General features: G+C 36.7%; 7 protein-coding genes, 1 long non-coding RNA gene and 1 pseudogene across 10 annotated transcripts; 7 read left to right on the top strand and 2 right to left on the bottom strand.

Moving 5' to 3' along the window:
- The first annotated feature begins 25,711 nt into the window (after nt 1-25,711).
- LOC109062740 (HMG box transcription factor BBX-like) lies at nt 25,712-48,216 on the top strand. The gene is given in 17 exon segments (XM_042765171.1): nt 25,712-26,151; nt 28,434-28,515; nt 34,524-34,695; nt 35,987-36,244; nt 36,454-36,655; nt 36,875-36,942; nt 39,288-39,368; nt 39,510-39,584; nt 39,693-39,770; nt 40,844-40,921; nt 41,408-42,290; nt 43,794-43,932; nt 44,777-44,925; nt 45,115-45,204; nt 45,586-45,774; nt 46,940-47,123; nt 47,201-48,216. Coding segments are annotated over 15 exon segments (2,715 nt in total). The 5' UTR covers nt 25,712-26,151; nt 28,434-28,515; nt 34,524-34,536; the 3' UTR covers nt 47,283-48,216.
- Nucleotides 41,241-41,889, bottom strand: LOC122146445. Its single transcript, XR_006160999.1, has 2 exons — nt 41,750-41,889; nt 41,241-41,653 (listed from the first exon to the last, which is right to left on the bottom strand). It is a non-coding gene; the product is annotated as an uncharacterized LOC122146445 (long non-coding RNA).
- A 5,526-nt stretch (nt 48,217-53,742) lies between the features above and the next one.
- Nucleotides 53,743-56,075, top strand: LOC109062763. The gene is made up of 3 exons (XM_042765170.1): nt 53,743-54,937; nt 55,161-55,484; nt 55,591-56,075. The coding sequence occupies exons 1-3, from the start codon at nt 54,682-54,684 to the stop codon at nt 55,911-55,913; spliced, it is 903 nt and encodes a 300-aa protein (XP_042621104.1). The 5' UTR covers nt 53,743-54,681; the 3' UTR covers nt 55,914-56,075.
- A 3,033-nt stretch (nt 56,076-59,108) lies between these two features.
- On the top strand, nt 59,109-63,288 carry LOC109062764. The gene is made up of 5 exons (XM_042765169.1): nt 59,109-59,269; nt 59,493-59,816; nt 59,900-60,178; nt 61,028-61,123; nt 62,396-63,288. The coding sequence occupies exons 1-5, from the start codon at nt 59,206-59,208 to the stop codon at nt 62,527-62,529; spliced, it is 897 nt and encodes a 298-aa protein (XP_042621103.1). The 5' UTR covers nt 59,109-59,205; the 3' UTR covers nt 62,530-63,288.
- Nucleotides 63,289-66,687: 3,399 nt separating this feature from the next.
- On the top strand, nt 66,688-80,269 carry LOC109062762. 2 transcript variants are annotated; one of them, XM_019079824.2, is made up of 7 exons: nt 66,688-66,958; nt 78,051-78,212; nt 78,543-78,591; nt 78,829-79,173; nt 79,297-79,590; nt 79,668-79,757; nt 80,083-80,269. In XM_019079824.2, the coding sequence occupies exons 2-7, from the start codon at nt 78,210-78,212 to the stop codon at nt 80,235-80,237; spliced, it is 936 nt and encodes a 311-aa protein (XP_018935369.1). In that variant the 5' UTR covers nt 66,688-66,958; nt 78,051-78,209; the 3' UTR covers nt 80,238-80,269. The 2 variants fall into 2 exon arrangements, with proteins under 2 accessions (XP_018935369.1, XP_018935371.1); XM_019079826.2 differs by lacking the exon at nt 78,543-78,591 and having other exon boundaries at nt 66,703-66,958.
- A 3,071-nt stretch (nt 80,270-83,340) lies between these two features.
- Nucleotides 83,341-88,235, top strand: LOC109062753 (H-2 class II histocompatibility antigen, A beta chain-like). The gene is made up of 6 exons (XM_042765168.1): nt 83,341-83,867; nt 85,719-85,779; nt 85,913-86,265; nt 86,400-86,690; nt 86,825-86,908; nt 87,083-88,235. Exons 3-6 carry the CDS (start codon nt 86,193-86,195, stop codon nt 87,229-87,231), a joined length of 597 nt encoding a protein of 198 aa, XP_042621102.1. The 5' UTR covers nt 83,341-83,867; nt 85,719-85,779; nt 85,913-86,192; the 3' UTR covers nt 87,232-88,235.
- A 6,572-nt stretch (nt 88,236-94,807) lies between these two features.
- LOC109062761 (protein BTG3-like) lies at nt 94,808-98,926 on the top strand. The gene is made up of 5 exons (XM_042765165.1): nt 94,808-94,945; nt 96,291-96,497; nt 96,638-96,775; nt 96,871-97,072; nt 98,261-98,926. The coding sequence occupies exons 2-5, from the start codon at nt 96,325-96,327 to the stop codon at nt 98,471-98,473; spliced, it is 726 nt and encodes a 241-aa protein (XP_042621099.1). The 5' UTR covers nt 94,808-94,945; nt 96,291-96,324; the 3' UTR covers nt 98,474-98,926.
- A 1,629-nt stretch (nt 98,927-100,555) lies between these two features.
- On the top strand, nt 100,556-139,838 carry LOC109082499 (annotated as a pseudogene).
- On the bottom strand, nt 138,835-141,963 carry LOC122146443 (peptidyl-tRNA hydrolase 2, mitochondrial-like). Of its 2 annotated transcripts, none has more exons than XM_042765167.1 (2): nt 141,856-141,963; nt 138,835-140,927 (listed from the first exon to the last, which is right to left on the bottom strand). In XM_042765167.1, the coding sequence occupies exon 2, from the start codon at nt 140,917-140,919 to the stop codon at nt 140,410-140,412; it is 510 nt and encodes a 169-aa protein (XP_042621101.1). In that variant the 5' UTR covers nt 140,920-140,927; nt 141,856-141,963; the 3' UTR covers nt 138,835-140,409. The 2 variants fall into 2 exon arrangements, with proteins under 2 accessions (XP_042621101.1, XP_042621100.1); XM_042765166.1 differs by having other exon boundaries at nt 141,790-141,891.
- Nucleotides 141,964-144,179: the final 2,216 nt, after the last annotated feature.

The raw sequence follows: 144,179 nt of genomic DNA, 5'->3' as shown, positions 1-144,179 counted from the left end.
AGGCCCACTCAACAGGTCTTCCCACAGAGCCACAGGTGTGTACAAAGCAGTGATGTTCAACCCGCAGGAAAAAGAGCAGACGGATGTCTCCTTGTGTTCAAATTACAAAGTAACACGTGCTGTAATTTTCAACCCCTCTTCAAAACCAAAGCAATACTTTTCACAGTCAGGCTAGCTTTAGCTTTTAGCCTTCATGCTGCATACTCAGCACATAACGCCCATCAGCTACAGAGTTCCAGAAGACTGTTTAAACATCAAGGATAAAGTTCAAACCTCAGCATGGGAACTGCAGCAAACTGCGGCTGGCTGCCGGAGATGGGATATTAATACTATAGATTGCAACTGTCAAAGATAATAAGGTTGTTGTGGAGGCCAAGCGTTCTATCCAGCCTGTCATTGAGGAAATTATAGTTTATTCAAGTATATTTAAAGAGTGATTACCATACTAGATTACACCAAAATGATGTGGGTCACATGTGTGTGTATTAGCCATGTTATCTCATCTGCTATACTTCCACATTTGTGGGAATGGCTGAGGCTAAGTGTAGGATGACGGCTTCGTCTGAGGAGAGCTCCTTCTCCACACAAAAAATACAGCTGCATCCGAAATCACATACTCTCTGAGTAGGTATTCAGTAAGTAAGTAGGTATTCTGAGTTTTTCAATGGGTAATATGAATATGCTTAGTCATTCGGGATCATGTGTTTACGATATTTCTAATTTTACATTAGTTTTTATTTTATTTATATTTTAGTTTGCATATTTTAGACATAAAAATTACTTTTCAGTAAGTAATTAATTGTCAACCATCTAAAAGTATGTTCTATATGAATGTGTAGTATGAATATAATATGGTACTAAATTCACTACATCTGTTGGAGCGCTTTACTACCATTCACAAATCCTCTCTCATAATGACCTCTTGAAATAGTAAAGGGTCAATTGTATGTGTATTTCAGAATCTTGTTTGAAATACTGGGTCATTCAAGTACTTTTTGCCTTTTGTTTAATAAATACTGTGAATTCAGACTTTTCTGTTCTGTTCACATACTGTTTTTCAGCTATTATATAGTACAGAAATATGCTATTTCAGATGCAACCTATAGGTATACACACTGTTTTATGTTAAAAACAATGTTGAACACTTTTGCATTGGATTTTTTTTTAATAACTAACAATGCACAACATATCTGTAACATACCAATTATCAGACAAAATTAGAGATTTAAAAAAAGCCCAATTTGTACATTTATATGACTAATTTAACATTTTTTTTAATTAATTTAATTATTTTTGTATATTATATATGTTATGTTCATAAAAAGTGACAGGAAAAACCTTTACATTGTTACAAAAAAAACCTCAAATGTTATTAAATATAACATTAAATATTAAATAAAAAACCAAAAACACAATGAAACACAGGAGACAGACCATACATGTAACAGTAATAATATTTAACAATATTTCTGTTTTTCCTGTATTTTTTGACATATCAAAACATGCAGTTTTGGTGAGTGTAAGAAACCTCTTTCAAAAACATTAAAAAAAAATGTTACTGACCCCAAACTTTGAAACAGTAAATGTTGCTAAATGGACATCTTTGCCTGTCACAGCACATCGCACTGGACAAATATCTTGAGTGTTACATTTGCAACAGTGTATGAAAATTAATGCCCCATTTAAATGCACCTTCTGTTCAGTTCTGTTGTGCTCCGTCTGTTTTGAAAGCAAGAACATGTCCTGTGATGGGCCCCATCCGTGCCCAGAGCATGCCAACATCATAATCCGTCCCTGATCCACACATGTTGACTTACTCTATAATATCCAAGCGCTACCAAAACCACTCATTCTTCTGTTCTCAACAGCTACTGTGTCCACAGAAAGAACTCCCTCGATTGAACCCTAAAGGTACACAGCCTTTGACAGAGACTGAAAAAGAATTCCCAGAGCCTCTTGGCAACAGCGGTGACAGTCGAGTGGGATGTGGTGATTAATGTAGAACGTGAATAACTAGAGAGAATAAGCACCTTTCCAGCCGAGAGCAATCTTGGCATGCTGAGAATACGTGGGCTTTGTTTGGATTAAATGCAGAGTGCAGAGAGTTTTTGGGAATTCTGGGTGATGACAAACTCTTGATTGTATAGTATCCAAGGGGCTCTCAAAACAAAACCTACACATTTCATTAGCCTTTATTCATGGGTGTGATGTTGTTCCTCAGTAAACTGCCCATAGCTTTTGGCCACAGACATGGCTTCTTCGATTCAAATGAAAATGAAGCAAAAATCTGTTATGTAACAAACTGAACTCTGTGAACTTAATGACTGCATTGAACTTTAATTTGTGAAATAATTACACATTGTATGGTAAATAAAATAATTTTGTATATTACGCAATATGAATCAAGGCCACTGTTATGTAAAACTCCACTGGTAATGTCAGTGATGAACACAGTTTTTCCAAACTAAACTCAAATTAATGTCTGACATCATTAAATGTTTTACTTAATGCTATTTTGTATTCCTACAGTTTCTATGAACAAAAAATGCTTTAATTTGGATAATAATTATCATAAATAATAATAAGAAGAATCATTTTTAATAACATTAATAAACAATAAAAAATAATTACATGAATTCTTCTTATTTAACTCATTTCTAAATAATTAACAAACTAAATAAATAATAATTAGTGCTGTCAAACAATTCATCTGGATTAATTGCATCCAAAATAAAAGTTTTTGTTTATATAATATGTGTATGTACTGTGTATATTTATTATACATACACAAACATACATGTATATAAATATTTTATATATAAACAAAATATATTTTTCTTAAATATCCATGTGTGTGTATATATTTATATATACATAAGTAATGTACACAGCACACATGCATATATTATGTAAATAAAAACGTTTATTTTGGTTTGACAGCACTAAAATAATAGATAGCTAATTATAATCCTGAAACAAAATTGAATGGTTGCCACTTTTCAGTTGTTCAACTGTAGCTAAGGACTATGGAGTTTTTGTTACACTGCTCTGCAATCTGACCCTGACACTTTATCAGACAAGCCTAATAATCCAAGACACAAAAGAAAAAAATATTTACAATTGCAGAGGAGTAATGCAATGCAATTATGGCCAAAATTGTAAGTTAAATCCAGACCTTTCAAGATTGTCTTACACAATCCTTTAATGTTTTACAAGCATTTTGTTCAAAGGTGCTTCCTTACAGCAGAGTATCCTGGTACCATATGCAAGTGATTCCCACTTGGCAAATGAAGGCCATTTTGCTCCAACAATATGTTGTAAAATCTAAAGTTTTTAACCACACCCTTTTATTTACTGGTTCTACAAAGCTTCCCTCTATCCTGATGGGGCGTAACTGTAAACACTTGCCACAGCAAAACCCGCTCCTCTTTTGCACTTGAGATGCTCTCTGCTTCTCCATATGAAGGTGGTAAAATGTGACAAGGAGATGAAGCGGAAGACACTTTACATTAATGAGGTCATTAGCAACCCCAAAGTTCATTCAGAATTTCAGCAGATCTCTACTTTAAGATTAAACTATGACCTTGCTGCTGTAAGTAAGATCTGACTGAAATGACTCTACAGTAAGAAACAGACACTTTACAATAAGGTTCTCTATGCTAAGTAAGGGATAAAGTACATCCAGCAGGTTGTTATCACAAAATAAACTCTGCCTGGGTGATCAGAGGCCCGTTTCAGAAAGGAGGTTAAGTGTATTTACCCTGAAATGAGAGAAACTCTGGGTTTTCCATTTCAGAATGGGAGGTATGTCAAACCTGAGAAAGCAGGGTAAATCAAGCCAGTTTCTGAAAGAGAGGTAACTTATACTCAGAATCAGTTACCATGGTAACTTACTCTGTGAACCTAACCTGGTCAGGAGCAGGTTTTCATCGGTAAACCCAGAGTTTCTTTAGGTCTCCTGCCCCATTTTAAAGCATAAGCAATGTTTAAATACTTCATTCATTCATTCATTCAAATACTTTTCTTAGTGAGTATTATGGAATCTAAATGGAATCTAAATGAAGTGCATTTTACTTAAAACAAGAAAACTAATCTTAATGATATTTGTTTAATATGTCAAATGTTTGTAAAGTCATGTAGCCTACACCCATGAACCTTTTATGCTTATAGCTCTTATTGAATTATGTTTTTATACTTCATGTTTAGCTGCTTTTTTCTTTCTTCTCTTCATTCTGCCAGTTTTTACCTTTGATATTATAACAGTGCAGTGATTAAGAATTAAAATTACATATTGACTCGGAAGTATGCGGAAGTCTTTTTGTCGGGTGCTGTTGCCATGATAAATCATAATTTCGAAACTTAATTGATTATGACTTTTCATAGTAATGGTGCATGTGCAAAATTTACAGTCAGCCTACTCAGAGTTGACTGAACTAACTCAATTCAGCTGTTCTGAACCCAATCTGAGGGTAAGTCAACTCAGAGTTAGTTAAAACCTCCTTATTGAAACGGTCCCCAGGACCCAAGACAAATTAACAAGCTCAAACATGACTTATATTTTAATGGATAATGTACAGTCACACCACTTATAACACAGATTTTCATCACATAAATAAAATGAAACATTGATTTGAGAAGAAACCATTTTAAAGACTTACCTGTTTATTATTCTATAATCCATTTAGGATTCGTAGATGATCGCTACAACAATATTAGCATAGGCCTGCAATTCATACTGAAGTGCTCCGATTTTATTTTAAATAGCAGCCAATAACTGAGGCACAAGATGGGAATAGCTGTGCTTGAATGGAACGAAAGAGAGAAAGACCGCCGTATAATCCAAGTAACAATAAAGCATTGATATTATTGTTGATGATTATCGGGGAATAAGTGACCTCTGAATGTCGCGACTGACCAATCAGAATCTAGCATTTCAGAGTGCCATGTAATAATATTATTTAAAGGGATAGCTCAGGCATTATTTAGAATTATGTAATTATTTATTTAAAGTTATTTAGTTCCACAGAGGAAAGAAAGTCATACAATTTTGTAATGATATGAGGGTAAATAATGGCAGAATTTTTGGGATGAACCATCCCTTTAATGCAATAGCAAACAATGCTACATACAAAGGTGAGTACTTGCCAAAGCAAAATGTGCTCCCATAACACTGAGTTTGGTTGCCAGGGTGTTGCTAGGTGGTTGCTAGGGTGTTCTCACTGCTTCCTTTCCCTGCATCTCCTTGTCTATGGGTTTTTCACCACATTTTATTTTCTTACAAATCTAGGCAAGTTCAATAACTTTAAAGTAACTCCTCTCAACAAGCTGCATGATTTGATTAATCATTCATGTCCATAGCACAAACTAATTACATATCACAGTAGTATAGGTAAAACCTAACTGAATTTTCCTAATATGGATCTGAGCATGCAAGCAATCATAAGACAACTAACATTTTCACTTACTAACATAGACAACTCATCTCATATAAGCTAATGAGCAACTCAGCTCTCTGTTTGAGACCACTCAGTGACAGATGCCTCACCTTCTGACATTTATAAGTCCCCAGCAGAACCGTGGGATACCGCGTGATTCACAGTGACAGATTTTCCGCAAGGTGGCATTTTTTAATCAAAACTTTCTGCTGACTGGCAGAATGACTCCATCGCCGAGTACATACTTGACAGTGGCCTTCACTTTAGATTCTGTCATGCACACTAACCAGAGTACAGAGAAACAGCAGGGAGACTTACAGCAGAGAAAACATGATGATGTTTGCTTAGAGTACCTGTGAGAACATCCCGTTCGGATTTGTTACTACAAAGCGTCTCAGTTCACTAAACAAGAGTCCTAAAAGACCATCTGGGTATCACGTTAATCAAATGTGACTCGGAGCACCCTGTGTTTTTCATCAGTGTAAATGTCACGCCGGACCATGTAAATGATCTTTTCTGGGGTGAGTGTCTGATCTCCTGTCAGTGGTCTTTTGTTAAATGGCAGTGTTGACATGGCTGTGAGCTGACCTCGGTAAAGCCGAAAGCACAGAAGCACACGCACTAATGCATGTATAGAGCTCCAGATGACCTCCAGCTTTTACTACTGACACTCAGTAGAGATGAAAGCCGCCTGCGGTCTTGAAGAGAGAAGGGCTAATAACAGAGCCCTCTGATATCTGATCACAAAGGACAGTTTCACTCTGGCCCCTTCTGGCTTTCATTTCTGTCTCTTTCTTCTTCTTTTCTCACACTTCATGCTGCTAGAAATGAGGGCCATACCAATGGAGCACTGGACGACGTCTTGAAAAAGAATGCACATCAGGAATAGTGTGCAAGGAACACTTAGCACACTTATGTAGTGTGATTTCAATGTGCCATCAGATGTTCATGTGCGTGAATACACAATTTAAAGTTGTTGTTTTTTTACACTTTTGCAACAGTGCCATCTATAGGCAGTTCTAATTATTGAAACACATTCACATTTTTTCAAAACACTTTTTTCTCTTCCATTCTACAGTCTTGAATGATATCTCAGATCATACAGCTTTTTGAAGAGAGATGTGCTTTTGGTTTTCTAATTGATCAATACTGAATGATGGACATTTTACAGACCAAAAAATCCCAATGTAGGAGGGACCCGAATGATAAAAAGACTTGAGGTAAAGTAAACAAGTAAGTAACCACGTAGCAGCAACCTAGAACACCCTAGCAACCACAGGACAACATGCTAAAAATAGCATACAGAATAACAATGCCCTAGCAAACTAGCATTATTGAAGCAACTTTTGCAGGCTCCAAGGATGATAACTATAATGATAATATAGATTTAAAAATCTTTCTAAATGAAAAAGAAATGCAGAGTTCACACCACAACTATAACAATAACATCACAGAGGAATGATATTGCTGGAATTACTTTCAGAATTATATTTTTTCCAGCTGATGAATGATTTAAAACTTTAAAAACCAATCAGAATCCACCCTGTTTGGTTATATTGCTACACTTCTTACTGACATATTTTATTCTTTTCCATTTAAATTTTAAGCAATAATGCTATCACTGCAGAAAATTTCTTGATAGGAAACAGACATGCTTGTTAAACCATGTGTGTAGTGTTTAGCTTTGGTTGGGGGCCCCTTTTGGCCTCAAACATCCCAATGTGTCACTGTGTGTCTTAACGTCTCAGGACACACTAATTAACTCTACCCAGCTGGGAAGGAGACCAGGAGGCTGGGGTGCCCCCTCTGTTGCTCTTCAAAGAGCTATGGTGGATGAAAGTGACATATCTTTTCTCGCATCTCTTCTTTGAGGTGTGGGTCTTACCACAGGCTGCCTAATATATGAAGGCCTGGGAGATGATGTGTCAATAGTTAAGGTTGCTTGAGGAGGGCTGCCATCTAAGGCTTTGGGTTTGAATCCCCCTGCTATGAAGGTGGTGTGTGTCTTTAATATACAGTATGTGCAATCTTTCATAATGTTTTCCATTTTATAAAAGTTGCCTAAAACTGTAGGATTTTTTTTTTTCAAGACAAGACTACACGTCCAAATGACAAATAAAACAACTTGACTTGACCTGCTTATCTGAAATGCGACAGAGATGGTTGTAAATGGGTCAAAAATAATTATTTGCACAAATCATTTAAAAACTAGTTGCCTTTGGCAATAGTCAACAAAACTTTGCGTTATGTAAATATGTCATCAGATATCATTTAGCTAGAGTGTGTGGCAACACAAAGACCGAACCAAATGAGCCATGTTGTTTGATTTGTGAACTAATGGCTTTTATGAACAGGTTCTTTAATGAGTCAAAACAGCCGCAGACTCACATGTGAGTTAGAGCTGTTAAGTGACTCCCTCAGACCACAAGTCATTTTACCGTTATTTCCAATTTAAAATGAACAGAAACTGTTACAATAATGTAAATTTAAGTTTGCGTGACTTACATTCGTGAGACTATAATAATACTGGTCAATGTTTAAAACAGTAGTAATGTTGAAATGACTAAGAGAAACTATTTGAGATTAACAATGTAAGGTGGGCTTTTCCCCCCATCTGCCAACTCTATCTGCATTGTCCATGCAGCTGGAGGGAAGAAAAATTCCCACACAGATTACAACCTGACATCTCCGGACACAAAACCATTGCTAACGTCTGAGTTTGTGTGTCCTGAGGGACTTCTTAGCACTTTAACATGACTCAGCCTGCCCTATTGGTGTAGTGCAACAAAGGATCCTCTTTGGTGCATTTCCTGTGTAGCAACTCCTGTCAGCCATCAAAGTTGACCGCAATGAGTAATGAGTGACTCAGACGCACACAGACCCTCTGGAAACCCAGAGCTTCACCAATCCATTGACCTCAGATCTGGATTTTTCACACCGCTCTACAATAACAGATTTCCTTTATTCAAGATTCAGTCATACAAAACCTTTGAAATACATTTTAAATATATTTAAAAATAGCTTTTTGTAATGTTTCAAGAACATTACAAATTCTTACTGAGCCCAAACTTTTGAAAGGTATAGTGTATATATTCTGTACTGCTTATTTCACATCATGTTTCGGCTGATCAAATGCACTGTATATTTACCAACCTGGTCTCATAAAAATACTCACCTCTGTGCACTTTTTGTGCGTACCTTTGCGTCTCGCTAAAAAGTGCACCCAGGTACATTTATGCCATGACACCAGGTAGATATTAACGCATGGGTGGCTAAACACCTGAGAAGCATTTTACAAGTGCTAGAAGAGGCTATGACAATATCAGGCTCAATTCTGTCTGCTAAGACTTCTTGGGTGCAGAATCTCTCTCTTTCAGTGTCCACTTCAACAGGAAATGGCTCTCAGACCAAATCAAATTATGCTGACTAGCATGTCCATATCTCTGATGTGAGAAGAAAGGAGAGAGATCAGTTTGCCTGTGGGGTCCAAAATGGCAAAAGCATTTATTCAGCATGCACCCTGTCTTGTGTTTACACCTTTTTACGTAACCTCAAACAACTCGACGTGTGACAAAAGGGGACATTTCACACAAAACCAGCGTATTTTTTTATTTTCAGCAAAGCCACTTCTTGGCATAGAATCTGAAAACGTCTCTCACATCTCGACAGCAACACTAGTGTGATGCATAGTCAATGGCTTCATCAGGATGTGAAAATGAGATGTAATGTTACACTAAGAGATGTCACATTAAACAAATCACTCAAATAGGCACCTTAAAGGCACTTTCACATAAATGTCACATCAAAATCAAATCAGCTCAAGATCAGGATGCCTGGATTGCTCAAGGAACATTTTAATTAGATAAAGTATCACATAAACTGGCAGTCAAAATTTGGAATAATTAAGATTTTGTAATGTTTTTGAGTCTCTTATACTCACAATGTCTGCATTTATTCGATCAAAAAAAAAAAAAAAAACAGTAATACTGTAAAATATAACAATTTAAAATAACTGTTTTTATTATATATATTATGTTTTAGAATTTTCAGCAGACATTACTCCACTCTTCGGTGTCACATGATCCTTCAGAAATCATTATTATTGGTGCTCAGTTATTAACAATTCTTCTTCTTATCAATGTTGAAAACAGTTGCTGCTTAATATTATTGTGGATTTATTTTATTTTTTTTCAGGATTATTTGATGAATCCAAAGTTCAAGAAAACAGCTTTTATTTGAAATATAAATCTTACAAAACATTATGAATGTCTTTACAGTTACTTTTAATCAGTTTAATGGTCTTTGTTGAATAAAAGTATTGATTTCTTTTTAAAATATTACTTGTCCTAAACCTTTAAATAGTCTAACACGGTTTCCTTAAAAAAAGCAGCAAACACTGTTTTCAAATGTGATGATAATAATAAAAGTTTCTTGAGCACCAAATTAGCATATTAAAATGATTTCTGAAGGATCATGCAACATTAAAGACTAGTGACGGCTGCTTGAAAATTCATTAAATTACACTAAATATATTAAAATAGAAAACAGTTATTTTAAATTGTAATACAATTTCACAATATTGTTGTTTTTACTGTATTTTTGATCAAATAAATGCAGCTTAATCATTCCCTGGTAGTGTAAATGTGCTAAAAAGGCAGTATTAGGCATGCTTGTGCTTCATACTCGGGATGTACGCATGAATGTGCACGTAAACACTAGCATTACATAAATGCAGGATCAAATTATGCAAGTCTTTTAAAAACAGCAGGACCTTTTGATCAGTGAACACAAACATATATTAGGTCAACACAATTGTCATCCCCCTCAGCGTCCTTCATTTACTCTCTTACAATTAATCATCATTAGAAATGGGATACAATACTGTGCTGAGTCTTCTTCGACGTATTGTGTTGACCCAACGTAATGGCTTCCTGTTGGTTAACATAAATCTGAGTAAAGATAATGACTCTGATCAATGGGATTGTTTGAGAAAGGCCTAATCAAATCGCTCTGATGCAGTGCTTCCTCTGCAGGAGATCTGATGCTAAACACATTATCTCCCCATTTCCATCAGGCCCGAGGCTCTCCCTGCCGCACACTGTCTGCCAGACGATCAGTCTCTATAGGAGAGCAGAGAGAGAGATTTGAGAGATCTGGTCATGTCTGTCCGTCTGATCTAAATGTCACAGGCCTGATCTTCTGTCCTTGATGCGTCAGGATCTGTATACTGTACCTCATATGCAACAGAGTGTGAGTTCTAGAACAGGATTGATTAAAGCTTTAAGCCAAGCATTATTTTGGTATAGATACAGTCTGAGTTGGTTCATCACAGATGTAATGTGAAAAATGTATAAAGATGTTATCTTTTTTATGTCGTTTGAATGTATTCAAACTCTACAGTTATCGTTTCAGCTTTTACATATAAATCTATGTCATCTCCATGGACACCTCAAGAATAGTGTAAAAGATAAAGTATACTACCACCTGCTGGACATACACCATTACTGCAAAGCCCTCTTTTAATATCTACTGTAAGTAACTGTCTGTCTAGATGTAGAGCAAACGTTATTGTCAGTTGAACCCCTATGAACTAAATTATTTACATGCATTTATTTTAATTACCTATCCCTTGATATGGTAAGTAATGTTCTACCAGTTCTTTAATTATTTTAATTTGTTTTATTTATGTTTTTATATTTTATGATTATATTTTGGCATTAAAATGTAATATTCCTTAATTTTGTAATTATTTTGTTTGATTTGATATTTTTTAAAAATATATTCGATTATTAACAAAACTAAGTGTATTTTTGATATATTGTAATTCTGCTCATTTTATTATCAGTTTTGTGATTTAAAAAAAAAAAAGTATTTGCAATAATATAATTTGGAATTGGCACTTTCCTTGCAACCTCACAGATTGCCTAGGATTAGTTCACTTCCAGAATAAAAAAATTCAAATTTACTCACCCCCGTGTTATTTAAGATGTTCATGTCTTTCTGTCTCCAGTCGCAAAGAAATTAAAGTTCTTGAGGAAAACATTCCTCGCCTTGCACTAGCTCGACTTCACGCATTTAACGCATTTTTATTTATTTATTTATTTATTTTTATTTTTTTCATTTAACGCATTTAAGTCACATTGGAAATATCACATGTGACGTAGGCAGAAGTACCTACTGACCCAGTGTTTACAAAGCGAATGTGCAAAGAAAGTAAAAAAAAAAAAAAAAAAATGGTAAAACAACGATGTCGGACTATTTTGAATTTGTAGGAGAAAATCAGATGGAGTTTTTCACCTTACCCTACCTTTTTGAAACGAACACAGACGAGATAGCCGCGTGTGACCTTTCCAACGTGATTATGTAACGTATTTGCGTGAATTTGCGGTCGCCCATTGCGAAGCTAGTGCAAGACGAGTAGTTTGTGGTTAATAGAGCCCCCTGGTGGCCACGGGGGGCCCTAAGCATCCACTAAGTTCGCTTATGCTTTGCTTTGGGCCGGCTCTGTTCAAAGTATTCGATAAACAGTAGGCGAAAAGTACCCGGATGACCTAATACTGCCCAGATTCTGAAGTGTGCATTTGATGGACACTTTACTATCCCATGAGGCCATGGGAGAAGATTTATTAATAGCAGTGAAGCAATGTGTGGAATTTTAAGTATTGGTTTGATGGACACTTTTGTATCTCATTTGGGAATGGTGGAGGCCGTTTTTAGCGATTTTTAGAACTTCCGTTTCTGACGCGCAGACTCAAACTAAGCTTGATGACGTCAGCAACCTGTCTGACAGATGTAAACCTTCTAGTAGCTGTGCGTGCAAACTGCCATCGTTAATCTTGCAGAGACGGCGAGCTTGAGCGGGGAGTTCTTTGGCGTGAGTGAGCAGGAGTAAGTATTCTGATTGATTATTTTGTATAGTATTTTAAAATGTAACGCCAGTACGCCATATCTCTTGACGTCTCCCCGATTGCCTGCGAGCTTCTCCTCCTGTCTGTACGGTAATTTCTCTACTGTGCGACAGAGAGTCGAGTGGTTATGACGCAATCGTTAACCTATTTTTACAAAAACTGTTTCTACGGGGCCATAATGTAACATAGAAGGTAATGGAGCGCCTTTATACATTGTCGTGTATCTTTAGAAATAAATAATGGACAAATGGAGTCTTTAAACGCCTCAGATGTAAAGTTATTCGCTGTCAAAGTGACGCAAAAATGAATGGGAGTCAATGGGATGCTAACGCAAGTGAAGTTCTGCTACAAGATGGCGGCACGCGGCCGACTTCAACTTCCGGTCGACTTCCTTGCCCCCTGGAAGCAACGCAACTGACACAGGTAGGTCACGTGACAGTAACAACATGGTAAGTGTAGTAGCCTATGTCCGAATTTCATTCATACTACCCATATTCATTCTATATAAACCTTACTTTTTAATGGTCACAAAGTTCAATTTCAAATGTAGTATCTACTCAGACAGTATGCGATTTCGGACACACTGTTAAGTGTTTTTTTTGAACAAATTGGTTGAATGAAAGATTCAATATAACTTTTGTAAATATAACTGTTTTGTTCCTGAATGAATGAGTGTTTTGAACTAATCGTTTGAGTGAATGATTCATTGAGTCAAGGTCTGTTCAGTCCCAATTGTTTGACAAAAAAAACCTGATGATTTTCACATGTGATTTGACTCTTTGGACCAATGCATAAAAAACAGCAGGCTGGCAAAATGAACATGCCAAGTTCATACTCTGGCACTTTAGCAAAATATGTTCATGAGCTTCATGTTTTTTTTTTTTTTTTTCTGGCACTTTTAACAGTGAAAATGTGATTTAATGAAAAACCTGATTGGTTTTCTTGGCAATGTGATGGAAAAGATTGAACCTTTTTGTAAAAAAAAAAAAAAAAAAAAAAAAAAAAAACATCTTACATACACTTCCGAATCTCACCGGAAATAGTAGGTCATTCGGGTACATTTTGCCTCCTGTTATATGAATACCTTGAATTCGGACCCACTTCTTTTGAAAATACTGTTTTTCACCTACTATATACTGTAGTAGAGAAGCATGTGATTTCCGATGCAGCCATAGTCACTTACTAACGATATAATGCCAATCAACAATTCATATTTGAGTACCAAAACTAACCGTTGTATGTTTTGATGACAATCAACAATTGAGAGGGGGGGCGGGATTCTTTGGGGGTTGGGGGGGGGGGGGGTGTTAGTGTAGGCCTATAGTAGGCTGTGTTATGTATCCTGATTGACTTTATGATTAGTTAAATCTGTTTTGCACATGCATCGCCACAGAGTTAACCATTTCAGACAGTACAGGACAGCCTCTGTCTCGTTCACTTCACGTCTGTGGCCGTTACGCACAGCTCAGTGTGGCCCAGGCACGGCGCCAGGATTCCGGTTTTGGATGGGCCAGACCAATCGTGGGTGGGCCTTAAATTAAAAATGTTAAATTAAAAAAAAAAATAAAAAAAAAACCCTTTATCCAATCACTGCTTAACCTAATAAATAGCCTGTTATAGTATATAACAGGCTATTTATTACTGTTAGACAACATTCAAAGACCTATCCGCGATCGCTCTCCAAGGTTCTGACCAAAGAAGAGCGCTTTGGAATCTCCATTATGCATGAAACGCATGAAACGCATCATACCTGGGCTGCTTTTCCCGATAACGTTGTCTCTTAGCGCGCTACGAAGACTCTTCAGGTATAACTTAACTAAAGGTATACTACCACTAAAAGGTATACCATTGCTAGGCGTCTTCAGGGGTATCATCCACTCGCGAGGCATAGGCCCTGAAAGGCAGAGGCGCTGGCGCCCTCCTAGCAACGGCGCTGTTTTTGGTAAAACTTGATTTTGACGACTTCATTAAGTTTTGTTTTATAGAAAACTCTTTTTAAAATATATTCGTTTTGTATAAATTGTATCTTAATTTTGATCAATGTTTTATCAATCAATTGCCCATATTTAATAAATAAGAAGCAAATATATAGCAGACAATGTAATAACCTTAGTGTAATTGACAGAATTACAAAAAAAATATTTTGCTACCTAAAAGTTAAAGATTTTTTGTGTCACGCATGCATGCATGTCTATTTCCCTCATATTAAATATAAAACGCATGTGGACTGATATTTTTCCAATGTCTGGACTCCTTTATTAATAGAGTATATAAACAGACGTTCAATATATTGGTATTAAATGCATTTTCTGAGAATTTATATTTCAAGTTTTTACTGCAAATGTCGAAATGCGCGCTCTTTGGTCCATCAGTGCTTGAATCACTGATCACATTAGAATAAAATATCTCATAATAAAATACAAAATCGACTGATTTATGAATGTATATGCATAGTTCTCATCAGTCGGAAATACAGATAAACGCTTTCATTTGTTGTATTTTTTGATCCTGAAAGAAAACAGAACAACAAAAGAGCGAATCATATGCCTACATGGAGTCTGTACGTGTTATGCTTCTACGCGGACTTTTGGGACTCAGTTTTGAACTGGTGTCAAGGCGCAATGAATGAAATGCACAAATGGTAATTACCCCTGAAATGAACGAATGAATGATGATCTGCTTTTATGTAATTTTTCCTTTTTTTATTCAGAATATTCACAAATGTGTTAGCTATGGCATGAAATATCTGATATTCCGATTGTCAAATACATGCAAGTGGAAGTGTATTGTTGTTGAAACACCTTTATAACGATCGCGTTAGTTGAGCTGTATGCGCGATATAATTTTATGACACAAAATTTTGAAATGTAGGCTTAAATCAAAACCATTTTAATTCAGATTCTGTATATATATATATATATATATATATATATATATATATGTATATATATATATATATATATACGGAAAACAAAAACAACGAAAAAAAAAACAGCTGGCTGACCCCTAGAGGGGTGGGGTGGGGAAGAGAGGGGGGGCGGAAGGGTTGTATAAATTCAACTTTTGTTTTAAACATTTTGTGAATTTTGCACAGGTACGATTGAAAAGCAAGGTCATACTAATAGCCTGCCTGACCAAGTTCTTGCTGCATAACTGACAGTAGGGTTGCACGATTATGACAAAAATCCTAATTGTCAATTATTCCCTTAAAATTGTAATTGCGATTATTAATTACGATTATCACAATTTACATTGAATGATGTTTATACCATTGTTTGATGCAACTGCTTGCCATATTTTTATATGAAAATAAACAAGCTGAAAACACTCTAACTGAACAACTTGTAGTGCTTTTCTATAGCCTCAAATGTCAAATATACATCGGATTGGTTTCTTCTTTAAATTATAAAAAAAGTTAAAATATGAATGGTATTATACGGAGCCCCGCATATGGCATGCAGGAAAAAATAGTAGGCTAAATCATGTGCATGATTTACTATTTCGTATATTATATTTATTTTATTATATTTATATTAAAACATTACGATACGATAACAATAACGATAACGATAAATATATCTTAAGCATGCAGAATATCATAAGTGGACTTTGAATGATTACGTAATTGTGGCATCCATAATTGTAATCGCGATTAGAAATTCTATTAATTGTGCAGCCCTAACTGACAGATCTTCACACTAGTCGGAGGGACGGAGGTCTAAAAAGTAGGCTAAGTAAAGAGGGACTGTGTCTACTTCCGTGGCTCTGAAGCTTGTTAGCGTTAGATAAACGGGACCGCCAGGGGAGCAGCAAAAGAGACGAACACACAGAGAATCTCCATTTTATATCTCTCTGCCCACTGGCTCTCCCCTCTTGTCTCCCCTGCCATAAATGCCAGCTGCCCCCTGCTGTAAGTGATGGTGTTTATCCGCACAAGACCCACTACAGTCATTAAAGGGATAGATCACACAAAAATGAAAATTAACCCATGATTTATTCACCCTCAAGCCATCCTAGGTGCATATGACTTTCTTCTTTCAGACGAATGCAATCAGAGTTATATATTAAAAATGTCCTGGCTCTTCAAAGCTTTATAATGGCAGTGAATAGGTGTTTTTTTTAAGAATGGGTGCAGCCCACTGATCTAAGGTCATTCTACAGAAACGTCCATTTTTCTGTCCCTAGCCTGTACAGAACTGAAAAACACTTCAGGGTTACAATTTTTTATTTTATATTTTAAAATAAAACAATGTGTTATTTGAACAATTAGACCTTCTTGTGCCATCAGTGTGGCAATATTTGTTTTTAATTAATTATAAAGAATTACAAGCACCACAAAACTGCTTGTCTCCACAGCCATGTACAGAGGGAAAGTGCTTTATTTTGCAGTCAAAAACAGTTTTTTTCTACAATTTAAAATACAGTATTCATAACTATCAAATAAATGATATAAATGGCATAATAAAACAAAAAGCTGAATAAATATTATAAAATATATAATGGAAACAGTGTTATAATGTATTTGTTTAAATGTTGTTACCTTTTGTTTTGTATCTGTTATTTTGAAATAAAAATCACACTGATGACATCACTTGACTTCCTCCTTCCTATTTTCTAAAGATCTATAAACAAAGGCCCATGTTAAGTCCACTGTTTCTTTTCAGTTATCAGAAATTTTCTCATTCAACTCACGATTTCATATGAAGATTTTAGCTGACGTCACTGGTATGACCTATTTATTGTTAGGGAATTGTAAAAAAAAATATATATATATATATAGAATATACTATATATTGAATATACTATATTGACAACATATATTATAATATATTAACATATATTTTTCTTTCACATTAAATAAATAAAACATAATCTCCTTATTTGTAGCATTTTCTGTAACTCTGACTAGATGTGCTGAAAAGAAATAGAGAAAAAATATTTCATAAAATCTTTTAATATTGATAAAGAAGGTAACACCAGTGACAAAAATAGTAGGCTACATGTGGTCTTGAAATAATTTCACAAAAAAAGAAAAATATTTAAGCTGTCATTTATATGTATTCATAAAGTCAAAAGGTAATCTAATAATGTGGTCTAAGTTTAAATGTTAGAAAAATAAATACATTTTAAGACATTATACCATACCAAAAGTGGACGTTTGTGTAGAATCAGATATCAGTGGTGCTGTCCTTTGTAATGTGAACGCGCAAGTCTCCAGATGTCATTCACTTCCACTTATTTTACCTGTACAAGACTCTTAACAGACTGTTATCCTATTTGATATTGCAACCTGGTAACTGCTATCATATTATTTTAAATCATTGTCATAATCATAAAGTGGTTTGTAGCGCAAATAGTTTTACCGTTTACTATTCTTTGTTAGGCTACTCTTCTTGTTATTTACCTAGCGGCTAATGAATCATTAGTCTCACACGTTCAAAGCAAATATCTTAGTTCTGGTTTGCAAAATAAGTTGGATAAGAGCCATGAAAATAGTTTTAGAACTTTAATAAAGCAAACTGCGGTCCACTGGATTGATTCTCTCTCTCTCTCTCTCTCTCTCTCTCTCTCTCTCTCTCTCTCTCTCTCTCTCTCTCTCTCTCTCAACAGTGAGACAGCACTACCCTAAAGCACTAACCTAGAAATCCCCAACCAGCCAATCACAATCAAGCATGGACTGACTTTAGTTCTGTTCGAATTTTGCAACACTGATGCTTCTTAAACGAACCAAATGTTGTTACACTCCTTCATTTCATGTATCTTTTTCTATCTCTATTTTCTAATATGGCCTTATGTTCTGAATTCAGATCAATTTAGTATTACAACTGATATTTATTTTTTTATCATAAGTTATTAACATCATTATTTTTGTCTTATGATACATACATTTTGATTATGACAAACTAATTTCACATTTAAAAACACTCGATCGTTTCACATACCTGCAAGGATTTTGTACTGTAACAGGTGACCAGCAGAGGGCAGCAGGTGTCACGGTACTAACCCTCTAACCCTCACTAGAGAGTGCTAATGTACCACGGAAACGACACGAGTGGCAAACATCAACACGTTCATCATCAGACTCAGTAATGAGACCAGACATCAGCAAGCAAATATACGGAGGCGTGGGGCATGCCTGTGAGCCTCCTTATCTTCAGAGGCCAAAGGGCAGGACATCTCTTATGCCTCTCTGCCATTGATCTACATGCTTCAGAATTCACCAGGTTATCAGAATTGTCTTATCTGGGTCAAAGATCACCTAAAGGAGCCGTCAAAACCTGCTTGAGGAACAATACCATGATGTGACCATTCCAAAAATGGCCATTAAAATAATAATGCAAATAAATAAAACAATAAACCTAAATGTGACCTCCAGTGATTTCCCCCTGTATGCATGCTGAAGCTTACAATTTCCTATAGTTAAAGAAGGATAGTACTATTTATTTTTATTTATTTTTTCATTAAATCACAGCTTCTATACTGTCTTCTGGGTTGCACTTTATTTTACAGTGCGTGTACTTGCATGTACTTACCCAAAAAAGTACTGGTAATATAAGGTAACTACATGGGGTAGGGTTAGGTTTAGGGGTAGGTTCAGGGTTAGTACCTAGTTATTACCTAGTTATTGTAATTACTACAATAAGTACATAGTATGTACATGAAGAACAGGACTGTAAAATAAAGTGCTACTGTCTTCTGTATATGTATATGAAGACTGGCACCATGTCATAATTCCATTCAGGAAATCTGACTCACTTTATATGGGATTGAAAATTTCCAGATTCCTAGTTATTTGAGAGACACAGCAGATTTTCTGCAATGTCTTACAACTGTTCAAGATGTTGAGCAGGATATTATACTGCCAACTATGGATGTGATTCCACATCATGAGGGTCTATTGGCTTTAATATATTTTCTTTATTTGTGTGTTGAAGATGATGGCCTTCCGTCTATTTCTATCATTGAAATGGCTGTAATGGTTCCCACTTAAAATTATTTTTTTATTTGAAAACCGGTATTATTTACAGATTGAGGACACAGCCGTGGCGTCACCATGGCTCTTGGTTCGACCAATTTATACTTGGGCTTTATAGAGGATAGATATGTTTTTAACAACAACCCTTTTTTGATAACATCATTCTGTTTAAGAGATACATTGATGACTGTTTTGTTACTTACAAAGGTTCTGCAAGTGATTTTGAGGCATGTACTTTATAATGAATTGTTTAAGACCTTCTATTAAGTTCACATCTTCTGTGGGTATTACAAATGTCAATTTCTGGTTAATAAACAAATCGTTTCTTCTCTCTGTAGAAAAGATACAGCAAAGAACTGTCTCCTTCATGCTATGAGAGCCCATCCAGTCCCCTTAAAATGTGGGTTACCCTATAGAAAATTTTTAAGACTACATCTTATTTTTTTCTAGGAAAGAGGATTTTGAGGTTAAAGGTCAGAATCTATATACAGGTTTTAAATCACGGGGATATCCTAACAAGTGGCTTGGGCATAGAGAGGATTTTACCTCATAGAAGATATATAATTATTATTATTATTATTTATTTTATTTGTATTATTTGACAACTTCTTTGCTGTGATTATATATTTTTTACGCGGCTTGTGCCAGGTTTGCTAATTATCAGACTCTCTTGCAGTGACACTTGTGATGATTGATACTTGTGATTAATTGGATTCAGCTGATTGCTTTCTATTGCTTGTCTATTAAGAAAGAGGGTGACCGTTTGTTGCATATTGAGCACTGAGGATAGCAACTTGCTGAAACATCTGCTCATCTGTTTTTAACTCACATGCACTTTGTGCTTTTTTGCAATATTCAGTTTATAAAATAAATAGACCTCTTCAGTCTTCATTGGACTCAGTGTGCGGCCAGCTACCTTTCTCTGTTTATGTTCAGATTCCATCAGTAGATTTATGATATAGATAAACAATAGATAATGAGAATTATTATTATTATAAGTTAAATATTTTCATAAAAATGATTGTTAATAATTCAATTAAGTAATAGATAGACATGGCAGGATCAATAGATAATGAGGATTATAATAATAATAATAATAATAATAATGATGGGAAAATATAATATTTTAATAAAAATGATTGTTAATAATAATAGTCATCATCACCGTCATTATTTAAGTTATAGATAGACATGGTAGGATCTATTGATAATTTTATTTATTTATGCATGCATGCACTCTTATTGTTCATAGTCAGTGTACTGTTGTAGTTTTGTCCACCAGACAATCGTTGTAGTATGTATCAAGAATTTGATTTAAAGAAATGGCCTCATACTTGATGTATTTTGATTTGACTTTACAGCAAATCTACAGATTAGCAGGGTTTTCAAATATAAGCTCTACATTTGATTCCCCCAAAATAATCCTTAATATATGCGGTTACAGTATTGCTGTAGTGTGTAATATAAATCCTCAGTAATAGGGTCAAATGTGAGATGTTAGAAACTGAATGTAGGGGCATTACACCTGCCAGCTTGAGTGAGCGTGTGCTTTGAAGATGGTTTGATTACAGTCAATTTTGCTGCTCTCTGCTGTTTCAAGCAGGAAAATTTGTCTTCATACAGAAACAGCACATAGGTGTGGTTTTAGAAATTCATTCCTCCATATAATTATAGTTTGAAACTGATTGTGTGGAACTCTGCCATGAACTTCAGTTGTAGGTATTTGGTTGTAGGTATTTGGTGGAACCACCCCAATAGATCAAGTTAGTAGCTGGTATGTGATATTAATATTTGAAGTGTTTTATATTTGTTATGTGATGTTTATTGCTCTTACAATCTCTGTCTATTATTGATATAATATTATTTTAGTTTGTAGAGAAAGTGCATAAAGTTTGTCTCTTGAACTACACAATCAAAGCCTATACTTGAGCTTGGTGTTTAAAATAAATTATTTATGGCTTCCACAAATGAAACATTAATGTAGCATTCATGTTACAGAAAGCCTATCTTGCTACATGCACTCAAGTGAATTTCTGAGTTTTCAATGACCTTTCCATGACCATTAGGATTTTTAAAAAACATTTTGATTTAGATGGATTTGTTAATGAATCATTCTGACCGTTCTTTGAACTGCTTTGACTGAGTCATACAAAAAAATCATAAGGATGATTCAGTTTGATTTGCAAACAATTATTACTTTACACAAGTGATATTTTGCCAAGTAAATGTTTTACAGTAGAGCATGAAATGAATATTCAATACACAAAACACAATTTTAAAATCCACTAATTTCCAAGACTGTGGAAACCATGTGCGTGGTAGGGTTTAGGTCAAGAAATACACAAATTAATTTTGCAATACTGATGCAGTGGTGATTCAGTAATGATAATAATAACATTACATTTCAATTGCTCATCTAATGCAGCATTTAAATCATTTTAAACCTTGAACAACAGGATATAAATCAAAAGTTTACTGAGTGTATACAAAGGAGCTGTTTAGAATTTGGAAGCCCTTCGGATCTATTATCACTCAGGACGATGAAAGACAGGCTACTGAAGGGTTAATAAAGACCACCAAAGCAAACACCTTGATTTATTTCTGAGCCACTTCCTTTGAAAGCAATAATCTGATCAGTCATTAATGTGATTTTCCTCAACTCACTCGCTCTCTTTCAGCCTCTCAATGGCTCAGTTTTACAAAACGACTATCAACACATACTGTTTTAATGTGACAAGATGAAACAACAAAACAAATGTTGATTAAATTTCACTTTTGTGGGAACAGAATGTCTCATCAAACTTATCTGACCAGGAGGTTAATGATTGGCCCAATAGATTCACTCACTTTACTGAGGCTGATTCTTTTGGTTTGACTGGTAGTTTTGTTTAGTCAGCCCAATTAAAAAAGCAGTAATTAATAATCATTTGGTTGCATAAGAATGTCACATTTCGCATCTGTGTGGTTGTTTTGCTGCATAACTCAGAAAAATATGATAAACACATAGCCTAAGTGACAAAGTATATGAGTTATGCAGGCATTCAATTTAAATCAGTTAATAATCACATTCGTCACTCACCCTCCTAGACCTAAACATTACATTATTAAACATTACATAAATTATAATCATTGTCCATCAGAGAAAATGGCAATAATCTAAAGTGAAACTAATTAAATAATCTAATAAATTTGTCAAATTAATAATTTTTAATAATTAACTATTACAAGAGTACATACCACATTTATAACCTGCTGGGGGGAAAATTGATTTGCTGGTCTTAGTTGGTTTAATATGTCTCCCAGATCAGTCAAGCTGGTGCTCAGCTAGTTAAGATGATTTGTACCAGCTAGACTAGTAGAAAAGTGCTCAAAACCCCTTTAAAACAAAAAAGCAGACTGACTAGCTTGATCAGCCTAGGGGAAAAGACGAAGATCAGCATACCAGTTTAGGCTAGTATACGTTTAGTTTTGTTTTTCAGCAGGGACAGGGTTAAATTTTAAATTACACGAAAGTTTGACCGAAAAGTATTAACTTAACATAAAAAGCATCGTGTCACTCGGATATTATTCCGCCTCTGTTGACCCCTCTTCCTCTTCCTCCTCATCATCATTCATCAATATCACCGTCATAAATAATCATGAACACAAATAGCTTGTTTTATTATAGCTCGTATGTGACCAAAGTGGTATGTGAAGGTGCGATGTCCAGTGTCCACTCTCATGTTAGCACGTAGAGCCATCGCACGACAAACTCTAAAAGAGGGCAGCGAGACAGGAAAACGGTACACCAGTGAGAGAACGAGGCTGTGACACGAATGAACACACGCATGGCTTTATATCGTCTTTTACCCATAATGAGCTTTCAATAGTCGTATGCAAAGAGTGAATGAAGGGCAAACACATCAATGTTGTTTACTAATGTGTGTTTGCACTCGGTGACTGTTTAGTGTGTGTTGGGATTGTTCCGAAGCGTATGTCACTCGCTCTCTTTTCTCGATGGCGTCTCTATATCGATAAACTCACACCTCCTGCTGATCTAATGAATTATAGTTCACACTTCTTCTGTAACTATTGTGTGTTTTGCGTGTTTTATGAATGTCCATGACATTATGAAGATGTGGTTTTAATCTCTCTATCTCGGAACCGTGCCGAAATGTTTCGCGCACTCTGAGTGGCTGTCTCGGGCTGTCACTCAAGCGTGCGGCCAATCACAACTGTCCTTACATGAAAACTATATTTTCACTCACTGCATGTACAGTAGACTGTATGTTGCAAAAAAACACACAAAATATTATTAAAGTGAACAGAGAAATACACCATCGAAGAGGTGCGAGAGGTGGACAACGGACGTGTTAAGTCACTTTGGGGGCCTGTTGCAGGTAAGTGGCGACGCACATGTACTGTAGACTTTATTTTACCAGCGCGACGCCGATCTGACACTAATATACAACATCCAGGAAGCTCTATAGATAGTGGATCTCTGATCAGAAAAACATTCCCAGCATGGTGGTGTCATCCTTTATTAGTAGGTGCTTGTAAATCAATTAAATGCAGCGCAAAAGTTAAGGTAGAATGGCTTGACTTAAACCCTGATGATAAATCCGGTTTAAAATGAGAGGTGTTTTCAAACAAGGTGACTGGTCTAAGCTGCTGTACCATCTTCATACCAGCTATCAGTCGTTCATACAAGTTTAAGATTGTCAGGCAGATTTTTGCAACATTTCTAGTCTAGTCTAAGATAAATAGACCAGAAAAACAACAAAGATACAGTCAGTTAGACCAGTTTAAGGTGGTCAAGCTTCTGTTTGCAACATTGCTAGCTGGTCTGAGTTGGTCAGTGAGCTCTCGATCCAGCAAAAAACAGAAATCAGCTTTTCATGTGAGTTGGTTAAGCTGTTTTTTGTAACCTGGTGTCCGGTCAACCAGCTAATTATGAAAATGATAATATGACATGTATAGTCAAGTCTCTCCACAAAGCCCCACACTGTACACAAATTAACTACTACTACTACTAACTGTTTTATAGCTGATGGTCAATCATATACGAGCAACAAACCAGCTATGAGTTGTTCTTATCAGCTTAAGGTGGTCAAGCAGATTTTTGCAACACGGTAACTCGTTTCTAGCTGGTCTAAGATGGTTGTTAAGCTGGTAGACCAGCAACAAACCAGCTACCAGCTGGTCATGTGAGGTGGTTTTTGGTACCTTATTACTGGTGAACCAGCTAATTATGATAATGATGGTATAGTCAAGTCAGTACGAAACAGCCACAAACTGTGCACAAACTAACTAGATGTGTTTTTGAGCATAATAGCCAGTTTCTAGCTGCTATAAGATGGTATTTGAACTCTTTAACCGGCAACAAACCAGCTATCAGCTGGTCATGTGAGGTGGTTTTTTAGAACCTGATTACTGGTCAACCAGCTAATTATGATAATGATTATACAGTCAAGTCAGTCAAAATAGCCAATAACTGTGCACAAACTAAATACCCTGCTGAAAAATAATAATAATTAAACCAGCCTAAGGTGGTTGGCTGATCTAGTTTAAGGAACATGGCTTCTAGTTTCTAGCTGATATACTGTAAGATGGTCATTAAGCTCTTTAACCAGCAAGAAACCAGTTACCAGCTGGTCATGTGAGGTGGTCAAGCTGGTTTTTGGAGCATGATGACTGGTCAACCAGCTAGCTAAGACGATGAGATGATACAAGTCAGTCCAGAACAGCAACAAACTGTGCACAAAGTATATGTGTTTTGGAGCAAGGTTCTAGCGAGGTGATGGTCGTTAACTGGTCAAAGCTTGTAAACCAGCAGAAAACCACCTACCAGCCAGTCCTAAGGTGGTCGAGCTTATTTCTGGTCGATCAGCTAGAACGCAGCTAACATGTTATAAAACACTGATAAATCGCATGTATTATATTAGACTTAATTTTCCAACTGGACACCGACTGGATGATGTTGACGATGTGACACGGTAGGCCAGTGGGTCCAGCGCTGTGAACATCCACACACTGTGCACACGGGCTTCATAACAGCAGTCAGTGGGAACACTTGAACACACGGAGGGGGAGGAGGGCTGCGAGAGAAAACAAAACGAGAAAATTGTTCGCCTGAAACGAAAGTACCATTACCAAAGTGGAATTTGGGCCCCACCGTTATTCGTTTTCGGAGTGATCGGTGCGACTGTGATGTAGTTTTGTCGACTTAACGCTGCGGTGTTGCTCCTTTCCAAGCATCCGGTAAAAAATAATATAAGTGTCTGTGGGGCTACTGTACGGACGGCCAGTGCAGAACTGTTCTGATGTGTCAATAAGTTTGAGGCTGGAATGAGAAGGCCCTGGCGTTTCGACCGGATTTCAGGGGTAAGTTTGCGTTCACAGATGCCGCGATGACTGAAAACTTGAGACATATTTGTGTGCGAAAAGCCCCGAGTTCCGATTGATCGGGAGCTCGCGCTTAGACAGTGCGAAATTCGTGCCAGTTTGTTGTGCTTCGGCATTAACAACTTCGGCGTTCGGCGTGTTTGACACCTGCTCTCACCGAACATCAGGGTTTCTGTGAAATTCACGACGATTTAACATGTACGACCGACCGTGCGATTATTGCATATGGGTCTGCTAATGACACGTTCAGGCGAGCTAGAGCAATCTCGCATCACAGGGGCTAGCAGGCTAGCCAGCTACTTTTATTCTATCTGACTTAACGGAGCGAGAAACCAGAGCACAAAACCGTCTCATCTGAAAAGTCTGCCCCGAAAACCCCTAGTTTAAGTAATGAAAGCTCGTGGAGGGGGATCTGTCTCTGAAAATGCCCTGGCGGAGTTTGACAGGAGTGAGATTTATACTTCATCTTCCCCAAAGCAAGATGGACTCTCGGCTGTCTGTCTTGTCAGAGCCCAGTTCGACATTTTGCACCGAGATGCAAACCCAGCACAGTTCAAATAAGGGGTCAAATGAGTTATGAAATGAGCTCGATGGCTTAAATAATCGGAAGATATCGTCGACATGGTGCTTTGTGGAGTTCTTGATTCGGTGAACGAGAGTTCTGCACACACACACACACACACGGAGTTATTGATACGGTGAAAGAGAGACACACACACACACACGGAGAGAGCACCGCTCTCAGGCTGTACCTGAAAACTAAACGCTGCCTGCAATACTGTATATACCGTCCATCCACTTGACGAAACTGTGTCGGATGTGCTTTAATAAGACCTACGTGAACGAGCCGAAGTATGGCAAGCCTCTTTAACAGTTGTTAAATCTTTCACCTTTATTAATGTTACAAAGGTCGTATTGTTTAAATTAACAACTAACTGTTCATTAAATGCAAATGCATGTGCCAATAAAATGGTGTTCACACTGCCAAAGATCTGCAGTGGAAGAGCAACAGGAAGTCATTCATTCAACATGAGCATTGATGACCATTGGTGACGGAAAAAGTTGATAGCTTAATTTTACGCAGAGGAAAAGCTTTGCAATGCACCGATTACCAGTAGGAGTTTGGAGTAGGACTGCCAACTGGAAACCAACAGTACAGCGACTCAGTGACCTTCAGTGATTTAAGCGCTCTCAGTGTCAATGACCTTTCACTACTATGTGTGATCATGTTCAGCGACTCATCAAAGTTGAAAAAAAAAAATCGCAATGAAACAGTAGCAACATATCTTTTCTTCTGTAACATGATGTACATCGCAAAATAAAAATGTATGGAGGGGGAGTTGGTTCAATCCGTCGGTTGTTTATTGAATTTTGAGATGTGGTTGTTGCGCTCGAACGTGGAAACAGATGAACATGAGCTTGCAGGGGCAGGTTTAAGCAGACTTAATGATTGGAGAAGTCCAGAATACGTCGCCGGAGAGAAATATGCCATTCTGGTGAACAATCCAGTTATAGTATTTTAATTGCACATTACGAGGTCAGAAAAAAAATAAAACGTGCAAAAGAATTGTTTACAATAAGATCTATAACATGCCTCTAGAAAGAGTGAATTTTAATTTCATGCCTGCTTCAATTTAATGTCTCTTGTTAGCTAGCGAGCGTCGGCAAGATGGGTGCTAGTTAATCTTTGAAGACAGCAATTTTCAGATGTTTCTGACCTCATACAGGGATGATTTAAGAAGTAACTTAAAAAACTGTTGTAATTGTGTGTGTGGACCCATATAGCCTTGCGTTTGTGGTCTTGGCACAGATTGCTACACTGCCATATGTTGATGCACATAATGACTTTAAATAACATTTTAGCAGTAGTGGTGTTCATTACCATGTTAGATCAACCAGAACTAAGAATGGCTACTAAAAACTAACCAGTACATTGACTTATGGAATGCAGCTACAAAGTTGCTACTTTATTAATTAGAAGTGATATATTATTCATTAGATACTAGTAATTATTCCAATAAGTAGTAGAGTCTATTTAGTTATTGCAAATATTTTCCACTAAATGTTATGGGAATTGTGGTTCAGATGTCAGCTATTTGTTTCTGACTTGTATATATTCATATTGAATTTATTCAAGCTTAACTAGTAATGATTTAGTAAGTTGTTTGTTTACTAGTAGCTGCTTGTCCTTGTTAGATAGTACTAGCATCTATTAATACTAGTATCTTTTAAAAAGTGGCTAAATTATAGATACTAGTGATTGTTGGAATAAAAAAGTCTAATGAATGAGTTAAATGGTTAAACTGAAAAAGATACTACTAGTCACTATTGGACTATTTACTAGCAATCTGAAAATTTATATCCATTTACTTTGTTGCTGCAAGTCATTGTGAGCGTCTTTTTTATACTAGTAACATTAAAAAATAAGTATTAGTAAATAATACACCTGCTAATGAATAAATATTACAACAGCTTGCCATAGCTGAAGTAGTTTTAATGAATTCAGTGTATGCTGTGAGCTATGTCATAACTTTATGCTTCATCAACAACACCGGAGGTGCCACCTTAGTTTGAAGCTGGAACGGTGCACATATGCCGAACTAATCCACAATTTAAATGTCACTGACCGATGAAGTCGGACTCGGGGCAACGTTATGTGGTGCATTTGGCTTTGCTTTCGACGATTTATTCCTGTACTGAGGGCACAGTGTTTTTTGTCTCACTTTGTAGGTCATCTTCATCGCATGATACAGCCTGACTGACAGATCCATCCTCATCTTTCAAATACCGTATTTCCATATTCTGTGGCTCTGTAAGTACGCCTTCACTTCATGCCATGTGTTTTTCCACTTCATCAGTTGTTATATCTATTAAATTCACAGACTAATTGGGATCTGATTTCTTAATATCACGGATCAAACACTCATTACATCACAGATTTTAAGCTCGTGTCTGCACATAATCACCTGCTTATTGGGTTGTGCTCAATCCGAGATAGAACACATATTCATTCTTCAACCTTTTACCATGCAAACAGCCAGTTTGTTCAAACATGGTCTACTTTCCTGAATGACTGCATCAATAACAAATTGTACTTTTGATCATCATATAATGGCATATTATATGATGCCATAGCATGTTATACCTTTAACCCTTCTATTGTAATCTGTAAAGAATAGACTTTAAATACTACATAGTTTTTGGCATTGGAGCCAGGCTCAATGACATTGTCATGAATATCTAAAACAGAATAAAAGCTAAATTACTGATTGTAATCCATTTGTTTTTATAAAAATAGCTATAACTATAAAAAGTGTGCTATCTGATATTTTTGAATTGTATTTCAAAAAACAGTTACAACCTTTTGGCCTTTCAGTATGTGTTGCAGATTTTGAATAATGTTTAAAAAAAAATAATTAAATTGTAATGAAAAACCAATAGCTTTAAGTTGTATACAGTGTATTTTCTAATATCAAATTAATATGGAAATTGTTATAAAATTTGAGATATGAAATGCCAAAAGTAAATGAATTTAACCAGCATATGAAAAGTTCTTAGACAAATTGTAATACTCTTAAAATATTTTTGTTTTTAAATTAATGGGTCTTCCTATCCATTGTACTCTAATTAAAGGGATACTCCACCCCAAAATGAACATTTTGTCAATAATCACTTACCCCCATGTCGTTCCAAACCCGTAAAAGCTTTGTTCGTCTTCGGAAAACAATTTAAGATATTTTGGATGAAAACCGGGAGGGCTGTGACTCTCCTATAAACTGCCAAGTAAGTTACACTGTCAAGTACAAAAAAGTATGAAAGACATTGTCAGAATAGTCCATCTTCTATCAGTGGTTGAACTGTATAACGACTTTATTCAACAATTCCTTTGTCAACAGTCTCCTCTGTGTCTCTCCATATCACCGTATGCACTTCTGTATCAGCCCCGCCACAAGGATGTGCTGTTTTCTTTCAAATTAAAGCTAAATACACGTAGAAACAGCGTATCCTTGTGGCGTGGCTGATACAGAAGAGCATACGCAGCATACGGTGATATGGAGAGACACAGAGGAGACTTTTGACAAAGGAATTGTTGAATAAAGTTGTTATTTTTGTTTTCTTCGCTTACAAAAAGTATTCTAGTCCCTTCATAATGTTACGGTTGAACCACTGATGGCAGTTGGACTATTCTGACGATGTCTTTCATACTTTTCTGGACCTTGACAGTGTAACCAACTTGGCAGTCTGTGGGACAGTCCCAGGCCTCCCGGTTTTCATCCAAAATATCTTAAATTGTTTTCCGAAGACGAACAATGCTTTTACGGGTTTGGAACGACATGGGAGTAAGAGATTAATGACAAAATATTCATTTTGGGGTGGAGTATCCCTTTAAGAACTTATGCGTTTTTAATGGTTTTCGATGCTTGTCAAATTTAACCTAAAGATCACAGGTGAATGAATTTTCCTAGGACAAAATAAGGGGTAAATAGCAATTAATTCATGGATGATTGTGCTATTCTAATTTTTTCTGATAATGCAAACCTCTAAGTTCACTATTGATATTTACGTACGAATCCCAAAACTGTGGTTGTTTTCTTAACCTTTCCTCAATATCAGTAACCTTTCAGTCTTTATCAGCTGTTGTAGGTTTTCATTGCATTCATCAAAAGTGGATCATTAAACTTTGATTTCATCTTATTATTTCTGCTAGTAAAACATGCACACCTGAATACTGATTCAGGTAAAGCAGCCTTGTTCACACCTGAGGCTTGGAGCCACAATCCTGGTCTGTATAATTACATTCTGACAGATCAACCTGTCAAATATAGACGTTGCAATGAGGAACTTTGACTCACTTCTGCTGTGTTTAAAAGTCCCACTATCCTGTTTCTGATCTATCTTTACATTATGGCATTTCATTTGATCATGAATGTATATCTTTGAGTTCAAATTGGCTTACTTTACAGACTTAAGACAGTAAAAAATATGAAGGTGCCCCAAATCAGATCTCAGGTCTTGTATCTACCTGTCATTAGCTACCTTGCTTAGATTTTGGTTTGCTATTCAAACAAAGTAGAACTAAATTTATATTAAGATTATGATTAATGTCATGCACCAGGGTTACATTCAGATAACTATTCCTATTTGTTTAATCTTGGATGTCAGTTAAAAATACATATATTAGTATAGATTTCATAGCTTTAAACAGATTTCTTGGACATGTAACTTTTTTAACTGCAAACCTGTTGCAAGTCCATGTCTTGGTTCAATGCTGTTTCATTCAAAATTGGGAAATTTAGATATAATTTGTTTATGAAAGTTGTCCCTGTATGACAAGTGCCTGGTAGTACATAAGATAGGAAGATAGAGAATATGTGCAAACATAAAACATGCAAGAAGGGTCATTTTAATTTCATCATGTTTCCTGAACTGAAAACAAATCATTCACTTTTCACACAGATTTCCTTTGACAATAATAAGGACTTTTATTGTAAACACGATTTCTGCTTAGTTTTTTATGTACTGACATTCAAGCCAAAATGATTTTCTGTGGTATTAACAGCATGCTACTACTGCATTCCTTTAATAGTGATATTAATCTATATTTACATTCTCACAACCATGACTCACAGTATTAGTCGTATATTTTGGTTGATTATGTGTGGGATTTTTTCCTTTAAATTGATGTCACAATCTTACCCATGTGAAATCTTTTTTTTTTTTTTTTTCCAATGTGTTTTTTTTTTTTTATATATCCCATTTGATAATGTAAGATCCTGTAATGTCTGTTTTATAGCACTTTATCAGGCCATCAATCACTAAGAAAGGCTATTGCCACTCAGGCTGAACACCCATTAGTGCATATAGTGACTGGTCATAAAGGGAGAACTGCTATCCTGCAAGACTTGACTGGTTTCATTGAAAGTGGCCCGTGCACAGTTGTACCTGCTGTACCTTTGGGGAACTTTGTGCTTCGTTTTTGTTTTCAGAAAAAGAATTAACACTGACAGGAATAGTTCACCCTTAAATTAAACTTCTGTCATCATTTACTCGCCTTCATGTTGTTCCAAACCCGTAGAGTTTTTCTATAGATCAGAAAAGGAGATGGATGTCCTGAACTACTTTGTTCCTGACTGCTTTCGGTGTATGGAAAAGAGCAGCATGAACATCCTCAAAACATCTCCAAAGAGGAAAAATGTGATAGATTGTTTTCGCAATTTTATATAGGCTACTTAATTTAATTTTATATTAGCACATATTTTTTATAATCCTATACTGCTCAAAATGCCTGGGATTTTGACTCCAGACCAATATATGGAGATATCAAGACATATTTTTGTTGTTGATATGGACTACGTTGATGAGAGTGATGTAGTAATGTTCACTGTGAAGCTTTCACTGCCATGTGCCTGAGAGAAAACAGATTTGACCATCTGATTTTCACCAGTAAGAAAAAAGCGTTTTAAAGTTTGTTGTTTTCCAGAACATCAGTTATATATGACATGAGAATAAGGCCTTTAGTTAGGAAGAACATTTTAAGGAAAATATATTTTCAGAATGATTTTTTTCTTCTCAAACACACTCCTGGCCAAATGCCCCCAGAGGGCATCACTTCCCACTTTTTACTAATTACTAATTACTGTAGTTACCATGTTCTGAACATCACATCCTTTCTTTTTCCCCCAGATGTAATCTATCTAGGTGGTTGAATAAAAATATTTAGACTTTATATCTAAAAATTACCCTTCAACTTATCACCAGCAAGCTTGTTAGCTAGACAGTTAGCAATAAACTAACAATATTTAATTTTCAGTATGGTTATGAAGAAACATTCATATCTGTCTGCTCGGCTAGTTAATCCAAACAATATAAAAATGTATACTGTTGATAATATAAAAACAGACATCACATGTAGCGTTTTAATAAAACTGTTAACGTTATGGCAGCGGGGAATTTGAACGTGCATGAGTTATTTTATTAAATCTGTGTTATTTTAATGTTTCCTTATTTGACCTAAAACATGACATGGATGTTGATGTGTCTGCATTCAAGTATTTCAGTGGGCTTAAATAGATCACCCTTTACAGCAGATTTAGTTCACAAACAACTGAAAGTTTTGACCTAAATATGGTTCTCAGTTACAATAATTAAAACTAAATTTCGACATTAGTAACTTACTTTTAGCAGCATTAGACTATCTCACAAGATCTCCCGGTTCTTACTTGAGAATTCAGTTCACTGGAGACTCGCACTAAACGGTTCATTTGAATCAGTGAGTTGTCGACTCGAGAAAAGCTGCAATCGGATCATTATAATTCGTGAATGAAGCGTTTGGTGCAATTTGCAAACCGATTTAAAAGGTTCATTGAAAAGAATCAGTTCGTTCTTGAATCAGACACCGCTTTTGCGTGTCGCAGCACCTGATATATTATAAGGAGTAACGCTATGTTTTATGAAATGTAGTGAAGTAAAAAGTACGATCTTATGATTTGGAATGTAGTGAAGTAAAAGGAAAAGTTACTCAAAATAAAACTACTCCAGTAAAGTACAGATACTTGAAAAATGTACTTAAGTACAGTAACGAAGTAAAGCTACTCCGTTACTGACCACCACTGTATACTTCCAAGAAATGTATACTCTCTGTGGAGTTCCTCCTCGCTACTCTCATGTTTAGCTTAATTAATTTTAGTTTAATCAGTTGTTTCTAGTACATGACAATATAAAAGCCAGTTATTTAATTAATCAACATATATCCATACAAAGCTGTTTTTCTCAAACAGTATAAATGGATCTTTTTACATGCAAATATATAGCTGCTTTTAAAATAATCACATTTTTGGGTCCATGGCATGAAAAAGCATGAAAACCTCTCGGTTAGAGGATATTTACATCTGCTTGTAACCTGTTTTTTTCTTCCTTTTTTTTTTGAGTTCTCACATTAACAACGATGAATGAATGTGCAAGACCTTGTCTAGTGTCAACATTTGTTCATAACAGTCCTGTAACCAAATTAACAGCAAGAGGGCAGCAGACACCAGCTATGAACAACATTTCAGAAGATGTCTGCTGCTAATGCAATGCATGGATACATTGTACTCCAAAATTCAGATCCATTCCCATGTGCAGTTGAAAATGTAACGCATGATAATTGAGGCACGTGAGTTAGGAATCATTCTATGTTAAGTTTCACGGTGACCTGAGTGTCATTGTGTGTGTGTGTGTGTGTGCGTGCGTGTGTGCATGTGTGTGTGTGTGTGTGTCTTCCTCTTCCTGTTTGTGTGCATGCATGTCAGATGTGTGCTCTGGTCCTATTGGAGAGGAGAGAGCTGGTGCATGTGAAGGTCACATGTACAGTAGAGCTGCACCGGTGCTGCAGACGCAGAAGAACAGTGCTGAGATAGACAGGGAACCCTGTGTCCGCTCTCCCTCAGTGAACACTGCGCCACACTGCACTCGACAGAATGCCTGTTTTCCTTGAACTACCACTGTGCACTGGAAGAGAATGCACATTGAATATGCTCTGAATTAAGGCTCCTTGTCCACACTGATGCGGTTATTACTTGATTTATGACCCCATCCAAAAAATACAATATTATAGTGTGAGCTTGTCTTATATTCTTCTGATACCCGACAAATTATATTTGGAGTTTCCTCAGATTGCTCTTTTTTTTTTCTTTTTTCATTGTAACCAATTCCTTCTTTAAATTAACTACCAGGCAATGTAATTATCATTGTTATGGCCTCTTCCTGTCATATGGTCTATTATGTGTTGTTAACGAGCATAAAGGGCCATGTTTAACCTCTGAAGTTTGCCCTCATCAGGGTCAGCAGCAATATGAAGGGCGGAGGTGGAGGGAAAGAACCTCCGGTGGAGGGAGAAGTCAGCGGAAAGCGGCCCAAACGCAAGTGTCTGCAGTGGCACCCGCTGCTGGCCAAGAAAGCTCCAGACTTCTCTGAGGAAGAGGAGGAGGAGGACGAAGAGGAGTTGGAGAAGGTGAATGATAACACAAACTGGATTCACTTCAGTGCATTAACCCTAGTGTTTTGCTCATTACAGCAGGTGCTGTAAGACTACATGAGATTAAAATGGGAGTTTTATGACTTGTACAGTTCATGTGTGTTTGTGCTGAGGTCATCTGTATGCTAGCGTACTTCTAAACACTGACAAATTAGTTTTTAGGAGATTTAAACATTTCACTTTTTCAGTCATTTACAATACAGTTCAAAAGTTTGTGATTGGAAGGTCTTTTAGTTTTTTGAAAGAATTGTCTTATTCTTACCAAGGCTGCATTTATTTGATCAAAATACAATAAAAAGTCATATTTTGAAAAGTTAGTACAATTGAAAAACTTTTCTATTTTAATGTATATTATTTACCATAGAAATCTTTTGTAACATATAAGTGTCTATACAGTTACTTTTGATCAATTTATTTTAATTTTGATCAACTTTTGGATGGTAATGTTTATTGAGGGCTGTATAGTATTTGTCCAATAAAATTCTCTTTAGAGTTAGAATAATCAATATCAAAATAATAATAGGATGTAACAAATCATGGTTCAGTTCAGTAGTTTTTTTTTTTTAGCTAAAAATAATAGACCTTCCCTTTCCACCAACGTTGTTTCAGTTTCAGAAATGCGTCAGGTTTTTTTTTTTTTTGCATCATTTTCCATTTGCATCTTCTTCTTTTTTTGACAGTTTTTTCCATCTCTGCAAGAAAGTATAAAGAAAGTTAAATGAAATCAAAATGCATTCTTGTATTATTTTAATTGAAAATACCTATACTTGAAAACCAACGGTAGCAACAGAAAGCCAACAATAGAAACTGCATAATGTCTGCTCTAAATGATGGGCATGGAAGCTATGTAATAATGTGCCAGAAGCTAATGTCTTGCATTTTGGTCAATTATTATTGGTCATTATTTTCTAGAGGAAGGACAAAAATCTTAACTACCTCTGTAGTTTCCTTGTGGTTCATATTTTTCATTGTTGAAAGTTTAATTCAAGGTTTCCCAAATTTCTATTTGTGGCTTGTAAGGGGACTGCAGGGGGTTCAGATGATAAAAAGCTAAAAATCATTTTACAATAAAAACACAGCACATGTTTGGGAATCCCTGGGTTATTTTGAAGGGATCCATATTGTTTAATTTTAATATCGTACTGTGATGAAATATTACAGCAAAAATGTATGAACAGGCCTTGATTTTGTCTTAGTGTAGCTTTGTCCACTGCTGCTGTTGAATTTGACCAGGTCTCTGTTTGTCTCTTTCCACTTTTCTCCTCAGGAGCCGGTGTTATGTGCAGAGAGCGGAGCACAGGAGGGAGAGTGTGTTGGGATAGAAGATGACAGTGAGGAATACTCCTCCGAACAACGGGCTCGCCGGCCCATGAACGCCTTTCTGTTGTTCTGCAAACGGCACCGTTCACTGGTCCGACAGGAGCATCCGCGACTAGACAACCGAGGAGCCACTAAGATCCTGGCGGACTGGTGGGCCGTACTGGACCCCAAAGAAAAACAAAAATACACAGACATGGCCAAGGAGGTAAAAACCAATCTAAGGGAGGCAGACCTTTTTTTTTTTGGCTACCATAAAATTTACTTAGCATGAAAAGTTGATGAAAAACAACAGGGGGAAAAAACTTCTAAAAATTGAATGCATATAAATAGGCTAATCGGTTGTTAGAAAGGATAAGATAAATGCCAACAGCTGACATTAATCTATTATTTGATGGCATGTTCTGTTTTATACAGTATAAGGATGCATTTATGAAGGCTAATCCTGGTTACAAATGGTGTCCCGCCACTAACAAGCCAGTAAAAAGTCCCTCTCACTCTGTGAGTAACGCCCGCAAGAAAGTCTGGTCTCTTCCATCCAACCCAAGCAAGGATTCTTCAGTTGCCAAAAAACATCCCAAAACTGACAGCACACCCCAGCTCAACTTCGCCATGGCTGGTAGGAACAAAACAAACACTTAAACACATACACTACTGGTCAAAAATTTGGGTTTGGTAAGATTTTCTTAATGTTTATGAAAGACATCTCTTATGATCTCCAGGCCTGTTTATTTGATCAAAAATATTTCACAATAGTACTATTTAAAAAGTGGTAATGTCTCTACGTCACAGGTTTTTTAACAGGTTTTTTCATCTTTTTCCTCTGCTGTGTTTTTAGATCCCAATAAGATGGGCGGCCTGAGCATGCTGCTGTTAGCCGGGGAGCACGCGCTGACCGCCAGAGAGGTAAAGTAACATCATTTTAATACATATAAAAATACATTTACAGGCTAAGTACAACTGTTTATCAAATCAAGACATCCAAGACCAATTTTGAATCCAAACTAAAGGACTGTGTGACACATTGCTATATTTTGCCATTATTTTATTAATGTCAGGGGATGCACTTATTGCATATAAAATGATTTTGGGTTTATTGTGCATGCTTATTTCTCTTTTTTTTTCGTTTAGATTACCTGTGTTGTCATCTAACTTACTAAAAGTTCATCTTTAAAAACTAATGATTTAAAAACACTTAAATGTGATCTTTAGCAATTCTCAAAAAATGAATATTCATTTTCGACATTATTTTTATTTTCTATTGTTTTATTTTTAATTTAATTAGACAAAAAAAAAATTTATTATTATTATTATTATTATCGGCCATAATATGAAAACAATTATTGTCTTGGGAAATATTGGCCGAATTAGAATAATTTCAAATAAATCATTTTAATATCAGTGCATCCATAATATCCAAATTCTTGTAGTTCATATGCAAGACCCTCACATGCCGATCAGAACAGCCTCTGAAAACACAAATACATCACAGTAATAACATTTAGAATGGGTTACAGTGTAATTGCACATGATTAATATGCAGATTTTGCAGTAGAAACCCACGTCAGTATAACCAGAGTCAAGTTAAATGAGTTTTTAAACCAGGAACACAAAGAAGGCTCTAGATGGGAATAACAGTTATTAGTCTAGATCCATGTCCTCATATCTTGATGAGATTGAGACAAATTTGCACCATTCTGTACTCACGGCAGACCCCTGATATAATGAGCACATGATCAGTACTCATGTAAATAGACTGTGACAGGCCTATCTCCACGGATACGGCAGCCGCAGCGGGCTGTGACTAAACAGACTGGGATGACTGTTTTGGGCCCCAAACTGGGTTTGTGTGCCATTAGGAGGTGCATAGACTTCATAAATTGTAGAGCTTTATGAGCCGTTGAAGACGCTAGGCCAATGTGTGTGTGTGAATCAGGGATGTGTGCTGTTTGTGTGTGTTCCTGTGGGTTCCTCAGACTCTCACCCCTGTTAATCCTCTGTAAATTCCATTTTCCTGCCACTAAGTGATCCTAATTGCCTTCAGCGCAGTGCATTTGTCACTGAAGAGGGCCACGGGAGGTTTATACTAAACAAAAGGCAGTGCCTCGTTGTTTTGCGGACAAATCACATTACATCATCTGTTTGGTCTTATTTGAGGAGCCAGGGCTGCATTCTCTACCTGTTGACTGTCCATAATGTTTAACCAGAAATAGTCTTCTGAATCTCTCTGTTGTCAAACACAATCTCAAACACAGGTTGATCTACAGCGACTGTGCCTGGCAGTAGAGTACTGATAAATTGAGAGTAACACCATGTTGAAGTTACTTCAATTCGACAGTCGTCTCTTTCTAGTTTTTAGTGCTGCATACATAAAACGTGTGAATTTATTTCTATTAATTGAATGTATTATGCATTCAAATATTTTAAGTGTTACATTAAAGACAGTATGTTATATTTCTGGTGCCCAATGCAAGGCAGTCCTATTTGTACAGATATCTTGTTGCGGTTTTATTTTATTTTATTTATTTATTTTTATTTTTTTTGCACTGCATATTTACATTTATTTTTATTTGTTTATGGTATTTTTGTTTTTTTTATTTTTTTTTTCAAGAAATTAATACTTTTTTTCTGCAAAGACACATTAAATTGATCAAAAGTGACAGTAAAGACATTTAAACAAATGATCTTCTACTTTATTCCTGGAGTAATAACTGATACAAATTCAGCTTTGCCATCATAGAAATTCCCGTTTTTATAATAGCCTACTGTATATTATATTATATATATATATATATATATATATATATATATATATATATATATATATATATAAATAATTAAATATATTGTAATTTAAAAATAATATAATTTTAATAATTATTTAATTAAAAGTAATTTATTTAAAATACTGATTTCTAAATAGGCCATATCAGTGGATTTCAGTGAATGCAATGTAGCATAATTATTCACCTGTATAACTGTTGCTTATGTTAAGTTTCGGAGGTGATGTGCAGCGGTTTCCAGTGTAGACACCTCAAGCTGTCTGTCATTTCCTGTTTAGACAGAGTTATTGATGGGTATTTTTTATTTTATTGAATCTACCTGTGGCTTTTCCATCAAGCTGTCAACAGAGGGAGGTGTTGAGTTGTGAATGTCAGTGGTCATTTCAAAGAGGACGTTGATTCACTGTTGTTTACTTTTGTTTTTTTGTTCAGCCTTAATGATTTCATTTTTTTATGCTTTCATTTTAGATTTCCTCCAGCTCTTCCCAGGCAGGAGGCACAGATGTTGCTAAGCACACTGGGAAATCAGCCCTTTTCCAGCTGGCTGAGGTGAGACCACCTGAAGACTTGTCAGTCCTTAACAACAGAGCCTTAAAACCCGACGTCTCAGATGATGGTTAGCTGTGTACGTCCAAATGACTTGCTTAATGATCTGAATGCATTTTGTCTGTTTTTACTCTTTCCCCTTAGATTTCTTCCAGTCCAGCGCAGCCAGCTGGGGGAAGTAAGAACGCTGAGGACACAAGCTCTCTCACACATGTAGAGGTGAGGGTTTTGGACACGTTAAGTAAAGCATGTGGAAGATCTCCATTGTCTTGTGAATTTAACATTATTTCTGATCACTCATTCTGTTCATTTTAATGTCCTTCTTAGGCCTCTGGACCATCTCAGCCAAGTTCGCCAGACCTACCCAAGAGTTGTGTTAAATCACCCTTGTTTCAGCTTGCTGAGGTACAGTTGAACTCTCCTAGAGACTTTGACCCACCTTACATCTCTCACAGTGCAGTAACAATAATGCTATGCTATGAAGGGATTATTCTTAAATAAATTATGGGTTGTTCATATTGACTGCATATATATATTTTGCAGACAGTGACCACAGGAGAAACCTTCATTTACTCATAGACTGCCAATAAAATATCCCATTTCTGCTTTTGCATATATTACCTGCTAGAACACCAACTTCCTCCATCCAGGCAGCCATTTTTTAAGCTCTTCATTGTCGTTAGCTAGCATGACCCTCTGCAGATTTTATTAGGCTTTTAGAAGAATTTGAGCAGTTTGCACTCTCTGCTCTTAAATTGTGGCACAAAATGTGACAGCATGTGACACGAGACCGCTTCTATTTTTTTTTTACTGTTAACTTTTTTTTTTTAAGTAATGTAAAGCTGAAAAAAAAAGCATTTGACACGAGACCGCTTCTATTTTTTTTTTAATTTTTGCTTTGACTGCTAAATGAAATGTTTAAGTTGAGGTACTAAAATAACTAAAACTTTAATAAAAATAAATTAATATAGAAAAGCAAGAAAATATTACAAATAAACATTTTAGAAACTAAATCTAATAAAAGTGACAAAACCAACAAAATTACTTAACATATAAAAATTTAAATTAAACAAAACCTGCAACTTCTTAATATTACTAAAACATAATACTTATTAGTGGCGCTAACTAAGGGAGCATCTCTATTACTAGTGCTTATACCTAGAGACTGAAAAAATTCTCAGTTTTTTTTGTATTTATTATCCTGCAGATTTTTAAAACAAATCCCTTAGACTTTTTAACACCCTAGCAACTACATAGTAACACGCTGGCAACCACACTGCCACCATGGTGGTGAGTTTTGCATGTGTGAGCATCGCCCATGTTTTCTTGTTTTAAAATGTCTTTTACTTATATGCCATCATAACACTGTGATTTAAATCAGAATTGTATTCCTCCATTCCATTTTCGAATGAATTGTCCGAATAATTCCCTGTTCCTCTGTTTATCGCTTGATATGTGTGTTTTGTGTGTCTCTGTAGCAGATCTCCTCCAGTAGGTCTCAGTCAGGGTCTGAGGGGAGGCAGTGCGGCCAGTCGGCTCTTTTCCAGCTCGCTGAGGTACATCACCAACCCACATACAGCACAATCACTGCCCCGGGTTACACAAAGATACAAAACAGGAGGAGGCATTTTATGTAGCATACAGTATTTGATGGTATAATGCAGAATTAAAGCTCTGTGAGGCAGTGGCTGGTGTTGACCGGTTGGCACGGACAATGGCAGGCATGTTGTGTAATAAATCCTAAGAGAGTGTTTATGCATAGGCTGCCATCTGGTGGGTGTTTATATATCTTGAAGTCAATTAAATATCTTATATTTATATATAAGTTAATATATCTTAAATCTACCAATTAAACACTTGAATTCAAGAAGCATTTGCTGAAAATGAGGTTTAATATTTTATGCAATGAAATATTAATTACAATGTTAATTTTTTGGTTTAGGCCTGTAAGCACTTTAGCAATTGCATAGCAGCAATCTGACAATCACCCACTCATCACGTTAGTCATTTTTCTAAAACCTGATGTTCTTATGTGTATATAGATGTGTTTGGCCTCTGAGGCTGAAAAGATGGAAGCTCGATCCTCCCAGCCCTCTGGTGGTTCCTCCTCACTCTGTGCTCAGCACAGCTCAAGTAGCAGAGACATCACAGAACACGAAGAGCAGGCGGATGCTCCTGAACTTCCTCTCACCACATCATCATCATCATCCTCGTCATCCTCTACCTCCGGCTCCACCTCGTCCTCCCCTACTGACGCCACCCCATCTGATCTCAGCCCATGTAAGACACTGAGAAGAAGAAAAAGAAGAAGGAAGAATAAGGAGTAGGAAGATAATGATTCATAGTAAAAAAAGGCAAAGAAGCGCCATTCGCCAGAATCGGACCTGGACAGTGTGATGTTCACCATTGAAGCAGTAGCAAAAGGTGCTTGGGGCTTGGAAGAAACACCCAGGAAGAAATCTCATCCCTCAGGGAGTGAGAGCAGCCCCACAATGGACCAATCTCCAGCTGTGAAGAAGAAAACAAAATCTAAACCGAAAAAACAGCTGAAATTTAAAGACGACAGCGCGGAGGAAGAGGAAGAAGGGGACGCAGAGACCAATAAATCACAGGACGTTGAGATGAAAACTGAGGAAGCTCCTCTGACCCCTAAAGCTGAGTGTGAGAATGAGCCAGATATGAAGGTGGAGACACCTAGTGGCGTGGAGGACATGGCACCACACTGCTCTACTCCTCAACCTACAGAACTGGAGGAGAAGGACACAGACACCCAACCACCTCAAATCAGACAGGAAGATAAAGAGCCAGAGGTTAAGCCAGAGACCTGTGGGTCCAGGAAGTCTGAGAGAAGCTGTAAAGGAGCGCTTTATAAGACTCTGGTGTCTGAAGGGATGCTTACATCACTGAGAGCAAATGTGGACAGAGGTAACGCACACTCACACACACACACACATTTGCCACATGTTCCTTTTCTGTTTGTTGATCTTGTCATAGGAGCCATGTGACAGGATTTGAAACTCATTACACATTAGTTCCAACTGGATATGTTGAGCAAATAATAGTATAAAAAACATACTTCTCTCTTTATCACCTTGTTCTGCAAATATGCCAACAACACAAAAATAGTTTAGGTTTGCTTCCAAGCATTTTCTAAGGAAGTGTTTTCCAATGTAATTGGACCTTTGTTCTCCAGTGTAAGCGGAAGTACGCTTTCAACAACATCAAACCTAAAATGTGTTAATTTTAATTTATATTATACTGAATATCGTTTAACATTTTCACTTCAAATGATTCAACTGGCCTTTATCTTAAATAATTCACATATAACAGGGCTCCAGACTGCGATTTTGCGATAATTTTTCCTGTTGGTGCAACTAATTTTTTCTAGAGGTTGCACTGGTGCGACTGCAAAATTTGAATATAATTATATTTAAAATTAATGCGCAGGCGATTTCGTTAACGGGGCATTCCGGCCAGTCTCTTTCACTTCTCCCCCACTATTCTATCATCCTCTCAGGTATACCCCCTCACTCAGCCTGATTTATACTTGCTGCATCAGCATGAGCGTGAAGGTGCACGCAGCAAAAATTACACAAATATTAAAGAAACGATGGATGGTTTTCAAGCTAAAGTAAAGTAAAAGACAGCTTCTTAAACCAGGTGAACATGCTGGCATTCTTGTGGGAAAAAAACATGCAAGCACTGTCACCGACAGCCAGTTTAGTTTTACTTTTCTTTTTGTTTTCATTTTGAAAAGCTTGTTATCTTTGCTGTTTACCTCACGTTACGCTATGGAGGCTCTCTTTTATTTATTTTTTATTTGATTCCTCAGTGTTTGCTAATCGTTCTGTAATTTATTAGTCGGTATATGATACAGCATGTGGTGTATGCCATGCCTCATCTTATTCGTTTTTGTTAATAAACATTTTGTAAGCTAGTTTGTCGTTGTATCTTACTGTTTTATTGTTGTTGTGCTTTTTAATTAAGAATAACAATGAATCCATCTATGAATTTGAAATTTAAAGCACCCGAAGCCCGGCTTATAACATAGCAAAAGAGGAACTCTCGTTCACAAAATTCAAATCACAAATAATAATACTAATGAAAAAGAATGGGTTGAATGTTAGCCACTTTCGTTTACATATAACTATAAACTATAATAAAAGTAAATCAGCATGCATTGTTTAATCCCGTTTTGTAGCGCAAATATATATATATATATATATATATATATATATATATATATATATATAGTATAGTATATATATATAGTGACCAAATCATGTGCTCGTGTGACCAACTGAGAAAGTTAGTCGCTAAAGAGAAACCAGTGGGGAAAAATGAGTCTGGAGCCTTGTATAAATTAAAATCAGTTGAGACAGTAAATGAAAAAAGTGCTGTCTAGACGTCTTCTGGTGTGTATTCTAGGGAAAAGAGGTTCCATGCGAGGCAGTGTGTCCGATCATGAGGGCAGCTGGAATGACGAGAGCTGGGGATTTTCTCAAGCTACTACCAGCAACCCAAAAAAGCTCAAGAAGTCCAAGTCTAAAGAGGAAGCCACCACAGGGTGAGCTATGATTTCTCCCATCACAACACTGAATCTACAGGGAAACAGTGATTCTTCTTCTTTTTATTTGGGCTGCAACCAACAACTATTTTTATAATGGATTTTTTTTTTTTCTTGATTAATCAAGTTTTTATTTTTATTTTTTTTTTTTGCATTTTATTGAAAAAATGAACGCCTTGCCCAATGTTCCTTCAAAAGCCAATTTAAGGCTATAAAACACTGAAATGTAATAATGAATGTATGCTATACATGGGTTTTAGATATAAATTATGTTTTATAAACTATGCATTTTTTATTTAAACTGCATATTTTCTAAAAGTTTTAATAGTTTTTAAGATTATCAAAACAGCAAACTAAAATTTCTCCATCATTTAAAAGTAGCAAAACAGTTATATATATAGAATAATTACAAGTTTAGTTGATTTTTAGTTTTTAATTCATTAGTTGCAGCCTTATTCAACACTGATTATTGATTGATATCAGTTGAATTATTATATTTGATGTTGAGGCTAACTTTTGGGTTTGCTGTTTTTTTTTTTTTTTTTTTTAGGTTAATTGGAGAGTGTTAATGGTCTAAAAAGACTTAAAACATTTCTCAAAAGCTGTCAGTTTCTGTGCATTAGGTTAGCTTGGTAATTAAGTATGTAGTCCAAGGAATTTTGTACATTTCAAGCATGTATCATTTGCCATCCAATGATCATAGTTTATCAGGATACATTTTTTTAAGAACATTCCATTGTTTCATTGTGCAAGATTGAAGTCACTTAATCTAGAAGACATTGAATCCAGGTTAGCAGACTTTGCACACAGATGGCTAATGTTTTGCTGTGTATAAAACTCACAGACTAGGAAAGCTTGAGGAGGAGTTCGAGAAAAAGTTCAACAGCTTACCGCAGTACAGCCCACTGACTTTTGACAAAAAGAGTGTGGCGGTCACCAAGAAGAAAAAACCCAGTACATCCAGCCCCCCTGAACCGCCCAAAACCTGTAAGGGTGAGTTAACAGCATGCATGACAACTGACATCACATCCTCCTGGCCCCCACACTCATTTCCCCATTTGCTTACTTTCTTAGGAAGTAGTCATCTCATGTTCAGAATGACATGACTTCCACCTAACATAGCATGCTGTGTTGTATTTTTTTTTTTTTTTTTTTTTTCTGTTTTATTGCTTTTGAAATTAGGTTCATCTTCATCTCAGAAAAAGAACTTATTCCACAAGATAGTGAACAAGTACAAACACAGGAAGGAGAAATCCAGTGCCGCAGACAAAGGTGACGCCTCCACAGCCATTAGCAACTGTTCTGATATCAGCTTCATTCTGTGTTCAGATGGCAAGACTGTGTGAACGAATGCTGGAAACTCTGCTTGCATGGTGTTGGTTGTTTGTCCGTGGTTTAGCCCAGTGTGCCTCGGTGTTTCCTGCTGCATAGCAGGGAACGCTGTTATATCTAGGTCACTGTATACTCTGGTTATCTTTAAAGGGGCACAAGAGTCACAGTTTTGTAAATACTTTGATGCAGAATGGTGTGGTGTAGTGCTAGTGGCGCAAGCTAAATGCAATATAACATCATAAAGCTTCATTCATTGTCAGGCACCTGCATTAGGACTTCCAGATCTTATTTTGACGTATTTCACATGTTCCCCCCTCTTAGACATCATCCCAACTGACCCAGTAGGTACAGAATCAAGTCCAGTGAAGTCGGGCAGTCCGTGTGTGTCTCCCTCTCCTGAACCCCAGAAGTTTCTGGACACACCTGTGGGCAGTCAGAAGAGGAAGGCCAGGAAGAGTAAAATCACACATTTGGTGCGCACTGCTGATGGCAGAGTGTCACCTGCAGAGGGTGAGCTGAACCCACAGTTTCCTGTTGCAAAGTCTTATTTATGATTTCTAAACTGATAATTTCTTGCAGAAACGCTCTACACCCATGTTCTACTTCTTTTTTTTTTTTTTCAATGTACACTGCCATTCAAAAGTCTTTTGCTCACTGAGGCTGAATTTATTTGATCAAATATTAAGTAATATTATTACAAAATAAAGTAATTGTATTAATTTTAATTGTAATAATATTTTAATATAATTCCTGTGTTTGTTTTTATTTTGATGTTGAATTTTTTATTTTTTATTAGGCATTTCTTCATTGTTAATTGTTTCTTTATTATTTATTCTAATATGCTGATTTGGTAATCAAAAAATATTTCTAATTATCAATGTTGTACGCAGTTGCTGCTTAATATTTTTGTGGAGACATACATAATAAAACATTTTTTTCAGGATTCTTTGATGAATAAAAAGTTCTAAACATGTATTTAAATTTATTTAAAAATAATTATTACTATATTATAATTTTTTTTTTTTTTGTTTTTATTTATTGTTTTTATTTTTTTTTTTTATATAAATTTAATTATAATTTAAATTTACAACACAAAATATTTTTTAACATTATAAATGTTTTCTGTCAATTTTTATCAATTTAATGCATCCTTGCTGAATATTCTTTTTTTAAAATAATCTTACCTTTGAATAATAGTGTATTATTATTAATATATTAGTTTTTATTTATTGCTTTTCACATATATATATATATATATATATATATATATATATATATTTATATTAATATATATAAATTTACACCAAATTTACAATAACACAAATGAAGCATCATGCAAAAAAAAAAAAAAAACACTGATGCCACTTGCCAATGTAGTAATGTGCTATTTGCAGATAAATTTCTTACCTGTGTTTACCACAATGTTGACATCAACAGACGGGTGCTAAAATAAAATAAACCACATTAAGCTATTTTATCTCAATGGTTGATCTTTCTCATGCAGAATGAAATGTATATATTTTTAGCCAATGATATGACTTGATTCTTCATCTCATGTCAGTGTGCATCACTTAAAACCTTTGAATTGTTAATTTCTACTGTCCTGCCAATAAAAAAGACTGGGTGGAAAAGTTTGTTTAAAAGTCTAAAATTCTTGTATTTCTCTCTATTTCAGCAGAAGACAAATTCAAGAATCAGGATGAAAAGCCATTCACTCAAGAGACATTATGCAATAGGGGGCTCTGCTACAATGACCCCAGATCAGCGGAAGCGGACATGGCTGATGCATCCGGTGGCCTCCCGGCCTTCTTCAGCTTGGCTGCCCTCGCTGAGGTAGCAGCCATGGAGAATGTGCACAGGTAGATGGGAAACCCCTCAATCTTTTAACTGTGATGGTGTGACCTGTTGATAATAAACACCTGTGTGTTTGTTCCAGAGCCCAGCATGCTGTGAGCATCCCCACTGAAGGTCAAGTGAAGGACATGGCTCCTGTGATGATCTCATGTGCGGACCAGTGAGGCCTCAGTCTGGCCTGGGACGGGTTTAGTCTGGTCTGGGCTTATGTACGGACATGCTGGGGCCTTATTCTTGACCCTCGGCCTCAGATGTCGGGGGGAAAGAGCGTGCGAGAGCGAGAGAGACTGGAAAGGGATGAGGGAAGCTCTGAGAAGGATGAAGATGTTTTATCCCAGAAGCCTTCACCTTACACCCAACCCCATCCTCCCTCCCTCTCACCCCCTCAGGGCCCTGGGGGAGCCAGTTCTGGTCCCTACACCTGTTTCCTCTGGTGGCTCCGGACCAGTTATCAGACTTTACAATCTGCAAGAAATGGCTACTATTTAAGGTCAAGTTTTGCCTACAAAAAGTGCATTTAAAGCAAGTATTCCCTCTTTGTCTTTCTCTATCTTAGCGTTTCTGTTCCTGGTCAGCTTCATTGCACAAATGTCTTTTTCACACAGCAGTGTACACCATCTCTCGGTCAGAGGAACATTTTGTGGCTTCCTGCCACCTTTTCTTGCTTTGAATCTTATGAAGAGAGATAATGAGTGTTTTCAGACTGCTCAACCTCAGCCTCATACCTCACAGACCTGTGCACAGATCCACCACCTTCACCTTCGTAATGCACAGTCAATGCCTAGATGCCTCTTTCCTTCAAGCAATGACCCTCTGTGTGTCCGGTGCCTCTGTAGATGACAGTTAGTCAGAGATAAACCACCTGTTTTCCACTCGCAGACAGCAGCAATGTGTTGGCGGGAAAGCTGGATGTTTGCGCACATTGCGCTGCAGTCTACGAGCAGGGTCCAAAATTAGCACTTACCAAGAATCAAATACTTTAATGTATATTAATATACATTACCGTTTAAAAGTTTGGGAAACATTTTTGTAAGAAGTCTCTTATGATCAACTGTGCTGTATTTATTTGATCAGAAATACAGTAAGAACAGTACTATTGTGAAATATTATTACAATTTAAAATATATATTTTCTATTTTAAAATATAATGTATTGCTGTGATGGCAAAGCTGAATTTTCAGCATCATTACTTCAGTTTTCAGTGTCACATGATCTTTCAGAAATCATTCTAATATGCTGATTTGGTGCTGAAGCAAGAAACATTTCATATTATCAATCTTGAAAAAAATTGTGCTGCTTAATATTTTTGTGGAAATCCTGAAATCCTTTCAGGTTTCTCTGAGTAGAAAGTTTAAAAGAACAGCATTTATTTGAATCATAAATGTTACTGTCACTTTTGATCATTTTAATACATCTTTCTTTGCTGAATAAATATTAAATATTAATTTATTTAGAAAAACTTACTAACCACAAACTTTTGAACTGTAATGTATATTCTAAAAAATAACATTTCATATATGTATATTTATAATTTCGCCTCACATTTTTTATAATGTGAAATAATCAGAAATAATTCATATTTATGGTTGGAATTTTTTATTTTATTTTTCAATTCATTAACCAATGAATGTTGTTAAGAGTTAATTTTAGACCCCGCCTACAAGTGTTTCCAGCTGAATCATCACATGGAAAGCCAGTCGAACCTTTTTATATCGTGACACCCCGTCACTTTTAGCTGTGCACTCTTCTCTGACATGTACAGCTATCGTTATCAGAGCAGAATGGCAATACTTGAACGACAAAAATGCATTTTATGTCAATACTTGACCTTACTGCAGTGTGTAGCGTCTTGCTGGCTAATCCAAAAGAGTGCTACTCTTCTCTAATATAGTTTAATAATAGACACTGCACTAATTTTTAGCTACCGTAGACGATGCTTTTAGATGTCGTTGGCTTTTGTTATAATAGCAAGTTTTGGTTTGTTTTTGTTTTAGTCTCAAGTTAGCTTTTGTATCATCACTGAGATACTCAGCCCTCATGTTTTTCTGTACCTGAGGCTGAAGACGCCATTCCAACTCAAAGTTTTGCTGATTCTGTCCATTCCTCCAAGCACACAATGGGAGAGTTAGAAAGGAAAATCAAACAGTGATTGACATAGAAGAGAAAGGCGTTTTTCTCTCTCTCTCTCATTCTCTCACAGACACACTCACACACATGTTCTCCTGCAACGTGCACATCCTGTGTTGCAGGCACTTGTGAGTCAGACCCTTGCAGGGTCATGTTCTGGTCTTCAAACCAGATTGTGTGCTGTGTGTCAATGACACATTGCAAAAAAAAAATCATGTTCTTATTAGGTTTTTTTTTTTTTGTCGTAAAATTATCTAAAAATAAATCCTTCAGACAAGATTAGTTTATTGACTTTTGCAGTGCACATCAGCTCCTTGTGTTCTTGGGCTGGTTTGAACCTTAGACTCTGCTTCCTGAAACCCTCCTGAGGTCGTCAGGAGCCTAGATTAGATAAATGAAGGAATTCTAAAAGCCAGATCACAGGTTTAAATGCCGCACATTCTTTCACTGTTCAAGTCAATCTTTTTCCTTTTTAATAAGTCGATTGATGTTCTTTTATCTGTTTTGCTTTACAAGTCAACGAATTTTCTTCTATAAATGATATTATTGTCTGTGAATTTATGAACTTATAACTAATAAGGTTTTTTCTACTTCTTCGAAATACTGTATTTAATTTTTTCTCCTTAGAACACCTGTTTTTCCTCGCTTCGTTCGTAACATTTCATTTAGACACCTCAGCCTTTCCTGAGGTGTGGTCTACTGGATCGAGACTGTTGTCAAAAACTCATGTACAAATATCTGTGTGTATATGCTTACCTGTTAAGCCAACAAGCACTGATAAAGAATGCACCGCCTCTAGACGTTTAGTTCCTGCTTGTGGACGTGCATGTGCGAGACCACATTGCCGCATATGGCCTATGTCTGGTGTGCGTGGTGGGGCGTGAGATCTGAGTCTGAATGTTCCCCTTTCCTCTTATTTATATTATAGAGGCATTTACTCAAAGCCAAGGGTTTAAACCTCAGTGTATTTTAAGTAATAGTAAGCTTGTAGGCTGTAATTGTGCCTGAGGCAGTCGTGAGACATACTAATGATGTTTACCTGAAAAATCAGGACCTAATCACTTTTATAAGTGTGATTTTATTAAGCTAATTTTATAAATCACCTGTATGGCCCCACTTATGAAACTTTAAAAGTTATAGTAGGGTAAAAAATGTTATGAATTATGAATAATAAGATATTAAACCTTTTGCTCAGCTGTTTTGAATCAGTTAATTGTCATTATGGACGATTTGAATTGTATCAGTAATCTAATCATAAATGATCCCTTCTTGTTTAATTTTACGAATAATGCTTGTGTAAAATTAAAAATCGCCCACCCTGACTGCGGTCACGTTTAGCTTTCTCAGCAAAATTTCCCAGGTAAACTCCAGTTATTTTTAAATAGTAATCCGTATGGTCTGGAGTTTTGTGCAAGTAGGAAAAAGTTCCCCACGTAGATTTTGCTTATGATGAAATTGGTCTCACAAATGAACTGAAAATTCGCATTGTTTGAAAGTGGCTTCTTTGTGAGTAGTACTTCGTACATTTCTGCAATATTGACAGTAAATTTCGCTGAGATTTCGCTAATGTGAACGCAACTTAAAGCCCACTGGAAGATTATCTGTTTCCTCAAAGGATGGTAGCTCAAATTTTTGTAGTTCACAGGAAGTTACCGTAAGACGTCTTCCCTCGCGCGTAATGCGCCTCAGACGCAATTTAAGTTCTTCCCGGCGATCAGGAGACGTGTTTTTACACACGTCATTCTCTCAGACATTTGCCAAAGAAAAGCAAAAATAGTCTGTAAGGGAAATTTCATGATGCAGAGAGCCAGGCTTTGTTCCGCTGAGCTTAGCCCAGCGGGTACGTCTTCAGGTTTCAAATGTATTTTATCAGCACAACTAATTCTTCTAATCTTTTCTGATGGTTTTTCCTCTGAATTAACCTACAGTGAGAGTGGTGTGCAAAATGTTGGCACCTTTTTAATACCTATTTTAGAAAGATAATATTTGCACCTTAAACCCATACCAAAACAGCATCACGTTCTTAAAGGGACAGTTCACCCAAAAATTAAGATTCTGTCATCATGTGCTCATCCTCATGTTCCAGTATTTGCATGATTTCATGGAGCACACCAAAAAAAAAAAAGATGTTTAGAAGAATGTTAATGCTGCACTTTTCCATACAATCTGTAAAAATGACAAAAACACCATAAAAGTGTTTCATATGACTCTGATTCAGGTCTTCTGAAGCCATATAATAGTTTTGAGTGGAGAAATGACAGAAATTTAAGTCATTACTGCATACTTTTATGGTGCTTTTTTTGTGTGTAATTTTGGTCACCATTCACTTTCGTTGTATGGAAAAATGCAGCATGGACATTCTTCAAAATGTCTCTTTTTTTAGTTTTATGCCAGAAAGTAAATCATATTGAATTAGAATGACATGAGGGTGCATAAATGGTGCCAAAATTACATTATTGTGTGAATTACCCCATAAAGATTAATCCCATCTCGCCAGTGTCCCCTCATGATTGTCATTCTTTAATGTGACCCCTGCATATCCAGAGGGTGAAATATGTGTATTTTAACAAATTGTCATTGCTAGCGAGAATTATAATGTGTTGAATGATAACATGGCTTATTTGAACGTCCCCGCATGATGCATCTTTAGAATCTGATCCCATCCCATGATGCACCCATCATGACGTCCACCCCTGTTTTTTCTATTTAGAAGATGCCTCTTAGCAAATTGCCTCTATGAAACAGAAATTCCTATATTAGCTATAAAGATTAAGATATTACCCTTTTGTGCTAGATTGTCTCTTGAATGTAATGGATTTTGTACCTGTATTTTTCTAATTCCAATCCAGTCTTTCTGTATGCGGTGGCTTTATATGGAGGAATTCTAGGCTGCTTCCTTACGTGAATAATTTGTAAAAACTTCCAGTCATCCTTGAGACACAAACCCTGACCTCCGTAATGTGCAGTGCAACTGCCACCATCATATCTAACATTAAATATCTTTCACTTTTACGCATTTAGACCCGAACATGCAATAGCAGCGATCACTGATATCAGTTGCCAAACCTTTCCACATTTCACCTTCTCGACTCGTTTATAGAGTATTAATAACCTTGAATATGCACCCTATCAACGATGAGGATTTTCTCTGTACAAGAATGTACGTTCATGGCTTTAGATGCAGTTGTGGCGCTGTCTTTTTAAACGCTTACCCGAGATCCTGTTCTTGATTCCTCTAAGGAGTTTATACTTGTGTGCTTGATCTGATTATTGTCACTAGTACTGTATGATGCAATGTATGGATCTGATTGTTACAGCCCAGTTGTTGATGCAGCCTTGCCTTACTGATCCCCTGCGTAGAGAGGGACCCCTTTGCCATTGCCCTTCTCACTGAGTCTTATGTCATAACACTGTCTGCTGACGCAAATGTTATTCTTTACACACCTATTAAAGTAACATACATATGAATATGTCTGCCTGCAGTCTTGCTTTCAGATCACGAAAGTCACTGATAGACTCACACATGGAGGGTTTAATCTGACAAGACAAGAATCCTTTTCATTCAGAAAAAGTAGATTCTGACAATAGATTTTTTGTTTAGTTAACCATTATTATTATTATTATTTATTTTTATTTTGTATTTCTTTTTAAATGTATTTACCGTATGCATTTTATTTCCTTTTTTAGCTTGCCATTAAAATTCATAGTTGTATTTTATTCATTAAAAATGTAAAATATGAATTAAACAATAACATTTACAATAATGATGCTAATGATAATTTTTTATAAAACTAGTAATTAAATTAACTTAAGCTTGGCAATAAAATACAGTTTTATTTAAATAATTAAAATTATTATAATTAAATTAAGATATTTTGTTAATTCTACATTAATTTGGGGGCTGTAAATAATTCATAATACCAATATATTAACAGTAATACAAGTAATATTTATCACTGTTGTTAACAACATTAAAATACCCATAACACAAAAAAAGTTGTTGCGAAAAGAGATTCTGTGGTTCACTTATTTAAGCGAGTGCATTTGGTGGTAGAGCACATTATTATGTACAGGTACCACCTACATTCATTTTGGAACCAAAAGTGTAAATTTGAAGTACAGACTCTGCATACAGTGATTACAATGATGTCTTTACTGGCTCTTCGCCACCTGATTCTTACTATCTTCAGCTTCACGCTGTGTGTATGTGAGGGTAAGTAACTGATATTTATGGGGAATTATTTGTGGGGAATATAATTATTAATAATAATAATAGAAAATTGTTTGATTTAATGTGAAGAATACTCTTGAAAACAAAGTTTCTGGCTACTGTAGAACCTAAAAGTGTTTACAGTCTGATGCTATTAGATGCTTTTCTTTTTTAGAAAACCATATTTGTTTAAAATAAATCTATACAACTTGCAGATTTCTATTAAAGACTATTTTAATGTTTATTTTTTATTGAAAAAATAAAATGTTTTATTCTGTTTTATATATTTTGGGGGGAACAAATGCAAAATAATTTCTTTTTAAGAAAAAAATTGCACTAAAATACCTTTTTATTTCAATTTACAGGTGTGTTGGTTTTCAGAGCAGTAAAAGGAGAAACTGTTCATCTGCCCTGCCACTCACGCTCTTACAACAGTGATCTTGTTTCTGTAAAGTGGAGAAAAAATAGAGCAGATGGTGTTTGTGAATGGATTATTGGTAATATTGCTGGATCTCTTACCAGAGACTGCAATCTTCGTTTTACGTTCAACAGAAAGTCTTTTACACTAAGCATAGAAAACATTCAGCTCAGTGACTCTGGTAATTATAGCTGTAAAACAACAAGAAATCCACCACCATCTTGGCACAAAAGCTCATGTCTAATACTTCAAGGTGATTGTTACTTTCATAAATATTTATTTATTTGAAATGTCCGATTGTTGTAGACCATCACCTAGATGTCCCTATGTGCAATAATAGTCATATTAACCAAGTCACACTATGAATACCTGAGCTCATGCTGGTTCATTTCCCTCCGCTCCAGTTGGTCCACATCTGTCATTGCAGAAACTGAACAGCAGTAATGACACCTGTGTCCATCTGCTCTGTTTTTTGGAGAGTCTGAAATCTTGAGCAGGTGAACTTCACCTGAAGCCGAGAGGGTCAAAGGTCACTTCATCCATTCACATGAACAGCGAGCTGCGTCTGTGTAAACCTGACTGGAGTGAAGGAGACACAATCACCTGTTACACCAATTACTCAAGCACACAAACCCAAAGTACACAACCTGGGTTGTAATAAGCCAAGCAAAGTGAACTGAACTTGACAGCCAATGATCATCATGTAGTTTCATTGTATAGAGAGAAAGATTTCACATTTCGATTTGTATCAAAGTGAATCTCTGAAGTGTTTGACATAGTGACATAGTGACGTGACATACAGCCAAGTATGGTGACCCATACTCAGAATTTGTGCTCTGCATTTAACCCATCCAAAGTGTACACACACACAGTGAACAAACGGACCAACGGAAGTAAAGTGGGGGGGTTTTTTGACTTGGGATCTAGATTGTGGGTGGGTGTATGGCCAGGAAGTTCATTATTCGAGTGCAGATTTGTCAAACACACTGAGCCCAACAACATGTTTTTAAAATGGACTACAAACTGTCTTTTATTTTTGACTTTAATTTATCTTCCACACACAGGTAAGAGACTTCAATTCTGTTTACCTCTCCTTTTTATTTAGAGCAAAGAAGTTTCATCTAGGCTAATGTCTCAGTTAATTACATTGATGTGTTTAAAAATATATCTCATATGTGGTAGATTTTCTGTACTTAAGTATCTTTCACAACCGATGTGATATGTGTACTGTGTATCTGAAGCGACCATTATGCTGTTGGCTACACTGAAATTTGTCTCAATTCACAGGAGGATGGAATGTTTCCTCAGTAATCATCGGAGAAACTGTGCATCTGTCCTGCCACTCACCCCCTAAACACACTTATTCTTTTGAAATAGAGTGGACAAAAAATGGAACAAATAGTAACACTACTTGTAAATGGAGGATAAATAAAGGTATTATATCTTCCTTAAATACATGCGATCCTCGTTTTACATTCACCAAAGAGCCTTTCCAAATTAATATAAAAGACGTTCAGCACAATGACTCCGGTATTCACAGCTGTAAAATGACAATAATAGTTCCACCACCATCACTGGACTACTTCACAAATATGACACTCCAAGTTGTAGGTGAGTGCCGTTCTTAAATTGTTTATTTTTTTTGAACTGTCCATTTGATGTAGACCGTTATACCAAGATGTCAGTAATAGACAATTTCCATCTTCCTCTGCTGCAGTTGGTCCTCATCTGTCATTGCAGAAACTGAACAGCAGTAATGACACCTGTGTCCTTCTGCTCTGCTCTGTGGAGGATCTGAAGCCTGAGCAGGTGAACTTCACCTGGAGCCGGGGTGAAAGGTCACTTCATCCATTCACATCTTATGCCTTGAACAGCGAGCTGCGTCTGTGTAAACCTGACTGGAGTGAAGGAGACACAATCACCTGTTACGCCAAATACTCAAGCACACAAACACAAAAAAGTATACAACTCACCTCAGAGACAACTTCTGACATAGGTGGGTCATTTTATCTCCCTGTCACATTAACCAGGACAATCTAGAGCATTTAATTTAATGCAACACTATGATTGACAATTCAGCAAATTTACACTAATTACTTTCAGCCCACCAAACTGCTAGTTGAAGAAAATCACACACATACCTGTTAAAATGTTATAAATATAGAGCAGTTTGATTAAATAACGGCTTCAACTTTAACCAGACTAAAATACATACGTGATGTGAAGGATCATATATGCGCGTATGCCTGTGTACCTCCAAATACTTAATTTTTTAACAAAAATGTTTTAATAGTTTCTTAAGCAATTCTGTGAATAAGTCTTTGGTTATTACTAAAAACTAAACAAATGCAAAGCAAAAATGCAAATACATTAATTTTAGTACATAAATTAGAAATAGCATTCTAAATTACAGTAGGATTGTCACTTTGATGGTCTCTAGCAGACTGCTTGGTTCAATCAGAAGAGATAGTTGCTCTTTTCCTTTAGTCTGTTAAAAACATTCATTTGTCTGATGTTTATGATTTGATCGAACCCTGTTTGTGACCATTACAGTTGTTGACGGTGTGCTGTTCCAGCTGCTGACCATCTCGTGCAGTGCTGCTGCAGGCCTCATCCTCTGCATCATCCTCACAGTAGTTATTTGCAAATGCGAGTATGATTATATTTGACTCTTTAACAGTTATTACAACTCAGATTACTTCAGTTTATTGAAACTACAGGGGGAAAATAATAACAAATAACTGTGACTGATAAAAAAAAAAGTTTTTTTTATAGTTATGTTAACAACACATCAGCATCCTTCTCTATGTCTAGTTCTGCTTTCTGTCACCAAGATGTCAAACTCTTACAAACAGGACAATATCTGAAAAAAATATCTGAAAAGGTGCATGAACTTGTCTGTTTGTAGCAAATGGTGAACCAAAAATTAAAAAAGCTAAAAGATGATAGGACAGTTGCTAGTCCTCCTAGCTGATCTATTCTTCCTGGTCTAGGTAAAAAAAAAAAAAGCAGGTGAACTTCACCTGGAGCCGAGAGGGTCAAAGGTCACTTCATCCATTCACATCTTATCCCATGAACAGTGAGCTGCGTCTGTGTAAACCTGACTGGAGTGAAGGAGACACAATCACCTGTTACACCAACTACTCAAGCACACAAACACAAAGAAGTACACAACTCACCTCAATATATGCTTCTGACACAGGTGGGTCATTGTTACTGCCTGTCTCTTTAACCAGGACAAACGAGAGTACAGTGTACCAGTTCAGCAAAGCTGTTCAATGGCCTTTAAACTTTCTAAGGAAATGAATTACAATTATTTCATAATTATAAACCTGCTGCCGTGTATCATCAGCATAAGAGCATCAGAAGAGAGGAGGCAAACTAAACAATAAAATCCTACATGATTGTTAACCGAGATGCTGTAATATATATTTTTTAAATGATAGTTTTTTATGGCTGTTTTTTGTTTTCTAGAAATTGAATGTGAACTAATTTTCCTTGATTGTTGTTAAAATCACAATATTTGTTTTATGTACTCAGTATTACTTCTAAATAAATGTCTAATATAAAAATAATTTTCTTGTCCAGTGATTGCATAAAACCAAACCTTTTTAATAAAATGAAAGCTGAAGGTGTCATATGACTCTAAATTTGGTGTCCTGCGTCATTTAAAGGAATAGTTCCCAAAAAAAAAAATTGTCATAATTTCCTCACCATGGTAATGTTGCAAAACTCTTAAGAATTAATTTATTTTGTAAAACATTAAAGAAAATATTTTGAGAAATTAGAATTATTATCCATGTAATAAAAGTCAATGATCAGCAAAACAGTTCTTCAAAATATATTTTCTTTTATGTTCCACAGAAGAGGGGAAAAAAGAACTAGATACAGATTTAGAATGACATGAGGGTGAGTAAATGATGACAGAATTTTTATTTTTGGGTTGTTCTTTTTTTTCATGTTTTCTGGGTTGATACTGTAGATGCACCTAGTGACCCAATTATAGCACTTAAACAAAGAAAAAGTCAGATTTTCATGTCACCTTTAAGAGGCCTATAAATCATCCTCATAAGATCTTTTTTAATGCTTCCAAAAACAAACAACAAAATATTTGTAACTTTAATAATTACATTCTATGATTACTGTAGATAATACTTCAGTGCAGCAAATTCATTGCCATTTTGACAAAATTTGTCGTTGTACAGAACAGATGAGTTTTTGCAGGTGTTTGGGGGTGTCATTTTTTTTTTAAACAATACATTCATTTGTCAAAACAAGACTACAGAAGAATTGTATTGAATGAGATTTTTAAACGTCAGTATCCCATGTAGTCCCGTCCTTCAGTACAGCAGAATGAACACAGACGTCTGTGTCTCACAGGCCACGGAGAACAGCCACCGATTCACAAACCATGAAGATGAGCATTTTAGCCTTTCGCTTCTGCTAAGCAAATGTTTTAAATCCATTCATCATTGTTTATGAGATACACAAATCATGGAGCACAGAATGCAGTGACAGTATGGCGTCAGATATGTATTGATCTAGCTTAGGTTTTCAAATGTAAATAATTCAGAAGTATATTCATGGGTGTAGTAGTAATTATCACAGTGACAAGTTTTTTCATAAATTATGAGATTTATAAAAGTTATCGAAATGTGAAATCTTTCTCCCTATACAATGAAAATACATGTTGATCATTGGCTTTCAAGTTCAGTTCGCTTTGCTTGGCTTATTACAACCCTGGTTCCTTTGCATACTTAACTAAAATTACACTGCTAGGTCCCTGGTGCCCCCTCAAACCATTAAGAGCATGACGCCTCTGTCCGTTCCAGTGGGAGGTTAGTGTGAAGACTGAGCATTCAGAGCAGATTGTGAAATTCTGTGGTCTCCCTTTCAAGAATGCTTTTATGGAAAGCAGAACCTCTGATAGAAGAAAGAGAAAAACAGAAAACAGACTATGTTTTACCCTCCGTGTTTCAAAAGGATATGCATTTTTAGTGCTCTATATTTCCATTTCCTCTTTGTCACTGAGTACACAACAACAAAGACAATGAGTTAGAAATATTTCATTCAAGATAAAAGACATTCTGTTCACAGGAACAGTTGATGTTTATAAACAGTCATTTCAGAATGGTGGCAAGCAATGAAAGTGATGGTTACGTCCATTTTAAATAAGAACAATTCGTATCAAAGTGAATCTCTGAAGTGTTTGACCAACGGAAGTAGGATTTTTTTTTCTTCTTTTGACTTGTGATCTAGATTGTGGGTGGGTGTATGGCCAGGAAGTTCATCATTCGAGTGCAGATGTGTCGAACACACTGAGCGCAACAACATGTTTTTAAAATGGACTACAAACTGTCTTTTATTTTTGACTTTAATTTATCTTCCACACACAGGTAAGAGACTTCAATTCTGTTTACCTCTCCTTTTTATTTAGAGCAAAGAAGTTTCATCTAGGCTAATGTCTCAGTTAATTACATTTATTGGTTTAAAAATGTATCTTATATGTGGTAGATTTTCTGTACTTAAGTATCTTTCACAACCGATGTGATATGTGTACTGTGTATCTGAAGCGACCATTATGCTGTTGGCTACACTGAAATTTGTCTCAATTCACAGGAGGATGGAATGTTTCCTCAGTAATCATCGGAGAAACTGTGCATCTGTCCTGCCACTCACCCCCTAAACACACTTATTCTTTTGAAATAGAGTGGACAAAAAATGGAACAAATAGTAACACTACTTGTAAATGGAGGATAAATAAAGGTATTATATCTTCCTTAAATACATGCGATCCTCGTTTTACATTCACCAAAGAGCCTTTCGAAATTAATATAAAAGACGTTCAGCCCAGTGACTCTGGTATTCACAGCTGTAAAATGACAATAATAATTCCACCACCATCACTGGTCTACTTCACAAATATGACACTCCAAGTTGTAGGTGAGTGCCGTTCATAAATTGTTTATTTTTTTTGAACTGTCCATTTGATGTAGACCGTCCATTTCCATCTTCCTCTGCTGCAGTTGGTCCTCATCTGTCATTGCAGAAACTGAACAGCAGTAATGACACCTGTGTCCTTCTGCTCTGCTCTGTGGAGGATCTGAAGCCTGAGCAGGTGAACTTCACCTGGAGCCGGGGTGAAAGGTCACTTCATCCATTCACATCTTATGCCATGAACAGCGAGCTGCGTCTGTGTAAACCTGACTGGAGTGAAGGAGACACAATCACCTGTTACGCCAAATACTCAAGCACACAAACCCAAAAAAGTATACAACTCACCTCAGAGACAACTTCTGACATAGGTGGGTCATTTTATCTCCCTATCACATTAACCAGGACAATCTAGAGCATAATATTTAATTTAGTTCAACACTATGATTGACAAATCAGCAAATTTCCACTAATTACCTACTTTCAGCCCACCAAACTGCTAGTTGAAGAAAATCACACACAATACTGTTTAAATATTAGAAATATAGAGCAGTTTGATTAAATAAGGGCTTCGACTTTAACCAGACTAAAACACATACGTGATGTAAAGGATCATATATGTGACCCTGGACCACAAAACCATTCTTAAGTGTCAATTTTTCGAAATTGAGATTTATACATCATCTGAAAGCTGAATAAATAAGCTTTCCATCGATGTTAGGATTGGACAATATTTGGCCGTGATACAACTATTTGAAAATCTGGAACCTGAGGGTGCAAAACAATCTAAATACTGAGAAAATCGTGTCCAAATGAATTCTTAGAAATGCATATTACTAAACAAAAATGAAGTTTTTATATATATTTACAGTAGGAAATTTACAAAATATCTTCATGGAATATGATCTTTACTTAATATGTTATTATTGTATATGTGTTATGTGTTATAATATGTGTTATTACTAAAAACTAAACAAATGCAAAGCAAAAATGGAAATACATTAATTTTAGTACATGAATTAGAAATAGCATTCTAAATTACGTTTAGAATTAGAATTAGAATTAGAATTAGAATTAGAATTAGATCGTCACTGTGATGGTCTCTAGTAGACTGCTTGGTTCAATCAGGAGAGATTGTTGCTCTTTTCCTTTAGTCTGTTAAAAACATTCATCTGTCTGATGTTTATGATTTGATCGAACCCTGTTTGTGACCATTACAGTTTTTAACGGTGTGCTGTTCCAGCTGCTGACCATCTCATGCAGTGCTGCTGCAGGCCTCATCCTCTGCATCATCCTCACAGTAGTTATTTGCAAATGTAAGTATGATTATATTTGACTCTTTAACAGTTATTACATATATATAAAGTTATGTTTTTTTCCTGTCATATGTTTCACAATAATCCAAGTTAAGAAAGGGTTTGATAGTTTAAAAAAAGAAGGTGAGAATTTGATGGAAACAATGACTGTTTCCTTTCCTCTGTTCAAGCACCTCTCTTGCTCTCACAATACATCAGCATCCTTCTCTATGTCTAGTTCTGCTTTCTGTCTCCAAGATCTCAAAATCTTACAAACAGGACAATATCTGAAAAAATATATATATATCTGAAAAGGTGCATGAATGTCTGTTTGTAGCACATGGTGAACCAAAAACTAAAAAAGCTAAAAGATGGTAGGATGGTTTGCTAGTCCTCCTAGCTGATCTAGTCTTCTTGGTCTAGGTAAAAAAAAAAAAAAAACGAAAGAAAAAACACTCAAAACCCAGTCAGCAGGAGAGGTGAAACCCAGCTTGATGAGTTTGGAAGACCTGTTTAATCCAGTTAAAAACAAGCTCGCTGCATTTATGTCTTTCAGCAGGGAATAGCCTACTGCTAAAACCAAGTTACCACAATTTAACAAAACATACAACAATACGTCTAGTAGCCATTTACATAGGGAAAGTAAACAAGAATGTCCTGAGGTTGTTGTATTCGTCTACTGATGTATTAATAGTCCTTACGGATCATTAAAAACAAAGCTCTCAATTCGATATATATTGAAAACCTATTTTTATAGGCCTCCACTAGATGGCGACAAAGCGAAAAAAAAAAACTGAAACTGGCCTCAGTTGGTTGGCTGGTTTTAGCTGGTCTTCAGGGCTGGTCATAGCTGGTTTGCAAGCTGGTTTTGGAGGGGCTTTGACCCCCTCCTTAGCTGGTCGGCTGTTTTAAGCTTGTCAGGCTGGGAGACCAGTAGGTAAAACCAGCTGAACACCAGTGTGGCCAGGCTGGGAGATCATCTTGACCAGCTTTAACCAGCTGAGGCCAGTCAATCAGAACAGGAAATTTCCACCAAAATATAAGTTACTGCAGTAAACTAAAATTATCATCAAAAAAATATATTTTTGCACTGTTTAAAAAGAGACAGAGCAGGTAATTTTATATAATTTTACAGTTGAGGCAATTATCAGTTTATTTCGATATGTTAAATTAACCTAACATTTTTTTTTTTTTAAATCTGTTAATAGAATTATGTTTCTGGTCTGTGTTCATTGTATTTGTATATGTTTGTTTTTCTTTTCTGTCTAACATGGTGTCTGTTTAATGTTGTAGGCAGAAAGCGAGACGAACATGGATCTTTAATGTTCAACAATAAAGTCTATGAGAACTTCAGTTTCGCCATGTTCCGTCAGAACTCACAGTCCAATGACAAACCACAGCCAGAAGAGAGTATTTATGAGAACTAGATGCTGCTGCTGCTGCTTATATAACCTTTGCTTTAAAGCCAGATCTGCCCAGTTGTTATGAAAGCAGTATGATAGGCAAAAGTGTGTTAAGTGGTTTTGCTAAGATGGTGCACTTGGAATATGAAGCAAACGGTCACTGCATTGTTTACAATCCATATTTTTTCAAGTAACTCTTTTCATTGTGTTTGAGCACTTTAGGTGCACTGAACTATTATGTCTGTTAAATTAATTTAATTTAACTATGATAATGAGCAGGGGTCTCATATCCATTTCTCAGATACAATGCAAAGGCATTATTATTTTTGTTGTAAGAGTTTTGTTTTTGATATGGTATTTAGACTGACTATATTGCAATATTACATTACTTGTAAATAAGTAATACATTAGAAGTCTTTTCAAAGCCTCTTTTCGCACTATTTCACTTTCTTTATACTCTGATCAAATTTGGGTTGCAATGAAAAATGCCAAAATCATTTTAGTTCACATAGTTTGAGCAAAGTTATCTTCTATTCTAAGTACATGCCTATGGTTTATTTAATAAAAATGTTTATATTTAGAAACTTTGGTCTCTTTAGCACTGGGTGCTTCACAGATCTGAAATGAAATTTCTCTAATTTGTCTCAGTGGGAATTTAGATTGTATTCTTATTTATTTTATTCAATGTTTGTAAAGTACAGTATGTATGAGTCAGTCATTTGTTAGGATGTGTCTATTCATTTCCTCTTTGTAACTACAAAAATGAATTTGATGGGATCCAGATGATGTTTCTGTCGACTGTTCATAACCAATGCTTTACTTAAAGAGGTAATCACCACCTCAGCCCTTTTCACAGCATGAGACACTGTGAGATGCAAAACGCACAACGCTTTCTGTTAGAGAGATGGTGAGTGTGTGATTCTTATGAAGATATTTATAAAGTATTATAAATATGAATATGATGTTATATTAAAAACAGTAGGTTTTCATATCACTCTGTGTAAAAAAAAAAAAAAGTACCAAAAGGGATAGTTCAGACAAAAACATAAATTCTGTCATCATTTAGGCTACTCACCCTCATGTTGTTGCAAACCTATTCTCTTTTTTCTTTCTTTTTTTCCCCAGTGTTTTTTTTTTTTTTTTTTTTTTTTTTTTGATCTGTTGTGGATACTAGTCAAGTCAAGTCAAGTCAAGTTGAGCTTTATTGTCATTTCGCTACATATGTGGACATACAGTGGAACAAAATGTCGTGCCTCACAAGACCACGGTGCAACATAAATACAGACATACAACCAGAGTCGGCGTCAGAGCAGATCTACTGGAGGGGCATTGGATCATGCACGGGGGGGGGGCACTGTCGTTTGATAAATATTTTTTTGACGCATTGGCAACATCATAGTAGCATGGAAATCCAGACCTAAATCTGAAAGATCTATATAGAATGACAATGAATGATTTAGACTTGGGGTTTTATCTAAAAGAGGAACAGAAGACAGCGCTGAAATTTGCTGTTTTGCCGACCGGATACGGCACCAATGATCTATATAGAATGACATTCTACCCTAGAATGTTAGCTCTAATGATCTATCTATATAGAATGTCATTAGGCCTATATAATTTTTTTTTTTTTACCTGTCTTGATTCCTAATACACAACATATGACGATTGTTAGGTTAAACGTTCAGAATACGATTCCATATAAGGTTAGTATAGACCTAGTTCAGCACGTCAGCGAATGGACAGCAACTCAAGTAGCACGTAGTAGCCTATTCTCGCGTTCTACGAGTTCAGTAGCTTACATTTTTGTGAAAATGTACATTTTTGGGAAACGCGCGAGGAATTGCGGATAACGGTTATAACCTTGCACGTAGAGAGCGCTTTTAAGAGCTAAGATAGACTAGGCTACATCGATACCGGGAAACCCGGCCCAGAACAGATAGCCAAAACAAAGTGGTTCCCAAACTTTTCCATTCCACGACCCCACCTAGACAAGTATAATCTATTTCACGACCCACCAAAATATTTGAGATAAAAAAAAAAAAAAAAAAAAAACCAATTGACATTACTTTAAGCCTAATCTTAATTAAAAGTTTGATTTAAGAAAAGTAACCATTTTATTTTAGTGTACAACTGTAAAATTTCACTATAATATTTAAGTTTTAATTTCTTTGTTTACATATGTTAAAATATGATCCGTCCATAAAAACGTGAAACAGGCTCAGTGAACTGTAATCTGCGCTGCGGGTTTGTTAAAACTCATCGCGGGGTTCAGCGCAGAAAATGCATTCATGGTCCTTCCGTGTGTGTGTGTGTGTGTGTAAGGGAGAGCGACGCACAATCCAACACTTTTTTAGGAAAGCATAAGAAGTAAAGCAGAACTATCTAAAACAGTTTGGAGATTTGAATAATTGTGAAATAGGTAAAAATAATACACAGATGCGACTCATTTTAAATGAACACTAAAAAAACGAGATGACAAATTTACTTCAGTCAGAAATTTGCTTTTGCAATGGTTAATGGTCAGCAATATCTTTCAATATTCTTCTTTTCTCTATATAGAGATGATATGTCAAGGAAACATTGCGAAATTTTATAAATTTTGTTATGTGGAAATGTTTAAATCTTGTAGTGTTACAATTAACCCTACGTTTATACCCTGCATGTGAAATGCTTTTTACAGTCTGTTTCCCGAACAAAAACAGTGCAGTTCAAACAGACGATAGAAATGAATGAACATAGCCTACCTGAAACCATTTCCGTAACATTTGAATTTTCTGGTGTATGCAATCTCATGCAGAATACAACGCATTGAAGTGAGCGAGTTTTTTTTTGTCATTAATAATGCGAACCGATTGAACCTTTTAATAATGACGTTGCTCTGAGACCCTCACTGTAATTACGACTCGTGCGCGCCCGTGCTTCAAAACACGCAATGCATGTTTTAAATCGCGGACTTAATTGCAATTCGAAAATTACACTAAGGATATTGCAATTCGTAATTAATATTGGTAGGCTATATCGTGCAGCCCTAGACTGAACTGTTTGAGTGTGTGTCATTTAAACGCAAATTTAGCTGCAGCCAAGTGACTGTGGGACCCACCTTGCTCCATTCAGCGACCCACAAGTGGGTCATCATCATACAAATGTCTGCGTATGGACCAGTTAAATCAGAATACTAAAATTCGCCTGCAGAGAATAAGGATGTCACAACAATAATGAGCCACTCACTCAAGGCATAAGGTTGAACTGATTTTTTAGTTTTTGATTTGCGTAGAATGCAAATTTTGTAGAACTTGAGAAACAGATAAAAGATAAAATAAAATACAGAAAATGGAAAAAATAAAATACAGAAAATACAAATTTGTGCTTCAACAAATAAAATAATTTCTTTAAACACGGTTTTTTCTTAGGGTTTCAAGGACTTCAAATACTCTAAATGACTCATTTTCTAAACAAAATAAATAAAGGACAAAAATAAATGTATATTCTGCTATTACTTTATGCTAATACTTGTTTTTTAACCTGTTTAAACCTGTTACACACCTCCCAACAGTTTATGCACGCACCAAGCAGAAATGACATAAGCCCATATATCTTTACAGACAGCCAAGTATAAAACACAAATGCAGTTAGAACCCACAAACATTCATCAACAATTCACCTGCTTTTTTAAAAATGAGCTGCTAACAACTGTCTATAATATAGACGGACAAACTGTTCTTCAACTTGAAATGGATTTTGCGCGCGCGCTGCAAATCCAATGTAACAACGGCGACCAATAAGCATTCACCATGACGAAGCCTAGTAACGTGCCATGAACAACCAAAATTATGCATTTTCCCCATTCTTTTTATTTTAATTAATTTAAGTTACAGTTTGAACATTTAATATTAAAATAATTTTTTTTTTTTTTTTGGGCCACGCCATGGCCTGTAGGAGGGGCATCAATGACCGCTAGGGGGGGCACGGCCCTCGAATGCCCCACCACAGCGCCGGCACTACATACAACAATGAATTAAACAGTATAAACGTTGACAGCCGACAAAAGGGCGCGCCAATGCAATCTTTTTTTGCTTATAAGAAACCGAAACTGCCGTATACGGCCCGCTGTGTCTTTTAGTACGGCCCGCTGGATCATTTTAGACTCGGATGATCAGTTTTAAAATATTTGAAATGTAAGTCACGTAAAGATTGCTTTCAGTTTAATACTATCTCCAGCCAGGAGAGATCGCTAGTTTCCAGCCGCTCCCTGTATTAATTTCAGTGTAGTAGGACGTGCACTCTAATGTAAACATTCACTAACATTAGCAAATAATAAATGAAAAACTGACCATGAAAACAGCATTTTCCAGTCAAGATGGTAAACAGATGATCTTTTTACCAAGTTCAAGGGGATACTTATATGTTTGGATTGTTTGGGACGCCAGAGTTGCATTTGCCCCAAATATCAAAGGTAAAATGCATTGTCAACAAAAGCTTTTTGCCAAATGCATGACAGAAATGTTTGCACTGAACTATGTTCTTAGGGTTTCCGCGGGTCCTTAAAAAGTCTTCAGTTAAATCGTTTAAATTTAAGGCCAAGTAAACTCTAAAATGATACAAAGTCTTAATTATTAGAGGTCTTAAATTTGGGGACAGAAAGACAAAAATTGCAATATAGATTAGTATGTAGATTAAACTTAAAAATGCTATGATTTCAATGAATAAACTTAAGCGCTGTGCGTTTCAAAGGCAGGCGAGCTGCTGTGTGCTGCGTTTACCGGGGAAACTGCTATATTTCTGCAGTTCCGAAAGCGAAACTTGCTGCTTGCAGAGAACGAATTTGCTTCAATAAGCCCGTCTGCTATTTTTGCTACATATTTTAAATGTGAACCAGTGGATCGACAAAAAGCTGATGCATTATAAAAATCTAAACAATTAAGACACTAAGATATATTTATGTAATTTAATATAATAATTGACTGATAAAAGTCTAATTGTTTAAATTAACATAATAATTGATACTTTTGACACTTACCTTTTCTTAAAAAAATTTTAAAGTCTGAAATGTGAAGTGCAGGTCTTAAAAGGTCTTTAAAGCTCTTAAGTTTTAATTAAAAAAATAAATAGGCCTAGTTACCCGTTTTTTTATGGTACTATTTGGAATAACTATTTATTTTTAATAAGCCCTTTTTAACTGTGCTCTTATGTTGTTTTGAGAGTGTTCTGTAATAAAAAAAATAGGACCTGTACATTTGTTTGTTGCAAATTTACAGACAATGCAATTTGAGATGTTTATTTTGTTGGTGTGATATTGCTGTCAACTGACAACAAAGTTTTCCTTCTGAATTAGCTTAACTACACAAGTTTTATAGTTAATAAAATCTTTAAAAACAAATGACGTCAATTATACTTTAATTTTCTTCAGTAAAAAGGAAATTGAGTAAGACGGTGTAAAAGGTGTGTGAACTTGGATTAGTAATCTGGCCCTTGGTATAAAGGAGAAAAAATGCTGGCCCTCATCACGATTACAGTTGCTCATCCCATATAGAGCATTTAGCCTATGAGCACTATATTAAAATCCCAGGACACCCCGGCCCTAGTTTTCACTTTTATTTATTACTTTGCATTGTTTGACATGAATATTCCATTCATTCATAAAGAGACAGCAGCGATTCTACAATGGGTTACATTTGAGAGATAGGCCTATTGAGTTAGAAAATAGAGTAAATGAAATTGCCTATAAGGTGATAAGTCTGATTAACATGACACACACACACACAGAGAGAGAGAGAGACAGACAGACGTGTGAATACTCAAATTGAAGAATTCTGTTGTTTCAGGTTTCTAGATTCTAGGTTTATGCTTACTTATTATTGTCATATTATACATTTTGCATTCTGCTCTTTTTCTATAGATTTCAAGTATTTTAGTTCATACAATAATACATTTATTTAAATCCCCTACTGAAAAAAAAATGAACCATCACATAATTTGTAATGGTTTTACTGGTTGTAATGAAATTCTGTTGGTTTTAATGGAAATTGTAATGATGCCTGTTGGTCTACTGTTAATTGGTCGCCTTCTGTTTGTGACTTTTGTTAAAGCCATTAAATCCTAATGTAATACAGTATGTCCCAAAAACACACTGCATGATACCATTATTTAATGGTTTTAATGGTTAAAAGTTGATGGTTTGTAGTGGTATTTGTAGTGGAAATCATTAGAATTTCTGTGATGGTTTCGATTGTTTTTGTCAGCAGGGTCACCATGGGTTTTGTGATATTATTTAGCATAAATGTGACAGAATTGCTGTAATAATGTGAGATTGTAGTGACTGTTTGTAGTTTTGGTGGGCCTATTTGGGAGAAAATCCAGGGCCGTTTTTCACTCCCTGTCCATCCCTGTCAGTGGGGGGTGGTCAACGGAGTTTCTCCTGAAGTCCATCACAACCTCCTTTGTCTTCTCCACATTGAGGGACAGGTTGTTAGTGCCACACCATTCAGCCAGTCGTGCCACTTCCTCTCTGTAGTGCGTTTCATCGCTGTTGCTGATGAGACCTACCACAGTTGTGGTTGGAGCTGAACTTGGCAGTGCAGTCATGGGTCAGCAGCGTGAAGAGCAGCGGCTGAGCACACAGCCTTGTGGGACACCTGTGCTCAGTGTGGTAGTGAATGAATGACTTTCTATTCATCAAAGAATCCTAAACAAACTGTCACAGGTCCAAAAAATATTAAAAAAAAAAAAAAAGTGAAAGTGAAAGTGACGTGACATTCAGCCAAGTATGGTGACCCATACTCAGAATTAGTGCTCTGCATTTAACCCATCCGAAGTGCACAGACACAGAGCAGTGAACACACACACTGTGAACACACACCCGGAGCAGTGGGCAGCCATTTTATGCTGCGGCGCCCGGGGAGCAGTTGTGGGTTCGATGCCTTGCTCAAGGGCACCTAAGTCGTGGTATTGAAGGTGGAAAGAGAACTGTACATGCACTCCCCCCACCCACAATTCCTGCCGGCCCGAGACTCGAACTCACAACCCTTCAATTGGGAGTCCGACTCTCTAACCATTAGGCCACGACTTCCCCCCCAAGCATCAAAACTGTTTCCAGAGCTGGTAATAAATCAATATATTAGAATGATCTCTGAAGGATCATATGACTCTGAAAACTGGAGTTACAGCTGATTCAAAATTCTGATTTCCATCACTGAATTAAATTATATTTTAAATTATATTAATTATGTATTATATATAAATAACCTCTGACACGGAGAAGAGTGAAAACTCCTCACACAACAGCTAAGTTACCGAACATCTGAACATAACAAACCAAATGCACATTGACGGATCTTCTTCCATCTGTTCTGCAAAATGTAAACAAATGTATATTTCTGCAAGCGTAAATGATCCGTGAACCAGTGGATCGACAAAAAGCTAATGCATTATAAAAATCTAAACAATTAAGACACTAAGATATATTTATGTAATTTAATATAATAATTGACTGATAATAGTCTAATTGTTTAAATTAACATAATAATTGTTACCTTTGACACTTACCTTTTCTTAAAAATTGTTTAAAGGCTGAAATGTGAAGTGCAGGTCTTAACAGGTCTTTAAAGCTCTTAAGTTTTATTTTAAAAATCCTGCAGTTACCTGTTTTTTTATGGTACTATTTGGAATAACTATTTATTTATTTATTTTTAATAAGCCCTTTTTAACTGTGCTCTTATGTTGTTTTGAGAATGTTCTGTAATAAAAAAAATAGGACCTGTACATTTGTTTGTTGCAAATTTACAGACAATGCAATTGATATGTTTATTTGTTGGGGTGATATTGCTGTCAACTGACAACAAAGTTTTCCTTCTGAATTAGCTTAACTGCACAAATTATATTATATTATAGTTAATAAAATCTTTAAAAACAAATTACATTAATTATACTTTCATTTTCTTCAGTAAAAAGGAAATTGAGTAAGATGGTGTAAAAGGTGTGTCAACTTGGATTAGTAATCTGGCCCTTGGTATAAAGGAGAAAAAATGGTGGCCCTCGTCACTATCCAAGTTGCCCATCCCTGCTATAAAGCATTTAGCCTATGAGCACTATATTAAAATCCCAGGACACCCCGGCCCTAGTCCGAACGTTCACTTTTATTTATTACTTTGCATTGTTTGACATGAATATTCCATTCATTCATAAAGAGACAGCAGCGATTCTACAATGGGTTACATTTGAGAGATAGGCCTATTGAGTTAGAAAACAGAGTAAATGAAATCGCTATAAGGTGATAAGTCTGATTAACATGACACACACACACACAGAGAGAGAGAGAGACAGACGTGTGAACAGGGGCGTTGCACAAGATCCCGGCCCCTATGCATAGGCAGTCCTGATGGGCCCCCATGAAAATATCCAGGTAAAATAAAATATATTCCAGACTTTTCAAGGGCCCTCTCTTCCTTTGGGGCCCTGGTAATCAGTACCCCCAGTCCGAAGCCCCTGCGTGTGAATACTCAAACTGAAGAATTCGGTTGTTTCAGATTTCTAAATTCTAGGTTTACTGTATGCTTATTATTGTCATATTATACATTTTGCATTCTGCTATTTTTCTATAGATTTCAAGTATTTTAGCCCATACAATAATACATTTATTTCAATCCCCTACTGAAAAAAAAAAAAATGAACCATTACATAATTTGTAATGGTTTTACTGGTTGTAATGAAATTCTGTTGGTTTTAATAGAAACTGTAATGGTGCCTGTTGGTCTCTACTGTTAATTGGTCGTCTTCTGTTTGTGGCTTTTGTTAAAACCATTAAATCCTAATGTAATATGTCCCAAAAAACACACTACGCGATACCATTATTTAATGGTTTTAATGGTTAAAAGTTGATGGTTTGTAGTGGTATTTGTAGTGCAAATCATTAGAATTTTTGTGTTGGATTTGATAGTTTTTGTTAGCAGGGTCACCATGGGTTTTGTGATATTATTTGGCATAAATTCCGACAGAATTGTTGTAATAATGTGAGATTGTAGTGACTGTTTGTAGTTTTGGTGGGCCTATTTGGGAGAAAATCCAGGGCCGTTTTTCACTTCCAGTCCATCCCTGTCAGTGGGGGGTGGTTAACGGAGTTTCTCTTGAAGTCCATCACAACCTCCTTTGTCTTCTCCACATTGAAGGACAGGTTGTTAGTGCCACACCATTCGCCAGTCATCCCACTTCCTCTCTGAAGTGTGTTTCATCGCTGTTGCGGATGAGACCTACCACAGTTGTGGTTGGAGCTGAACTTGATGATGTGGTTGGAGCTGAACTTGGCAGTGCAGTCATGGGTCAGCAGCGTGAGGAGCAGCGGGCTGAGCACACAGCCTTGTGGGGCACCTGTGCTCAGTGTGGTAGTGCTTGAGGTGTTGTGCCCAACAAGGACTGACTGAGGTCCTTACAGTTAGAAAGTCCAGGATCCAATTACAGAGGGAATTGTTAAGGCCCAGGAGGTTTAGTTTCTTAATGAGCTGTTGTGGGATTATTGTGTTGAATGCTGAGCTGAAGTCGATGAATAGCATTCTGACATAGGAGTCTTTATTTTCTAGGTGGGTAAGAGCCAGGTGGAGGAAATTGCATTGTCTGTTTGCATACCGTCCAAACCAATCTACAGACGATGCAATTTCCTCCACCTGGCTCTTACCCACCTAGAAAATAAAGACTGATCGAGTTTGTTGGGGAGGCTGGTTTTTATGTTGTGCATGACTAACCTCTCAAAGCACTTCATCATGATTGAAGTCAGCACTATGGGACGGTAGTCATTTAAACAGGACACCAGTGATTTCTTTGGTACCGGTATGATGGTTGTGGATTTGAGACTTGTGGAGGCGACTGCCTGGCTCACCGAGGTGTTGAAGATATCTGCTAGGACATCTGTCAACTGTGCAGCACAGTCTTTCAGTACATGGCCAGCAGAGCTGGGTAGATTACTTATGAATTGTAATAAGTTACTGATTACAGATTACATGACAAAATTTGTAGTCAGTAATATAATCTCTTAGATTACACATTTTTGGTAACATAATTTGATTTGTTTTGTTTTGGATTTAGTTTAGATTTGTTTTAACCCTTATTTGATATCACATATAATGAATTAGACTAATCTTGTGCTATTTTGACAGATAAAAAAATATATATATATATTCCAAAAAATATATTTAATTCACCAACAAGAGCCACAATATCTTCTTTTTCAAGTGCAGTGTATGGAAAGTTAATAGCTTAAAAAAAATACTAACACTAATGTACCTTGCTGTAAGTGTTTGCTAGTAACACTGAATAAAACAAAATCACATCTTATGATTTTAAAGCATATTTACTTAGAATTAAGTAAATTTTGAAAACAGCTACATTACAAAAAACAATATTGAAAAACATGAAATTAACAGCAATATCCCTGATAGGTCAAATATTAAATTAAAAAAAAAAAAAAAAAACTAGAAGTGTATATGACTGTATCAGTGAAAAACATTAAACAAATAGCTACATTGCAAACATAAATTCTGAAAAAGACTAAATTCACACAGCAATGAGATTTCTATCCATCTCAAAACATTTTAAGTGCATAGTACTAATGAGGAAAAGACACAAAACGATGTAGTACACATGCCAGACCAGCATGTGGCACTGAAATTCTGCCACAGAGACACACTATGAACGGAGAAGTCATGGACTATGCGCATAAACCTTGCGCTCGGTATACAAACGAACATGGAACAATACATTTATTAATTTGTGTTAATGTTAATGAATAAAAAGACAATTGTTCAGTGTTTGTTCATGTTTTTGTTGCTCTTACATGACGTAGCAGTGTTTGACTAGGGCTGATGACGTCATCGTTTCAGAAACTATACGGATTTGCTGTCCACATGAAAACGCAAAGGCGCCATTTTCAAATTTATCCACTCTGGGACCCGGTTTAAAAAATATCGGTTTCACTCTCCCAAAACGCCAGATCCATGTGGACGAAACACCTATACTATACAAAATGTATGCATATACAGCGAAATGCGTCTCCGTGTGGACGGGGCATTGAAGTGCATAAGGTAGTAACAATTAAGAAAAATCAACATTACAAAAAATATATTAAAGAACATGAAATTCCCAGCAATAACTTTGCTAGGTCAAAGATTTCCGTGGACAGCAAATTAATCTGTGGTAGGCAGAGCTTACACTGAACAGTGACATTTTCCCGTGTCTTTCTTTAAAAATGAAATGATGTCTGTACATCCAGTGATTAAAGGCTGCGTTCCCCTCCATTTTCTGTTATCTTGTTGCTGATTTCTTCTGAGTGCGATTCTGACACCCCTCCCCCTCTCCGCCGGAAAACTTGAAGAATTACGAACGTATATATTCTGCTATTTTATTAGGTATTAATTATGAACGTTAAAAAAGGAAATTTAGGAGAATCAGTTAATTTTGAACAACTTATTATCATTGTGTAAATAATATGTAATCATGTAATCCATAAAAAAGTAACTGTAGTCGGATTACGAGTATTTCAAAAAGTAGTTTACTCTAATTACAAGTATTTGAGATTTGGAATCTGATTACGTAATCAAGATTACATGTAATCCGTTACTACCCAGCTCTGATAGTCAGATATGTTGTCAGGACCTTCAGCCTTGCGTGGGTTAATTCTAGATTGGGTGTTATTTGTTTTGGCTGGAGACAGACAGAGCACCTGGTCGTTGGGAGGTATGAGCAAGTTTTTGTGCCGGTGTGTCATTCTGCATTTCAAACCGTGAAGAAAAGTGGTGGAGTGCATCCGGGAGTGATGTGTCATTATCACAGGCCTGTTGTTGGGGCTTGTAGTCTGTGATGGTCTGAATGGCTTGCCACAGGCTCTGTGTGTCTCTGCTGTCTGTGAAGTGATTGTTGATTTTTTTGAGCATATGACCGTTTTGCATTTTTGATGCTACAGGACTGATCTGAATGCTTCATCTCTGGTCTTTAGCAGCCCACGAACCTCTGCTGTCATCCAAGTCAAATCACCTTTACTTATATAGCACTTTATACAATACAGATTGTGTCAAAGCAGCTTTACAGTTTCAGACAGGAGAAATGTGTGCTGAAAATGCAAGAGGACAATAGAAAACAGTCAGTTTATCAGTTAAAGTCAGTTGATTGTTGATTCAGTGATGTCATTATCCAGTTCAGTTCTCTTCCAATAGTGTCTGTGTAATCAAACTGACAACGTTGCCAGAAATTGTGTCCCCAACTAAGCACGCCAAAGGCGACAGCGGCAAGGAACCAAAAAAACCTTGGGAGAAACTAGGCTCAGTTGGCAGGCCAGTTCTCCTCTGGCCAGACAAAACCAGCATGGTGTGGTTCAATTCTGCAATGCTCGTCAGACTGAACAGAGACTCGTCTGGTTCTCGTGATCTTGCACCGATGTCTGACGAGGTCATCATTTGCGGGTTATCTGTCTCTAGGGTTCGTCTTGTTGACATGGTCTTTGCTGACATTCAGTCTGTAGGTGCTGATCCACCATCTAGACTAGATACGGACTGGATCCTGGTGACTGCAGTGACCATCTGGTCTGGAAATTGGATAGATCCGGGTGGCTACAGTGACCTCAGAATAAGAATGAAACAGACTAATATTAGCGTAGATGCCATTGTTCTTACGATGTAACAAGTAAATTGGGTGTTATGGGAAGTGTTTCCAGTTCCGGTTGACCTAATTAATACAGCCTAATTGAATTAGAAAATAGAAAAATTATTGTGTGTTATGTGAATGCCAGGTTAAAGAGATGGGTCTTTAATCTAGATTTAAACTGAAAGAGTGTGTGCCTCCCGAACAAGTAGATTAGGAAAAAGATCTGCCACCCGCTCTTACAATCTAATTAGTATGATAGTGATTAACCTGTCTAGTACTCATTCACACTTTCAAATGTGCTGCTGATATGATTAGTCAATTAATGTCAGCTGGTCATTTTGTGTCAGGATAAAAAAAACAGTGAAATTTATTTATTTATTTTTTGTAAAAAGTTCATTTTCTGGCCAATGAAGCTTTTAGCAATTATTTAAAATGTATCTGATCACTTTACACAATAATCAGGAAAACAATGTGAATGAACACCACAACAGCTTAATCGGCAAACTTTGCAAAACACAAATTTTGTGTCACTGCCAAAACTTTTGGCCATGACTGTGTAAATGATCATGAGGAGATGGATTTCAAAGAACTTCCTATGACAGCCTTTTGAAGTGCAGCAAAAAGGTGTACAACTGCAGCCAGTAGGGGTCATAAGTAATTAAATCTTTATTTATTTTACATGCACTGCCTTTGCATGTTTACCAATGACCTACATCAACCTTTGGTGCATCACCTGCCTCAACATATCTTTTCAACCTCCCACATGGTGTGGTTAAAATAACTAGACCACTTCATCGCTTCTTAAGTTCAGCTGCCCAATCAGAGCATGAAGATGTTGCTCTACAAGAGAAGTTTTGGTGGAGACAGCAAATAAGGTTTACAGGACATTTGGCAAACAATTTGTTTCAGAGCATTACTACGTTGTACATCTGTTATACTGGTACAATCCAATCAAAAAAATCATAATTTTCCTGTCTGATGAAAATTATATGTGTGTTAAATAAAATATAGCGATTAGCAATACTTTAGTAATGTGTTTTACAATAATGCAATTTAAGAAGTAGTTCAGCAGTTTAAAAAAGAAGAAGAAGACCATGTATTTGGTGGAAATGATGACTGTCTTCCTTCAAAAACCTTTCTATCTATATCAGAATCCTTCTCTATGTCTATTTTCTGCTTTCTGTCACCATGACGTCAAAATCTTAAAGGTTTAGTCATAAAATTAGCCCATGACTTTCTTCTTTCAGACGAATCCAGTCAGAGTTATATTAAAATTGTCTTTGATCTTCCAAGCTGTTTAATGGCAGTCAGCGGGTGTTGCAGTGCATCAGTCCAAAAGAGGTTAAATAAAGCGCATCCATCCATAGTAAAAAGTGCCTCACACGGCTCTGGGGGGTGAAATATTTAAAACGTAACGATCAATTTAATCTAGCTTGCGCTCACTGTTGTAAATGGAAGCAGTTCCGGGCGGATGATGTATGAGGTCAGCTTTGCGCATATGAAAGAAGTCAAATACACCTAGGAGAGTAAATAATGGTCTAACTTTCATTTTTGGGTGAACTATCCCTTTAAGGAAGTCATTTTTACTTTCAGAATAACATCTAAAAAGTAAAAATGCTATGCTATTAAATGCTATTTACACATTGTTTGTGAAACGCCTTTTTTTTTTCTTTCGTTTCGCTCTGAGCACATTTGCTGTGGTACTAATCTGAGTGTGTTCCCGGTGTCTGCATCTTCAGCACTCTCATCCCTTACATGTGTTTTGGTGAACTAATGACATCATTAGGTAATGCATGTGCATGTTACTTTACTTCCTGAACAAGTAAGGATCTGAGTTGCTGACTTGACCACCTCTTACAGGTAGTCTCTGGTTTGGTACCACGGTGCAATCCCGGGTCTGCATGACAGCTTTCAAGTCACCAATTTTTCATGCAAACCATGTTCTGTTTTGAACTAAACAAGCCCCATTAGTTGCCTCAAAAATGTGGGAGTTACCACTTAACAATTTAAATAAGACATTAAACAAAGTATTTGTTTGATTGTGCAGGCAGAAAGAGAAAAGGCAAAGTGTTCAGTAATAAAGTCTATGCTAAACAACAGCCAGAAGATTGTGTTTATAAGAACCAAGTACTGCGGTTAACATAACCTTTGCTTTAATGCCAGACAGGCCGTGCAGTTGTTACAAAGGCAACATGTAGGCTAAAGTGTGTTAAGTGGTTTTGCTGATGTACAGTGTGTGATGATTGTAAAGCAAATTGTCAGTATTGTTTATAATTGAGAATCTGTAAGCAGGCACTTACAATTAGAATGTTTCAGGTAACTGTGTTGTCAAGTTTATGTATTTTGTAGAAATTGAAATTGTATTTTATTTACAGATGAATTGTATGTATTTTTTTCTAAATAAATAAAATGTCGAACTTAAATGTCACACTACACTACCTCTAGGACCTGGTGAACTCTTTGCTGTCAAAACCAAACTGTCAATATCTCACACTATCTCTATGCCCGGGTAAACTTTTTTATATCCTGCGTATGTGTTAGTTGTTTACACAAGTTACATAAGGTGCGTCATAGGCCTGAAACTGAATTTCCCAGTCCTGCGCGCCTGTTTGTGGTTGACATGTAACACAAACATGTCATGTGTTGGTTAAATGTGTTGCAAATCTTATACATCCTTTTCTTATACTCCCAGTTAACATGCAACTGTAGGGTCGAAAATTTAAATAAATAAATGAAAATAATGTATACCTTATCATATTACTGTCTTGGTAGTTGAAAATGGATTAAACAAACCTGGGTTTAAAATTTAGTTTGGTTCTTCTTATTTGTTTTGTTTAACTTTTGTTTAGTACAGAATCAGTCCTTCATTGTTAGAATGTTTTTAGTCATTTCCTCTTTTTAAAATGTGTTTCGAAATCTACAAGGAATTTGATGGGATTCAGACGATGTGTTACTGTCGACTGATGATAACCGATGCTTTACTTAAAGAGGAAATCACCGCCTTAAACTAGTTTCACAGTATGAGACACTTAAGCAAAACATTGTGAGGCAGAAGCCACACAGCGCTTTCCCTGGAAAGAGAGATGGTAAGTGTGTGATTCTTATGAAGATATTTGAACACTATTATACTATTGAACACATGTACGTAAATATAATGCGCTAAGTCGAAAACATCTTTAATCTATCTTTTTCGCTTTTGTCATTATATCAGAAAAACTGCAGCTATTACTGTATGCAAAAAAAGTAAATTAAATTAACTAATAAACTAAAATTTTCTTAATTAAACAATACAAAATATGCAGCTCTGAATCTTATTACTTAATAAGAATTGTTTAAAATTTTATATTTCATACAACATTTCTGTTTAATGTGTAAAGTGTTTTATTTTATTATTTTTTTTTTATTTTTTTTTTCAGTGTTTCCCTCTGATCTTTTGTGGGTGGATGCTGTTTTCTTTAATTTTTGGTAATTAAAATTGTCTTCTATCTTTTGTTGACATGCTAATATGCTTCACTCTTCACTTTTTTAACAATATAAAGACATGAAATTTCCTCTAACATTAAAATGTTACAATGATACATCAAGTAATTGTTTGTCCTGGCAAATTACACAGAAAGCACCTGTACAAAGAGAACCTAAATGTTGCAATTCACAGCTTGGCATGAGAAATTCAATTTGCTGTTTGTCTTTGTTTTTTTTTAGCTTTTGGCGATGTGGCAGTGAATCACACTACAACTTTATTTGTCAATCATGGACAGTCTGCCAAAATCAGATGCAACTACAACCCAACAAATGACACAGAAAGCATGACGGCAGTTCTGCAAACATTAAATCTTTCACTGTGTTCATATTACTTTTATGACAATACATGGAAAACCCACCATTGTAAAGATCCTGTCAGATTCATTGGGATTCCAGAGACTAATGACATAACATTTGAACTCTTAAATCTCCAAGTTCAGGATACCGGCACGTACACCTGTACTGTGAAGAGGATTGTAAAACCACCTCAAGTGGATCTCGGAGTTCAAAGAGTTCAAGTTATTGGTAAATCATTTCTTAATAATCAGAAGAAAAAAATTATAGATTACGGATAGATTAGATTGGAGAGATAGTTAGGTAGATCTGAATGATAAGTTTTGTATTTTGTGAATTAATTCTGCCTCTCAGTGCGTCCCGTCTTGTTGCTGTCCTGTGTGAAGAGGCCTGATGGATCTACCATGATTCTGTGCTCTGTGGAATTTTACCCTGATTCTCTTGAACAGTTGTGGATCAGAGATGGTGATGTCCTCAACAGCTCATACTCAAACAAATCATTTAATGGATCCTTTAGTCAGCAATCATACCTTCTATTGCCACCACAAACATTCAGTGATACAATCTACTCCTGCTGGGTAAACCACTCGTCTTTAAACAAACCACTCGTGGCCAATTTATCGAGCTCTGTCTGTTATGAAAGTGAGGGTAAGTATTACGAATTTCTTTTTTTAAAGTGTTATATACTGTATTTATGAGGCTTTTGTGATTATTCTGTTTTGCAGGTGTAACTGTGATTGTGACCGTAGTGTTTGTCATGTTGACAGTGGCTTTGACTGTCTTTTTGATCACTCTAGTCATATGCAAACATTACAGTAAGTCTCAGTGTCTATACTAATTGTTTGTTTATTCTGATTTAAACGTCATTCAGAAACCAAAACTGTTTAGATCCAGTTTTGCAAAAACAGGACTTTTAAAAGTTGAGTAATATACAAGTGATATGTAATTTTGTCACATTTTAAAATAAGGAACATACCTCAGTAGTCGCAGTGAGTCACAAATCTCCTACACTTAGTAAAGCTTAATAACCTTGAACCTGATTGTGCCCACAGATGTACAGATGTTGTTATAGGGAATTTAATTTCATAAGTGATCAACCTTCATCATCGTGTGCATGAATCTGCTCTTATCTTCTTCCAGGAAGAACACGTCAGCAGTCTGTGTCTCCTGTAGGAGTGATTTTCACACCTGAGCCTGTCCTCCATGATCCCCTGCAGTCTGAGATACTGTACTCAACACTGGGTGACCATCATCCAGTCCCTTGCAGCCTTGCTGTTGTCCACTCATTTGCATAATAAACACTGAATGAGCAAATCTTACAATGTTAGATTTGTGTATATTTCATTGGTATCACAGTGGTACAACAACAATTAGTTATGGGGCTGGTTACATAAACTGCATAGACTAGTCTTAAAGGGCACCTATTATGCAAAATCCCCTTTTACATGATGTTAGGATGTAAATGAGGCAGTTGTGACCTAATGGTTAGAAAGTTGGACTTGTCCGGGTCCGGCAGGGATTGTAGGTGGGGGGAGTGAATGTCCAGCACTCTCTCCACCCTCAATACAACGACTGAGGTGAGACCCGAGCTTCCCACTGCTCCAGGTGTGTGTGTGTGTGTGTGTGTGTGTGTGTGTGTGTGTGTGTGTGTGTGTGTGTGTGTGTGTGTGTGTGTATGTGTGTGTGTTCGTGTTCGTTACTCACTGCTGTGTGTGTGCACTTGGATGTGTTTGTGTGTGTGTGCAAATTCCAAGTATGGGACACCATACTTGGCCACACGTCGCGTCCTTAAGTGTGTGTTGGCAGTGTGTCAACTCAACCACCCTACAATGATAGAAACCGCACAGCCCTATTCTGGAAAAAGGGCAGGGATTTAAAGCATTTAAAGATCAGAGGTGGGTAGAGTACCCAAAAACTGTACTCAAGTAAAAGTACTTATAGAAATATTTACTCAAGTAAAAGTAAAAGTAATATTCTGAATAGTTACTTAAGTAAAAGTAAAAAAGTATCGGATAAAAAAAACTACTCAAGTAATTAGTTACTTGTTACTTCGGATCATAGACTGTATATCTCTAGTCTATTTTTATTTAGATATATAGATATAATTTATGTAATGTATGTGTGTGTGTGTGTGTGTGTGTGTGTGTGTGTGTGTGTGTGTGTGTGTATTATTTTATTTTCTCATCAGCCTTTAAGCCAGTCTTTAGTGTCACATAATCCTTCAGAAATCATTCCAATATGTTGATTTACTATCAGTGATTTGACTTGAATGAATGACACAGGTCCAAAAAATATTAAGTATCAAAACTGTTTCCAGAGCTGATAATAAATCAATATATTAGAATGATCTCTGAAGGATCATATGACTCTGAAAACTGGAGTAACAGCTGATGAAAATTCTGATTTGCATCACTGAATTAAATTATGATTTAAAGTATATTAATTATGTATTATATATAAATAACCTCTGACACGGAGAAGAGTGAAAACTCCTCACACAACGGCTAAGTTACCGAACATCTGAACATAACAAACCAAATGCACATTGATGGATCTTCTTCCATCTGTTCTGCAAAATGTAAACAAATGTATATTTCTGCAAGCGTAAATATTTTGGAAATATCAATATTAATTTTGTCTAGGCAAAGCCATTCCTCCCAGAACAGAGCTAACGTGGGTTTGGAGGGTATTCATTTCATATTCTGTGACTGCTTATTTAATGTAAAAATTATGCATTGTATTTAATTTATAAGTTATACATACAACAAACTGGTAATGTCATAGTGGTATCGTGTCCTGTAATCGAATGTAGTCTATCTAAGTTATAGGCCTGTTGAACCGTAGACACCACACGCTGTGTTCAAAATAAAGATCTTCTGTGTTGTAATAAAGATCTTCATCGCTAGCAAACAATAGCCTTTGCCAGTTTGCTTTCAATTGTGTGTAGATCCAAAGCCACGTCTTCAACGCTCTTGATGTTCTTAAACTTTCTGTTACAACTCTGAGTGAACCACTTCAGACGATCAGCATGTGCGGCAGGAAACTGAACGAATCATTCAAACTGATTCACGAACCAATTCACTGGTTTGCCAACTGGTTTGATCAAGCTTTTGAACAGAATTGACTCAAAAGAATGAATCATTCATGAATGGGCATCGCTCATTGCCCAGAGAAAAGTACACAGCTAGTTTGGAATAAACTGAAGCATTTAGATGCAAAAGTGCAATAGTAAAAGAGATTTAGTAAGTCTTTCTGCAGGTTACATCAACATGCTGAGTAACAAGTGACTTTTTATAAATGAGTCTTTGAATCATGCATTCAGTTGATTTATTCAGAATGATACAGGAAAAAAACAAGTGACTCTTTATGAGTAATTCATTAAATCATACACTTAACTGACTAGTTTGAAAATGGAAATACCACTGCTTTTGTTTTGAAATGCTCAGTGGTTCTTTCTGCTGTGGATTCCTTTGAAACTATTTTTGTTGGTAGAGCCAAAAAGGACAAATTAACTGGTAATATTGCTTCTAAAATGTAAGTTATTTCATATTAAAAAATAACTTAATAATAACAACACTCACAAACATACTGTTTGCCTAAATATATTAGCATGGCTCTGATTATCTGTGACTGCTTCACTACTGCTCTTTTTCTGCAGTGTTCATTCATTACACTAAAGGCTGGATTACATTACAGCAACTTTTGCACAGATTTTAATGTGCCAGTGCCTGTTGCCAAGAGTTGCAACCAGTCTGCAGATTTTTGGCAGTTGGGTTGACAGATTTTTGGGTTTACAGAAAATTGTATATTGTATAATGGGCACAGACTCAATTTTTTAGCCTCAAACTATGATTTTATCCAGTTGGAGGATATCAAACTTATACATATTTTTAACTGATTTTGTATTAAAATGTAAACTACATTTGTCATGCGTCTCATGTTTCTGTGTGAGTTTGTTGTGTTTGAAAGTCATTTAGTGTACGATGCCCATGTTTCCTCTGTAACCATATACAAAGTCAGCAAGTAAATGTGCCTGGTATGCCTAGAATTTTAAAATCTGTTCAGATGTTAAAAGTAGTGTAGTTTTCCAACCTGGATAGCTTCAAAACACAAAACAAAAGTCTAAAAATAGCATTCCACATTTTTTATACATACACATGAGGAAGTCGCTTTTAAAGCGCTTCCTCTGACAGCCTTGAGATGCAACTGAAACTTGTGTGCAACAACAGGCAGTAATTTAGGTCTGAGTACATCATCTATGCACTGACTTTGTGGTCATGGTACAGTTTATTCTTTTTGTATCATATCTACATTTTCACACATGATCAAATCTAAATGTCAGCTTCCCTGCTTCACACATGCTTACCACCTCCCACACTATGTGGTTAAAATAACTAGACCGGTTCTTCAGTGCACGAAGATGCTCTATAAAAGAGGTGCAGGTAGTTACAAGCAAATGAGGTATGCAGGACATTTGTTTTAACCATTTGAACTCCCGTGCACTTTTAGATTGTCACAGCTGCAGGCCATGATGTTATGTCTCTATTGTAGTTTAGACAATGGGTAACACCTCTTTTATATTGGTCCAATGAATGAAGCTCTAAAAAAATCATTTGTGATTGGCTAATGTCTGGATGAACAGAAAAACTTTATAGGGTGTTTGTCATGGAGTAACTGCATGAGAATACATAGCGCTCTTGATTTTCATGACTTAAATTATAGGTATTTAAAAGGATTTTATGCTTTAGATTGTTTTTCGTTCAGTCTACAAATCTCGGTATTATATCAAATTGCTCGATCCTGTTTCTGACTTGGCTAAAATTATGCCGCTACCTTAACCCAACATTACTTCTTCATTTGCATGAGTTAGAACATCAGGTCCCTGCAAAATACAAAAGAGGATGCCGTTTCTGAAATATGCAATGGTGAGAATATGGGGATTTTATTTTACATAATATAAGATCAAGATAATGTGTCTATGTAAAAAAAATATTTTGGCTCAATTTGGTAAATAGCTTGAATCAGCTTTTGTTTTATGACATAATCAAATACAATACCTGTTTTGGGCAGTTTTATGAAGCATATACAGTAATGCATGTGAAATTTGTAGTCTTGCATTGCTTCACACTGTAGAAAGCTTTTATTGTGGCTTGATTCAGATTGGTCAGTTGTGGCATTGTATTGTCAAATATATTTCAGAGGTGGACTGTAACGAAGTACATTTACTTGATTACTGTACTTATGTACACTTTTTCAGTATCTGTACTTTACCTGAGTATATTTTTTTTCCGGAATGAATTATGATTTTATACTTTTTTACTTTACTACATTTTTTTAAAGGTAATTGTTGTCGAGTATTTTTCTTTTTAACTTATCTAGGTTTCTATCAAGGTCCTCGAAGTATGGAGCAGCGTTGAAAGTCAGTGGGGGACCAGTAGTCACTCTTGTAGCGTTATGTGAAGGGATTTTCCAGCCGTTTTTGAACAATGACAGTTGCAAATGTGATATTTATTTACAAAAATTTAATAAGAAGAAATTAATATTGTGGCATATATTAGACACAATAATGTCTGATTTTGCAAAATTGTGTAAACAAAAATATTACATATAAAGCCACAGATGAGCTGTTGTGCATCTCCTAACAAATCATAACAGGCATTTGACATGAAGCAGCCAGAGATGCAAAGTAATGAATACTTTGTTACTGTACTTAAGTAGAATTTTCTGGTATCAATACTTTACTATTTATTTTTCTGACAACTTTTTACTTTCACTCCTTACATTATTACACAAATATCTGTAATTTCTACTTCTTATATTTTCAAACCAGGCTCGTTACTTTAATTTTAATCTGTATTTTCGTCATCCGATAATAAATCTCTAATAATTCATGAATCGGTTAGTCTTGACTGGCATCAAGGATATGTGTACTATTGCCATCTCTGGAAGCAACACTGCACAGACCAATCTGTGTATGACATGTATGACAAGTACCAATAGAGCAATTAGAGAGCTTTATTATTATTATTATTATTATTATTATTATTAATGTCAAATAAATCTTGCTGTTTTGTTTTTTTAAGCAGTGTTGCTGTTGTAAAGTTATACAGCTACAGGTGTGTTGCTGTGTTGTGAGTTAAATATCAGTTGTGTTGTGTGCTGTGTGAGATTACCATGCTGCTTTTGTGGTGGTGGGTAGGGGTCTTTAATTAAATTGTGTTGTCTAAAGGTTTGTAACATTCAAAAAGCTTTTTATTACAAAGATACTGCAAGCTAATCAGTGTATTCTTGTATTGTAAGTTGCTTCAGAGGCATAAGGTACTGCAAGTATTACATTCAACAATAATAAAACCGTGTGTTGACATAAAAAGGACATACTTTTAAAAGCAAGTACTTCTGTACTTTTGCTTAAGTAAAAATCTGTCTTTACAACTTTAACTTATAATGGAGTAGTAGTTGACCAGCAGTATTTTTTTTTACTTTAACTCAAGTAATGGAGTTGTGTACTTTGTCCACCTCTTAAAATATCCACTGAAGCGTGTAACTGAGAGTTCGGCTTGGCAAGCAGTTTCATATTGTGCTAGTTTTATGCATTTTGTGTCCTCTCGTTTCTTTCTTTTAACATGAAATATTGATTTGAACTGAAATTACTTTGTCTATTTAACTAAGTCCTTATCTTACAAGCTAGTCATTATCTCAAAACAAACCACAGTGAAATATCTATTCAAATATGCATCACTATATTCCCCACTGACTTCTCTTTCTCTTCTCAATAGATATTATCAAAGTGTAACGCTGTGACCACATGTGCATGGATGCTGCTTTCTTTGTTTCCTGGTAACGATTATGCACTTCTGTTTAAATTTTAAGCACAGATTATAATCTTTTTTTTTTTTTGGAAAATAACTTAATCAAATCTTCATACTATGATGCATAAATTCATATTTATTGGCTGTCCTGTCTTTTTCAGCTGTTATAGCTGGACATGCATTATTTAACTGCAGCTCAGATCAGACTATTCGGCGAGGAATGTCAGTCAATATCAGCTGTAACTATAAACCATCAAATGACAGTGAAAGTTTCATAGTGGAACTGCAATCTAATAGTGAATTGTGCTCAGTAAGGAAAATGAAAAATTCATGGACAGAACAGCTATGTAGAAATCACTGTAGGTTCATTTGGATTCAAGAAACTGCGCAAATGGCATTTGAGGTATCAAATCTGCAGATAAATGATACTGGCATATACAGATGTGTTGTGACAAGATTCATACCACCTCCTTCTGTGATCTGAGAGAAGAAAGAACATTTGTCCAAGTGATTGGTAAGTTTATTATGACTAAAAACAGAAATCACAATGAAAAGTGATTTGGGCGGTTATTGTAAACAGTGTATCATGCATAGTATGTGCTCTTGATAAATGAGCATTTTATTATAACTGTCTTATATTTCTTTTAGCACAACCCACAGTGTCTGTGTCACATGTAAGAGCAATGGGTGGATTTCCCATGATGCTATGTAGCTCTGAGGGGTTTTACCCTTCTGCTCTAGACCAGATGTGGATTAGAAATGGAGAATTTCAGAACGCCTCTCTAACATACAGCATTAACCAAACCAACCCAGACAGATCATTCACCCTCCATTCATACTTGAATATATCTGACTGTGTGAACTACTCTTGTTGGGTAAACCACTCATCCCTGAGCCAACCAACAATACTCCACATGACTGAATGTTACAGGAACGGAGGTATTACATATTATTTTATTTAAAGCACATAATATAAAAATAGATACCATAGTGTATCTCATGGCAAAGTTCTGTTACAAAAATAGATTGCAGTAATTTTGTTAGTTAATTCTGCTCAATAACCCCCTTTATAGATGAAAATGGATGGATTATTCTGGTGACCTCAGCGCTGATAATTCTCACCATACTGATTATCACAGTTGTGTGTGAGCGTTCCAGTAAGTTTAACATTTGATCTCCAACACATAGTGTCTGTTTTTATCAGTTTAAATCTTAGTGACCAGAGTTATTACTCAGAATAATGATATTAGTGAAAACTAACAAACAAACGCAAATATTATACAAATACTATTATAATCAGAATTACACTGATTTTTCTCATGTTCATCCAGGAAGAGCACATCACAGGTCTCCTGTAAGAATGAATGACACACCTGCATCTGATCTCTATTCTCACGTGGAGTATGAAATATATTCAGTGTTGGGTGACCATCGTCCAGTCCCATGCAGCCCTGTCAGAGTTCACTCATCTCCACAATAAACTCCAAATGAAGACATTTTACATTGATTGATTTCCTGATCCACTTCTATCTTATTCACTAACCTGATAACAGCTTGTGGATGTAATATAGAGTTATATAATTTATACATGATTATTTAATCATGTATAAATTTGTCTGTATATGTATTGACAAAATATATGACACATACAAAATATTATTAGGCCTGTGTTCTTTCCTAGATTCAGCACTTAAAATCCAATGAAATAGCTTGCTGAGTTTTTCTTTACTGTGCTGGCTTATTAAAAAATGAATACTTTATTGATGTCACATGTACATTATTTGCATGTTTTCCCTTGACCTAGATCAACCTTGCATGTAGACACTGTGTGGTTAAAATAACCACTCAACGGTTTTCTGAATACTTCAGGAATAAAGTGTAAATGAAATGACTTGACCACGATTAGCTGTTAAAGCCTGTAACATGAAATATATGAATGGACAATTATGAAGGAGTTCAAATGTAGTACAGGTAAATATGTTTTTTGCATAGTTCTGAGATTACATTTAATACCAGTTTAAAGCAGTGCTAGAAGATCTTCAGTCAAAGGGCATTCAACATGAGGAATCTCGGTTACACTGAATGGCTGGTATACTATCCTATTTAGAGTCTTAATAAGCATTCTTTTAAAGTAGATAAAATGTCATGGCCAAACGATAAATATATGTATCAATGTAACATTTTATGTGAAAAGTTAGAAAATCAGATGTGTTATATCCATTCTTTACTCTCTCTCTCTTTGTCAGGATGTGCCGGATTTTGGTCTGATATTCAAAGCAGTGAACCTTGGTATTTTAACTCATCTACTTTTACAAGAGATACAAATAGAAAAAGATTACCCAGCATGAGTGATAAAATAAATTAATAAATTTTGTTGCATCCTCTCTATGATCAGCCTGTCTTTGTCTGACCAGCAGTTCCACAGCTGTTATTTTACAAAGCAAATACAATGAAAAATCTTCCTAACATAGTCTTGTGATGTGAAAATCCTCAAGATTACAATACACAACACAAAATTATAACAATAGTTATTAACAATAATTAATATGAAAAGTAATAAGTACATAAATGTTGATTATATTAAGAAATTAGTATATAAAGAAAGATAAAGTATATAAAGACTAATGTGATTTAAGACGTTTGTAATTGTCATCCAGATGTCGTGCCAAAGTGTTTAAATACACATATATTACATGAATGTAAGTAATATAAATAAACAAATAACGTTACTAAATATACATTACCTATATAATTTGTCCATTTGTACAGTACTGTTGATAAACTGAGGTGCATCTGTATTAGATAAAAGCAACTACCTCAAAATTTAAATGCAGTTTTGAGCACATAAATCATAGAAGTAACTTGAATCTTGTCTGGATGTTGCAGGGACAGATGAGCACACCTGTATTTATCCAGTGGAGAGTGACTGCCACCACAAAAGTTATAAAGCTACAACAAAAATTAGCACATAATTGTAAACGTGAAATGAAATTTGCCAAGAAATGGAATGCTGACAACATGAACTGCGAAACATTTTAACCTGTGTTTTACAGGTAGTCATGCTCATGGAGAGCAGGCACAATTTTTTGGAGCAGACACAGCGGCAGCCAGATTGTCTCCCACTCTTGCCTCAAGGTTGTGCGGTTCAAGGGGCTGTCCTTATGGTCTTCCTCATCCCCTGGCTCAAAGATGTCCCCATTGAGAAGAGCGAGATTGTGAAGCACAGCGCAGCACGCAACCTCAGGCACAAAGGGAGGGCTCACCTCTAAGACCTTGAAGATAACAAAACGCCAGCATGTTTTCAGCATGCCAAAGACCCACTCTACTCTGCTTCGTGTACAGGAGTGCTTGTTGTTGAAATGAGCCTGCACAGGGTTCTGTACAGGCTCTCTGTATGGGCTGATGAAGCAGATGGGTGCACTCAAGCAAGGACAGCCTCGATGTCCCTTTCCCATCCGTGATCAGATTCCAATCTGACTGCAGCAGTGAGGGATGGCAAAGACAGGTGAAGGTGGGCATGGTGGTCCACTTCTTCATAAAAATAAAGTCACAGAATTGGCACAGCTGTGTCGAGATGACAGTAGGGTGTGGGGTTCACCACCTCTAAATACATGATTGTTAGAACAATAAGTCGGAATAAAGCTTTGCTTTATTTGTTGTTGACTTGTATATGAAAGTGAAAAAGTGATGTGATGTGTGTCCCATACTTGGTGTCTCATACTTGGAATTTGTACTCTGCATTTAATCCATCCAAGTGCACACACACAGCAGTGAGTAGTGAAGACACCCCCCCACACACACACCCCCACCCCCCACCACCCACACACACACACACACAGATTGGGAAAACACACCCAGAGTAATGGGCAGCCATTTTTGCTGTGGCACCAAGGGAGCAGTTGGGGGATTAGTGCCTGGCTCAAGGGTCTCACCTCAGTCATGGTTATTGTGTGTGAAAGAGTGGTTTATTTTAATGGCACTGACAGGACTCAGGTTTGATCTCCCTCTTTTTTCCTTTTTTTCTCTGTTTTTATTTTTGTGGTTTTGCCAGTGTGTTCTATTCCTTTGCCGCTCACAATTTTTTTTTCTCTAAGTCTTGTTATTTAGTTTGTTTTGTTTTTCTCATGAGTTTCTTCTGTGTTTTGTTTTCCTTTTTTCTTTGTTTTTTTTGTTTGTTTTTTTCCTTTCTTGTTTTTTGGCTATGAACCTGTTTGTGTGTGTTTTGCTCCCTGTGACCCAGTTTCTGTCTCCCGTGGTGTTTATTTGATTCCAGGTGTGTCTAGTTTCCTCCCCATGTGTTCCATGTCTCTGTTGATTAGTCATTCCATTCACCTGTGTTTCCCCAATTATCCTGCCTTTAAATACCATAGTCTTTCAGTTCAGTTTTGTCGGGTCTACCAGTTACATACGTGTGTCTTCCTCCTGTGTTCCATGTTGGATTTACCCCTGTGTTGGATTAATAAAGACTCTCTCGATTACTCTTGAGTCTGTGTTCCTTCAAGCAGCGTAGCATGACAGAAGACCCGACGTACAACAGTTTATTCCGTTTGTCTACCCTCCATTTGTTTTCTGGTTTTCCTCAGTTTTTCCTTTCCATTGTGTGTGATGGATCCCCTCCTTCGCCCAGAATACCTTGTCCTCCTGCTGGAGCAGGGGGAGAATTCGCTCGGGGCACACACCAGACTGTTCAGGATCATGGCAAGCCTCACCAACTACCCGGATGACATGCTCTGTGTGTTCTACAACGCCAGTTGGAACATCGCGCACAGAACACCGTTGTCCAAGAACGGTCCCTGAGCGAATTTTGCCACATTCGTGGAGTGGACACTGGCGAGAAATGGATCTCTGTTCCCCACCTGTTCCCAGGGATTGATCGCCAGTGCAACTACCAACCCAGAGCCCAGCCCACTATCTCCCCGATGTGCAGAGCGCATGCCCGAGCCCGCCGCTGACGGAGAGCCAGAGCCCAGCGCGACTGACGAGCTATCACAGCATAGAGCGTCAGAGCTGAGGATCGCCGTGGAGCCAGACGCCATGACGTCAGACCAGGTGTGTTTGCCGGCAACACCGCCCGCCATGAGGGAGAAGGACACGGACAGGGTGAGCGTGGAGATGCACTGCACCATGGCTGAGGGTGAGCTGGATATGGAGCGCCAAAATGAGGAGGTGGATCTTATAGACTGGGAATCGGAACTGAAAGTTGAACTGCCCCCTCTCCTCTCTCTATCGTCTCCGCTGGTCCCGTCCAGCCCTCCTTCGTCCTTGGTTTCCTCGTCCAGCCCTGCGGGGGCTTCCAATTCTCCAGAGCCCGCTCCTAGAAAGTGTCCTCCTGTGGCCGCTCCTAGAAAGTGTCCTCCTGTGGCCGCTCCTAGAATGTGCCCTCCTGTGGCCGCTCCTCCAAAATTCCCACTCCTGCCTCCTCCACCGCTGTCGTCTGGCAGACCCTCTGCCCGCCCTCAGCCCACCATCATTGCGGTGTGAGCTCCATGGGACTGCCATCCTCCAGTGTCGCCGTGCTCTGAGTCTCCCTCACCTCCGCCTCCTGCCTCCGAGGCCTGGACTCTGCCTTGGCCCGTTAACCCATCGGCTCCACCATGACTCCTAGCTCCCTCTCCGCCGTGGCCTGGCAGTCCACAAGCTCCGCCTGGCTCACTCGTCCATCCGGCTCGGCCTTGGTCTGGCATCGACCATCCTGCGCCTCGGGACACCACTCCTCTGGCTTCACCTCGTCCCTCTGGCTCTGTCAGGCTCCTTCATCCCCTCGGCTCCACCTCAGTCTTCTGTCACTCTGGTTCCACCTTGGCCTCCCGGATCCACATCTCCGCATCGGTCACTGGCATCATCAGTTCCGCCTAGGACCTCCGGATCCTCCCCGTCACCCTGGCTCTTCGGCTCTCCGTTTCCGCCTCGGGCTCCTCCTCCACCTTCTCCGCCGCCGTGGGTCGGCCTGCTGGAGTCGGCAGCCATTTCTCCTCCATGGCTCCTCCCACCATCAGCTCCCACCATCAGAGCCCCCTCCCGAGAGTCTTTCCTCCACTGTAATCTCCTCCAAAGTTCCCACCCACGCCTCCCTCTGTTACTACGGTGTGAGGATGCACCTTCTGGGAGGGGGGTGAAATGTCAGGACTATGAACCTGTTTGTGTATGTTTTGCTCCCTGTGACACAGTTTCTGTCTCCCGTGATTGTTTATTTGATTCCAGGTGTGTCTAGTTTCCTCCCCATGTGTTCCACGTCTCTGTTGATTAGTAATTCCATTCACCTGTGTTTCTCCACTTATCCTGCATTTAAATACCATAGTCTTTCAGTTTAGTTTTGTCGGATCTACCAGTTACATACGTGTGTCTTCCTCCTGTGTTCCATGTTGGATTTACCCCTGTGTTGGATTAATAAAGACTCTCTCGATTACTCTCGACTCTGTGTTCCTTCCGGCAGTGTAGCATGACAATTTAGTTATGTTCCTGGTCTTGTTGAGCCTTATTAGTTTATCTCAGTCACCTGTGTTTAGTTAATTTTCCTGATCTGTCTTTGTATTTAAGATGCTCCCTTTCTGTCACTCGTTGTCTGGTCACCGTTATACTAAGTTGTGTTTCTCTTGTTTATCTGCTTGAGTTTTGAGTCCATTATTAAACTGAGAGCTTTGGACTTTACCTGCTGTATCCTTCGCCTTGCTTCCCAACACAACCCGTGACACCTTCTTGCCTGCCTGACTCTGTTTCTTGTCTTGTGAACTGGATTTGGTTGCTGGTAGACTGCCCCAGACTTTGACCTTATTTACCTGACTATTCTCCTGTCTCCACCTGATAAAAGTATTGAATAAAAGTTTTGTTTTTCATCCTGCCAAGAGTACTGAAGGCCTGTTACACACAGGCTGACGCAGCAAAGTTTTAGAAGTGACATCTACATATTAATGCGTGATTCACTCCTGAAACTGCAATTGACAGTGATAATACCACGGGACACGATATGGCATGTCAAAATAGATGTGCACAAAATTGCATTCCAATAATCTCTAAAAATAATGGCTTGCTGTAAATCTTAAATGTTACACTGCTTATATAGCTAACATCTGCACTGTACTAGAGAACCCTCAATTTTAATTATTCAGTTTGATTCTTAACTGTTCATGTAAAATTAAAATGTGATGTTTTAGTAAACTTGAAGCTAAAGTTCAGGTAAATATTTAATTGTCCATATGATTGATAAAATTTAAATGTATTTTAGCACATTTTGAATTGGGTGGGGTGGGGTGGGTGTGGGGGGGAGGGGGGGAATGGTCATGTCTCTATCGTCTAATGGGTCCTTGGCCTGAAAAATGTTGAAGACCCCTGATTTAGACCATCATGAGTTAGAACATCCAGTCTCTGTTACACCACAAAAGATGATGCAATTTCTAAAAACAGACATGATAAGAATACGGGAATTTCATAACACATAACCTACAAATAAGATCAGTGTTAATAGGCTATCAATGGAAAAACATTATAATAAAACAGTATTTTGTGTTTAAGTTGGGTAGTGTTTTGGGACCCACATAGTTATGTTTTCACATGCAGTGGTAACACATTTCCAAAATAATTAACATGGTGAATTTGAAATAGGCCTAATGTACATTTACTACACTGCTGCAATGAGGTTTCATTGCTTCTGAACCGAGAAAGGAATTGATTTTTCTTTCTTTTGGCTATTGAGGGAAGAAAGAACATTTGTCCAAGTGATTGGTAAGGTTTTTTTATTTAATTTTATTTTCTTATTTTATGACTAGAAACAGAAATCATTATGACATTTGAGGGTAGTAGAGTAACATGTATCTGCTTTTGATATTTACGGAAACTTATATTTCTGATAGCATGCCCCATTGTGTCTGAGACTGTGTCACATGTAAGAGCAATGGGTGGATTTCCCATGATGCTTTGTAGCTCTGAGGGGTTTTACCCTCAGCCCTCTGCTCTAGACCAGATAGAAATGGAGAATTTCAGAACGCCTCTCTCACATACAGCAGTAACAAAACCAACCCAGACAGATCATTCACCCTCCATTCATACTTGAATATATCTGACTGTGTAAACTACTCGTATTGGGTAAACCACTCATCCCAGAGCCAACCAAAAATACTCCACATGACTCATACTGAATGTTATGAGAAAAGAGACAGATTTAGAGGTATTACAATTTACATAAATACACCTGTTCATTCAGCATAGAAACATCAGAATACAGATTGACCCTTCAGTTGACCCTTATAGGTTATAATACTCAGATAGCTCTGTCTGCACTGCAGTTTCATCTCTGCACTGCTAACTCCTGTCAACAGCCTGTGAGGGTCATTGTCACATCTAAGCTTATTCTCCACTCAGACCTGAGGAGTGAGGTTCTGTATTCAGTACTGAGAGATCGTCATCCTTCATCCAGCAACAGTTATTCCAGTGAGACATGTAGACCTGAAACAAAAAAAAGAAAAAAAGAAAAAGAAAAAAAGACAAAAATCATCAGACTTTTCTCTTTATATAAACATGAATCATTTATTTTGACTGTAGTGTATACCCTGATATATATTTCCTGCTGACAAGATGTGCCGCTCGTGTTGAAATTTGTCATTCTGAGTTGATATGTCAAATGTTCACAACCCAGACACTCTAAGGTCACGAGTTTATCAATTCTTGAACCCGGTGTGACCTGCTTGACTGCAAAACACCGCTTTTCAAGCCAGATGGCGCCATTGTCCTATTTCTAAAAATGTCTCAGTCTAGTCTAGTGCACCCCAGCCTTTATTATTAAAAAATGCTAATAATAATAATAATAATAATAATAATTAAATAAAATATTCTCCCCGATTGACCTCGGGCCCATAACCCTTGTATTTCACGTTTGCTGAACGGTATGCTTATTTTGATTAATTGTTGATTGATTTGGTAAAATCTACGGAGTAAAATACTTCCATCCTGTATTTATTTATGTGTGTGCTCTTCTATCCATAAACATAATAAATGCTTTTTGTTTTACTTTTTCAATTTACTTTTTTATGTACAATGAATCTTTCGCTTCACGAATCAAAAGAATCGAGTCCTGAATCATTTCCTTTAAGCATGCGCACAAGACAAAGTCACGTCACCCGGCCTCAGTCGCGCGGAGCAGATCTGGAAGTGTGTGCACTAGGCAGCTGGAGTTGTCCACATGTGGATGAAAGGAAAACACGGTCAGTATGTCTGTTTGTAGTGATGTAGCGAGCTCGCGTAAAACTAATATGTGTTTATAAGCTACAGATATTAAATTAAAAACAATTTGAAACTAATGGTTGTAAAGGAAACGGTCAGAAAAGCCAACCGAAAATGGAATCGAGGCCACGTTAACTTCGGCTAAGGCTACAGCGAGCTAGTTTCGGTTTGTGATAATTATTTTTATATATATTTTTTTTTTTAAACCGAAATACTTGGAAATGTGAACATTGTGTATAGTTTTAATATACGACATTTAAACAAGGTCGTCGTTAGCTCGTGTTACTTAAGTTCAGTTGGGCAACCACATTTTTTCCAGTTTGACTAACATTAACTTACCAAATAAGCTTTTGTACATATATAAAGAGCAATAACGATCAATACTCTTAAAAAATATGAATGAACAAAATGGTATTTTATTTATTTATTGGACGTATTTTAGCTGCAAGTGCTCTAAATAATTTTTTTGGTAGGTTAAACTACAACGTAGAATTTCTAAATTATGACAATTATTAACACGTAATGTAGTTTAGGAAATTATTATTATTATTATTATTATTTTTTATGCCTGTGCTGTTATAGACTGCTACTGGTCATGGTCTTGTTTTTCAAACGGTCGTGATGTAATCAGCGCGCCATCCTGCTGTGCTGTCCCGCCGTCTGACCGCCCAGCTTTGTGTTGATCACTTCTTGTAGTGCACACTAACGTTAGGTCTAGTATCCATAGACGGCCAAGATCTTAGGAGCTTATGTTTCGGGTGCATGATGGTTTCGAATTTGATGGGTTGATGATTTAGAACGAAACCTGTTCTGAACTTCAAAAAAGAAGTATGAAGCAGATGTTCTATTTTTAATAATATTAGTTTTAGTAGTAGTAGTAATAATAATTTATATGAATGTGTTGATTATTAATTTGTATTATTTAATAAATGATTTAATAAATTAATGTGCGTTTATGCTCAAATATTTGGAGTCTGTATGATTCCAAATATTCAGCTCATCAAGGCTGCATATATTTGACAAAGTACAGTGGAAACAGTAATATTACAATTTAAAACAGCTGTTTTCTATTTTAACCCATTTAAAATGGAATTTATTCCTTTAGTGTTGTCTGATCCTTCAGAAATCATTCTAATATGCTGATTTCCTGTTCAACAAACTTTTTTTTTTTTTTTTGTATTATCAGTGTTAAAAACAGTTGGTTTGCTCAATTTGTTTTTGGAACATGTGAGGACAAATTTTCAGGATTCTTTAATGAACATATAGAAATAATATCACTGGGTCTTGTTGTGGTATTTGTACTCATAAAAGTCTCTGTATCCACAGAAGTTGGACCTGAATTTCAGATGAACAGCTAACAATGAAGAAAGAAATAGCAGCGGTGGTATTTTTCCTGAAGCGGCTGATAAAGAAGGCTGAGAAGTTGAATGGCGAAAAGGTGGACCTGTTTGTGGAGCGGTTAACTGTAGCATTACAGGAAAAGTACAAGGGTCACTGGTATCCAGACAACCCCAGCAAGGGCCAAGCATTCAGGTACAGCACTCTGATCAGCAGTAGTGTTCATTGACAAACTAATGACATCAATGTCATATTCTTTAGATTCACAGATAGTCAGAACGGGATGCATGTAGTGTGCATCATGTAAAAATGAGATATATATCTATCTTGTGCAGGTGCATCAGAGTGAACCGCTTCCATAAAGAGGATACTGAATTGCTCAGAGCGTGTGCTGAGAGTGGAGTGCAGTATAAGGACCTTGGTCTACCTAAGGAGCTCACACTTTGGGTCGACCCTGGAGAGGTGTGCTGTAGGTAAGTTCATGAAATAAAGCTGATGTTTTTCTGTTTATTTAGAAGTGTTCTGCTGGTTTGTTTTTTAATTATCGTTACTTGTGAATTGGACACAGGTATGGCGAGAGTAATCATGGTTTCACTGTAGCCACCTTCTCAAGTGATGATGATGATGATAAAGAGGATGTGACAAAGAAAGTGACGAGGGCTGTGGAGAGGGTCACGTCAGATTACCACTCCGGATCCTCCTCGGATGAGGACACCAGCTGTAGAGAGGCCCAGTACACCCCACCTCTCTACAACCACACTCCATACCAGGTACAAAATGTCCTAAATATGTTTGTATTGCTTTGATTGCCACAGGTACACTACTGTACAAAAGTTGATTCGAGAAGTCTCTTCTGCTTAGATTTGTCACTTGCTTACAAGTGACATTGATTTGATCAAAAATATAGTAAAAACCATAATATTGTGAAATATTATAATTAAAAAATAACGTTTTCTATTTTAATCAATTTTATAAAGTAATTTATTCCTGTGATCCAAATTCCAATCTTTTCAGTGTCATATGATTTTTCAGAAATCATTCCAATATGCTGATTTGGTACTCAAGAAACAATTTTTATCCCAGTTGAAAATATTTTATTTAATATTTAAATATGCTTAATATTTTAGTGGAAACTGTAATGTTTTTTTTTTTTTTTTTCATGATTTTAAATAAAGTTCAAAATTAATTTGAAATAGAAATCTTTTGTAATGTTATAAATGTCTTTAAGGGAATCTTTTAAACAATTCAATGACATTATGATGTTTTGTAGTTTTGATTTGTTTTAAAATATTTTGTAGTTTTTTAATTATTATTTGATGATTAAAAATGTTATTATCTTATTTTATGTTTACTTTTAGTTTTTATGGGAAAGTTTTTTTTTGAGATGTGTTTTTTTTATGTTTTTTTAGTTTTTATTTTTTTTTTTTTTATATAAAAAAATTTCTTTTTTTTTAAAGGATACTCCATCCCAAAATGAATATTTTGTCATTATTCACTTACCCCCATTTCGTTCCAAACCCGTTAAAGCTTCATTTAAGACAAAGCTTTTACAGGTTTGGAACGACATGGGGGTAAGTGATTACTGACAAAATATTCATTTTTTGGGGGAGTAACCCTTTAATCAAAGTTTAAGTGATTGTTGCACCTTTGTTTCAAGCAAGATGGACCTTTGATTTTTGGTTGCACCTCCTCTTCAACTGGTTAAGCACACTTGAACTTTTATGTGAATATAAGTTTTCATGTAATGTGTGTATATATAACTGATATGGCATGAAATAAAATATTGAGTGTATATTTTATTGAAAATTTAGCCATTTGAGTGAACTGTAGACTAATTCTAAAGGGTAGTTTAGCCAAGTTTTATTTTTATTACTAAAATATAATGCATAACATGTACGTAGGACCGTTGTTTCTAACTATTTTTGCTATATCTGCTGTCATCTTCTTTATTAATACAGCTTGTATATGCCAGTGCCCCAGTATGGCATCCTGTACCAAGGAAGAAGTTTGGCCCGGGGAAAGGGCATTACCCTCAGCGGCCACACTACATAATCCGCCCCCCTTGCAGACCCAACCATTCCTTTAAACCGCACAGCTGGGTCCAGCAGTGGTACCGTAGCAAGCACAGCTACTGGGGCAACACTTCAAACCTAGTACACCAGCTTCAGTAACCACTGTTACTACAGGATGAAAGTTCATTGGTGTCAGTGTGAGGGGTGTTCCATTGGAAAGTGTTTTTTGAAGTTACCACTAAGATGACTGACCAAATTTTTTTAAAATGTATTTTTGTAGTTCTGCTGTCACTGTTTTTTGCATTTGTGACTGGTCAATTTTTTTTTAAAGAATGATAACAGTAACCGTTTGCACTTTAGAGTATTTGTAATAGAATGTGTATAGGGTAAACTTCGTACATATTGGATTAGTAATATTTCAAGTATTTCAATTTTTATGGTAATGGAAATGTACTGTATTTATGTTATATGGGATCATTTGATAACACTTTACATCATTCTTTTGTCAGTTTCAGTGACCAAATGTTTTATTTATTCACAGTAAAGTATTATGTATTGCAAAGACCACTTAAATTATGGATAACATTAAAAAACATTTTCAAGAATATAAAATCTTTGATTGATTATTTGAGGTTACTGTTATGTTTGTAGTTTTTCCAGAAAAACACTAGGTGGCAGAACAACATAGAATTCCACTCCTTTTCTTTATAACTGCGCACTTTCAATTAGGGCACAACCAACAATACTTTGACTTGTTTTCTAAATAGTATAGAACTGCAGTACTCTTTTTATAGTAGTTTTATTTAGCTCATTCACAAGCAGTTATTTTGTGGTCTATGAAAGTTTTACATGGACACACGAGTAGTACAGATGTTTCTTTTAGAGTCAGTTCAACAAGTTCACTATGCATGCCACACCTTCCTCTGAGCAGAGCAAACTGTTCACAAATGCTGACCAAGTTTTAGAGGAAATGGCTAAAATTCATGGCTATCAACCCCACCATTACAGACTCGAGAGGAATTGTCTAACAAATTCACTTTGCTTTTTTTTCCACACCATTGTCTGTTAGATATAACTATAGTGTGCATTCAGTATGCACCTTGTGCTTGGAAAACAGGTTGCTGTTAGTGAACTGGTCAACAGTATTTGTGTTTCATTAGGATTATATTTCATATTGCACAACACTCCTTAATTTCACAGTAAGATGTGTTTTTCTAATGCACTAACCCGCTTTCTTTAATTACTCAAGATGAAGAATTAGTGCTTGTGCTGGTTACAGTTGCACAATTCTAATAAAATCTATGCAAATTCATGGTAGATTAACGACAGTTATGAGTGATCATATTTTGCTATTTAATGAGTGGAATTTTATACACATTATATATAAATATCAATTTATTCAACTGAGGTATTAAATACACAGCATGCGTTTTTATATGATTAAACTTGCAAAAACAGATGCACATATTACAAATAATGAAGTCTTGATAGTCAAGTAAATAAAACAGACCTGACGTGCTCCAACATTATTTTCTCAGAGTAGTGCTAACCGATTCTGGCATCATTCACATATGAATCATTCTTTTGAATCCGTTCTTTTCTATAAAATAGTCAAACGAGTCAGCAAAACGGTCAGAAATGGATCGCGAATCAGTTTAAATGAATCGGACAGTTCTGACACTGCATCGTTCGGAGCGCTTTTTCACCGAGTTAAACCGTATATTTTGAACACAGATAACAAAAATAGCGATTTATTTAAAATCAATTGAAACCAAACCTGCACATGTACACGATATTTATTAAACTCAACACCTGCATTTGCCGCTTGCAAACGACTCAGTGCTCTATTTTCCTATCAATAGACAATCAAAACATTACCAATACACCTACAACACTCAAAGTACAGTTCTCCAATACTGACGAAGCCCTAGAAATGCCCCTGTCTGTAATAGACGTTACAGATAAAACATGAGAAATAATATCGGAACTGACGTCAATTCACGAGGACGAATGACGTGGCAAAAAGCAAAGGGCGATTCGCAAAGAACTAGTACCCTCAGCCTTTACGCTCAGACTTATCTTATTAACTTCTCCTATATCCAGATATATTTATAACACGATCGCAATATATTTATGGCCATTTTGCATATAAGTAGTGAAATTTTGTTGTCAAACAAACTAAAATCCCTCTTTCCACACAGTACACGTATCCCTCCGCCTCCATTGAGGTCTACGTCTCTTTCCGGTGCGTTTCTCTACCCGGACGGGTTCCGCCGCCATTGCAGGTTTCTAGAGTTCCTCTCAGCGGCGGTTGACATTCTGGAGTTGAAGCGCCTCATTTACATTCAGCGGGCGGCTAGAGTAACCTAACATTCCCGGTTCATCCGCCCCCTCCCCCCCAGAAAAACACAAGACCACCTCCATTCATTCCCGGCTCTGGAGTAGATTAGGTTGGGCAGAAATAATAGCAGGAATTAGAGAGGAAAGCGAAGAGGAACCACCATCATCATGGCTCAAATCCTGCCCATCAGATTCCAGGAGCACCTGCAGGTAAACGCTTTTAAACATCTTCAGACGAGTGTCTTATTAATTTTGTTATGAGTTTATAGTGAACACGTCAGTGTGTTTTCAAATAAGCAACTGTAGTAACCCATTCCCGGGTGAATATGACCCCCATCAGCAGCAGCAGTAGTAGTAGCAGGGGAGTTAGCTTAGCTACTGTCGGTGTTAACCATCTGAATAATAGATTTTCTGGTTGTGTCACAGATATAACCCAGCGAGCTGCCTTCCCAGACAGCATTTTTGAGCATAATCGTTCAAACATTTAGATGGTTTGGTCAAGTTATACGGTTTTAAATGCAGTGTATTGAAATTATAATGTAACGTTAACTTGAAAAAGATTTATGGCTGGAAAATTTTAGCGATCGTTTCGAGAATAGTGAGATTTGTAGTCACAGTGCTTATCAACACTAGTCAGCTGTCTTTGCCTCTGGTTGTGTCTTTGTATTTACATACAGAGGAAAATGTAGAATAAATAGTCTCTTTATTTCTTTAAATTAATCACTGTAAATGAAGGGATTCAGTCTTGTTTTATTCCCTGTTCTCTGTCCTATTATAATAAAACAGATTTGTGATTGAGGTGTCGAGATTACCTGCTTCAGGTAGCAGGTGTAAAATCGCCCCATCTATAGACGCGTGTATGTCTCATGATGCCTCTGCAATTTTTTATTATTTGCGTTAAACTCATACGTTGCTTGCTATCACTTTTTCTCTGCCTGTTTTGTTTGAGGCTCTCAGTCAGTTTAAAGGCTTTTAGGACTTGGTGTAACTCATTTTGGTCACCATTTAATGCATCTTGTCTTTAAAATAATCATGGATGTTTTTAGTTTTTTAGTGTATTGTTACTGTCCTTGAAACAGGTCATATTATTAGTGCTGAATCAATTATCTGTTGTTAAACATCATATTTGCCCAGTATCAGGCCTGTAACGGTCTGTATTTGTCATTGGTCAGTTTTGTGTACTTACATTACATTTACATTTATGTATTTAGCAGACGCTTTTATCCAAAGCGACTTACAGTCCATTCAGGCTTTACATTTTTTTTCTTTTTTAATAGTATGTGTGTTCCCTGGGAATTGAACCCATGAGTGCTCTACCACTGAGCCACAGGAACAAGCACTTCCACATCACAGCTGATTTTGAACAAAAACCCACCCATTTAAACACAATTAGATGTCAATATTGTTGCAAACTTTGCCATTTTATTCATTCATTATTTCAATATAATTGTAGTATCAAACAGGACTTTGTTTTCAGGCTGATTGATTGAAAATTTTCTTGCATGTTACATTAAGTAAGCCAATCAATGTTGTTGTTATTGTTACATAAAACTAAAACTATGAAAATAGTTTCTGTTGATTGATATAAACCTGAAATAAAATAAAATGAAAAAGATAAACCTAAAACTTAATATCTTAAAATGAAGATTAGAAGTATTAGTAAAATGACTAAAACTACAACTGAAATAAAATAAACTGAAGCTAAATAGAAATATTTAAAACAACAGCACATGACGAAAAATGTATAAAATTGCTAAAATTTTAAACTAAAACAAAAAAGCAAATTCAAAATGTTAATAAATACTGTAATAGTCTATAAATAATACTGAAATAACATTGCAAATTAGATTACAGCTTTATAGATTGAGAGAGTCTGCAGACTGTTGTGGATGTACATCATGGTGAATGTTAAGGGTTACCATATTATTGTGTGTGGAAATGAATATGTGCATTTTTAGTTCAGGCATGCCATATTTAGGGCCTACTTGTTTATCCTGTCCAAGTTTGTTAGATTTTGGGATACTGATCCTAGAGTAGTGCAAAAGTAAAGAGCATAATGGACCAAAGAGCCTGAAGCCCTCTGGTGGTATTTTAACTTAATGAAATGCAAATGTAGCACAGCACTTTTCCAGTGAAGTGCCAGCTAATGGTCAGGGTACAATAGGAGTCAGTGGCATAATGCTGTAAATGGTACAAGGAAGACAGTATTATTAAAACAAAACTTGCTCATGATGTCCGATTCACATTGTAGTGCTGCTTTATTTTGGTTTGCTGAAACCTCCAAGGCAAAATGGATAGTATAATGAAAGGTACATTTATAAAACTGCTGTCTATAATCACGACAAATGACTATTGTTTCCATGTACATCATTTATAGTTGACTGTATTATACTTTACGAGATGACTTTAGTATGCAAAGACAGCAGGCCTGTATTATGTTCTTCACTGGATGCTGGCTGCACGTTAGTTATGCATATTAGTGGAGCAAGTTAGCTGTTTCTGAAAACCTCTAGTGCATTGATTTCAATGCAAATCACTTAAGTAAAATACTCTGGTTTTAAGAGTAACATAAGCATGATACAGCAAGTCAGATGATCTGCAGATGGGTTTCGTGTGTTTTATGTTATGCTGTTTAATACGTAACCTTGAGGCCCTATGAATTTGATCTTTGAACTCTACCCTGCTGATCACACATGACTATCTCATGTGGATGGAGATCCATTATCCATTTTCAACTGCTCAGCGGTGAATGAACTTGGATTTCATTGCAGAGAGCATTCTGTGCTTGTTCCTTTCTTTCTTTTTCCCTTTCCCGCTCTGCTGTCCATGCTGAACCTGCTAGGCTGGTCACTTGTCACCTATGGTCATATGGTCAGAGCTTTTAACATGTTGATTTAGCTTTCTACACAATGAGTCCTGACTTCCTGTTATGGAGGATGGTGACATTGCAGTGCAAGCCTCAGCAAATTGTATATCCTTCCCCGAGCCTCCTGCTATCAGGGTTTTGTGCTGAGCAAGATGCCATTTTTCCCTGGACGGAGAAGGAAAGGGGTTAAACGAGCACGGGAGGTTGGAGACAAGAATGTGCTGACTGCATTAAAAAAGTCATGAATTTAAACGATATGCTGAATTTATCTGCACAGACCCAGAGAAGCACTTGACACTTCAAGTATTAAAGGTTTTTTCACTCGCCCAGATTTGTGAAAGCAAAGCTCACCCATAAAAAGTGCTAAAAGTATGACACTTCAAAAGTAGTGTAGGTCAGCATAACAGAACAACTGCTCGAGTTAACCCAGTAAAGTCAAGTGTCTGTGGCCATTCAGAATTTTAAATTCTGTCATTAATTACTCACCCTCATGTCGTTCCAAACCCATAAGACCGTCGTTCATATTCGGAACATAAATTAAGATATTTTTGATGAAATCCGATAGCTTTCTGACCCTGCTTAGAGTGCAACATACTTTGCGCACAAAGTATTATCATAGCTTCATAAAATTACAGTTGAACCACTGATGTCACATGGACTATTTTAACAATGTTCTTGGTACTCTTCTGGGCCTTGAGCGTTTTGGTTGTGTTGCTTTCTATGCAGGGTCAGAAAGCTCTCGGATTTCATCAAAAATATATAAATTTGTGATTCGAAGATGAACATAGGTCTTATGGGTTTGGAATGACATGAGGGTGAGTAATTAATGACAGAATTTTCATTTTTTTAGTGAACTATCCCTTTAAGGGTTAATGTGAAATGCCACACTGGTGATGGTCAGTGAAAGTATATCTAAAGTATTTTAGGTTTAGGTTTTTGATCAAAAATAGTCAAAATGGTAATATTTTGACACATTATTACAATTTAAAATTGAAACCGTTTTCTATTTTAATATATTTATAAATGTAATTTATTCCTGTGATGGCATGAGCTGAATTTTCACCTATCTTCAGTCACATGATCCTTCAGAAATCATTGTAATATGCTGATTTGCTGCTCAATCTGTATTTCTTATTATTAATGTTATCATTGCTACTTAATATTTTTGTGGAAACTGCTTTTTTTTCAGGATTTTTTTTAATGAATAAAAAAGATCAGCATTTATTTGAACTGGAAAACTTTTGGAACTTTACTGTCACTTTTGATCAATTTAATGCTTCTTTGCTGAATAAAAGTAATATAATGTATCCATTGTTAAAATAACTTATTAGTTATTGTGTCAGTGAAGGAATCACATGACTCACATGAAGGCATAATTCAACTAATGGTTGCCTTTCCTTTCTTCATCTGTTGTTTATGCCATCATCTCTTGTATGTTGCCTGTAGTTTGCGAACTCACTGGTGAAGTTCACAGCACTGATCTTTATCTAACCACTGTAAAATAAACAGTCTAAAATGGGAAGTCAAATACACAGCAGACAGAGGAGAGATTGTCAATGCTTGATCTGCTTGATTATTACAGTTTGTTTGCTACAGTGTCTGTGTTCGTATGAATTTCCTCACAAAGCAAAAATCATTGGTGAGTTGGACAAGATCAAAAATTACAAGATCAAATAACTTATATTAATGGTCATATATATAAATGAATTTATATTAATTTATATAAACTATATATAAATTAAAGCAACACTATATAACTTTTTCTATGTTTAAAATTTGCAAAATGTATATAATGAGCGAGTACATCATAAATTCATCTACCAAACCGCCTTTTTGTCTTACCCCAAACCTCTATGGTACATTTATAATAAGTGATTATTTTTTGGACTATTGTAGCCTGTTCGGGTCGTCACTGCTGTGGAGTAATACATACCTGCGTGAATCATCATAGACATAAACTTGGAGAAGTAGCTCCAGTTAGAATGTTCTTCCGCAGGATGCGTGCAGTTCTGTTTATTAACCACTAGAGTGCCAAAATTGACATAGTGTTGCTTTAATAGTCTGTAGTCGGTATGTTTCTCTTGACTGATTTATTTGTGTTACAAAAAAAGAGCAGTTTTCCTTGTACCAGCCAGCAATTATTGAGTTAAATTCTTTGCCAGGATAACATCAATATCACATCCTCCTTGCACAGACCAGAGATGTCCACAGAAATCCAGGAAGAAACTGGCCAGCTATTTTCGAGTAGATGTTTCTCGAGCCACACAGCATGTTCTTGTAAGGCTGGATGAGCTACCGGTTGGGAAAGAGGGTTAGTTTCTGGGCATGTCTGAGACGACACTACAGCTAGCAGCAGTTACATGCTGTGGATGAATCATGCTTGGCCTAAGGCTCATGCTGCAACGGCAGTGAGAGCTCTTTCCCTTACGTTTGCGTCAGTGTCTCTCATTACGTTTTGAGAGCTAACAGGGGCAGGGTTTACTTTCAGCCAATCGGAATGGCCTGCTCGGCAGTGATGTCATCATGTGTGATGTCAACTATGAGATGCAGTAATAAAGGTCACAGAAATGTGTGCGAGCAGGTTACTGTTCTCTCAGTAGCATAATTTTTTTTTTACATTTTTTATTAATTTTGTTATTTGTTTTCTTATTTCTGTGAATAATTTATCCTGTCTGTTTATCTCTTATGTCCTTCTTAAATATTTTAACTTTAGTTTTAACTGATTTTACTGGGTTCCTGCCATGAAAATAGCTTAATTTAATAACAAATTGTTATTCTGTTTTAAGAGAAATTCAGAATTAGCCCTGTTTCAATTTTTTTATTCTTAGTATTTCACAATTCTCTGTTAGTCGCTAGTGATGATGTGGCTTTCTGTGCCGCATGACAAAGGAATGTGGGTGTGGCTTCGGGTGTGTCGGCGTCCGCTCTCCATTGATAAAAGGTGCTGCTGATTCCGTTGAGTTCTTCCTAGAAAATGTGCTTCCTGTTCCTTCCTGTTCTTTGATTAGGCCTAAGAGCTGCAGCATGAGCCAGAGATACCTTTAGCCAGCAATGAAATACTTTATCTGAGAGTGTTCACTGTCTAATATTTGTAGTCTCTTAGTTTAGTAATTTAGTATTTAGCAAACTAAAGTACAAAACCCTAAGTCTTTGCCACCCTTCTCAATAATTAGTCAGTGATGTTTATTATTTAACCTCTGTTTTAGATATACAAATTCACAACCCATTGTAATCAGGGTTAGTTTACCCAAAAATGAAAATTGTAATCATTTACTCACCTTCCTGTCATCTCAAACCCGAATGACATTCATTCTTCTGTAGAACACAAAAGCAGAAGTTCTGATGTGGGTTCACACAGTTTTCTTCCATACAATAAAAGTGTATGGGGAACATGGGCTGTCAAAGCTCAAAAAAAAATTCATCATAAAACCATCATAAATGTAGTCCAAACATTTTCTGAAGACATGATTTTGTAGTTGCATGACTTTGTGTTAAGCAGAATAATATCACAATTATAATGACATCTGACTAATTTATCTCTTAAACCTGACTTGAAAGTACAAGGAAGAATATAAATCAGCTTCGCTCTTTGAGACAGTTATCAGCCCAAAATGCAATGCAAAAACATTTGTAAAGTGGAGTTTAGACAAAACAAATTGTCTTGGCTGCATAGCTTGGAACTCCTTGGCAACTAACTGCTGAACACTGACCGCTGAAAGCTTTGTTAATGTCACATAGGACTCTCCTCCTGTCCAGCATCATTTAGTTCTGTAAGTGCTGTTCTATAGGACCAAAACTTCTCATCCCTGCAGCTGTCAGCTCTGATCTCTGTAATTCAGCATGGTGCAGCAGCTGGTGCACGGTGCATTGGAATCGGGATTGGTTGTATGTCAGTGTTGCTAACCCAACTGCCGCCTCTGTTTTGAGCTTACTTATATATGAGATCTGTCTGGTGGCTGATAAAAACAAAGGCTGGGTTTTGGCTGATCATCAGTAATAAAGCTACAACTTCACCCTTTTAGCCATCTGACTTGGTATAAGAAGAGTCGATACAGAAGCAGCTGTCGGTTTAGTTGAAAATGCCTGAAGTCAAGATGTCTCCTACACTAAATCCTCCTCCTCTGCTCCTCTCTGAACCCATTTCAAATGTAAGTCTCTTTGCAGATTTGATGTCACTGCATTTTCTCATCTACATGTGTTGCTTAATCGTGGTGTGAATCGTAGAATTGGAATTAGACTAATTTACTGTACAAAGATCAGCATTTATTAATGTGCAGATCACATTGTTTTTCTATGTGGAAGTGAAGATCTTATTCTCAGGGTCAGTATTTCTGACCGAGCCTTTGGTGACTCACTTCTAAGTCAGCTGGTGTGGTGCTGCTGAGTTGGCATCCCTCTGACTTTTATTTTTGTCTGTAATTGACTGATACCTCAGTGGCGTCATAGTTGGTTTAGTTCTGGTAGTTAAGAAGAAGCGACAAGTGTCTCTTTAATAGATTGAAACCAGCTTTGAAATGCTTCATTAGCGGATCTGAGTTCAGTGTCGATGTTGTTGAGTGTTAACTGGTATAACCTCTTGATGAGGAAAAATGAGTGGGCAGAAATGTCGCTATAACTTGACAATTGGTCAAATTAAAACCATTGGCATAACAAGTAAAAGGCAACTATTATAGAGTGATTGCAGAATAATGAACTACGTGCATTTATTTCATTGTGAAAGGTTTATAATAAGCTTTTGTTCTGCTCGTATAATTACTAAATAACTTTTCAAATTAATGAAATGTGCAAGTTATGCCAGTGTGTTAGATGTTATTGGCTGTTGTCTTACTGTATTTTTTGAGCGTCTTTGCGCCAGATAACACTGACATGATGTTTCTGTATCTGAGGTAATTGAGGGAAACTGAGGATGTTCAAGTTCTCTACTAAATGACGGAAGTGTTTTTGTCTCTCACCCTCTGATCTTTCCAGATGAATAGCTTCTGGAGTGCTTGTAAAGAGGTTTTTCTATTAGTGACTGTTGTAATTTGTACATCTTCTAATAACTAAAGGGACTTTGGGAACGTCCTTTAACTATTTTCTATGTAGATTATACAATACTTCCTTGTTTTTACATGCAAAAACATACATATCCATTTGGCAGAAATTTGAAGTAAAATTTTATGTGATCTTAAACTTTTATCTAATTTTCAACATACAGTATATGGTATATGTAAGATATTATATATGGTAAGATAATTTAGAGTAAACCAATTAACAAGTATTTATTTTAGCATTTGTACAATATTTGTCTGTACTAGGGCTGGGCGATATGACGATATTATTGCAAATCAACGATGTCTCATAAGTATCGTGATGTCGATGTCAGCAATCAGGTAACAGACGATTATCGACATTATCGGGGGAAAAATGACAAATGATAAACCTAGTAATTTATTTATTTTTTTTTTTTTTTACATAGCCCCATTGTCACCATACAGGTCTTTTTACATGCAAGAATGAAATAATTTAGTAGGAGGGTTGGGAATGAAAAGTTATTTCAATTTCGGAAATCAGATCTGATATGTAAGTTCAGGAATCAAATTAGCCTACTTGTTATAAAATTACAATTCGATTCTGCTTCTTGATTTCTGTATGCACATTAATTTTGATTTCAGAAGATTCAACTACAAGAAGACAAAATAGAACTCACTTTTGCACTCATGCGTTGTTTTCTGTGCTGCACACACACACAAAGCGCACGCACAAAAATTGCCTCTTATATACACGAACACTGGACTGAGCTCTCGTTCTCACATTCTTAAACATTCGAATGGACAAATACACACAGAATTATATCAAAATATCCCATAAATACAATCAGTTATGTCTTAAGTGAACATAAAGAGTTGAGAAACAAAACAAGGGTGTATTGGATCCAGCAGCCGTTGTTGCCAGTCATTAATGTTAATTAAAGACAAAAGAAAAGAACTTATCTTGACTGAATCACTTTTGTAACCTCAGTTTATATTTTATTTGCCTGTTGTTCGGCGGTGACTACTGTAATGGCAACGTGCATCTGTGTATGCGATTATTTTGGAGATGCGTTCCAATATAATTTATACTTATTTAGGGTATAGGCCTATTCTATTTTGATCTGCAGCTTACATTCTTACAATCACCGCCAGAATGTTCAACTTCACAATGATGAACTATGATGAACTTAAAATTGGGTTCTATTATTTTTCTTCAACAGTTCTCACAAAACGAAATTCATTTCAAACACAATTTTGATAAGAACAGAGTGGAAATTATTAGCAACACCAAAATAACAGCAAAGCTAATGTTTTCTGTTAGTTTAAGCACAAACTAAGAAAAGTAAAACCAAACTTTGTGGCAATAATTAAGACCAAAATGAACATGGTGTGTGTTTATGGTGCATGTCGGCAATGTCGTCTCGGCGGGGGCAGGGTGTGGTAGAGGTGGGGTAGACGATACTATCGGATATCGTGATATTTTTAAAGGCGATTATCGATAAGATATTTTTGACATATCGCCCAGCCCTAGTCTGTACAAATTACCACCATTCTTTTTTTGTGCATATCTTGTAATTTAGGCCTTTTGAGCCAGTTCATTAATGTTCTGTGGAAATTACTGGGAAAAAACAGCACTTTTAACATTTTAATTGAATTGTGTTTATTGAAAAGACTTTGAAACCAGTATTGACCAAAAATGTCTAAATAGTTAGATACATATTTATGATTGCTAATCGTCTGTGATTCTGGAACAAAGTTCTCAGTACGCAGTCTTGTTTAAAAATGAAGTCTTTTTTGTATCTGTTCTTTGTGTGTCCCTGAGATAAATTCCTTCAAGGCCTTTTCAGACTGCATAGTCATGTGCTTGGCTCACTGGGGTGGGGAAAGAGAGGTTTTGCTGGTTCTGTGGCTTTTTTTTTTTTTTTTTTAATTACTGTTATTGAAATGCTAATCTTATTGTAAGAGACACTGCTACTGCATAAATTTTGTGATGACAAAAACATCTTTACATTGGAACAAAGTTCTTTGCTTTTACTGTTTGGTCTGGTTGTGTGCCTTGTAAATTATGCCTCAGATCCATCTTGATCTGTAGTGTGGAACACGTTGTCATTGATTTTTCTTAAGATCAATTCTTAGAAAGGTTCACAGGGTCAAAGAGAAACCTGATATTATTTAGGAAGCATTCCCCCTTTGTGAAGTTTTAAGATTTATGAAGATTTAAATTATATTGGTATATAATACATTGATTAAAATTAAAACAAATAAATTTTTTTGTTTTTTTTTCCTAGCTTCAAAATTTGGGGATCAACCCAGCCAACATCGGGTTCAGCACCCTGACGATGGAGTCTGATAAGTTCATCTGTATCCGGGAGAAGGTTGGAGAACAGGCACAAGTGGTGATCATCGACATGGCGGACCCAAACACCCCCATCCGCAGGCCCATTTCTGCAGATAGCGCCATCATGAACCCTGCGAGCAAAGTCATCGCACTTAAAGGTAGTATATATAAATTATTAGTTCCAGAGATACTCATATTAACCTAATTGCAATGACTACTGAATTTTTAGCTCAACTGAATTATAGGGCTGATCCAATCCATTGTTGTTTAAACTAGAAATTGTGTGTTGTTTTCTTAGCTTCATTCATTCACACAGAGTTCCTTTTTAGTTTAAATTATACTAGACCAATTTCTGTAGCAAATGTTTTTTTTGCATTATCCTCATTTTAGGCTACATCTTAGCTTACAGTAACATGATATGTGTTTTGTATTTTCTGTTATGCAGCCATAATTGCTTTGTCTTTTTGTTTTGTTTCCTTTTTTGTTGCTGCTTTCTCATGTGTATGCAGACGGTGAGTTAACATTTTGGTACAATGATTTGTGAAAGTTATAATCCTGTTTCTAAAATGAACATTATGTAGAGTTGTTTGGCCTCAATGCTTAACCTTGTGTAGGTGTTTCTAGAGCCTCCACTTCAAGCCAGAATATTTAATAAATAATACTTTAGGCTACACATACAGATTGTTCCTGTCTGTTTGGCAAATAATTATTTAGATATTTATGACATGAGCATGAAACTAAAAAATCTAAATATTTTCTGATCTTGTTTCTAGTGAATGGGTTATGAGAACAACGGCAGTTTAAAAATCAGCAGTATTGCTGTTGTAAATATAGGAGAGGTGTGCCTCAAGGTTCGGACTTAGGCCCCATGCAAATTCAAGCAATAATAGGCAATGTAAAGCAAACATGTCCTGGCATCTCTCTAATATTGTTTACATAGATAAAGATTGTTTAGCCAACAATGTAACACATAATTAACCCACTTTGGCTAAACAGGATTTAACTTTCACAAAATTCATAATTGAATGTTCACATCATGTTGATGTGAACCCCTCTTTCTGGGGTTTGAAATATTGTTGGGCATACATTTGCTTTTCTCTTTGTTTAATTTTAATTGTTATCATTTTAAATGCTTACCACATTGAGTCCTTTTCCCCACCGTCACAATGTAATCTTAACATCAAGCATCTCCATATTAATTTTAAGTCCATGTGAATGAACCTGGGTAAAGGTAGCCTCATAGATTTATGGTTCTTGTGGTAGTTCATAGTCCATTAGGTTTTTTTTTTTTTTTTATCACTATGCAGCTTGTGTTTAGGTAGCAACTCTGTGACTAACACTGTATCAGTTGGTGTTGGAATTAATATGCTTTTACAATAAGCTCAGTGCCTGTGTAGAGTTGAGTCTAGATTTGTCATGCTGTACAGAAGGCTATTTTATAGTAATCGTTTCAATTATTAGCTTATTATTAATTGTAGTTGCTATGTTAAACAACGTTAATGGGTGGCAGGGCTCCAGACTGTGCATAAAAGAGTCACATTTGCGACCAAAATATTAATTTGCAAGTGAAGTTTTTGCTGAGTTCACCACTTTTTTTCAAATTTACATGTTATGATTTAAAAACTTGCATGTAATGCCTTTTTTCATGATTTTTTTTGCGTTCACATCATTTATGTTGACGTAATAAACTGAGATGATGCACATCAAAGTTTTAGTGGAAAAACAGTCCTCATCACTGCCGAACACGAGCACTGACAGCACACCTTCTAATGAAAAAGCAGCTCCAGTTGTGGCAGCATGAGAGAGATTGAAAATGACAGAGACGTGCGAAGTAAAAGTGCAGAAAAGCAGCGTCTATTTCTTGCACAACTTGAACAAACTGCAACAGGTAAAGCTGTCAGCTGTGTGGACATTAACAATATCGTAACTAATCGACCTAATATGGCTTCTTGTTATCAAAATCTTTAGTCTATATGCCGTGTTTTGTTACTGCGTGAACTTCATATTATTTGTAGCGCACTTGCTGTCCAGTAAGCTTTGTGCTCTGTTACCTTTTAATGAAAAATAAACAATGCATCAGCTTTAAAATTCTGCCAAATTCATAACAAAATTCAAACAAGAAATACCCTTTTGGCACTCGTTAATGCGGCATGAGAGATTGCTTTAGCGCCTCAGTTCAAGCAGCACGTGAACAAATCGTTCTTTCTCTTTATTGCAGTAGTACGAAATAAACTTTAAAAGGTGCTGTATGTATATTATAAGATATACAGTACAACTTACTGAAATGTCTCATGCAATCGCTTGTTCAGTTCAAACTGCAGAAAAATTGTAAAGCATGTAAACAATGACACGTAACACACGGAAGACACGGAATGCTGCCTTCAGAGCTGGAGATGAGGTGGGCCTGAGAACAGCCAGGGCCAACCTGTCCCGCGGCATCAGAGAGGCTAAGAGACAGCACTCCAGGAGGATAGCTCACCAATTCAGTAACAGTAGAGACACTAGGAGCCTGTGGCAGGGGATACAGACCATTACGGACTACAAGCCCCCACCACGGACCTGTGACAACAACATCTCTCTGCTGAACGAGCTGAAACACCTTCTTCGCTCGCTTTGAGCAACAAAACAGCACCACTGCACAGAAGACTCCACCTCCTCCCGGCGACCAGGTGATGACTCTGACCCCTGACAGTGTGAGGAGATCCTTCAGCAGGATCAATGCCCGCAAAGCTCCGGGTCCTGACAACATCCCTGGGCGTGTACTGAAAGACTGTGCAGCAGAACTCACTGATGTCTTCACAGACATTTTTAACATCTCACTGAGTCAGGCTGTTATTCCCACATGCTTTAAAACTACCACTATCATCCCAGTCCCGAAGAAGCCATCTCCATCCTGCTTCAATGACTACCGTCCTGTTGCACTTACCCCCATCCTCATGAAGTGCTTTGAACGGCTAGTCATGCACCACATCAAGTCTGCCCTCCCCCCCTCCCTGGACCCATTCCAGTTTGCATATCGGTCCAACCGGTCGACCGATGATGCCATCTCCACTGCCGTCCACTCAGCACTCACCCATCTGGAAAAAAAAAGGACTCTTATGTCAGAATGCTGTTCATAGACTTCAGTTCAGCATTCAACACAATTATCCCTCAACAGCTCATTCACAAACTGGTCGAGCTGGGGCTCAACACTTCGCTGTGCAACTGGCTGTTGGACTTTCTGACTGGAAGACCTCAGGCAGTACGGGTCGGCAGCAACACATCCAGCACCATCACACTGAACACTGGGGCCCCCCAAGGATGTGTGCTGAGCCCCCTCCTCTTCACTCTGCTGACCCATGACTGCACACCGTCACACAGCTCCAACCTCTTCATTAAGTTTGCGGATGACACGACTGTGGTGGGTCTCATTAGCAACAGAGATGAGACAAACTACAGGAGCGAGGTGAGCCGCCTGGCCGGGTGGTGCAGTGACAACAATCTCTCTCTGAACGTGGAGAAGACGAAGGAGATTGTTGTAGACTTCAGGAGAGCACACACTCAGCACGTTCCTCTGACCATCAACGGTGCGACTGTGGAGAGAGTGAGCAGCACCAAGTTCCTGGGTGTGCACATCACAGAGGACCTCTCCTGGACCGACAACACTGCAGCACTGGCCAAGAAATCACAGCAGCGTCTCTACTTCCTCCGCAAACTGAGGAGAGCCAGAGCCCCACCCCCCATCATGTACACATTCTACAGAGGCACCATCGAGAGCATCCTGACGAGCTGCATCACTGTGTGGTATGGCGCCTGCAACGCGTCCTGCCGAAAGACTCTACAACGCATAGTGAGAGCAGCTGAGAAGATCATTGGTGTCTCTCTACCCTCCCTCCAGGACATTTATGGAACACGTCTCACCCGCAAAGCCCTCTGCATCACAGGTGATCCCACTCACCCGTCACACAGCTTCTTCAGCCTGCTACCATCAGGGAGGAGACTGCGGTGTCTCCAGGCCAGGACCAGCAGACTGAAGGACAGCTTCATCCACCAGGCTGTCAGGAAGCTGAACTCCCTCCCGAACCTGCTGCCCCCCCTCCCCTCTTCTTCCCCAGGCACCACTGAACTATGAACCCCCCCCCCCCACACACACACACTAATTATATGATGACATGCACGAGTCACTTGTGCAGCATTGGTCTGCTCACTCACCGCTCACTACCTCATTCGGCATGGAACTACCTCATCAGTCAGTTAAATAACTGCTCTTGGTCACTTGTCACTTGTCACTTTAATCAGACTTAAGATATTTTTAATAAGTGATTTTTTTGCACTAAAAAATCTTTTAACTGCACTGTTGGTTCACTTCATTGATTTTCACTATATCTGTCATTTACCTTGCGCTGCTTTATTTAACTTTATTTTTAACTTGTATTGTTATTATATGTCTTTTATATGTCTTTTTTTTTTTTTTTTTTTTTTTTTTTTTTTTTTTATAAATCCCCTTATTGTATAATTGTATCTACATTTTATATTTGATCTAGTTATTTTTTTAGGCTTTAATGTTAATGTTATCTGTATGCACCGGAGACTGAGAGTAACGCAATTTCGATTCTCTGTATGTATGTACTTGTACATGTGGAAATTGACAATAAAGCAGACTTGAACTTGAACTTGAACTTATTAACCTCAGAATAACCGTTCGGTGTCCATAAGCTCATTAGTCAGCTAGAAAAATAACTATAAAGAGGAGCATATTGCTGAATATACGTGCTATATGGAATATTCTTATTTATATTTAACCTGTCTACATGATAAGAGAGAATGCAAGGAGCTAAAAACAAAATTCAACACCGTAAACTGCATGTTACTAATGAAGAAAGACATATGATAGCATTTATAGGATGCATTGAGAAGTGGCAGAATTTTTAGGATGCATTGAGAAGGAGCAAATATACACTCAAATGGTCAATGGTATTGGCACAGATTCTGTGCAATAAACAATTCTTTGTGACTGTATATCTCTCAAGTAGGAAAAGGTGTTTAGTTTGTTTAGTTTTTAAGTTTATAGTTGTTCCGTAGTTCCCAGGACATCTACAAGATGGATTAAAATGCTGATAAAGACAAGAAAAGATGAGACCTACAGTATGACTGAAATGTTAAAGTGTTTAAAAAAAAATAGATAAAACACATTTATTCTTTGGCACTTAAAATAATATTTTGGCGCGTAATTTTGTTTCTTGTAGGAGTAAATAGCTCCTTAATTGATTTTTTTTTTTTTTTTTTTTTTAACGTCTGGAGTCCTGGGTGGCAAGGAATAATAAATCAAATTTTCTGATTGAACAAAGTTTATTTGTAACATCAAACCAGTTTGCTTTGCCTTTTCCATAGAGAAAAAAGGAGCATTGAAGAGCCAGAATGGTCACTGTTGCATTTTAAAATTAGATTAGCTTTTAATCGATTGCTTGTTTGTGGCTACAGACCATTTTATTAGCTTATTTTGGGTTCACAATATCCTGTATGAACCAGCACATTTCCTGAGCAATATTTTAACCTGATGTAATCTTGACTTGCTCAGTCCTGCTTTTGGCCTTTGTTCACACTGCATATAAACAGATATGAACCAATTAATTAAGGTCTTAAGTTAAAGCTTGGTTGGACTGGCACTCTATATTAAGTTATATGCATAAAAGCAGGATTTTAACTCTTTCATATTATGTTGAGAGAGTTTTGAATGAGGATTCAAATCCCTTCTATCCCTTTTTTACTTTGCTGTGCTCTGACTCCCACATTTATGTGATATGAATGTTAGGTTGTAGTATGGGAATCTATCCACACAGGCCTGAAACGTGGTGTCATCAGGTGTCATATTCATTGTAAATAGTCATTAATGCTTCTGTCGATGCATATAGACTAAATTCTGACCTCTGCCGTAATCAGCTTCACAACAGCCTGCAATCTCAAACTACTTCTACTAAGAATTTAAAGTCAGCATGAAATGAAAATTCACCCAATCTATGTTCCAAATGCATGTTATTGGTCTTAGTGTGAATGATTCATGCATGTTTTTTTTTTTTGTAACCTTGATCAAACTCGGTCTTTCTGTGAAAACTGTGGACTTATCTCTGACAAATGCAGCACTTTTCCAATCATAGACCACTTAAACCCGTCCTTTCAAGCTGGCATTCAGATCTTCCTCAATATTTAAGTGTCACGGCCATATCTTACAATACAGTCAACAACCGACGAGTAGAACCTGTCCCTGCCCTACATTCTTTCCCCTTTTTCAATTATCCGTGTCTCTCAGATGTGTATCATTATATGGAAGAAACAATCTGTCACTTCTTCCATTTCATAAGGACTAAAGTAATATCAGCACAGAGAAAATGACCAGCAAGCTGTCTTGAAGTCAAGATGAGCTCAAAAATTGACATTTTAACTTCTTAAAACACTTGTTTTTGTGATTAATTTATGTACATTTATTAAAAAACAAAATAAATAAATAACGTTTCAAAGTGTCTAAATAAAATGCAATAACTTGCTTTATCTCTGAAACATCTTTAAATTTCTGCTGATGTCTAAACCGAAGCACAATGGTAATACATATCAGCACGCTGCTTACGAGGCCATCGGCGTTGGCGAATTTAACCTTGATTTGTGTTAATGTGAAGTTTACTAAAATAATGGCAAATAATGATCGAATTGGGGGGAAAATTTATAACGTTTGGGTGAACTTGACTTTCAGCCTCCACATCCTGGTCAAATGGCCTCATCAAAAGCTGGTTCTGAAACCATGTTGGGAAAGTAAAAGTGGGTGCATTTCATGTTGACTTTAGAAACCTTTATATTGCGATCCTTTTCTTAATTGTTACAAATCACAAAGTTCAGATTAACTGGGACCTGCAGGAAGTAATTCACCACATAGATTAGTGTTTTTATAAATATTGGTTTGGAAGTTATTCAGGTGAGTTGCCGCCAAGTTTTCCTTTCCCATAACACGCATTATTCGCAAGTCACAGTGTACAGTAAGCCTTGTGCTAAGATGAAATCAGTCTCTGGTGTTTAATTTCAGTTGTCTAAATTGTTTCTTGCAAAAATTATCTCTAGACTCGCTTTTTGATTGCTTTGCTTCATTTGTCTTAACTGCTGAATGAGCTGTCAAGGTGGGCTTGCCTGATGCACTTCCAGCCATGACTGACAATATTTCTACCCTGATGTCTTTGTGATCTAATTAAATTGTTTTGTGTGTGTAAATGTAAAATGGTTTCTCCTCTTTATTCCTCCCAGCTGCCAAAACCCTTCAGATCTTTAACATCGAGATGAAGAGTAAGGTGAAAGCCCACACCATGACTGATGACGTCACTTTCTGGAAGTGGATCTCTCTTAACAGTCTTGCCCTGGTGACGGATAATGCAGTATATCATTGGAGCATGGAGGGAGACTCTCAGCCGGTCAAAGTGTTTGACAGACATTCCAGCCTGGCAGGCTGTCAAATCATCAACTACCGCACCGATGCCAAGCAGAAGTGGCTGCTGCTCATTGGCATTTCTGCTCAGGTGTCATAAGCATTTTAAATAATCATTCTGGATTTTTGGCCTAGAATTATACACACTATTGCTCTTGTTCTAGACACGCATGTGCTTAAGTTGAGATATTGTTTTGTTCATTTCTTGCTTTCATGATTTCCTGTTCATTTACATTCCTGTTCATTTAGTTTTTATTTCCTTATGTCTTTAACTGTCTTTCATTCAAATGTTAGATACTGAATCAAAGGGTGTTTTTTCAAATCTCTCAAGTATTATGTTTCTTGTTACAGCAAAACAGAGTTGTTGGTGCCATGCAGCTATACTCCGTTGACAGGAAGGTGTCACAGCCTATCGAGGGTCACGCTGCTGCCTTTGGCCAGTTCAAAATGGAGGGAAATGCAGAAGAATCCACTCTCTTCTGTTTCGCTGTGCGAGGTCAGGCAGGAGGAAAGGTGTGTTTCCAGATGGTTTTAATCACATTTAATTGCATTAACTAGAAACATTTTATTCAGCAAAGAGGCATAAGCTGCCAGTATTCCAAACACAGTTGTCTAAATAAGAGAGGAAGTGGTCTGGAACGATTTTTGGGTTTTAACTACAGTTTTTGAGGAAGAGGTCATGTTGCTTGCTAGTTTAGTTTCAGAGGTATGTTAATAATATTATTAATCAACATTTATCTTTTTTAAATTATTCTCCAGAGCTAATTATTGATGATCGTTTAATTTTTCACTTGCATTATTTTGTGTGTATTACTTCACAACATGAAATTAACAAAATAATTGATTGTTCAGCTTCACATTATTGAAGTGGGGACACCACCGACCGGCAACCAGCCATTCACAAAGAAAGCTGTGGATGTGTTCTTCCCTCCAGAAGCACAGAATGACTTCCCCGTTGCCATGCAGGTATGGGGATTCTTGGACTATTTTTCCGGTGAAAGAGACATTAGTTTGCTTCTTCCTCCCTCCTTTACTGTCCGATCTTTTTCAAATAAATGCTGCTCTTTTGAACTTAATTTACATCAAAGAATCCTGAAAAAATATCATATTAAGCAGCACAACTGTTTTCAACATTGATAATAATTGATAATGCCTTTTAAGCATAAGAGAAATCTTTTAAACAAACAAAAACAAAAAATCTTACCAGCTCCAATGTTTTGAAGACTAATGTAAATAGATCCAGATTTGAACTGACCACCAACAAATTTCTTGTCACACAGATCAGCTCCAAACAGGACGTTGTATTTCTCATCACTAAATATGGTTACATTCATCTGTATGACCTGGAGACGGGCACCTGCATCTACATGAACAGAATCAGTGGAGAGACCATTTTTGTGACGGCACCCCACGAAGCCACATCTGGAATCATCGGCGTGAACAGAAAAGGACAGGTACATGCTGAAGATTAAATTCAGATTAACCCAAGTGGTATAAATGACATGTGAATTAAACTAAGCAATGATAAAAGTGCCACAATATTAACAGTTTCCAGGGAAATCAACCCTCAAATGGCTTACTTATAATTGTCTCTGCATATTAAGCTGGGTTAGGAGGAAATATATTAACTGTCAAAAATGACATGCTCCAGCTGTAATGAGTGGCAATATTTCAAATTTTTAGCAGCTGTGTCACTTTGATCCTGCACCGCGGAGCTCTATATGTGTGTGTTTGGTCAGATCTCTGCTCTGTCAGAGGGAATATAAGGAGGACACATCACAACTGATTACCCCAGAGGCAGAACATTTAATACTCTTCTCTTACTGAGACATGGAAACCACCCATCCTCCCTCTGCACAGTTAATCTTTTTTCATTTCCTCTCAGCATAGCTTGAAGCATCTCTTATCCTGAAATTTCCTCTTGAACTTGGAGATCAAGACCACCATAGTCAATAGAAGCATTATGATGCATAGATAATGTCAAAACGGGATACATTTCTGCTGGATCTCAGAATGTTATAAATAAACAGGTGTTCAGTAACTCAGATGAGTTGACGTTCCTGTCTGCCAGCTCTCTCTGTTCACACAATGCTCCATTATGAGCTTGTTTATGGATTCTGCGAGCGTGTAAATAATTTTCCAGTCATGCCAGAGAAAGTCTTAAATTATTCAGTGGGTGACAGAAAGCCAATCCAACCTGTGTCACGCTAAACCTGAAGAGCGTTATTACCTTAGTCAATAATACAGAACCTCCGCCTGGGTCAACCAGCAATGCCAGGCACAACATCCCAAAGGTGAAATGCATTGATCGTGTGTAGGGTTATGCGTGTTTTAGCTTACAGTTGTAACTATTTTGTAGAGTGTTGTGTAATTGGGTTACAATAAGTTTGTCTGTTATTTTACATGTTGGTCGTAAGATCTAGTATATTATAGATGGATTGGTGTTCGAATAAATTTCATGTCTGAATATGATTTATGTAAGTTTAGATAAAGGAAAAGGAATGCAGATCTCTCTTCCTGTATCTGTTTCCCCTGCTCATACTGGCATTCTCTATCTTCCTGTCCTCTGCGCCAGTCAGCACTGGTGTGTGATTAACAGTCCGTTTCTAACCAGCTGCGTCTGCACTCGTGAGTGGAGTGACCTTGAGAGAGAGCCTTCATTGAAAATAGCTGCAGAGAATGCAAGAGGGAGACGGACTGAGAGAGAAAAAAAAAGTGGCAGTTGTTATGTTGTGTTGTTGTGGTGGGAGTTGTTTGGTGTCCTAAATCCTTTCACGTTAACACAGGCAGAACCTGACTGCCAATCACAGTGCGCGTAGGCAGATTGCATCATCACATTTTGCCCTCCCTTTTTTCTTTAATTAATCAGGCCTACTATACTACTGTAACATAACTCTCAATAAGTTAAATGTCTGGTCTGTTAGTACTTCAGGCCATAGACAGCTCATACGGACTAAAAAAAAAAGGAGAAAAAAAAGGATTTTATGTAATAGTACACCTACACATTGTTTTATGTTAACCTGTATAAATTACACAAACAAGTTTTGTTCCTGTATTATGGCAAAATAAAATTTGGCATAAACACATAGTTTAAAATTATTAACAATGTTTATTTATTAAGCCAAAAAGCAGATGCACATTATTATTATTATTATTATTATTATTATTATTAATAATAACAATAATAATAATTAGTAATACACTACTAATAATTAGTAATATTAATTAAACAGTAATAATTTATTATTTTTTTTATAAAGTATCTATTTGTTAATAGTTAATCTGTTTGTAGTTATATATATAATAATACAATTAAAATGTGTTTCTGCTTTTTAACATAAACAAATAAATATACATAACATAAGCAATTCATTACAGATAAAACTGTTAAATCATTAACAGTAATAATTTTGTTTATTATTATAGTTATTGTTGTTGTCATGGTTAATAGCAATATCCAAATTATTTAGAATTTTTTTTTTCTACACTTTTTAATCTGAATGGTTGCATCATTTTTATTTTATTATTTAAGAATGAATGGAAAATCTATATTGCAAATATATATTAAATATCATATAGAATAATTTTTATTTGACACACACATATAAATATATATATGTGTGTGTGTTATCAATTGGAAAATATATCCATTTTATAAAATTATTATATATACTATAAATATATATATATATATATATATATATATATATATATATATATATATATATATATATATATATATATACACATTTTCTTTTTTTTAATAAAATGGATATATTTTCCAATTGATAACAGAGATGTGCTGTGTGTGTGTTTTTGTTTTTTTGGTGTTCTTATGGGGTGTTTTTATATCCATCTCCTCAGACCTTGGGCTTTTATTGACGTCAATGCAGCATTCTTCCCCCGTGGAGCACTGCAGCTTCTGTCTGTCTATCTCACACACACACACACACACACACACACACACACACACACACACACACACACACACACACACACACACACACACACACACACACAAATGTAATCTCTGATTCACTTGCCCTCTCCTTTTCTTTCTCTCTCACTACCTCTTTGTGGAGGAAAGCTGATAGACACAATGAGCTGCTCTATTTTTACTCCTCTATTTAGTGTCTCTGCCTCCCTCCATCTCTGGGCAAACTGACCCATATTGTTGGGGGTGGGACGGGCTGGTTTAAGCGCAAAGTGATATTCATCCACGCAGAATAACACCTGTGACTTTGACCTGCTGATGCCAATCTAGAACACACAGTAGCGTACGAACACTTAAGACATGCACTTACACCAGAGATTCAGAACATTTACAGTGCGATCTTGTCCACCTGGTTGGTTGCAAGCAGTTAAAATAGTCCCAGACTGGGGGAAAATGTTTTAATCTTGGTTGTTTATAATAAACTGGCCTCACTTGTCTAGTTTAATCCGTGTTCACACAATTTAAGCCTGCGTTAAGCATCATAAATTTGTTTTATTGGTTTGTGGATGTCAGTGTTTCAACCTAGTAGCTGAAGAAGCCCTTCCAGGCTTCACTATGTACTGTACCTCCAGAGAAATATTGCAGAACATTGTGCTTTGATGGTCTTTTGGCAGCTTCAGTTTGTGTCTCTTGGCCAAATATCTACAGTAATAATCTCAAACTTTAAGCATCTCTCAAACAACCTCTTGGCATGTCACTAATTCCTAGAGATCTTTTTTGTAGCAGTGTTTTATTGGAAATAAAGATAGATGATGTTTGGTCAAAGCAATGACATCTTGGTTGAAAGGGGACACCTTTCACGTCTCACTGCACTCCTGCATCTGATCATGTTACATACTACAGACAAGCATTGGTATGGAGGTCAGCTGATATGAGGTGTTACGTTTTCTCATTAAGGGTCATTGATATTATATAATGGATTGCTTAAACTGTTTATGTTTCTTTGTGTATTTAAGTGTGTGTGTTTGTTTGTGTGTGTGTGTGTGTGTGTGTGTGTGTGTGTGTGTGTGTGTGTGTGTGTGTGTGTGTGTGTGTGTGATTGGATTTTCCAGCTGCTTTTATGCAGGTAAAAGTAACCAAGAAAAGTACCAAGGGAACTTCCTTTTTCGCTCCTCCTTCCTGTGAAGATGCTAAATTACATTAAAGCTCTGTTGAGAAAATTTGGTATTATTGTTAATTGTTTTTTGTATTATTATTATTGTTTTGTTGATAAACAAATAGATTAATTATTAACAACAATAATAGTAATGATAAAAATAAAGGCAACATATTATTAGAACAGTAAAGTTTGTGAAACCGTTGTCCTTGGCAACTCAGTAGTGTTAATTTTGTCAGCTATTTTTTAATTTAGTCTTAGTCCTGTGTCAAATGTTACTTTTTTTTAGTTTTTATCATATTTAGTCAACTTGTTTTAGTCTTAGTCAAGTTTTAGTCGACTAAATCAGTAGATTATCGACTCATGCATGGTTTATTTGACCTCATCTAGTGTACAGATTTATAACAGGATATCAATTAGAGGCTAATTAAACACCAAAGACTTTAGATATACACTCGCCCTGTCTACATTATGAAAAGTAACAAAAACCCACTCTCAAAAAGGATAACAGTATAAGTAATTCCAAATTGCATCAATGTTTCTTTTTTAAAACAACGGCAAAAAAGACTTATTGTCGCACAGAGGTTGTAACAGTAACGTCTGTGTTTATGTCGTGTTTTCAGATCATGGCGCCTCCGTAGAGAGAGCTTGTGTGAATGGTTCCCAGATTGCATAAAGTAAAAAGTCGGGCAGAATACGTATTCGGAAAAGCTTTGATTGGGGGATTTGGGCACGCTCACGACTGTCTGTAGCACAAACATCCTGTCACATAATAACATATGCGTGGGCGCATACTCGCACGTCAGCTCACGCTATTTGTTTAAAATGGACTTTGTGAGGACTCGTCTGCAGACTTCGCCAGCAGTACCAACGTCTGAAGCTCACAATGTAAAAGTTATAATCGCAGATGATTTCAAGGTGAAAGATGATGACATGGAATTTTATGCAAATCCTACTTGTTTAGACCAGAACACTCCAACCAAGAACTGAGAGAGATGACCAAGAACACACATGAGCTTACGCTGTTTGTTTCCAACCGAGAGTGAGGACATTTCTCAGTATGTTTAATTCAAAAAGCTTACATGTGTTAGAGTTGTGTGCATTCTCCTCTCTTTTTCTGATCTGGTTCTCCGTATGAAATAGAAATGTGCTCTGAAAGATTAAATGTCTCACCTTGTCTGACCTTCCTGTACGTCCGTCTGCAAACATTAATCACAATTGTATCACTTTTGTTTCATAGGTGTTGTCAGTGTGTGTTGAGGAGGAGAACATCATCCAGTACATCACCAATGTGCTGCAGAATCCAGACCTGGCTTTACGGATGGCAGTCCGAAATAATCTGGCAGGAGCCGAGGAGCTGTTTGCCCGGAAGTTTAACAACCTCTTTGCCGCAGGAAACTACTCCGAGGCAGCTAAAGTGGCCGCTAATGCTCCAAAGGTGAGTTGGGCTGAATATACTTGTGAGATGATGTTTAATAATAACAACATAATATTAGAAATGAAATCAAATCATTTATTATAATTAATTGAAATAAGGCACTTTTTATCATTATTATATAAATATTAGAAATTAAATATTTTATCATTATTATATAATACTTCTCTTCACTTCCAATTATCTTCACTTCTTGTTTATCTCAGGGTATCCTGCGCACTCCTGACACCATCCGCCGGTTCCAGGGCGTCCCGGCCCAGCCCGGCCAGACATCCCCGCTGCTGCAGTATTTCGGGATCCTGCTGGACCAGGGCCAGCTCAACAAGTTTGAGTCTCTGGAGCTGTGCAGACCCGTCCTTCAGCAGGGCCGCAAACAACTTCTGGAGAAATGGCTGAAGGAGGACAAGGTATGTGGAGGAGGTTGCAGTGGAGATGGTTATCTCCACACACACACACCCACAATAGCCTCTTCCTCTGTACGCATGTGTGTGTGTTTGAGCGAGAGGCTCAGGGAACAGGGTGTGCTCTTCACATGTGTGTTGTTTTTCCACAAACAGAAAGAATGCCTCCATATTTTTGAGACAAAGAAGGGGTCTGTGTGAAAACAGAAGGAGTGTGAGAATGACTGTGTTTGTGTGTGAATATGTGTGTCTGTTATCTAAGATGTTTGCTTTAGATGTGATGTCATGTGTTTGTTATGTGGGGCGAGGGGTGTTTGGTTTTATTATTTTTTTTCCTTCTAAAGCACAGAGGAAAGTCTTGTTTCATTCCAGTATGTTTTTTACAATATGCATTTATAATAATGTTCTTTCTCGTAGTCTCAACAAGTTCTCTCAACTTGGTTTATTGATTAAACTGACTTGATTTGTTGTTCCACAACCGTGATTTATTTAGAGAGTTGAGGGCCATGATGCTATGCTCAGTCCTGAAATACTCTGAATGGAAAAAATTCACACAAAGCGCCCTATGCCAAATAAAGTTTTCCTTGTATTCATTTCAACCTTACAATTGGACACTCCTTCACAACCATTCAAAACATTTTGAGTCAGTGATATGATTTTTTTTTTTTTTTTTTTTTATTATTCAGGAAGGTGCATTAAATTGACCAGAAATTACAGTTAAAAAAAAAGACTTTCATAATGTTACAGATTAATTATTTGAAATAAATGCTTTTGAACTTTCTATTCATCAAATAATCCTGAAAAAAAAAAAAATCACTGTTTCCAGTGCTCCAACACAACTGCTTTTTATCTTTGATGATAATGATGATAAAAATAAATGTCATTTCAGCACCAAATCAGTATAATAGAATGATTTCTGAAGGATCATGTGACTCTGGAGACTGGAATGGTGACACGCTTTTTGTGAATCATTTTGTCAAAAAAAGAACCGGCTCTTAAGAACCAAATGTCTTTGAATTCACACAGCATTCTTAAACTGTATTTAACCATAATTGTGAATTTCTGTTGTTTCTCTTCAGCTTGAATGCTCAGAGGAGTTGGGCGACTTGGTGACGGCTGTGGACCCCACTCTGCTTGCTCTTAGTGTCTACCTGAGGGGCCAACGTACCCAACAAAGTCATCAGTGTTTTCGCAGAAACCGGCCAGTTCCCAAGATTGTCCTGTATGCCAAAAAGGTAAGGTTAAAAAGATTTGAAATGAATTAAAATAGACATATGGACTCCAATAAAGCAGGTTTGGAAACACACTCATACTTCATTTGGTGTTTATAGGTGGGCTACACTCCAGACTGGATCTTCCTGCTGAGGAACGTGATGCGGATCAGTCCGGATCAGGGTCTGCAGTTTGCTCAGATGCTCGTTCAGGATGAGGAACCGCTGGCTGACATCACACAGGTCAGGAACAGAGGAGGAGAGGAGATGAAAGGGGAGTGGGAGATTGAGAAGAAAGGAATAAAAGGAGCAGAGTTTTAAATGATGTAGAGAGAAACCATATTTGTTAAGAATCATTGAAAGAGCTCATAAAGACGTTCACTAAAAAAAAAATGTGTTTTTCTCCCAGATCGTTGATGTGTTTATGGAGTATAACCTGGTCCAGCAGTGCACGTCCTTCCTTTTGGATGCGCTGAAAAACAACCGCCCATCAGAAGGTCCACTGCAGACCCGTCTGCTGGAGATGAACCTGATGCATGCACCACAGGTACACAATGCACACTGAAACACATCTGGATACACTTATTGTCATTGTGTTAGACTCTTTTCAAGCAAAACGGTCTCTGCTGTATTTTGGGTTTGCCATTCTAGGAAATCAGATGTTCACTAACTACGATCGTGCCCACATTGCCCAACTGTGTGAGAAGGCAGGGCTTCTGCAGAGAGCTTTAGAGCACTATACCGACCTGTACGACATCAAACGAGCTGTCGTACACACGCACCTGCTCAACCCAGAGGTACCCAACAAGTTCTTGATTTTTCATACTGAATTGAAGTCTGGCCTTCTTTTTCATTCTTTTTCACTCTGTTGATGTCTGCAGTGGCTGGTGAACTACTTTGGCTCTCTGTCAGTGGAGGACTCTCTGGAGTGTCTGAGAGCCATGCTGTCTGCTAACATCAGGCAGAACCTTCAGATCTGTGTCCAGGTGGCCTCCAAGTATCACGAGCAGCTGTCTACCCAGTCCCTCACTGAGCTTTTTGAGTCTTTCAAGAGTTTTGAGGGTAAGAACTAGATTCCTCATGATTTACTAAACTGGTATCACTGGAAAATTCAGCCACTTTGACATGGGTTCTTCCATGGTCGTGGACAACCTGGAAGTATCAGGGAATATTAAAACTTTATATTTTAAACAAGAAAAGGCTTTATTAGACTTTAAGAAATTTATTTTCTTTTTACTTTTTTATCTTTGTTTTTTTTTAAGCTGTTGTACTTAATTCTCTTTGCTTCAAGTGCTAGACTGTTTGAAAGGATAATACGCTTTCTGAAAATGTACTGTATGTCAATTTCACATTTTCATTCCCTTTTAAAGCATGAACATTCAGAAGGATGTCTTTGCCCATTGTGCCATTGTTTTTTGAGGTCACCAGCAGAAGTTGTTTAAGACAGCATGGCTGGTTAAAAACAAATCCAATATTTCTAAAACTCATTTTGAAGTTTCATCTTGCTAATTTTGAATGCAAGAACGTGTCTTGTTCTTTCGAGTCTGTTTTAACTGATTTAACGAACTGATCAGCAAATTGGTTAGCTTAACCAATAACCTTATCAAATAATCACAAACATCTGAAAGTTCATAAAGTACATTCAAAAACAATAATACTTAATAAAAAGTGCTGGATTAACACAACATATTTCCTGCATATGAATCCCACCTAGAGTGTACATTGGTCATGTTTCATCTGATATATCTGGCAGGCCTAACAATTCTGTTGGCAGACACTATTTGAACTTGTACGTAAACACTCGTAGTCACTCTGCTGGTTGACTTTCATAGTGCAGACACAATGTGACTGGTATCTTGCCCATGTAATGGCTCTGTTCTGCATGTGGAGCAGCATGTAGCCTTCCGTTCTAGGCTAAGTAGGACAAAAGGTTTGGCAATCAGAGCAGGCAGTGCACAGGGCCTGCAGCCACCCACAATCCCTCAGGCTTTTCACATGACAGCAAGAGTGCTTTTGACAAGAAGCAAAATTTTAATGGAAACGCAATGCTCATGCAAATGTAGCGACCTGAATTGGTAATTTAAAGGTTTTGTGCACCCTGTCATCATTCGTTCACCCTCATGTCATCCCAAACCATTTGACTTCCTCTGTGGAACATAAAATATTTTAAAAGGACAAAAATTCCATTAAATTATACAAATCTGCCTGTACAAAATGTCTAGATCAAACCGTACCTGCAATCAGACGTCTGTCCAATAACAGTCAAGCGTCATTTATTGTTCTGTGCTGGATGCAGGTCTGTTCTACTTCCTTGGCTCGATTGTGAACTTCAGCCAGGACTCAGAGGTGCATTTCAAATACATCCAGGCCGCATGCAAGACGGGCCAAATCAAAGAGGTGGAGCGGATCTGTCGGGAAAGCAACTGCTATGACCCTGAACGTGTCAAGAACTTTCTCAAGGTACTGCCAAGAATCTGTCATTGACACCCCTCGAAATGATCCATAGCTGACCGCAAAAAGCACATTATATTCTCTAGTTTCTCATCTGTTAAAACTCTTTCCATCTTTTTTTTTCCCTCATTACATTTCCTGTTTTGTTCTTTTCTACTGATCTGTCTTTTATCATTAACGTACAAGCCTTTTGCAATTTCAGATGCCAGGGTACAAAATTGTAAGAGTTTTTTTTATTTTTTTGTATATCTGTATATATATATATATGTATATATATATATATATATATATATATTATATATATATATATATATATATATATATATTTATATATATATATATTATATATATATTATATATATATATATATATATATATAAATAAACGGATATGTCTGTTTGATCCTTGTCATTTTATGATAAAGGAATGTTCTGGGTTTAATGCAAGTTCTGTTATCTCTGTTAACACCATTTGTGGCAATTGTCAATGTCAGTTACCACCAAAAAAAATAAAAAAATAGTTTAAAATTCAGCACAAATTGTGGTAACAGTAAGTAATACTGTTAAAATAAATATTAAATATGCATCGTTTTAGAAACAAGCTACAAAATTTAAACCTTTAGAATAATCACAATTTAAGCTTAAGATTAGTGCTTGAAATAATTTTAACTCATTTTACTTGTTTTATTTAATCTATTTTAATCTTTTTATTATCATTTATTATTATTATTATTATTATTATTTATTATAATTTATTTATTTATTATTATACAGACAAGGTTAGAAAGAGATTCCATCAAAATAGTCTCATGCTAAAATGTATAAAGGCTTAATTGTAACCACACATAAAATCACTTACTAACCTTGTGTGTGTTAATTCAATATTTCAACTTTGTTTGATGACAGTAATTACGTCAGAAATGCATAACCAGAAATTCATCTAATTTGAAAAGTATTTCTAAGTCAAAAGAGTGATTTTTTGGAATTTTTTGCTAGATTAAATAAATTTATTTAAAAAAAAGTTTTTTTTTACTGAATAATTCAATAAAGTGCTTAAACAAAAATACCAGCTTCAGATCTCTGCTTCTAAAACCTCCATTGGGAGTGTTTTACTGTTGCTGTGAAAATAATAACATCAATAATAATAATAATAATAATAATAAAAAAAAGTTAAAATAAAAAAAAAATAAAACTTAAGATAAAAAGGATGTTTAAATTATTTTATGTTGTAATCAACATCGTTACAAGTGCTGATTTATGTTGATTTAGTACATTGATTTAGTGTCAATGGCATTGAATAAACATGCACTGTACAATAAAAAGGAACATTTAATATCTTGAAAATTTGGGGGAAGATCCAATATAGGTTATAGTCTCATTTTATTAACAAATGATCCATATTTAGATTTAGATCAGGCAGCCATGTGCCAGTAGTTTTCTAGTTTTAGGGAGTTGATCTCACTCTTTTATCCTGATGGTGGCTGTCGTTATCTCCTGTGCTTTACCCTGTACTTATGGGATTCTCAGGACTTGAATCAGGTAAATTAACCCTAAGTACTACAAGACTACTTTATTCCCTTTTCTTTTGCCATCCCTTCTTTTCTCCTAGTGGTCAGTTGAAGGATTAATACTGGGATTGGTGTATGCGATGCACATAAAGGGAGGTTTCAAAAAGCATTGACTGCTGGGAACAACCCCTCTTGGCCTGAACTTGAAATGGTAGCGAGTGACTGGGCTGAGATTGAGTTTGTGGTTTTGTGGTGCTGTGCTGATGTGTGTTTGGCTGTGGTTGATTTGTGGTGACCATGTTCTGCATAAATGGAAGCCTCAGGTATTTTTCAGAATCTGTTCCACCAGAGTCAGACCTTATAAAGTTGACTTCACAGTTGGACTCTGCCAGCTTCAGAGGGTGGATCTGGAAAGCCCAGTTTTGTGGAATAATTTTGTGCCTTGCTCAAATTTAATATAGTGTTGTTTAAGGCTTCACTGCAAATGTTCAGCCTCTGTAAATATCTGTAGACACGCTTAATGTGTTGAAGGTTGTGGAGGTCAGTTGTGGTTTGTGAATTGTACAATCCCAGTTCATTAATCCTATATGTGTTGTAAACTGCATGGTGGCAAAAGAATAGTTCAGTGTTTTAGCCAGCAGGGAGAGCAGTACTGCCACCTCAAAGTCTTGTTTTCAATTATAGACCTTCTTTTAACCACTAACCATTCAATTCTTTAAAAAGCATATTTTGTGGACTGTTCGGTTATCTTCGAATCCTGTTTATGACATTTTCAATTTGTAATTTTTTATTATTATTTTAACATTTTATTTTTTTTATCTTTAAAAACAGATTTGACTGTATTACTGAACATGCTTTCTGTGTCCGGCATCTGACCTTATCTTCTTTATTTATTATTTCTCTGTTGTTTGACTGACAGGAAGCTAAACTCACTGATCAGCTGCCACTCATTATTGTGTGCGATCGCTTCGACTTCGTCCATGATCTTGTACTCTACCTGTACCGAAACAATCTGCAGAAGTACATTGAAATCTATGTGCAAAAGGTGAGTGTAACCTTTACTTACTGCTCTCATAGCCTCTGTAGTCGAGCAGTACGTGATCATTTGTATGTATAGGTGAACCCAAGCCGTCTGCCTGTGGTAATTGGAGGGCTCCTGGATGTTGACTGCTCCGAGGACGTCATCAAAAACCTGATCCTGGTTGTGCGGGGCCAGTTTTCCACCGATGAGCTGGTGGCAGAAGTGGAGAAGAGAAACAGGTATAAACTTTGCATCTAAACGTCAATATCAAACCAAAAGTTACCAAAACAAAGAACTTGAGACGGTGATGTTATGCTATCTTGGATTCAAAACTATTACAGGACGCTTCTGTTTATTTTAGCTGATGTTTAATCATTTGTTTGTGTACATCATGAGAGTTTCCAGATGAAACTTTGATTGCACAAGTAAACAAAGAATACAAATGGCAGTAGCTGTTCTGCTTGTTTAACAACAGCACTAGGAGTAGCAATATGGTGTATATAGTCAGTTTTGTCCAATTTGCTGTAACTTAACATAAACCGCTTTATATAGGTTGAGTTTTACATTTCTTTCTTCTGCAGACTGAAGCTGTTGTTGCCATGGCTGGAGTCTCGTATCCATGAGGGCTGTGAGGAGCCAGCTACCCACAATGCCTTGGCCAAGATCTACATCGACAGCAACAACCACCCAGAACGCTTCCTGCGGGAAAACCCGTACTACGACAGCCGTGTGGTGGGGAAATACTGCGAGAAAAGAGACCCTCACCTGGCCTGTGTTGCCTATGAGAGAGGACAGTGCGACCAGGAGCTCATCAACGTTCGTATGCTTGTCCATAAATAAGCTTTAAGCTTTTTCGCACCAAGTTCAGTGCAACTGAACAACAATATAAAGCATAAAATATGTATATTTTTATATTTTTTTTCCTCAGGTATGCAATGAGAACTCGCTGTTCAAGAGTTTGTCCCGTTACCTGGTGCGTCGCAGAGACTCGGAGCTCTGGGCCAGTGTGCTTTTGGAGACCAACCCCTACAGAAGGCCCCTTATTGACCAGGTACACATATAAATGGGTGCTACATTCATCTCTCACGATACATAAACATAAATCATACAGGAACTGAAAGTGCATGATTGTTATTTTTAATTAATGTCACATTAATATGGGGTGAAATAGTCTATTTTGAATAGATGAATGTTATTGAATAGATGTATGCATTGAATTTTTATTTGCCATTCAAGTATCTGAGATGAGTTTGTTGCAGTACATTCTGGGATTCATAATCTGATGAATATCTGAGCAGAATTATTCTACCTTCTGTTTTAAACAGTCTTTTTACATTGGAAAGCATTTCTGTGATCCCTTAAAATTCTCCCTAGATAGGCTCACTAGGCTTTTTAACAGACCATTGTTTATAGTTTGAAGTCAGAAAAATATATTTTTTAAAGAAATTAGTACTTTTATTCAACAATGATGCATTAATTCATCAAAGTAGACAGTAAAGACATTTATAATTTTACAAAAGCACAACTGTTTTCAACATTGATAATAATAAGAAATGTTTCTTGAGCACCAAATCAGAGTATTAGAATGATTTCTGAAGGAACATGTGACACTGAAGACAACTTTAAAAAAAAATTCAGCTTTGCCATTGCAGGCATAAATTATATTTAAAAATAAATATTGTAAACATTTGAAACTCAAACTATAAGTACTATATGTCTTAAAATCTCTGATTCTCTTTTGGCCTTCCTGTATGTTTTTTGAATATCAAGTTGTGTTTGTGTGTTTAGGTGGTGCAGACAGCCCTGTCAGAGACTCAGGACCCAGAGGAGGTGTCGGTCACAGTGAAGGCCTTCATGACTGCTGACCTGCCCAATGAACTCATTGAGCTCCTGGAAAAGATCGTCCTGGACAACTCAGTGTTTAGTGAACACAGGTGCATAAGCCCAAAAATATTCCAACCCATGAAAATTTGGAACAGGCCATTTTTGTGTGTTTTCTGACTTTTACAGACACACAATTCCTGGCCCAAACAGTCTTTTAATGCACTTTAATCAAGTTTAATCTAAGTCCAATCTTCGTCCTGTTCCTAGAAACTTGCAGAACCTGCTCATCCTAACAGCCATCAAAGCAGACCGCACCCGCGTCATGGAATACATCAACCGCCTGGACAATTACGACGCCCCAGACATCGCCAACATCGCCATCAGCAGCGAGCTGTTCGAGGAGGCCTTTGCTATCTTCAGGAAGTTTGATGTCAACACCTCTGCAGTGCAGGTATATAGTTGAGCCACACTTTCATTAGCCTTCACTTTCAAGTGTAGGCTTCCTGAAGTGATTTATTGAATAGCAGACAAGGAAAGAGCTGATGTTTCCTGTCCTCCTCAGGTTCTGATTGAACACATCAGTAATCTGGACCGGGCGTATGAGTTTGCAGAGCGCTGTAATGAACCTGCAGTGTGGAGTCAGCTGGCTAAGGCTCAGCTGCAAAAGGGTCTCGTCAAAGAGTCCATTGACTCCTACATCAAGGCTGATGACCCCTCGGCTTACATGGAGGTGGTTCAGGTTTCTTCCGAGAGTGGTATGTCCTCTTCTTTTCTAGTACTAGATGATAAATGATTGTACTTAAGGATATTCTTCCTCTGATTCTGTATTCACAACTATATTTCCTGTCTTAGGTAACTGGGAGGACCTGGTGAAGTTTCTGCAGATGGCCAGAAAGAAGGCCAGAGAGTCATACGTGGAGACAGAGCTGATCTTCGCACTGGCCAAAACCAATCGTCTCGCTGAACTGGAGGAGTTTATAAATGGACCAAATAATGCACACATCCAGCAGGTGATGCACAATTACTTTTTATGAATTCCTTATTAATTTTTTGTGTTTTTGTCATTTATATTACTCTGTCTGTGTGTGTGTGTGTGTGTGTGTGTGTGTGTGTGTGTGTGTGTGTGTGTGTGTGTGTGTGTGTGTATGTATATGTATGTATATATGCATGTATATCAGTTTTAGTCATTTTAGTACATCAACCTAAATTTTTCTGGCTGCCATGCCAGCATTTCTAATTTTTATTCAAATAAATTTTTTTTAAAATGTAATATTTTATTTTATTTCAGCTTTATTTTTAATAATCCCCCCAAAAAAATAATAGTTTTCGTTTCACTTAACAGTAACAACACTGGTTATTAAGAGTACTTTACTATACAAGTAGATCAAACATATTATATAACACTGCTTTATTATTGGCCACAGGTTGGAGATCGCTGCTATGACGAGAAGATGTACGAGGCGGCCAAACTTCTGTACAATAATGTCTCCAACTTCGGCCGCTTGGCTTCTACACTGGTCCACTTGGGCGAGTATCAAGCCGCCGTTGATGGTGCCCGCAAGGCTAACAGCACTCGCACATGGAAGGAGGTGTGCTTTGCTTGTGTGGATGGGAAGGAGTTCAGATTGGCTCAGATGTGTGGCCTTCACATCGTGGTTCATGCCGATGAACTGGAAGAGCTCATCAACTATTACCAGGCAAGTTGTGATCCTCCAAGAATATTCTGAAACCAACAGATAAAAAATGAATTATAATGTTATAAAATGCTCTCTATAGGACCGTGGCTATTTTGAGGAGCTGATCACCATGCTGGAGGCGGCGTTGGGCTTGGAGCGCGCTCACATGGGCATGTTCACAGAGCTGGCCATCCTCTACTCTAAATTCAAACCACAGAAGATGAGGGAACACCTGGAACTCTTCTGGTCCAGAGTCAACATCCCAAAGGTACACAGCACTACTAAAGATGATTGTTATTTCAGATGATGGTTTGTAACACTCCTCTTTTTTTTTTTTTTTTTTTTTTTTTTTTTTTTTTTTTAAGTGTGCTTCGCTCAGTTTTGTTTAAACAGCAGGAGTTCATTGATTTCTTCTCCCATCAGCCCCCTACAGCTATAATTTAATTCAACATGTAATCTGATATTCTCCTAAGGGACAATCTTAGTATCATCATCTGCAATGCACAGATGTTACAAAGTCTGTCTCCTTCACTTCTTAACTTTTCTTTTTCTTTCTCTTTCAGGTCCTGAGGGCTGCAGAGCAGGCTCACCTGTGGGGAGAGCTTGTTTTCCTCTACGACAAGTATGAAGAATACGACAACGCCATCATCACCATGATGAGCCATCCCACAGATGCCTGGAAAGAGGGACAGTTCAAGGACATCATCACCAAGGTAAAGATCAACTGCTTTTCCTGTGTAGATAAACACACTTCCAATGAACTTCTTTTGTTTAAACTCCGATGATCTTTTCCAGTGTTGCTGTTGTTTCCTAAAACTATAACAATCAGTTTTTGCTAACAGAAATAAAGTCAAAAGAAAATATAAACATGATCTAAACAATTTCTAAATATCTATGTATTTGTCCATTTGAAAGTGACTTGTTAACATTTACATATTGTCAATTATGTAATTATTTTTAATTCTAATTGTAGGTTTGTATTAAAATTATCAATTTTACACACACGCACCTATATATATAATATAATATATATATATATATATACATACATAATATATGTATATATATATATATATATATATATATATATATATATACATAATATATGTATATGTGTATATATATATATATATATATATATATATATATATATATATATATATATATATATATATATATATATATATATATATATTTATCAATATAAGTATAATTATTAATTATTAGTATAACAAAAATTATTAGTATAAATATACAAAATAGAATTAGGACATTCATTTTCAAAATAGAAATTTAAAAAACGAAAAGGGAATACATTTTAACTGAAAAACAAAACAACAGTAAATGAAAATTAGAAATATTCCCTTGGAAACTAACTGAAATAAAATCAATTAAAATAAAAGCTGAAAAAGGACCAAAGTACATAACAAATTACATTTAAAATTAATACCGATCATATAAAAATACAAATGAATGAAAAATATTAATAAATGATAAAATAGTATATAAACAATAATATAACACCACCAAGAAATGCATTAAATTACAGTGATTGTGTTTCTTGTCTTGTTTAGGTGGCTAACGTGGAACTGTACTACAAAGCAATCCAGTTTTATCTGGAGTTCAAGCCTTTGTTACTGAATGACCTGCTCATAGTTCTTTCCCCAAGACTGGATCACTCTCGTGCCGTCAACTTCTTCAACAAGGTAGAGAAAACATACCTTGCCTGTGTGGTGAGCCTTTGAACTTTGAACTTCATGCTTGTTTAAAATCAGCTGAAATGACTTTTTTGTTTCTTCAGGTTAAACAACTTCCACTCATCAAGCCTTACCTGCGGTCGGTACAAAACCACAACAACAAGTCTGTCAATGAAGCACTTAACAACCTCTTCATCTCAGAGGAAGACTATCAGGTACAAACAACACTAAATTATTTTTCAGAAAAACTATAAACAGTAGCTTTTTACAGTAGCTGTTGTTCGCCACCTCATCCGTTCAACTGTCCCGTCCGCAGGCACTCAGGACATCTATAGATGCATACGATAACTTTGACAACATCTCACTGGCCCAGCGTCTGGAGAAACATGAGCTGATCGAGTTCAGGAGAATTGCTGCTTACCTCTTCAAGGGCAACAACCGCTGGAAGCAGAGCGTGGAGCTGTGCAAGAAAGACAAACTCTACAAGGTGAGGTGGATGACGAGGTTATCTTGTCATGCTTTTTTTAAATGAAATGTAGCTGATCAGATTCATGACAGCAATGCATATTCTTCTACCCAGGATGCCATGCTGTATGCATCAGAGTCAAAGGACACAGAGCTGGCCGAGGAGCTGCTGCAGTGGTTCCTTCGGGAAGATAAAAAGGAGTGTTTTGCCGCCGGCCTTTTCACCTGCTATGACCTGCTCAGGTGATGAGGGAATACCTCCAGATGTGGTGCTGGAGACGGCAATGGAGGCACAACATCATGGACTTTGCCATGCCTTACTTCATCCATGGCTTGATGAGGGGAATTACCTCAGCAAGGTAAGGATGGGCTGCTACTCTAAAATGGGGTACAACTATATGGAGGACTAGGAATGCCACTTAAAAATAAAAAGAGCATTAATTATTGTGAATTATTTCAAAACAATGACCTTTTACTAATGTTTTAAGCTTGAATTAAATCATTTATTAACATTTACAAACAGTAAACTATATTTGGATCATTAAATAATTATTAGTATAACATATTGATAATTGATGTCTTCACTTTATTAACTTGAAAATAAAAACGTGAATAAATTTGACTAAACATTTTATAATGGTAAACATTTGATTTTAAAATGCATTAACCGTAAATTACATTTATTAATTATTAGAAAAGTACAGTACAATTATTAATTATTAGAAAATTATAATAAATTATTTATATCGTTTTTAAGTATTTAAACAAAAAATGAAAATATTTGACTTAATTTTTTAAAATTTTATTAAATGAATTTGAAAATTTTTATTTCTTTATTTGTAATTTTGTTACGTGTTTATTTTTTAATTGTTTTATTATTAATTATAATTATTAGTATAAAGACATCAAATACCAGAATACTAATTTAAAACTAGTTGTGAATAAAGTTGATTAACATTAATCAAATAGATTTAAAATATTTGTCAATTTGAAGTGATTAATATATTTCATTATAATAAATGTCATATTTTAAACATGAATTAAAAGTATTTCTTTTAAATATCTGTTTGTTGATTTGAAAAGTGAAAACATTTTTTTTTTGAACATGAATTAAATGTATTTCTTTTTTATTTATGTTTGTTGGTTTGTTATGTGTAAAATTTTTTTTATTTACTTTTTGAATTATTTTTTGTTTTAATTTTAATTGGATTTTTTTTTGATTATTTTTAGATAGATTCCTAGTACTTAACAGGATTATACACAGCCTGAAAACTTGTTTTCTCTCATGTATTTAGGTGGACAAGCTGGAGACCTCAGAGTCCTTGAGGAAAGAGGAGGAGCAGGCGACAGAGACTCAACCCATTGTTTATGGTACAGTAAAATGATGAAAGTGCATTGTGATGAAATTTGATTAGTATTTGTTATTTAAAAAAAAAAATTTTTTTATCTCCCATTCCTCAGGCACACCTCAGCTTATGCTGACAGCGGGTCCCAGTGTGCCTGTCCCCCCGCAGCAGGCTTATGGCTATGGGTACACAGCAGCTCCTGGCTACCCCCAGGCTCCTCAGCCCCAGCCGGGTTTTGGTTACGGCATGTAAGAACCTCCCAGTTTCCCGCTCACCCCTCATCCTGCTGCCGCTTGGTTCGGTCCAGCATCCCCATGGATCTCTCTCCCTCAATCCTCCACCAGTCCGACTCTACCACTTTGTGCTCACAACGGGGGATTTGAGCAAAAATTATTATTTTACTTTACCCTTTTTTTTTTTAATGATAGCTTTGGTTTATCTTGTTTTCTTTATACCATCATGAAGGACTTTATTTCTATATTGTCAAAGATTTCATCAAGAATAATTTTTTTTCACATTCCAAATACTTACTGATTTCATTTCCTGTCAATAAAAGGGGAATGGTGTCTACAATGAGGCGGCTTTTGGAAGAAGCAAGTCGGCATAATTAAAATTACAAAACAAAATCGGATTTGCACTCCGTAGTCAGAGAAAAACAACTATAATGTATAATTTTGATGTGTGTGAACATCTTGTCCAGTCTGTTAGCATTTAATATTGTATATTCCAGGAAAGAAAAGGAAAAAATCGAGGAAAATGTGTGACTACCACCTCCACAAATAAACACTACTCAATACCAGTAATTCAATGGGGGTGCAAACTTCTACATATATAAAAAAAAAGGTTATTTTAAATGCATAAAGATTTATTAATATGGTAACTTCAAACCTTTTCCCTGACCTATGCAGGTTCTCCATGTTTTGTTTTTTCTGTATGGAAAAACAAACTTCTGTTGTGCAGTAACCCGTGCTCTTTGTGTGGGACCATCCATTTGAGGAGGGATAATGATTAAAATATATATAAATATGTATGCGGCTCTCCACACCTGTGTGTTTTACTAACCTTACCTCTCTGTGCTGCAGTGTGTATGTTGGTTGTTGTGGTCACCCTATGGCACCGAAGTGAGACTAGAAAAGCCAGTTTATCCTGCCATTTATTCCTAAACTCAGTGTACCCTTTATTTGTAAAAAATAAATAATAATAAAAAAAACCTCACAGTTGGTAATTTGGTTTAAGAACGATTAAACTCCCTTTGTCTTGTACTCAGTTTCCACTGAGTTGAGATTAATCATACATATATTGTAGTAATCTGATTGTGCACAAAGAGAATGAGATTTTTTCCCCAGATTACAATATAAATAAAGGTTTCTTGTTTGTCAAGAAAAATCTGGTTAAACACAGATTGTGCCATGTATTCTTTTCCCAACAATCTTTGTAATGTCTCCCCCTTCATACTCCCTGGACAGTTTCATTCTGACATTCATAACATAAACAAAGCTTTAAGTTTGGAATTTGTGGCTTAATCACTCGTGTAAATAAAAATGTTAATACTTAAGCCTGGCTTAAGAAGCCAGTTTTACATAAATCCAGTGTTTTAAATCTGTATGTTCACAGAATTTATCATACAAGCATTGTTGTGTGATTGAAAAGGGAACAGGAGGTGGGTTTTGCGCCAAAGTCAAAGTTTAACAAACAAAAGTCATTTATTCCACTGGGTATGAGGGAGGTGATTGAAATGAGATTCCCAAATAACTAATTTTCTGTACATAAGACTTACTATGACAAAAAAAAAAAAAAAAAATCTGTATTCATGTTCAAAGTTGGAATGGGTGAACTGTTTACTTAAAATAAATGGTTAAACCTATAAATCAATGTGTCTTTTAAACCATTTTAATTCAACTTCACCACTCTTTCTGGTTGTATAAAAATGATGAGTATTGGTCAAACTGCCCCAGTTAAGTCCCATCTTAATCAATACAATTTTAGGTGTCCAGTCACTTTATCAACAAGATCAGCAGGTCCCGGTCCCACACCAAGAACCGTCCGAGACCCTGGTGCAATTTGGGTTCTTCCAGCATCTTGGATTAAACTGACCGCCAGTCCGACCTCTTTAGCGTGGGACAGCAGCTCCAGCAGACAATCCTCGTCTGGAGCCTTGACCACCACTTTGGGCTGACCACAGTACTCCCACTGTTTCAGGAGCTCTGGGTTTCTGCGCTGGACCTGCTTGTAGGCGGACACAGCAGCGTGGGAGCACTGGGCCGCCACTTTACCTTTTCCCATCTTCAGATCGGTTCGGACCACTAGGATCATTTTGAACTCTCCGCTTTCGCCCATCACGCTGGCTTCGCTGTTTCCTAAAGGTGCCATCATGCTGCGGGACGATCTGCCAGAATGCCCACTGAGGTGCCATCCGAGGCAGAGCCCACAGCCTACACCTGCCAGTATACCCAGCGCGACAGGCCCATACTCAGAATCCATCCTCGTATCTGATACAACACAAGAGTGATTCGTAATAAACATCAGTGCAGTTCTCTGCCTTTACACAAAATTACCATAGTACAAATGTTAATGTTACTACAATAAAACTGGTACTATCTATTACTGGCATATAAAGTGAAACTAAATGACAAATTCATTTACAATGTTTATAGTAACAACTGTTACTATAGTATTTTAACCACAAGAAACTGTGGTTAGCACTTTTTCACCATTCATAAAAATATGCTAATACTCGTGTCTGACTCAATAAAAACCAGTTTGACATAAATCCACTGTTTTAAATCTAAATGCTCGCAGAATTTATCATATTAGTCTGGTTGTGCAATTGGAAAAGGATAAAGAGCATATAAAATGAAAACTAAACGATTAAAAGATCATGAAAGCACCGTGTGGAGGAAATCTGATATAAATTATGTTTCTATATTAGTAACAATAACTAATAAACTATAGTATTTTAGAGGAAACACCGCTGTATGGGTACAGAATCAAATAAGCATTAATATTTGTGCTACTAATAATCTATAAAACGATCCGTTTCTTCACATGCTTACATTCGTCCATTACGAAATTAGCCATGGTTTAAAAATAAATAAATAAACGTTTACTATAGTTATATTACGGTAACCACAAATGAACCATGGTTTTGCGACACTAACCATAGTTTAACCATGGTATTTGTAGTAAAACTGTGGTAATACAAAAGGTAATCAATATGCCAAAAACATTGTTACTACACTTTTACTACAATAAAACCATGGTTAATTTTCGTAATTCTGTCAGTGCAGCCGGCTGGATTAAATCTAATTAAAACGTGTTCGCTCAAACGAGCATTTATTAAGTTATACTAACCAGTGCTGGTGAGACTATTGAGCATAAATGCGTTCCTGAACAGTGAACATTAGAAACCGGACTCACCAGCAATCAAAATGATTCCGCGAGCGAGCTGAACTTTCCCGCTAACTCCACGAGCCGCTGCTTCCAAGCCGACGCTGAATGATGACGTCACGTGTTTAAAGCAACAGCCGCCGCGAAAACCCAAAAATCAAGTCAGGTTTCTATAATGTGTATTTTATCCTTATGAATTAATATATTAATGTGTTCACCTTCCTTTCACACCTTCATTCTGAAATATTAAGAAAGGCATTTGTCCACCATCATTTCAATAGGCGGTGAAAAGGTGTTGTAGCATTTATTATATTTACATTTTTCATTTAGTCATTTAGCAGACGCTTTTATCCAAAGCGACTTACAAATGAGGACAATGGAAGCAATCAAAAACAACAAAAGAGCAATGATGTATAAGTGCTATAACAAGTGTCAGTTAGCCTAAACGCAGTATACGTAGCAAGGGCTTTTAAATAATATAATAAATAAAAAGAAAACAGATAGAATAGAAAAAGAATAGAGCAAGTTAGTGTTAGAGGTCTTTTTTTATAATTGTATAATAAATGAAAAGAAAATTGATAGGATACAAAAAGATTAGAAAGGTTGTTAGATTTTTTTTTTTTAAATAGAATAAGAATAGTGAGTGCAAAAGTTAGAGGGTCAAATAAAGATGGAAGAGATGTGTTTTAAGCCGATTCTTGAAGATGGCTAAGGACTCAGCTGCTCGGATTGAGTTGGGCAGGTCATTCCACCAGGAGGGAACATTTAATTTAGAAGTCCATAAAAGTGACTTTGTGCTTCTTTGGGATGGCACAATCAAGCGACATTCACTTGCAGAACGCAAGCTTCTAGAGGGCACATAAGTCTGAAGTAATGAATTTAGGTAAACTGGTGCAGAGCCAGTGGTGGTTTTGTATGCAACCATCAATGCCTTGAATTTTATGCGAGCAGCTATTGGTAGCCAGTGCAAATTGATAAACAGAGGTGTGACGTGTATTATTTTCGTCTCATTAAAAATTTATCTTGCTGCCGCGTTCTGGATTAATTGTAAAGGTTTGATAGAACTGGTTGGAAGACCTGCCAAGAGAGCGTTGCAATAGTCTAGCCTGGACAGAACAAGAGCTTGAACAAGGAGTTGTGCAGCATGTTCGGAAAGAAAGGGGCCTGATCTTCTTAATGTTGAATAAAGCAAATCTGCAGGAACGGACAGTTTTAGCAATGTGGTCTGAGAAAGTTAGCTGATCATCAATCATAACTCCAAGGTTTCTGGCTGTTTTTGAAGGAGTTATGGTTGATGTGCCTAACTTGATGGTGAAATTGTGATGAAACGATGGGTTTGCTGGAACCACAAGCAGTTCTGTCTTGGCAAGGTTGAGTTGAAGGTGATGGTCCTTCATCCAGCAAGAAATGTCTGTTGGACAAGCTGAGATGTGAGCAGCTGTCGTTGGATCATCAGGATGGAATGAGAGGTAGAGTTGAGTGTCATCAGCATAGCAATGGTATGAAAAGCCATGTTTCTGAATGACAGAACCTGATGATGCAATGTAGACAGAGAAGAGAAGTGGTCCAAGAACTGAGCCCTGAGGCACCCCAGTAGTTAGATGTTGCGACTTGGACACCTCACCTCTCCAAGATACTTTGAAGGACCTATCTGATAGGTAAGACTCAAAGGTAAGACTCACACTGGAGTGCGGTTCCTGAGATGCCCTTTGTCAGTAGGGTTGACAGGAGGATCTGGTGGTTAAAAGCAGCAGATAGATCAAGCAAGATAAGTATTGAAGATTTGGATTCCGGTCTTGCCATTCTTAGGGCTTCAACAACTGAGAGCAAGGCAGTCTCAGTTGAATGTCCACTTCTGAAGCCAGATTGGTTGCTGTCAAGGAGGTTGTTCTGTGTGGGAAAGGTAAAGACTTGGTTGAATACAGCTCGTTCAAGTGTTTTTGCAATGAAAGGAAGAAGGAAAACTGGTCTGTAGTTCTCTAAGAGATGGGTTGAGGGTGGGTTTCTTAAGTAGTGGAGTTATACGAGCCTGTCTAAATAATGAGGAGAAAACACCAATGTGGAGGGATATGTTAATGATGTGACTGAGTGCAGGTACAACTGCAGGAGAAATGGCTTGAAGGAGATGAGATGGAATAGGATCAAGTGGACAAGTAATATATATAATTTTTTTTTTGCCTAATAATGCCTATGACATTTGAAACCGTATGAGTTCTCAAAATCTAGCTACCTTCCTAGACAACATTTTGAGCATCATGGGTTAGGACACTCATTTATAGGCAGGTGCATGCGTTAACAGCAGCCTATCTATTCTTACGATTAGGGCCCAAACTCTTATCTGGGCACTTTTAATT

Source organism: Cyprinus carpio, chromosome A10 (assembly GCF_018340385.1).
Source record: "Cyprinus carpio isolate SPL01 chromosome A10, ASM1834038v1, whole genome shotgun sequence".
Lineage (NCBI taxonomy): Eukaryota > Metazoa > Chordata > Actinopteri > Cypriniformes > Cyprinidae > Cyprinus > Cyprinus carpio.
The sequence above is the reverse complement of the archived record's forward strand: the minus strand, read 5'-3'. Positions and strand labels throughout refer to the sequence as shown.

Excerpts from the sequence above, each read along its gene's own strand:
- LOC109062763 (XM_042765170.1), top strand. The coding sequence starts at position 54,682 with ATGGTGACCCATACTCAGAATTTGTGCTCTGCATTTAACCCATCCAAA. Across the intron at positions 54,938-55,160 it reads AATTTATCTTCCACACACAG|GAGGATGGAATGTTTCCTCA; the intron begins GTAAGAGACTTC and ends CTCAATTCACAG. Across the intron at positions 55,485-55,590 it reads TATGACACTCCAAGTTGTAG|TTGGTCCTCATCTGTCATTG; the intron begins GTGAGTGCCGTT and ends CCTCTGCTGCAG.
- LOC109062764 (XM_042765169.1), top strand. The coding sequence starts at position 59,206 with ATGTTTTTAAAATGGACTACAAACTGTCTTTTATTTTTGACTTTAATT. Across the intron at positions 59,270-59,492 it reads AATTTATCTTCCACACACAG|GAGGATGGAATGTTTCCTCA; the intron begins GTAAGAGACTTC and ends CTCAATTCACAG. Across the intron at positions 59,817-59,899 it reads TATGACACTCCAAGTTGTAG|TTGGTCCTCATCTGTCATTG; the intron begins GTGAGTGCCGTT and ends CCTCTGCTGCAG.
- LOC109062762 (XM_019079824.2), top strand. Across the intron at positions 78,592-78,828 it reads GCTGTTTTCTTTAATTTTTG|CTTTTGGCGATGTGGCAGTG; the intron begins GTAATTAAAATT and ends GTTTTTTTTTAG. Across the intron at positions 79,758-80,082 it reads AGTCATATGCAAACATTACA|GAAGAACACGTCAGCAGTCT; the intron begins GTAAGTCTCAGT and ends ATCTTCTTCCAG.
- LOC109062753 (XM_042765168.1), top strand. The coding sequence starts at position 86,193 with ATGTGTTGTGACAAGATTCATACCACCTCCTTCTGTGATCTGAGAGAA. Across the intron at positions 86,266-86,399 it reads AACATTTGTCCAAGTGATTG|CACAACCCACAGTGTCTGTG; the intron begins GTAAGTTTATTA and ends TATTTCTTTTAG. Across the intron at positions 86,909-87,082 it reads AGTTGTGTGTGAGCGTTCCA|GAAGAGCACATCACAGGTCT; the intron begins GTAAGTTTAACA and ends ATGTTCATCCAG.
- LOC109062761 (XM_042765165.1), top strand. The coding sequence starts at position 96,325 with ATGAAGAAAGAAATAGCAGCGGTGGTATTTTTCCTGAAGCGGCTGATA. Across the intron at positions 96,498-96,637 it reads AGCAAGGGCCAAGCATTCAG|GTGCATCAGAGTGAACCGCT; the intron begins GTACAGCACTCT and ends TATCTTGTGCAG. Across the intron at positions 96,776-96,870 it reads CCTGGAGAGGTGTGCTGTAG|GTATGGCGAGAGTAATCATG; the intron begins GTAAGTTCATGA and ends AATTGGACACAG.
- LOC122146443 (XM_042765166.1), bottom strand. The coding sequence starts at position 141,814 with ATGCTCAATAGTCTCACCAGCACTG. Across the intron at positions 140,928-141,789 it reads CAATAGTCTCACCAGCACTG|ATACGAGGATGGATTCTGAG; the intron begins GTTAGTATAACT and ends GTGTTGTATCAG.